The 144,179-nt window shown below is 33.6% G+C and overlaps 1 long non-coding RNA gene and 1 other non-coding gene across 4 annotated transcripts; one reads left to right on the top strand and one right to left on the bottom strand.

Annotated features, from left to right (window-relative positions):
* The first annotated feature begins 62,145 nt into the window (after window positions 1–62,145).
* LOC112656011 (uncharacterized) lies at window positions 62,146–110,756 on the top strand. Of its 3 annotated transcripts, none has more exons than XR_003134036.3 (4): window positions 62,146–62,300; window positions 104,297–104,490; window positions 108,566–108,756; window positions 110,585–110,756. It is a non-coding gene; the product is annotated as an uncharacterized LOC112656011 (long non-coding RNA). The 3 variants fall into 3 exon arrangements; XR_003134037.3 differs by lacking the exon at window positions 62,146–62,300 and adding an exon at window positions 66,603–66,706; XR_007404930.1 differs by lacking the exon at window positions 62,146–62,300 and adding an exon at window positions 86,639–86,752.
* Window positions 110,757–115,643: 4,887 nt separating this feature from the next.
* Window positions 115,644–115,802, bottom strand: LOC112656182 (U1 spliceosomal RNA). Its single transcript, XR_003134173.1, has one exon. It is a non-coding gene; the product is annotated as a U1 spliceosomal RNA (small nuclear RNA).
* Window positions 115,803–144,179: the final 28,377 nt, after the last annotated feature.

Here is a 144,179-nt window from a genome sequence, read left to right as displayed (position 1 = left end):
TTGAATATAATTAAATATATTTACGAGTATCTTTCTAACATCAAAAATTATACACACACACATGCACAGATATATTATAAATATAATTTCTCAAAATAAGTTAACTTAAATCAATGATTAATTCTAGGAATATTATAAATCTCAGGTTAGATAGAGTTTTTTCAAAGACTCCACAATTTCTAAAATTACTGGTCTCTCCCCAGCTGCTGCTTTTCAAATGTATCAGGGTTCAAGTACAAAGAGAAAAAAAATGAAAAGAAAATAGGATATTAACATTTCTTAATTTTTATAGCACAAATATCCCAAATCACTTTAAAAATAGATCACATGTAGATATATATCTGAATCCAAATTATTGAATATATAAGTAACTAATCATGAGAGAATTTGTTGAATTTTCATCAAATTGTTCAAGTCAGTAGGGTGCATACATTTTGCATTCCAAAAGTATCCAATAATAGTGTTCAATAATGGATAACATACTGCATTGATAATTTAATCATATATAAACATGTAGACTATATTAAGCTCTAAGCATTGCACCCAGCTCAACAAACACATACACATACACACAGACACACACACACACTCTTAATATTTCCTATTACCTTTGTTCACTGGTTAGAGGGTTTCATTCACGTTCTTAGAATTATTCATCATAAAGTTTATTTTCCTTATTGTTATTTTATATCTATAATTAATTTCCAGAGATCAAGTCTAAAAGAAATATTAAATAGTCGCCTATCTACATGCAATGGATTGAGGACTGTTTGAGAATTTGTTTCCAGTTGATCTCTGGAGTTGACTCGATCTGAATAATTAGGTGAATTTTCCATTTTCCCTACGGGCTTATATCAAACATGCTCACAGGCCCATTCATAATATAATTTGAGGATCTTCTAAATATCTCCAAAGAATGTCTTATATTCTGACTTTAGATAATACATTTTTCAACTCCAATCTAAGGTGAAATAGATTAAGAACTTTCCTCTAACAAAACTAGTTTGCTGGAAGCAAGTGCATTTCAAAAAGCAGACTAGAGAGATTAGTCTATGATACCGAATAGTGCCTTAGGAGGACATGTCAGAAATTACCATAAAATAGGGAGCTGTAAGTAGTGAGAGAATAACTGGTAAGGAAACTAGAAGGAAAGAAAAGTAGAACACGATAAGATAAAAAGAAAATTTGGCATTTTTCTCCGAGTACTCACACTAACCTTAGGCTTTATCTTTTAGAATCATATCCCAATTTTTTGTTTGTTTGTTTCAAGTACAGAAATTTAATAAAATCAAATTTTTGCTTAAGATCTATGAATTTTTACATATAAATCTGTCACCCAAGGTGTTAAATAAGACTTACTGCTATAGAAAACAAACTGATGGTTACCAGAGGGGAGGTGGGTGAGGTGATGGGAGACATAGGGGGTGTATATTAAGGGGAGCACTTGTCCTGATGAGCACCAGGTGTTGTACAGAAAGGCTGAATCATTATATTGTATACCTGAAACTAGTATAACATTGTATGTTAGCTACCTGGAATTAAAATAAAAACTTAAAAGACTTAATGAAGTGTTATAATTAATATTCTTCTAGACTAATGTATATAATCTTGTATTAGTTACTTATATTCCATTCCATAATATTCTATTTTAACTATAGAATTATTTTAGCAGTGTGTTTCAATAATTATTGCTCCTCTCACCATCAGTTATAAATTATACCTTTTCTGGTTCTTTGTATAGCAGACACAAAATATTTTTTTCAAAGTGATTATGCTTTTATTATTACTCATTAAGTATTTATTGAATGTTCAGTCTGTGCTATGCACTGGATGTACAAAACTAGGTATAATCACTGACCTCTAATGTCTCCAATGAATTACATTCCATTTAGAAGGAAACATTCTAAATAATTTACTTTCGACAATGTGGTTTCCTAATAAAGAATCTCAGTGTTCATAGAGCAATGGAATCAATTTTCACATTTTCTGTTTTAAATTGCCTAACCAATTGCCACCCAGCCAGTAGGACTTCATGGCTCATACTGAACTTATCTTTATTTATATTCATTGGAATGTTTTCTGATGCACATAATATACCTGTCTCAATTGAATTTTAAAAGTAAGGAAAGTATTTTCTCTAACAGAGCAAAAAGTTCCAAATAAGTGTTCCGAGAGTTCTTATCTATTCAATGATAGCACTAAAGTCTCCATTTCTTTCCATTTACTCTGTCAGAAGCTTTGCTGCTTTCTGTCACATTCTAAAGATGGTTACTATGGTTTCAGGGGAATAAGAGGTGGAGGTTGAGGGGAAGAGAACACTCTTCCAAAGTGTTTTTGTCCTCTGAGTTAGAAAAAGCTTTTAGAATTTTGCCAGATATGTTTTTCCTATATTACAGTTAAGAATTATATCATAGTCCCACTCTGAAACCAATCCATGATGATAGTAATTGGACCATCACACATAGCTTAGACCAAAAAGATTTTATTTTGTGTACTAAATTCTATTCCCCTGGAGGATTGTGGCAACGTAAAGTAGGGTAAATCCTTGAGAAACAAACAAACAAACAAACAAATAAACAATTATGGCTTTACTGAAGAGGAAGAGAAGAAAGATAAATCTGGTGGTGAAGGCAGGCAACCAGGGCCTTCTACCCTGTGATCTATAACATCTTCTCAATCTGGCAGGACATACTAAACCATCTGCTTTATAGTTTCAAAGTGCTGAGAGGGTCTATTTATCTTGCCTAAAATTACAGACAAAAAAGAGCTACTCATTCTGTCACCAATAAGACTATTTTCCTAGACACCAGTATTCTCAATCATTGAAGTCTTTTTTTTTTTAAATAATATTTAGCTTCAAAATATCTCCCCAAACCTCTCACAGCTGTAGAGCAAAGAAAAACATAGCCTTACTAAATACGCAGAGATTTTTACACAAATTACTGCTATTTCTTAATTCACTTTAATTTTATAAATTTAAAATTCTTATTCCTGCTTCATTGGTAAAGAAGATGGGATTCAGGGAGTATAATAATTTGCCTAACAGCTTCATTCCTCTATCAAAATATTTCCCTTTTTTGGTGTTTGCAAGGCAGGGGAATATTTACAGGGAAAATATTCTTGCTAAATACATGAAAGCTGCAGTTTGTGTGACACAGCAGTGAAAATCAGATCTGAAACTGGAACCCAAGTTTTCTCATCAACTTCTATGTTCCACTACAACAATATTATATACAGGAATCATAACTATAGGCTGATTATTTTCACCAAAATTACCTTGACTTAATTAGGAAATTTCTAAAGTTAAGGTACAAAAACAATAGGCTATGTACAATCACAAGAGGCTATTACTCCCATCCTAACTACCACCCCCCCCCCCAACAAAAACCTCATCTTTCATAAGCTACAGAAAACATTGTTTTCTTCCTCAGAGAGCTGACAATAGAAAAAAGGAGCTTAAGAGAACTAAATGCTAGAAGTGAGAAGTATCATATGAGAGGACAGATTAATGACTTATCTTGAGACTGGAAAAACAAGGAGAGAATCCACCAATATGGTGTGGTGAGAAACCAGAGAACACATGGTTGAACTCTTAATGTAGGTACAACAGAATCCCAAGGTTCTCTAGCCAAAGAGTACGTTGTAATGCCGGCGATATTTTCCTAGGATCTTAACCAAGTGATTTGGGACACTAGGCCGAAAGATCAGGCTCTGGGCAGAAGATGTGAGAGAAATCTTCTCTGAGGCAGTTGGAGCTTCCAAGTGTACATGAGGTCAGGAGAGTCAGGAGAAAAAACTTGAGAAAAATCACTAAAGACCTGTACCTAAGGGAGCAATGATCATTATCCATTCGTGTATATATCAATTTATGTATTTATTCTTCTCCTGCTTTAATATTAATAATCAATTATCAGTTAGATACTATATGCCAGGCACTGTGCTTCATGTATGTAAAGCCTTGTATTATAAAATTAGTATAATGACTCCAAGAACTCAAAGTAGAAACTAAGACTTATTGAATTTAAGTAATTTTCCCAGAACCATGAACTAGTAGGTAATGGAATCATAATTTGAGTCTATGACAGACCATAATATCTGTGTTCTGCCTGAATTATTCAGAGATAATGTATCCTCCACAATATTTGAGGTTCTTATTAATAAGAGCAAATTAATAACAGAAGGCTATGTATTTATATAGCTGATGCAGGGATCCCTGGGTGGCGCAGCGGTTTAGCGCCTGCCTTTGGCCCAGGGCGCGATCCTGGAGACCCCGGATCGAGTCCCACGTCGGGCTCCCGGTGCATGGAGCCTGCTTCTCCCTCTGCCTGTGTCTCTGCCTCTCTCTCTCTTTCTCTCTCTCTCTCTCTCTCTGTGTGACTATCATAAATAAATTAAAAAAAAAAAACTTTATATAGCTGATGCAGATTGATGTGCTAAAATATAAAAATAGGTTCATGTTTTAAAATCTTCTAAAATCACTTGTGTACCTTAATCAAATTTATATTACAAAATTGTGATAAATATTCACAGAGGTTTACTTTTTTGAACATGTGATTGGTGCCTTAATATAAATTATGAAATTATACATCTTTAAATAAAATGAGATGCATCTTTATACCCTTAGAGATAGTATTTCCATTTCAATTTATTTTTATAATAAAAGTGATTAAAATATTTGAACATATGTTGGAAATATAAAGGTGCTACCATAACATTTATTTGATTCAGAAAATCTGCCCCAAGGGTATTTTTATTTTATTTTGTTTTGTTTTTCTTCCAATAGTAACAGATTGCCAATGCCATCGGTATTGAATGATTTTAGAAACTGCTGATAGTCTAATAAATTTGACTACTTAGGAATGAGAAATAGAATTAAGCAGGTAGAACTAAAAATAAAGTTGATCTAGTAAGGCCTGAAGGATACAACTATAATCTGCTTTCACCCCCACCCCCATAAGTTATCATTCCTTTCTTTTGTCTGTGCAGTGTGTTAAACACAACCTCCTAAATTAATCACCTTACAATGTAAACTGCAAGTAATATTCATGTTTGTCAAGGTTAATCTTGGCTCATTAGAGAACTGAATTTAAAATGCCTTAAGCCAAAATAATGGAATAAAAGAACAAAAGGGAAAGAAATTTATGAAAAGCATGCAAGTAAGGATGTGCTGTATTTTATGGGACACAAGGGCAGGCAGTACATTCAGACCTCCTGAGGGCTGAGAATCGAGATGTGGAAATCTATCAAGGATCAAAGCTTCCACATCATCAGCCTTTCCCCCTCTCCTCCCCTGGAGCCACATGACCTCTCATCTCTGCCCCACTTTGTTATGTCTGCTGCATTCTTTTCTTCATAGACTAGCTTTCTCTACTCCTTAGCAGATGAACATAGCTTTGCAATTCACATTATTTTGATTATAGACACAAATGGAGTTTTACAAAATCACTGAATTCCAAGTTTAAGTTCCCAATACTATAATATAGTGGGGTTAATAAAGTTGCAACACTCTACCATGCTAGATATAGAGGATTTTAAACTTCATAACCAATTGTTGGAAAACACTCTAATCATTAGATTATTAAAATAGACCCCAATACATCTAAACATTTTAGACATATATGGCTTGAGACACTGTTGTCAGAGCCTTAGGCACTGCTAAAAAGCATTAGAAATTATCAGTCCTTAACTTAATGTGTAGAGTTATTCTTTTATACTGAAAAATTTGAAAAAATAAACACATCACCATAAAGAGTTTTGAGTCTGAAAAGGCAAAGATCTGAAACGTATAAAGTAAATGCCTGATACAATGAAGGTAGGATATTTCTCAAATTGCATTCTTCACTTCAGAGGAAATAGAAATTCTCTTATAGGTGAGAATAGCAGAAGGAGGTAGTAGAAGCAAAATAGAAAGATAAATGAATATCCATGAAAAAATACGTTGTTGCTATCCTTCTTTCATCCCCAAGACTGAGCATCATGGGGAGTTAGACTGGGTATGTGAGAAAAATGCCAAATCAAGCTCTGGAATCTGATGTCTCTGTTTATGGAGGAAAAAGGATTCAGCAAGCCTCCCCACAATCTTCTTTATTAACAGAATGACAGAAAAGGACGCTGAGCCAAGATGTTCAAAACACTAAAAAACAAAATGGAAATCTAGTAAGTTTGCAAAGAATAAGAATGGCCATCTTCAAATGAAAGAGAATAGTAGTCACCAGAATTTACACTGCAAAATATGTGCAACACAATAAAGTGGCATAAAATACAGTTCTACACCAAGTTTAACTCTATTTTAAGTATGAGGCCTATGAACAAGTACTAAAAATAAACAAACAAAAACCAACAACATAAAAACCTATATATAATATGTTCAGACTACATAGAATATCTTAAGAAATTCCAAATAAGATCAATTAGGTCATATACAATAACCTCAATGTATTAAAGCAATATAAATAGAAAGCAGTAAAAGTGAACAACTCAAATATACCTGTGAACAACTCAAAAAGTTTTATAAGAGTATTTGATTTGTAAATGACAGTAGAAATGGAAATAGAAAAAGTAGAAATAAAAATAGGTAAAATAGACTTACATATAAAAAATAGAATACATAAAGTAGCTTGGAGTGAAACTTCTCTTCATAGTTTAGGACATCTATCTCATAAGTAGATTAAATAAAAAAGTATATATATATATGATAAAAATTTATATATATATATATATACATATATATATATATGACAAATACAAAATGTACCTAGCAAGTAGTTCACAAATGAAATATTATATCTTTAAGATGTCTTAGGGAAAAAATAACAAAACTTTAATATCAGGAATCTATGAAAAGACCAACAAAATAAAACAGACTTAAATTTCAAAATAATAAATTTGCAAGTATATGATGAAAAATTAAGAGATCTAATACCAACCATAATTGTAGAGTCATTAATTAAAATCTAAGTTGGCTTTTTGAAAAGATAAAAATACATAACTTTAGCAAGTATGAGAAAAATACATTACATAGCATAAATACATATGTTATATCTATTAATATAATACATAATTACATATATTAATTTATAAGGTATATATTTTATTCTATTTTTTCTTTTTTTTCTTTTTAGGACTAGTTTCAATAAGTAGTTTTATTACTGGTTAGATTTTATAAATTCTGATATTTAGCTATATATTTTAAATTTAAGATAAAGCATACACTTGTACCCCAATATGTTTCTGATTACATGGATTATTTTGCACTGAATTATAATTTACAATAGTGATGTCAAACAAAATAGAGAGAAAAGAGGAAATAAACCTAAAAGAAAATGATAAGACAGTACGAGTTCAGTTCCTAAAGTCTCAGGGTCTGCATGACTTTTTTTTTTTTTTTTTTTAAGATTTTATTTATTTATTCATGAGAGACACAGAGAGAGAAGGGCAGAGACACAGGCAGAGAGAGAAGCAGGCTCCATGCAGGAAGCCCGACGTGGGATTGAATCCCGGGTCTCCAGGATCAGGACCTGGACTGAAAGCGGCTAAACCGCAGAGCCACCTGGGCTGCCCTAGGGTCTACATGACTTATTTAACTCATTCATTCATTTTGTAAAGTTAGGTTAATATGGCTTAGAAATTAAACAAGAATCACACATTATAAACACCAAAAATGTCACTTAATAAAGAATCAGAAAATTTGAAAAATACTACATCTTGCATATCTAAGAATAATTTCAAAGTTTCGTGGGTACCTTATGAAATATTAATTCTAGTTTAAAAACTACAGGTTGTAAATATGCTGGAACTTATAGTTAAAAAATAGGTTATAGAAAGAAAAAAAGATATGCTACAAATATAAAAGTTCATAGATAGCTTCAAAGTAAATAAATTAAGGGACTTCTCTGTGTTCAGGAAATTATTAAATATATCTGAGGAGGAAAACCAAGAAAAAGACTTACCCATAAGGCTGATTCTTCCCAAAGGAGGCTGGAGTGCCAGCAGCTGTGTTCTCAGCCTGGTCAGGGCTCACATTGGAAGATATAAATCCAGGTCCATCTGACTCTACCATAAATAAATTACATGAAAAATCCAAATTTTTAAAATTAGAAATTGAGTTCATAAAATCTTTTAGAACACAGTATAAAAATTTAAGAATTTAAAAGACAAATTGAAATTCAGAAGACTAGCAGTTACATCCAGGGTTCCAACAATTAGTAACAGGGGTTTCAAAAACAAAGAAAGAGGAGGTATTTGAAATATTGATGGTCATATCAAAACTAAAAAGTGCAAATGTCCTCCCTTTGAAAAGAAGTTTTAAAATCCTTATGATTAGTGCTCTAATGGGGATTTTTAAATAATTAGAACAAATAGATTATTTTTTTTTATTTCTGAAATAAGTACACAAGATTATCTAAAAGCGTTTGTCAAATAATAAGGTTTTTATCTTACCTAGTAAAAACAAACAAGATATAAAGATATAAACACTTATAAAATGTACTATTATCACAATGATGTATAAATATACCCAAGGCATAGCAGAATTTAGTAACAGTCTTATGATTATATGTTAAAAGTAAATTTAGAGAAGCAAATGTATTTTCAAAAATTAAAAATAGAGCAATAGCTATTTGTGAAAATGTAACCTACAAAAAAAATTGGTTACAAAACTGACAGCTAGTTTAAAATGGCTACAAAAAAATATAGAACTATTAAAAATATAGAAAAAATTATAAATTTAGAATAGGAATTGTATTAATTTCCTTTTTTTTTTGTATTAGTTTCCTATTGCTGCTGCAATAAATTATCAAAAATTTGGTGACTGAAAACAATACTAAGGTTTATTTTCTTTCTGTACTTAAAGTCAAGTCCAAATGGATTTTATTGTTCTGAAATCAAGGTGCCGGCAGGGCTGCCCTCCCTCAAGAGGAGACTCAAGAAGAATTCCTTTCTTTGTCTTTTTCACCTTCTAGAAGGTGACCTTATCTGCTGACCCCCCTCCTCCATCTTTAAAGCCAGATGTAATAGAACCTTCAAATCTCTCCCTGCTATGTTTCACAGTGAAGTCTCTCTTCTAAAGATCCGGTGATTACATTGAACCCATCCAGATAATCCAGGATTTTCTTCATATCTCAAGATCCTTAACTTAATCACATTTGCAAAGTCCATTTTGACATTTAAGATAATATATTCATAGATTTCAGAGATTAGTATGTGAAGGTGTTTTGGGCATCATCACTCAGCCTACCACAGACATTTTTGCTTTCTCAAGAGAGCACGCAAAATCCATAAAGATACGTACTGCTAAATTTGATGACAATATTTAAACTCAAATAAAGCAAAAGCACTGCAAAGTTACATATCGGGGAAACAGACTAGAAGAAAAAAATTGGTATACTTATAACAAGTATTATTATCAAGCATATTAAAAAATTACCAGTAAACTAATAATTTTAAATTACCTGATAGCATTATAGTTGAATAAAGTTTAAATGAGTAATAAAATCTGAAAAGTCAACATCATGGATAGGAAGAATGCATATTATTATTAAATTATTGTTTTTTATCATCAAAGTCCAAATTGAAAATAGATTGAATTTGTAATTGCTAATATGTTGTAAGGGAAGAAAATATTTTCTTTACTTTCACAGGTTCTTTTTTCTGACCTATTAGTTAAACTAACATAAAACAGATTAACAGGAGAACACCAGATTTAATTTTGTATGTATAGGAGGCCAACAAATGTATGAGCAGCTCAAAGACAGCCAAGCAATTAAGGTTTCCAAGCCATCCTAAACTAAGGAGATGGGGCAGGGGGCTCTATCTAAATTTTCAGAAGCAGTTAATGGGGAGGTAAAAAGTTATTCCTAAATAAATGTGTGAAAATGGCATATTTTGGGAAGACTTATACTGAACACATTCACTACATTGATTAAACATTCTGAAGGGGAAGTCAGTATTTATCCCAGTGAAATAGGTCTGAATTTTATGTTTTTGGATATTTTTTTTATTGGAGTTCAATTTGCCAACATAGAGCATAACACCCAGTGCTCATCCCTCCAAGTGCCCCCTCAGTGCCCATCACCAAGTCACCCCAACCCCCGCTCACGTCCCTTTCCACCACCCCTTGTTCATTTCCCAGAGTTAGGAGTCTCTCATGTTCTGTCACCCTCTCTGATATTTCCCACTCATTTTCTCTCCTTTCCCCTTTATTCTCCATCACTATTTTTTTATCTTTGCCAAATGAATAAGACCATATAATGTTTGTCCTTCTCTGATTGACTTACTCCACTCAGCATAATACCCTCCAGTTCCATCCACGTTAAAGCAAATGGTGGGTATTCGTTGTTTCTAAAGGCTGAGTAATATTCTATTGTATACATAGACCACAGCTTCTGTATCCATTCATCTTTCGATGGACACCGAGGATCCTTCCTCAGTGTGGCTATTGTGGACATTGCTGCTATAAACATTGGGGTGCAGGTGTCCTGCCGTTTCACTGCATCTGTATCTCTGGGGTAAATCCCCAATAGTGCAATTGCTGGGTCGTAGGGCAGATCCTACCAGACAGTTTTCCAGAGTGGCTGCACCAGTTCACATTCCCACCAACAGTGTAAGAGGGTTCCCCTTTCTCCACATCTTCTCCAACATTTGTTGTTTCCTGTCTTGTTAATTTTCCCCATTCTCACTGGTGTGAGGTGGTATCTCATTGTGGTTTTGATTTGTATTTCCCTGATGGCTAGTGATGCAGAGCATTTTCTCATGTGCATGTTGGCCATGTCTATGTCTTCCTCTGTGAGATTTCTCTTCATGTCTTTTGCCCATTTCATGATTGGATTGTTTGTTTATTTGCTGTTGAGTTTCCTAAGTTTTTTATAGATCTTGGATCTGATGGGTCATTTGCAAATATCTTCTCCCATTCTGTAGGTTGTCTTTTAGTTGTTGACTGTTTCTTTTGCTGTGCAGAAGCTTTTTATCTTGATGAAGTCCCAATAATTCATTTTTGCTTTTGTTTCCCTTGCCTTCATGGATGTATCTTGCAAGAAGTTTCTGTGGCCATGTTCAAGCAGGGTGTTGCCTATGTTTTCCTATAGGATTTTTGATGGATTCTTGTCTCACATTTAGATCTTTTATCCACTTTGAGTTTATCTCTGTGTATGGTGTAAGAGAATGGTCTAATTTCATTCTTCTGCATGTGGCTGTCCAATCTTCCCAGTACCATTTATTGAAGAGACTGTCCGTTTCCCAGTGGATAGTCATTCCTGCTTTGTCGAATATTAGTTGACCATAGAGTTGAGGGCCCATTTCTGGATTCTCTATTCTGTTCCATTGATCTATGTGTCTGTGTGCCAGTACCACACTGTCTTGATGACCACAGCTTTGTAGTACAACCTGAAATCTTGCATTGTGATGCCCCCAGCTATGGTTTTCTTTTTTAAAATTCCCCTGATTATTCAGGGTCTTTTCTGATTCCACACAAATCTTAAGATGATTTGTTCCAACTCTCTGAAGAGAGTCCATGGTATTTTGATAGGGATTGCATTAAATGTGTAAATTAACTTGGATAGCATTGACATTTTCACAATATTAATTCTCCCAATCCACGAGCATGGAATATTTTTCCATCACTTCTTCAATTTCTTTCAGAAGTGTTCTGTAGTTTTTAGAGTATAGATCCTTTACCTCTTTGTTTAGGTTTATTCCTAGGTATCTTATGCTCTTGGGTGCAATTGTAAATGGGATTGACTCCTTAATTTCTTATTTTCTCTTTCTTCAGTCTCATTGTTAGTGTATAGAAATGCCACTGATTTCTGGGCATTGATTTTGTATCCTGCCACACTGATTTCTGGGCATTGATTTTGTATCCTGCCAAATTGCTGTATGGGTTCTAGCAATCTTGGGGTGGAGTCTTTTGGGTTTTCTATGTACAGTATCATGTCATCTGCAGAGAGACACTTTGACTTCTTCTTTGCCAATTTGAATGCCTTTTATTTCTTTTTGTTGTCTGATTGCTGAGGCTAGGACTTCTAGTACTACGTTGAATAGCAGTGGTGGGAGTGGACATCCCTGTCTTGTTCCTGATCTTAGGGGAAAGGCTCCCAGTATTTCCCCATTGAGAATGATGTTTGCTGTGGGCTTTTCCTAGATGGCTTTTAAGATGCTGAGGAACGTTCCCTCTATCTTACACTCTGAAGAGTTTTGATCAGAAGTGGATGCTGTATTTTGTCAAATGCTTTCTCTGCATCTAATCAGAGGATCATATGGTTCTTGTTTTTTCTCTTGTTGATATGATCTATCACATTGATTACTTTATGAGTGTTGAACCAGCCTTGCATGCTGGGGATAAATCCCACTTGGTCATGGTGAATAATCTTCTTAATGTAAAGTTGGATCCTATTGTCTAGTATCTTGTTGAGAATTTTTGCATCCATGTTCGTCAGGCTTGTTGGTCTATAATTCCCCTTTTTGGTGGGGTCTTTGTCTGGTTTTGGAATTAAGGTGATGCTGGCCTCATAGAACTAGGTTGGAAGTATTCCATCTCTTCCTATCTTTCCGAACAGCTTTAGTAGAATAGGTATTGTTTATTCTTTAAAAGTTTGATAGAATTCCCCTGGGAAGCCATCTGGCCCTGGACTTTTGTGTCTTGGGGGGTTTTTGATGACTGCTTCAATTTCCTCCCTGGTTATCATCCTGTTCAAGTTTTCTGTTTCTTCCAGTTCCAGTTTTGGTAGTTTGTGGTTTTCCAGAAATGTGTCCATTTCTTCTAGATTGCCTAATTTATTGGCTTATAGCTGCTTATAATATATTTTTAAAATCATTTGTATTGCCTTGGTATTGGTTGTGATTTCTCCTTTCTCATTCATGATTTTATTAGAGTCTTTTCTCTTTTGTTTTTAATAAGGCTGGCTAATGTTTTATCTATCTTATTAATTATTTCAAAGAACCAACTCCTGGTTTTGTTGATCTGTTCCACAGTTCTTCTGGTCTGTATTTCATTGAGTTCTGCTTGAATCTTTATTAACTCTCTTCTTCTGCTGGGTGTAGGTTTTATTTGCTGTTCTTTCTCCAGTTCCTTTAGGTGCAAGGTTAGCTTTTGTATTTGAGTTTTTTCCAATTTTTTGAGGGATGCTTATATTGTGATGTATTTCCCTCTCAGGACTGCTTTTGCTGTATCCCAAAGATTTTTAACTGTTATATCTTCATTCTCATTAGTTTCCAGGAAGCTTTTTAATTCTTCTCTATAATCCTGGTTGACCCTTTCATCTTTTAGCAAGGTGGTCTTTAAACTCCACGTGTTTGAATTTCTTCCAAATTTCTTCTTGTGATTGAGTTCAAGTTTCAAAGCATTATGGTCTGAAAACATGCAGGGGACAATCTCATTTTTTTGGTATCAGTTAAGACCTGATTTGTGACCCAATATGTGGTCTATTCTGGAGAAAGTTCCATGTGCACTTTAGAAGAATATGTATTCAGTTGCATTTGGATGGGAAGTTCTGTGAATATCTGTGAAATCCATCTGGTACAGTGTATTATTTAAAGCTCTTGTTTCTTTAGAGATGTTGTGCTTAAGATCTGTCAATTACAGAAAGCGCTGTGTTCAAGTCCAAGTATAAGTGTATTATTATCTAAGTATGTCTTAACTTTGGTTATTAATTGATTGATATACTTGGAAGCTCCTGCATTAGGGGCGTAAATATTCATGATTGTAGGTCCTCTTGTTGGATAGATCCTTTAAGTATGATATAGTTTCCCTCTTCATCTCTTACTACAGTCTTCAGGATAAACTTTAATTTATCTGATATAAGGATGGCTACCCCTGCTTTCTTTTGAAGACCATTTGAATCGTAAATGGTTCTCCAACCTTTCATTTTCAAGCTGGAGGTGTCCTTACTTCTAAAATGAGTATCTTGTAGACAACAAATAGTTGGGTCTTGCTTTTTTCAATCCAGTCTAAAACCCTGCATCTTTTGATGGGATCATTACACCCATTCACATTCAGAGTTACTATTGAAATATATGAATTTAGTGTCATCATAATACTTATTCAGTCCCTGTTTTTGTGGATTATTTCTTTGGGCTTCCTCTTTCTTTTACAGAGTCCCCCTAAATATTTCTTGCAGAGCTCGTGGTCACATATTCTTTCAGTTTCTGCCTATCTTGGAAGCTCTTTATCTCTCCTATTCTGAAGGAGAGCCTTGCTGACATTGAATTGTAATCTAAATTCTGTAACTCTGTGGCAGAAAGTACTGTTTCTGATTCTTTCTTTTGTGGTGAGTTCTTCTTTCCAGTCATTTTGCTCAGTGCAGAGTGGCTAAAAACAAGTTGTACTTGTTAGAAGCACAGACTCTTTGTAGCATTCCAGCTGTTCTCTCTTTAAACCTCAGGTTGAGGGCAGCCCAGGTGTCTTAGCGGTTTAGTGTCTCCTTCAGCCCAGGGTGTGATCCTGGAGATCTGGGATCAAGTCTCACATCAAGCTCCCTGTATAGAGCCTGTTTCTCCCTCTGCCTGTGTCTCTGCCTCTCTCTCTCTGTCTCTGTCTCTCTCTCTCTCTGTCTCTCATGAATAAATAAATAAAATCTTAAAAAAATAAATCTCAGGTCAAATTCATAGGTTTTCAGGATGATTTGAAAGCTATCTAGGTAAATTTGTGGGGACAGGTGACTTGGGGACCCTACTCCTCCATCATCTTGCCCAGCAAGCTCTAGGTCTGAATTTTAACTCTAATCTTCCCTTCTAATACTTTGGAGAGATATTTATCATATACCCAAAGGAACATGAGTAAATATACATTTTTAGGTTTTTCTTACTGTGTTATAGTACAATATCTACAAAACCTAAATGGCTTTTACTGGATAAATCTTTAAATAATGATAGTATGTAAATGATATAGCATGCTATTCAATAGTGAATGATTTCAATAGATATGAAAATATCTCCATATCATTAATTTGATAGACAGGGATGCTATATTGATTTATGAAAAAAATACACACATTTATTAATTCTTTCAACAGAAATTAGACTTTCAATATTTGACAAATAAAATTACAAAATATCTAGTTAAATTTAAACTTTAGATAAATAACAAATAGAGGATACTATATTTCTGGTTGCTATTTGCTTCGATTACACTATTATAAGTTTGAAATGAAAGGCTAAGAACATTTTGAAGTTTTATTTTTTTTAAAGATTTTACATATTTATTCATGAGAGACACAGAAAGAGAGGCAGAGACACAGGCAGAGGGAGAAGTACTCTTCCTGTGGGGAGCCTCATGTGGGGCTTGATTCCAGGACCCTGGGATCATGACCTGAGCCAAAGGCAGACACTCAACCACTGAACCACCCAGGCATCCCTGAAGTTTTATTTTTGAAAGAATGAACATGGGCAGCCCGGTTGGCTCAGCAGTTTAGTGCTGCCTTCAGCTCAGGGTGTGATCCTGGAGACCCTGGTTTGCTGAAAAAAACCTTAAAGTAAAGCTTAGATCATATTCTAATTAATGTTTATATGGAAATATTTTCATTATGAAGTCTTGAAACACGTCTATACTGAGGTTTTTTTTTCTTTGAGTTCAAAAACAGCAATTTCATTAAAACACATTTTTGTGGATTAGATAATGTGGTAATCAAATTATTTAATCTTCTTGCTAGTGAGATACTTACTCTTTCATGGATATTGACTAATCTCCAACTCCAGCCCAATAATTACAGAGAATTAAAAGATGAGTGCTTGGGTACTTATTCGGTGGAACATTGACTCTTAATCTCAGTGTCATGAGTACAAACACCAACATGGGTTTGTTGTTGCTGTTCTTGATATAAACATGGTTTATTTTGTAGAAGTTTGATGTCTCACTTTGACAGCAATCCTAATCCAGGTAAAGTTGGATAGCTTTTATACAGACGCTATTTGTATGGCAAATTCATAAATATCTATTTTTTTTAAAGATTTTATTTATTCATGAGCGACACAGAGAGAGAGGCAGACATAGGAGGAGAAGCAGGCTCCTCATAGGGAGCTCAACGTCAGACTCAATCCCCGGACCTGGGATCACAACTTGAGCCAAAGGCAGATGCTCAACTGCTCAGCCACCCAGGCATCCCACATATCTAATTTAAAAAAAAAAAAAATTTCTTGGGTGGCTCAGTGGTTGAGCGTCTGCCTTTGGTTCAGGGCCTGATCCCAGGGTCCTGGGATCAAGTCCTGCATCGGGGGATCTTCACAGGGAGCCTGCTTCTCCCTCTGCCTATGTCTCTGCCCCAATCTTTGTGTCTCTCATTAATAATAAACTCTTTAAAAAAAAGAAATTTTGTTAAATTCATCTACTAATAGTTCATGGTCTATTCATAGGAAATAGTACAAATAAGAAAAACATAATTGTTAGCAGCAGATGGTAAGGAAATATAGCCATTAAAAGTATTACCCTGCCCTCTGACTTCCCTCTCATCATAATTCTCCTTGTGTCTGGTGAGATAGAAAATTGAAGAGTTTGGGGGGATCTGACTGAAAAACAGTTGAGTTGGAGCTGTGCAATTTTTTTAGTGAGTTGGAAAAATGTCTTTGTGTGTCACTAAAACAAGTGAGGAACATTTAAAATACACAAACTTGGAAGTCCAGTACCTTATTTTATTAATTTTAAATTTATGTATTCAAGAAAATATGAGAAATTTAAGATAAATTCAATAAGAAAACAAAGTCTGATATATACGTGATAGAACAAATTTTTCTGATATTGAAAAGCACATTCTAACAAAATTTTTATTGAAGTATGATTAACATACTATGTTTGTTTTAACATACTATGTATATTAGTTTCAATTAAACATTTTTCAGATTTCAATAAAAGTCACAACTTATTTAAAAATATGTAATTGGGGGGGGGCACCTGGGTGGCTTAGTCAGTTAAGCATTTCCCTTTGGTTCAGGTCATAATCTCAGGGTCCTGGGATTAAACTTGGCAGCAGGCTCTCTGCTCAGAGAAGAGTCTACTTCTCCCTTTCCCCCTCTCCTCCCGAATTTGTGCCTGCACACATGTTTTCTCTCTCTCTCTCTGTCTCTCTCTCGTTCATACTCTCTCTCCAAAGTAAATTTTAAAAAATCTTTAAAAAAATCTTTTAAAAAATTATGTGACTTTTGAACTGAAATAATGACTAATAACTTTGATTATTAAATAATTCATCAAAACTAGTGATTCATGAAGTAGATTAAAATTGAAAAATTCATGCTGTTTTGGCAAAAAGTATTGACATTGGAAAAGACACTAAAATTGAAATATACCCATAAAGGATATCAAAAAACAAAATGATTAGTGGTAAATGCAGTCAACTCAAATGTGTTTTTGATTTGTTACTACTGCTCAAGAATACAAGAAATTACCAAAAATATATAACTCATTTATGAATAAATTATGTCTTCTAAAATTCATCAATTATCTTATGCATTTGCAATATGTCACTAATACAATATGTAAAACTAAAATATATTTATATAAACCATCAATAGTAAAAAAAATAAATTTTGACACCATGCTAGAAGAAATCTCTCTTTCATTTAAGGTTATATCATATACCCCGTGTTTCAAAATACTGTGCTGTACAGAATAATCATTTAAGTAAATTAATAAGAATAATTGTGATTAGAAGAGGTTATTTAGAAAGTTTGTTTCTTCTAAGTTTTAGACAAGATTTTAAAATCTGTGGACTTTAAGGAAAACAGTAGCTTAAAGTGCACATGATTCTTTGAATAAAAAACCTATTTGTAAGTTCTTTTTATAATAATTTCATTTCAAATTTCACTTACTATGCAACTCCTATGTTCCAGAGGCTGTGTTACACAACATATTGAGATTTCATAGATTTACTGGACATAGCTTGGCAAATTTTAATGCCAATACAATATGTATAGAAATAATTATAGTAAATTATGATGTTTTGATATATGCATCAGTGTGGTTCTACTTTAAAACAAGAAAATATTAATACAGAGTTTCTAGAGAAATTGTAAAAGATTTAAATCTTAGTGAATAAATAGCAAATCACTATATGGGTGATTTTAGGAAAGAAGTTTTCCCAGAACACACAGATTGGCACAGTAACACAGGGAAGATCACAGCAGGGTCAAGGGAAGTTTGAGAAATTCAGTATCAAGGGTTTTCATTCATTTTTGTTCTCATTTCACCCAAACGAATTTTGTGAAACTAAATATCCCCTTGATCATCTAGTTGACATGTAGAACTTTCATCATATATTTTAAATATAAGCATTTTAAAATTGTTATGTTATTCATTTAAATATACCCAATCAATTCTGAATATCTTGAAAGTTTGCCATCACTATCTTCCACATAAGGAAATCTATAAGTCAATTCTTGTTGCACATTTAGGTATTATTATTACATCATCCTTTTCACTTCTGATGAAACCAGTCCATCCTACTTCTTCCACAGGCTGGTATCTTCAAGTAATACACATTTATGCCATAAAGTCCTTTATCAGTGACCAGATTCAAGTGATATTCAATAAAATTTATATGTAAAGTAAATTTTAATTCCATTTTCTGTGATCATAAGAGTCTAAGTTTCAAAAAGTTCCTTGGAATTGGATTATCATTATAATTATTGGTAGTACAAGATGAAATAAAACACTAAAATTATGTTACAAGTTTTCTTAAACATTTACTATAATAATCTAAATTTTTCTTAAAATAAATCCCTGAGTGAGACTAATAGGACTTTTTTTGGGTAAGTAAATACTACTTAATACTAGAATAATACAGTACCCAGCACAATTTTATTTCTATATTTCTTTCCTTTTCTTAGGTAGATGTTGAGAAAGTATGTTTACATAAATAGATGGTCAGGGAAACAATTTCATTTTGCTGAGGATTATTTTTCAGTTCTTTGAATGCAATAGGTACATGCCAAAAATTATGTAGCTACCTATTTCTCAACTTATTTTTAATAATCTATCACCTGAGAACTCCATTAGGTTTTCCTTCCAGTGTGTTGAAAGTAAATAACAGGAAGCCTGAACAAGGGGTTTATTACTTACTCATTAGTGTCACTCACTTTTGCAATACCAACCTTAATGCTTCTAATTACATCTGAGGGTGCTTCAGTTATTCGTCCTCTGGGGCAATGCACCATAGTAAAGGTGACTATATTGTTTATTATCCAAACTAAGAATAAAAGTGGGCAATATTAGTGAGCAAGCAAGAAAATAGGCATGGTCCAGACTAACATTGACAAACCAGCACATAACTGTCACCTTACTGATAAAAAAAAAAAAAATACTGAAAACAGAAGAGAGACATGGTTTTCTCTAAAAAGTTAGGGAAGGGAATTTGTAGGGAGATAGATGAAAAACTGCAGACTTGTTTTATTGGGCACATACATTTTTGAATAGATACATTTTACGCTTAGACAATTGCATGTGTGAAGGGTCCTAAAATGCCCAGTCATATATGCCACACTTTGAGGACAACCTATAGAGGATAATCTCTAGTGATTAAAGAACATGAGGAGTAGAACATGTGTGTCCATGATGCTAATGCATTTGGAACTTTTTCTTTCAGTAACATGAAATTATGTTCTCAGGCAATTGAGATTGATCACTATGTCTAGTTCTATGTATCTCATGTGATGGTACCACGTATGGCTCAAGTGTCTGCGAGGATGTGCCAGTCAAAGGACACATCCCTAATTAATGAAGTAAGTTACTACCCCAGTTCACCTTTAACTTACAGAAGAAAGGAAGGAAGGGAGGAAGAGTAAAGAAAGTAAGAAAGAAAAATTTACAACAGGGAGCTTTCCTCTCCTGATAGGCTCATTTCTCTGCAGCTCCCCCTACCCCAGCCCGATTCTGCAAACTTTGCCCTATGAATATGAATGGTATTAGTTTGTGGTGGAAGTGCATAAACTGGGAGGATCTATCACTGAAATTTAGAGCCATATAAGCCCTTTATGCAAATTTTTTTCTGTGAGTTAAAGGTGGACTGGGTTTACTTCACTATTTCAGTCTATATGTGACTTTCTTACCAGTGTCACCAGTAAACTTTATATCCCCACACTAGCAGAGTCATTCAATTCGGTTTTCTGGGAAGCAAAAAAAATTAAGAAAAGCCAGATTCCTGAACATTTAAACCACACCAGCTTAGAATGCCAGTCTTGTTCTGCCCTTCCTTTCTTTTCCTCTTTTCAAGAACTTTATTCCAACTCTCCAGTGGATCACAATTTTTTTCTCTTTCCTGAAATAGTCTAGTATCTCCCCTGTGGAAGAAGACATAAATTCTCCTTGATTCAGGTTCCTGACCTCGAGAGAGCCACAGGTAGAATTCTTCCATTTCCATTTCAACAGTCTCTCCATTTCCAGACTGCACATTACTTCCCCATCTGCTCCTTTAGGGAAGACAGCCCTGATGGACAAATTCATGCTTACTTGACCTCGGCATGTTCACACATATTTTGGCCACACTACTTGCAAAAATTTCATTGTGTGCTGGTATGTTTTCCTATTTATCTGACGTTCACTTGATTGATGGGTAATATATTTGCTTTTTGATTATTTTCTGTTTTATTTGGTTTGTTTTTGTTTGTCTGTTTAGTCATAATAATAGGAGTTTCCTGAAGTCAGAATTCTCTTTTTAATCACTGGTGCAGAGTGAAAGGTATTTTTTGTAAAATTATTTTATTGAATGTATAGAACCCAGAGATCAATAGTTGATGCGACACCACAAACTCAATCAGTAATTAGAAATAAGTTTATTTGAGTAATTGTTGAAAGGAAGTAAATTTAGGCTATCTTCATTTTCTCAATTTAAGTACCTTACCTATTTCATTGATCCTAGATCTTTACTTATTATTTCTTTTTTAAAATTTCTTTTTCTAGTTTTCTTCTATTTTCAAATATATGCATTGAAGTCTGTAGATTTTTTCTCAATGCCCTATTATAACTACAATCAACACCTCTATTATGTCATATTTTTATTATTTGGTTCAAAATATTTCCTACTTCCTAATGATGTTTCTGTATAAATGGAAGTTATTTAGAAATACATGGGTAATGTCCAAACACATGAAATTTTATAGTTGTTTTTAAACAATTGATTTGTAATTGAATTTATCCTTTGTCAAAGAACACACTAAGAGGCTGATATCCATAATCTAATTTGAAAAAGTGCTTCATTGGTACATTTGGTACCACCTTTGTATAACCTCAAGTCAGCAGCTATAACTTATTTTTTTTTTTTTTGCTATGCTTGCCTCTAGCATCACCCCCTCACTGCCTCCAAATTGCTGCTTTTAATTTTCTTTGTGCTAGGAAATCAAATAAGCAAGCACTTTTTTTTTTTTTTAATGGTGTCTAAAATAAGAGTGTGTAAGACCTGAGGGACTTTTCTATGAAGAAAGTGCTTGGCTTTTAGTTCGCAATTTATGTCACATTTATGTCTTTTGAGGCCACTAAGAGACATATGCTTGTTGATTTTCAGGTTCATGACTCTGTGATCTGATTAGTTGAGTTTATCAAATTTACAATGAGTGCCCACTAAATGGCAGGTACTGGACCTAAGCTGAATTTACAAATGTGAATAAGACAGTATTCACCATTTAAGCTCTTGAGTTCAGTAGGGTAAAAAGTCAGACACATATACAGAAAATGTCAACATCCTACAACAAATGCTGTGAAAAAGGCTCATTTTGGAACTAGGCATCTAATCCATCGTGAAATATGTGCGTTGGAGAAGAGGAGATAAGAAAAGGAACTGTGTTGGAGATGACACATAAAAGGCATTCTAAACAGAAGAGAAACATCATTAAAAGTATAGATGAAAGCAAACAAACAGCCCAGTGCAGGTGGGGAACTATAGGCCTGCACTATTGGAATGTAAAGTGCATATCTGGAAAATAACAAAGGAAGTGATTACTGCTTTGCTTGATCTCTATATGAAATGTTTTATACCTACAGAAAAGGGATAAGAAAGCTACCAGTAGATATTACTATGTGATTTAAATCATTTTGTAAAGAAAACACACAGATTCACGAAGTTGGTGGAACTCTCCAATTATCCTTATCACAATTTTCATCTTCACAGTCCTTAAGTTTAGAAAATCTTATGAAATTTGGAGCCTATAGTCTTTTGGTTAAAAGTTTGAATTGCGCATTTTGTGGTGGAGTAAACTCACACGTGCATTTTTCTCTGTAGGCAACCCACCTAAAATAACCCATTTTTCCTAGGCTGGAACTTTGTATCTCTAAGTAACCACTGTATTTTATACTGACATTTTGTTGGTAATCCAAGTACCATCACACCTATCTCTGAGTAATGGGTGATCTTCACACCAGGGCTTCTCAAACTTTAATGTGCATAGTAAATAATTACTTTGTTAAAATATAGAAACCTGGACTCCATTTCCAGGGATTCTGTCCCATAGGCCTGGAAAGAAGTCAGGTAATCTATATGCTTAAAAATTTCCCAATTTGTTGATGTGTTGGTCAATGGTCCACTTTACATAATACTGCTTCATGCCATAATTTCAATAAGAAAGCTAACATGTCTTATACAATCGTATTAGTAGAAAGTGTTTCATATGTCCATTTTAAGTCTCAAATAGCCTGTACCAGTGATTTTTGTAATTACTACCAAATTTCTTCCTGGCTCAATGTGATAAGTTTAGTACCTAGAAATGATATAGTAAATGTGGGGTCCTAAACCAAAGAAAACAATCCAGGGACTGCCCATTCAAAATGTTATCTTGTTCTTGACTTTTCCTCTCTTGACTTTCCTCTCTTGGTTCCTTTCCTCTTTTGACTTTTCCCTCCACCAAATCATTTTAATTGAAAGAAATACAATTCCAAAAAAAAAAAAAAAAGAAAGAAAGAAAGAAAGAAAGAAAGAAAAGAAAAGAAGAAAAGAAAAGAAAAGAAAAGAAAGAAAAGCAAAGAAAAGAAAAAGAAAGACAATTCCAAAACCAAAAGTAATGAAATCAATTTAAATCTTTACTGAAGCCTTTCCCCAAAAGCCAAGGTGAAAGCTTATATATAGCGCAGAGAATAAAGTCTTGAAATCTGCTTTTGTCATCTTTCTTTCAATTAATATAGATGAAAACCTGCATCACCAACCAACATTTTTCCCTTTGCTGTAATATATCCAAGTTCCTCATTAAATCTGCACTCAAGGGCTCTTGACTTTTGTAACTGTGCCTTTCTTCTTGACCTTAATTTATTATGTTTCTTTCTTTCTCCCTTTGTTCTCCTTTCCTACTATGTTTTTATGAGTCACATTCTCTGGAGCTAGACTGACTGGGTTTGAAGCCTGGCACAGTTACCTAGCATACTATGAATGTGCACAAGTTTCTCAAACTCCCTGTGCTTCAGTTTCCTCATCTGTAAAATGTGCTTCTAATAATATCTTCTCACGGGGTCAGTGTAGAATTAAATCAATTTTCCTTGTAGAATACTTAGAAAAGAATCTTGTACTCAAGAAGTGTTTTGTAAGTATCTTCTATTATTATAAGGTCTATCTATCATAGTTTCTGTGTTATTCATATTTATGATTTTCAAAGAGTTAAAGACAAAAATATGTACTGGAAATAAGGTGGCTTCAGAGATGACTTTTAAAAATTACCAAGTTTTCTAAATACAGTGAGAATGAATAATTAAGATAAATTATTATAAAACCACATTACTTTTTTTCTCAATTATTTCCCAAGATAGTGCCCAAGGACCTGAACAATTACCCTCATCAGTTATGTCATAATGAGTGAAGAATGTCTGGTGACTCATGTATGCTTTCTTCACTCAGAATCTCTCCTTCCATGAACAAAAGCCAATACAAAGACTCAACTCAGATATCCTACCATAAGTACCTCCAGTCCCACCTGTACAGTTAAGTCCTTGTGCCCACTTTTCCACAGAATTGTATGGCATCCTCCCTAACTGCAGAGAGGCAGAACAAACAAACAAACAAACAAACAACAACAAAAAAAAACACCTCATTTTTCTTTTTTCGTAAACAGAATTTATTTTCTTTGGAAGGGTGCTTTCTACACTGGCCACGATTAACCAATAATAGCCTATATTTCTAAAATTAAATCTATACTTTTTGTATGGGGGAAATTTCCAAAGTTTCTTGAAGACATTTATAAATGGAGTTTAAAGAAAAGATAAGGTTGCAGATGAGGTGTTGCTGGCATGGATGAAATGTGATCAAGAAAATCTTATTTAGGGGCACTTGGGTGGCTCAGTGGTTGCATGTCTGCCTTCGGCTCAGATCATGATCCCAGGGTCCTGGATGGAGTCCCACATTGGGTTCCTGCAGGGAACCTGCTTTTCCCTCTGCCTATGTCTTTGTCTCTCTCTCTCTCTGTGTCACTCATGAATAAATAAATAAATATTTTTAAAAATCTTATTTACGATTGGCCCCCAACAATGAGGAGAGATAGGCAGTGTACTTTAACACCAAGCAAATGCAGTATTTTCAACAATACACATAGATTTGTAGGTCCTTTCTAAAATATACACTGAAACAGAAACTTTAAAAAGTCCTGAGTACTTTTGAAGAGTGAGGTTCTGTAACCCAAGCTTCTAATCAATGATTTTAGATAGGAAGGAATAAAAAATTCTCTCTATGGCTGTAATATGTGGTGCCAAGTTTACTCCAGAGAAAATTTTTACCCCACACATATAAAAACTTTGAAAGTAAAAGCATATATTAGAAGTGTTTGTAAACACCCGGCTGTTTTATTTATAAAGAATTTTGTGCTGACTCAACTAAAATCAGTAAATTGGTTCCTTGAAACTTCATTATTATAAGGTATTTTGTTTTGTTTTGTTTCATGTGGGAAAGTACTGAAGGGAATATATTTTACTATTGTGGTGAAGAGAAGAAAAATACTGAATGACTTGAATTTAACTTTCTTTTCAGATTGGCCTTAAATCACTATTTTTTAAATTAAAATGACAAACACACATCAAACAAAAGTTCTTTAAAAATCATATTGTGGCATTCACACTGATTTAATGAACTCTTTTGAGGAATACATATCTAATATGCCATGAGAAATTGGTGAGTGAACTGTTTGTTCCTATTAGTTGCCATTGTTTTTTTCCAAAATAAACTTTATCTAAACAATAAAAAAAATATTTAAAAAAATATTTTAAAAATATTTAAAAACTATTTAAAAATTTTAGTTTTATTTTAGAGAATTCACCATTAATTAGAAATTTCTTTCAATGATGTCCAAAAATTCAGCTTGGTTTCTCTATCTGAATTTCATATATTAAAGGATACCTCTGTAATCGTCAAGATTGCATTTATCACAACAAAGTAGATTTCATGGGATTTACCTTTCATTTTAACACTTGCTGCTTAATTAGAGTTGGTTTTCTTTTTTTGTAATAGTAAAGAGATCTTATGATTACTGGTTTTATGTAAATAGCCTCTACTTACAAAAAAAACAAACTTTTTGGGCTCTGAAAAATTATGCATCCATGTTACAGATGAAGAGTAAAAAAATAGTGAAGTTCTGAAAGCTACATTGTATTCTGTAGGCTACAAAGTGCTATGCAATTTCCAGTAGCTGATGTCACAAAATATTTGTTAGGGCTGATTATGTAAACTGATAGAAAAAAAAGGATAAATATGTGAAAACTAGTATGCAATCATTTCACACATATTACCAATGGCTGAGGAAAAAATTTAAATTATATTTGAATAATTATGTTCATCTACGTGGCAAGACTTTAAAAAAATCCTACACAATAACTTTATTTATAAAAATAAATTAAAGGTATCATTTTAATTAAAAATGTGGATATTAATTTATGCAAGGAAGTTAACCACTATATAATAACAATATTTTAATACTAAAAGGATAATACTAAAAAATAAAGCCTAGAAAGTGCTAGTACTGCATTTATTCTTTTAATATTTTACATGTATTATAGTAGTATTTTTCAAATATTCAATGGCATGGAAAAAAATTTTAGTGCATAAGGCCATGAGGAACACAAATATAAGACAAAACTAGCACTAAATATATTACAATTTGTGTGTGAGCAAGGTTAGAACAGACATTTTAAACAAATTCTGAAAAGCAACACACATTGTATTTAACTTTTGGTAATGTATTTGGAGTGATTTGTTTTCTTTTTCTATGTAATTTCCCTATGAGTCAGTCATTTCTGTTTGACATAAGCCATTTGTCTATTCAGTTAAAAATAGTGTGTGCTTTAGAATAAAGGAGTATTTTTATTTAAAAAATGATTTTTATAGAATATTACCTACTAATACTTTTATTTATGTGTTCATTTCCTATTGATAAACTAGAGATCTGGAACTAGCTAAAAGGAAAACAAAGTAAAGTGGAACTGAGGAAAATAAATAGTATTTAAAATAAAAACTGGCTGTATCTACATCTTCTGAAAATCTTATAAAATTCAAATTATTCTTACACCTGTGTGAGAAGCTTGTGAGAAAAAGAAATGATAAAATCCAGTCACTGATTCTGTGCTGTTAAAAGATGAGCCAGAGAAAATGTTCTTTTTCTAGCAGATCTCATTAAAATTCAAATGTTGGGAAAATTAAGAATTAAAGGGCTCTGAAGGTCAGGTTGAAAGGAAAAAATAATTGAGGAAAAAACAAGGAAAAAGATGGTGCTATTTGTACTGAATGAAGAAATATGTAGACTTAACACACACTTTGTTGTCATCCTATAACCACAAGAGGGACCAACCATAAAATAAAACTTAAACTGTGACTAGCATATCAGAGTATGGAAAGATTCTGGTTTCTCTATAGCTAAGCTGCTGGAAGACTCTGTCTCTAGATGCCTTTTTATGAAAGATTACACATTTCCTGTTTGTTTAAGCAGGGCTGATACTGTACCTTGTGGTCAAAGGCATTATGACTGATACATTATTTTCAGGTAACCTCAGAAGACAGCTGGATTTTACAAAGATATAGAGGTATCAGGACATGCAGTTGCACCTCCTAGGAGACTAGAACCAGAAACAAAATCCATTAAAAAAGAATTGCATTACAATGTGTCTCCTCTCTCTCACCTTATCTTTCACCCTTCCCAGGTTTTTCTTTCTCCTTCTCCAGATATTTGCCACATTATGTTACCTTTGATTTGAACACATAAAAAAAGCCTGATAAAGGCCTGGTTTTAAATTTCAAATTCCCAATAAATTACTGACATTTTCTGAATTATGTTTGCCTTGTGCAAAGGGAAGTTTTTCTTAAGATTTTCTGTGAAGGAAAGAAAATGACTACTGACAATGTTGAAGTCAGTTTCTCTCCTATACATATCCAACTGATAAATTCTCTTAAACTTTTTTTTAAGACATTTATTAGTTTTAAAGAGAAAGAGAGAGTAAGGGGGGAGGGCGAAAGGCTGAGTGAGAAGGAAAGAGAATCCTATGAGAAGTGTAGAGCCCCACAGGCTTGATCATAACCCTGATATCATGACCTGAACCAAACTAAGAGCCAGTCACTTAACAGACTGCACCACCCAGACACCTCAAATTCTTTTCAATTTTTGAGAGAGGCAAATTATGCATTTACCAAAAACTTCCATGTTTATTTGGTGCTTCTTTTTGAAATTCAATTGGCATTACTTTTAAGTGAAAGTAACATTCTAATGATCTTCTCTTGAATAAAGATGAGCTGGAGATTATGAAAATATTGTTCACCAAATTTAGAAAACGTAATTTATGACCTGAAGACTTAATTGGTACAAATAAGGACAGAAGTAGGTGGTATTACTGAAGTTGCATAAGAATCTACCCAAAGTTTTAAGCATAAAACAGTCATTTCACTGGGCTTGGGGATCTGAGGCTTAGAAATTCAAGAACAGAGCAAGGTCACTCACTCACTGATATATTTGGGCCTCCTGGAAAAAACAGTAAGTCTGACTGAACTTAACAGATAAGGGCTGGAATCATCTGAAAACATCTTAATTCATACATCTGGCAATCGATTGCAGGCAGAATTTTGACTGGACTGTCATCTTAGATGAGTCATCTCCATGTGATTTCTTCATGTATGCTCATTTGGGCTTCCTTACAAGATGGCCACAACTGAGTTCCAAAAGCAAGACACTTGCTTTCTTGAATTTCTAAGCTTCTGTGAGATGGGCACTGAGGGGGGCACTTGACAGGATGAGCACTGGGTGTTATACCATATGTTGGCAAATGAAACTCCAATAAAAAAAATACAAAAAAAATTTTTTTAAATTAAATTAAAAAGAACAAAAGCAAATGTCTCAAAAGATCAAGGAAATATATGCTACTTTGATGATCTAGCGTCAGAAATTACTTCAGATATATTCTTTCACTGAGGACAGTTGTGATACTACATGTAGTCCAAGGAAGGAGACACTTGGCAGGACTGTCAATGTTACATTGTTAGAAGAGCATGTAGGATAGGAGATATTATTGTGGTCATCTGTGAAAAAGGCAATATGCCATAGGGCTTATATTTAATAATCTTTACTGATACAGAGTAGAGTATTCTAAAAAATCAAAGGGTTCTATTTATATTTGCAAGATGGGCACAGCACCCTGCCCACCTGAAGTATCTACAACCTACAATTAGATTTCATAGATGTGCAACTGAGTCAACACAAGGTGGTCTGCTGAGTATCAGCATGGTCCGAAAAATAGTCAATATGTTTCCAGCAACAACTACATAATTTTAAAAGGTTTGTATATACTATATTTTAGTTTCAATTAGGAGGATATTTCATAAAACCATATATCACAAATATGCACCTAACAGGGCAATAACGTTTTTGAAATTGTACTGGTCTTAAGCTACCCTGTTTTTCTACCCTTTCTTCAATAGTCCCTCAAAAGCAGCTAAGCATGAACTCTGATAATGATCCATTTACATAAAAGCTTTATATAATTGCCATGAAATTTGCCATTTGTTCTACTACTTCGGGGGGAAAAACTTTTCTTAATATTTGCACTATCTTCTATTTAATTTTATTTTAAACTTTTTCCTTGGAACCAGATGAAAAGTTTCTATTGTTTTGCACCTTGTGTCTCTATGGAGATACACTATGGACTTATAGGAAACTTACAGGTTTTTAACAGTTGGAAGGCCAACACTCAATATTTATCCTGAAGTTGCCATGGCTACTAATGCAGATAAAATTTGCTGAACAAGTTCAAGTTAGAGATAGCCTGAAAAGCACAAGAGGTCTCATTAAAGGTTTCAACGATTAACCACAGTGAAAATTAGTGAGTGAATGTGCTGTCTTGATTTCCTATTCTGTTGATCTTGCTCATGATAAAGTGAGACTATTTAGGAAGAAAATGTACATTAATATAGTTTGATAAGTGTCATTCTTTTTGTTGATGAGATGACAAAGAGAAAATTACTCTAATCTTACTCCATTATCACCTAAAATCATCAGTGTAAAACAGCATCTGCTAATGTTCTTTACCTAAAGTCAGAGGCTCATAAGCTTCTGTTATTTGTTAAATATTTATGTTATACTTTTAACTACATTAAAATATAGTAGAAACACATGCATAAAAGAGAGTATATATATGTGTGTGTGTATGGAATATTAATTTATTCAGGATTAAAGGAGATTTCTCTTCTCAGGATTGACCTATTTTGACTTTGTTTTTGTCATTAAATATATACTTGTTTATATTTTAAATGCTAAATTATGAGTGAGTCCGAGCTCTTTTTAAGTCGATCTTTGCAAATATAGTCATATAAGTAAACTCACTTCCAATTTTATTCAAAGGTTTTTGTTACAGAAGTCAATAATAACTTTAATGTAGAATTATTTTATTCAGTTAGGATGTACTCAGCTGTTAGAACAATAGGTAGAGTCCTGGAGTTTGAGTAGTTTTATGTTAGTAAGAAAAAAAAAAAAAGCTATTAATATAGTATAGGTAGAAGCCTCTACATAGAATTCCAGGTTTGAAAGTGTAAGTAAGCCACCCAACTGTCCTAAATGGCTCAGGATTTAAGGTTGCAAGGTTTTTAATAAGCCTTAGAATTGAAAATGGGTAGTTTGGTAGAAATGGGTAGGATGGGTAGAAATGGGTAGGATGTGTGATTTTTACGGCTATATCTGGAGAGTCACAGTCAACTTGAGACAACTGCTCATACAAAAATTGAGTTATAGATTTAGGGGAAATAAAAAGTGTATCATAGTATGGTAGGGCAGCCTCTAACTCTGACCCCCAATTATTCCCATCTCCTGTTATTCAACCTTATGTAATTATGACTCTTGAGTGTGGGTTGGACCTAGTAATTTGTCACTAACAAATAGAAGATAGTAAAGCTATGAAATGTTACTTCTGAGATTAGGTTACAATAATATCTGGTTTCTTTCTTACTTGCCTTCTTTTTCTTTCACTCTGAGGGAAGCCAGCCACTGTACTGTAAGCTGCTTTACTGAGTGACCAACAAAGCAAGGGTGTAACTGAGGTCAGTCTCCAACCAAGAGCCCGCAAAGAATTGAAGACTTTGAACAACCTCAAAAGTTTGGAGTGGCTCCTTCCTCAGTTCATGCTTCAGTTGAGACCTTATCCTTGGACAATACCTTGATTGCAAACTTGTTAGAAAAGCTGAGCTACAGCTACTGAGGTAAGCCATATCTAGATTTCTGATTCATAGAAAATGTGAGATAATAAATATTATTTTTTAAGTTTCTAATTGTTGAGATTATTTGTTATATAATAATAAAACCAATACATATACTATAGTTGAAGAGGAGTGGAATCAGTTGGAAAATGGGCATAAGATTTGTGTGATGAAAACGCAGTTTTAGGTAAGATTTTAAAATGACTTAATATCCATATCTGTATCTCTACCTTCCATTCAGTGATGATGTCCAGAGTTAGTATTCTCATCTTTTCTCCTGATTTCTTGCTTCTAGTTTTCCTACACTATGCAATAAATTCCATAAAAATAAAAATTTTATTTCTAAAATATAAAATACATGTTATGTGACTCTCCTATTCATGATTCTAAGATAAATCGCATTATTGTTCCTCTTATGTTACCCTGCTTCTTATCGTTGGAAGAATGTCAAAAGTTATAAAGATAAATCCACCTGTATACTTTCTTTTAAACTGCTTATCTCTACATGATTATTTATATTTGATTTCACAATGCATGTGGCTAATAGCCATTTACTGTCATGGAGTAGGCATTTAATAAAGTTCTGTTAAAATGACTGAGTTAATACCTCCATATTCATTCCTAGTGATTAATCCTGAGCTTCTCTAGAAAAGCTAAGTAAAAGAGTTCATGCATTATCAGGATACTCCATGAATTCTCCCATTCTCTAGAAGAGAATTAAATTATAAAATATATAGAAGGTAGAAAGTACTGATGATAAAAATGAAAATAAATTTAAAAGATAGAATATATTCTCCGAGCTTCTCCTCCATTGTGGAGAATATTTTGTCATAATCACAGTACAATTGTCATATAAGAAAAGAAGAAAACATATTAATCTGTATTTTTTTCCTTAATTAAGATTTAACTATGGTAGACTAAAATGTATTAACATATCTGAGGTACTGGGATATTTATATTATACCTGTATAAAGAAGTTCTAGCTTGGGGCATCACAGGTGGCTCAGTGGTTTAGTGCCACCTTCAGCCTGGGGCATGATCCTAGAGACCTGGTATCCTGTATGGAGCCTGCTTCTCCTTCTGCCTGTGTCTCCACCTCTCTCTCTCTCTCACTGTGTCTCTCATGAATAAATAAATAAAATCTTAAAAAAAAAGTATTATTTCTTTTTCCTGATTACATTTCTATTCTCTACTTAGCTTACTTTAAGTCAATACCATTTAAAATATTTCCCAATGCTATACTATTCTAAATTAAAAGCATTAAATCAGGTTCGCAAAATTGATCCTCAGTAACTACCCATTTTCAATTCTAAGGCTTATTAAAAACCTTGCAACTGTGGATATTTCAACAGGTAATCTAAAACATTCCAGATGATTCTATTTGTCCCTCTTCTTCTTTCATAAACATTCTAGGTAAATTCTTTCATATTCACATTAATTTTATTGATATTTACTGCGTAAGAATAGAGTCAGGATCATTGATAAATTTTGTGTTGTCCTTTGGATCACTTATCTTTAAGGTAGAAAAATATAAACACACAGATGTCAAAGCATAGTCTCTTATACTATGGAAAGTTTCTTTTTTTTTTTCCTCAAAAACATACATCTATAATGAATTTCAGCAAAAAATTTACTTTTGAATTGAAAATTCCACCATTAAATACGTTGTATCTTTATAGGTATAAAAGCCTAAAGCAAAGATAAGAGAGGGCCCCCCCAGTTACCTCTTTGTCTTCTACGTTGTCTCCTTTTCTATTTCTCCTTCCTTGTGAACCCTGACTAATCAATGCAGGTCTCTCAGAAACAGGAAATACCGTTTTGATGGTTATTGAGATCACAACCACCCTGAAAGTGAGAGGAACAACACAGGCTGAACCTTCAGTCCCAAGTTTCAGTCAGAGACAAAACTGCTGCCTGAAAGCTACAAGGGCATTTACCCAACATTCTTCTATCCCATTAAAGCCCTCAAGTCAGTATTAATCAGTGAGTCATCCAATCTTTGGTGTGCCCTGACAGACATCAGCTGAAGAAAGCTTCTAATTGCAATCAAGTCTTTTAATTAAGTTTTAAAGTTTTAAATAACAACCTACCAATAATTTTATTTATTGGGTAATCTTTTTCAAGTCCAGACAACTCTAAAAGCCAATCTTGTAGTTCTGATGTAGCTCCTTTCCTTGGAGTCTGTGGACATCCACAAATAGTCTTAGACTGTAGTTGTATAGTTGGCAAGAGAATACAGGACTCTTTGAAACCATAAATGTATTCTCTGCTTGAATGTTGTACATGGATAGGACTCAAAACTTGCATAAGTGCATAGGCACTTCTTGGTTCTGAGGGTACTTGAGTTTTACTTGGTGTCAAAAATGGGGTAAGGCATTGAATTTCCCAATGAGGGGGTCCATTTAGTATCTCTTTATTATGTTATTAGAATAAATTATATTTCATCTCAATTTTAAGGTATACAATATAAAAATTATTTTTGGTACTGTTGAATGTTCAGTAAATTATTGCTAAATTTCCCAGCCTGATGTGAATGCTTCCTGGGGCAGGGATGAGGATTGATTTAAATAAGTTTGTCAACTTTGGATGAAACAAAACAAGAGCAAGAGTAGTAGATTTCAATAGCAGAAAATATGATTTGTAGAACAATAGTTTCATTGAATTGATCAATTGGCAGATAAAAAAATACAGCCACCAGCATTAGAAAATATATAAGCATTTTCTGGAAATTAAAAAAAAAAAAAAAACATTGTCATAAAAAAAAAATGGACAAGGAAGGTATCCCACATAAATGAGGGACCTAAACCACAAACTAAAGTGATTTGGGCATTAGATATAACCAAACAACCTCTTAATATATTGGTTATTCAAATTATGCCACTTAAGAAAAAAAATTACTGAGATACCTGGTTGGCTCAGTTGGAAGAACATGGGACTCCTGATCTCCAGGTCCTGAGTTCAAACACCATGTTGGGTGTAGAGATTACTTAAATAAATAAAAATTAACAACAGCGACAAAAAGATTACTTTGGCTTATTACCATCTACATGTTAATGTCCTACTTGTTTCTAGTAAAAGCAAATATTTGACTTAAAGATATTGTATTATTTACATTATTTCTATGGATTATAATGAATTTATAAGTAAATATCTTCTAGAAAGGAAAAAAAAGAAATCACAAGAAAATATTTCTTTTATGAAAACATGGGCTTAAAATAGTTATAGAGGGGGATCCCTGGGTGGCGCAGCAGTTTGGCGCCTGCCTTTGGCCCAGGGCGCAATCCTGGAGACCCGGGATCAAATACCACGTCAGGCTGCCGGTGCATGGAGCCTGCTTCTCCCTCTGCCTATGTCTCTGCCTCTCTCTCTCTCTCTATGTGACTATTATAAATTAAAAAAAAAATAGTTATAGAGACACCAAATTTCTTCATAGCAAATCTTTTGAAAAATATATCACACATGCAAATAATATATAAAGTATGAAAGACAAATGACCAGCAATGTGCTAAAAAACCAAATTCTTCTAATAAATTTGATGTTTTTTTCTGCCTTTCCCTCAATAGGTCTTTCCAGCTGTAGATAAAACCATGGTAATTCTGTCAGCTAGTTGTGCCCATGAAACTAAATTCTGCCTAATGAGTTGTAAAAGGAAATGTAGACTGGGGTATTTGATATAGTCGCCGAAGGGAAGAGGTAGGCCCTTCTTTGTCATATCTTCTTTCCTGCTACTTAAATGTTGGCAGGGTGGCTGGACTATGAGACACATGTGAGTACGGAAGTCAGAGCAACAAGGAATGTAGAAGGAGTTCGGTCCCAAATAGAGGTATGATCAGCCAAGCCAGTCCTGGACTGATTACTTTTGGACTTAATGTATGTGAAGGAGAAATAAACTCCTATCTCGTTAACACATCTATTAATTTTATATTCTGTCACTCTTAGTCTTACTTAGTATATACAAATAAAAACATCTTCTCCTAGAGTATTGCATGTCTTTTAGCTTAATTAATTGTATTTTGTCTTACAATGCAATGCTATGAACATTGTGATAAAGTTAACATTCAACTGTAAGTCGTTTTCTTTAGATAGACATTCCTAAGCCATAATATTTTAATACTGTATAGTGTTTTCTTATATTGCTGGTTTTTTTTTTTTAAATTTTATTTATTCATGAGAACATACAGAGAGAGAGAGGCAGAGACACAGGCAGGGGGAGAAGCAAGCTCCATGCAGGGAGCCCGATGTGGGACTCCATCCCGGGACTCCAGGATCACGCCCTGGGCCGAAGGCAGGATGGCTAAGCCACCAAGGGATCCCCTTATATTGCTGTTTTTATGAGACTTTGTTGGCATAGTGGTTGGATTATGAGACACATGTAAAGTATATGTATATATAACTATATATTAAAGAATAACCATATATAGTATATATTATATGTAGTTGTAACTATAACAATAGTTATATATAGCCATAATTATATAATTATATATATAGCTATAATTACAAACTAAGAATATGATAAAATATTTACTGAATAAAATGGAATATTATTGAAAGGCTTAAATACTATTTGGAAGTTTTATCAATTACTTATTGAATTATTAAAGATAAAGTTTTATAGCAAATTGTAAGATATATGTGTAATTTAAAGTGACAGGAATGCCATCCATCAGTTCCATATTTTGAGAAGTATGTGAGAAGATAGTTAAACACTTATGAAAAAAATGCTTAGTGTACCCATACTTGGAAGGGCATAAAACTTTGGTAGATATATAAATGATTCAGCCATTTAGAAATATCACAAACCTTGTGACTCTGATTAATATATTATTTTTTTTTATGTCTTTAGACTTATTCATCATTCTGAATGGAATGAGATGAGACTTTATTAGTATACTCAGTGTTTCTGTAGGCAAATGGAAACCTTCTCAATTAAGCTAGTAGTGATATGAAATCATTTTTGGAAGTTATTCAAAATATGCAGAGATAATTTATGTTATGTCCTAAGTCAGTCTTCCAAAACATTCATTTTTAAATTCATTGTATTGGCTATATTTTCTGTTTAAACTCAATAGGTCAAAAATATTTAATTGTTCAGGATACTTGAACATGACTTATAATATTCAAGATATTAAACTAATAAATGTCAAGGTAGATATGTCTTTTGGCATCTGAGTTGCACTTTAAGAACTGACCATAACTGTGAACAGTAATCAATGATTATTAACTAATAATAAAGAGAATGTAAATTTGACAGATTTTAAGCAACATAATCTCATCACTAATCAGTTACGATACTGGGATGCCATTAATTTTTAGTAATTGTTCCACATTTTCATTTTGTGGAATTTATATGAAAAAAAAATGAGTACTTGAACAACTAATTCCTAAGTAAATATGTGAGTATAATCAAAATCCCCATCCACCTACATCTTCATAAAAATGACAAAGATATGATAAGAAAAACATCCTATATAATTGTCACTAATACGTTTTTGAAGGCTTTATGTGAATCCATTGTTTTATTAATCTAAAACCAAGTAGAGATATAATAAATATGCTCAAAATGGAATGTATATTTAGAAGACATTTAACAATAAAGAATTCAGAGGTATTCTGTGATTCAGATAACAAAAAGGGTAAAATGAGAATATGTTTAATGCCAAAAATGGGACATTATTTATGTTTTGCTTCTGTAATTTCATACATTCAGTAGTTGTATTTTAATGCATTTCAGTTTATACAACAAAATAGATATAGTTAACAATACCTGGGCCTATGTATTGAGTTAAATTGATCACTTTATGAAATTATTATTATGTATAAAAATATACAAAAATAAATCATCTTATCAAGGGTTTAGATTTCTTTGATTACTCTTTTTTTTTTAATTTATTTTTTATTGGTGTTCAATTTACTAACATACAGAATAACACCCAGTGTCCGTCACCCATTCACTCCCACCCCCCGCCCTCCTCCCCTTCTACCACCCCTAGTTCGTTTCCCAGAGTTAGCAGTCTTTACGTTCTGTCTCCCTTTCTGATATTTCCCACACATTTCTTCTCCCTTCCCTTATATTCCCTTTCACTATTATTTATATTCCCCAAATGAATGAGAACATATGTTTGTCCTTCTCCGACTGACTTACTTCACTCAGCTCTTTGATTACTCTTGTTTTAAATTTTGATTATGCTCCAAATAAAAATCACAGTAAATGTTTTTTGGGGAGATCATAGTTTTGTATGAAGATCATTTATCCAGACTGAAAAAGATATCTTGATACTAATAAAGAAGATTAAGTAGAGCTTTGATTTTTCCCACTTTAATAACAAATATTACAAGAAGGGAAAGTGGATACTTCGGTGGGAAAGTGAAAGAAATAATTGAATGTACAGTAGAGTGCAATTTACCCGTAGGTGTTAGAGAAATGAAGCAAAAATGTGAGATTATAACAAAAGTTTTCATTTCCCAGTTTGAAAATTCAACAATTAGAAAATTAAACTATGCCTCCAATAAACAGTTTTGGCAAAAATAGTTTTTAATCTGTACTGAATGATTGAAATAGTCACAATCTATGTTTGTGAATCTATCAATTAAATTAAAAAATATTTTCCTCTCAATATTTGTCTATTTTTGTCTGTTTTGAAAACCATCATTTTAATAACAATTTTATTGCCCACTCAAAATGTGAAAATAAATTTGTTTTTTAATTTTTTTTTTACTTGAATAACAATGTAAATTCATGATTTCCTTTTAGTTGATAGTTACCCTAATTGCTAGCACTATCTTATCACAGTATGAAAATGTGACCAGGGGCACCTGAGTGGCTCAGTTGGTTAAGCATCTGACTTTTGCTTTTGGGTCAGGTCATGGTCTTAGGGTTGTGGCATCAATACTTGCTACAGGGTCTGCACTCAGCAGGAAGTCAGCTTGTTCCTCTCCCTCTGTTCCTCCCCTGCCTCTCTCAAACAAATAAATAAATGAAATCTTAACAACAAAAACAAAAATGTGACCAGAACAACCTTTACAAATTAACAAAATCTAAAGAAATAATAAACTTAGTAAGTTAGGTATTTTTTAATCATAACCATATTTTTCATTTATATTATACAGATTATACTAAGATGTAACAGGTCACCATTGCTTATGAGAGCAGTTGGGATTATGATAGATATTAATATGTCTTGGTTCTTTTAATTGAGAAATACTGTCTCAGCATTGTAGAAATGTACCACTGAATTATTCAGGTAGTTTATATCTCAAAAATATGTAGTTTAATGAAGATTCAGTGAATTTCATTTTTTAACTAATCTTGGATGCCCTCATTTTAGAAAGTCTAGATGGTTAAAAAAGCTAGACTGTTTTTCTGGCTTTGGAACATGTATTCTTAACAGTATACTTAAAACAACAACAAAAATAACAATGATAAAAATAATAGAAAAAATAACTGAGATGACTGAATTAATGAGAATAATACGGATAATGAAGAGTGAAAAACATTCAGAACTTATATTTAATAAATTAAAGAGCATTGTAAAGGGCACATTGGGAGACCAAAAAGATCTTTCTTTTATATTTCTCTTTATTGATTTTCTTAGTATACAAGAATATATAATATAGAAAATACATTAAATAAAATGCAAAAATTAGAAAATATATATTTGCCAAAGAGTAAAAATGTTGAATAATATAATTACCTGATTTGCTAATACATATTTTTATATAATTCAGATCACAGAGTACAGATATCTTGGTATATGTATTTTCACCAACATTTTCTATGTAGTTAATTTTAATGTAATCATAATTCTTAGTGGCTTCATTGCTAAGCAGATATATGATGATATACATAACCTCTTTACAAGAGTGGATATTTAAGAGATTTTTACCCACATTCTTTAGAACTATAAATATTAATACAAAGGGAAATTACATATTGTTTACATGTGTATTATTTAACATATAAAGAATTCTTGCAATTTCTGAAATCTAGTATTTCTATTTTTCCTTTTAAGTTTTGGATGTTTTCCATAATACATTACTTATAATATTTTATATTAATACATTAGCTTCCACTTCATCTGTATTTTTATTATTATTATTATAGGCTATGTGATGAAATTCTAAATCATCATCTAAGGTACTATTGACCTTAATTAGAATAATGACCTTTTTATTATCTAACAATACTGTTAATACACCTTTGGCTTATTTTTCTATTTTTTTCCCTAGAAAACAATCGTATATATGATATATCACATAGCCCAAATCTTCTGTAATTGGGATTAAATCCTATTTAAATATATAATAACATTTAACAAATTTTACATCTTTTCAATATTTATTTATTTTTGCTTTTCAATATTTAATATTTAATCAAAGGACATTAATAAAAGATAATATACAGAACAATAAAAAATGCACAAATCACAATTATAATTAAGATCACAATTTCTGGGCCACTTAATTCAAGTTAATAAAGAAATAAGGTCCTACTGAAGAAATCCTACACAAAAATTAAAAACTCTTTAAAAATTATAAGGAAACTTTTTCATAACTTTCTAGTCTTACTGGCTCCTATTTGTTACTAATACATACTCTTAGGACCAAGTAGAAATCTGGACAACTTTCCTTCTCTAAACAGGCTGCCTAAAGCTCTCACTAATGTTATTGCAAAGATCACTCATATCAAAATTACGTTTAATAAATCATGGCACTTCTGGTCAGCATTATGAAGAGGAGAATAATGAAGAGATAAGAAGATAAGAATTAGATAAAATAAATAAAGGTGTTGTTAATTAGGGACTATATAATCTATATACAAAATCTCAATATAATCAAAATACAAACTATTAGAGTAAGAGACTTTCACATATTTGCCAAATTCAAAATCAGACCCAAAATATAATATTATTTTTCAACATCAACAATAAATAACTACAAAACTTATCAAACACAAAATACCATTCACAAGATTCTATGTTATAAAGTATCACAGAATTAGTTGAACTAAAAACTTACGATATCTCCAAGGACAAAACTTTAAAACTCTAAAAATTATGCTATGTGTTCTAAACTTTCCCATTTTATAACATCCTCAAATCTGGAATGTCTTATCATCAATGAGGTATGAAAACATTATGTCATAATTTAATTAACAGTGTTTTTTTTTTCTTAATTGCCAATAAGAGCATATCTTCCAACCAATAGAAACTTAGATTCAATGATTCATGGTAAAGGATACAGATGATGGTCTGAATTACTTGATACATATTAAATTCTTTTGGATGAGATGACTTAATATCATAAAGATGTTTGTTTTACCTAAATTAAGCTACAGAGTTAATGCAATCCTAATTTGAATCCCGTGGGGTTTTTCAAAAAGTTGAAAACTCTAATTAAAATTCAAATGGAAAAATAAAAGATCACAAAAACTAGTTACTCTTATTTTAGAAAGTGAGGAACTTGTCCTACCAAATATTAGAATATTCAGGTAGCCCTCATTTTTCACAGTGCTGCAGGACCATACACACACATGCACACACACACACACATATACATTAGCAACAGGCCATAATCATGAAAACAGTCTAAACAATCAATAGGAAGAATTACTATTTTTCTAAGACTTTTCTTTTTCTTAAAATATTAAATTCAAGTGTTGGTTAAAATATATACAGGAATAAAAATGATGAAATTAATATTCACTGCACTGTAACATAAAGCATTAGATATATTGAGTTAAAGTGTTTTGCATAGGTGTAAAAAAATATCAAGAATAGTTTGAATATTGTTTGACTTCCTCTTCTGTCATATAACTCATGGTATGGAGTGAACATCTTTTCTATGCTTTGAAGATTGTTATACTTCTTTTTAAGTTTGGATCAGCTTCCTATATTTTATCCTTTTCACTTCCAAGGCCTTGAAATACTCTGTGAGTTTCTTTCATATGAACATTCTGGCTGGTGACACCTCCTCTGGAATATCTTCATCCTATTCATCAAATGACTTTTCTCACTGATGCTAATAATTTCACATTCACTAAGTTCCTCTGGTTGTATATCTACAGTGTCTCCAACAGCAACAGTGTCCATATTCTTATGGGCAGTTATTTCTTCTATAACTCCATCTACATTTGGTTCATTTCCAGCATTATCTATTTTCATTTCTTTACTGCACTTTCATTTTTTTTGCACTTTCATTTTTATTAAACAACTGCTTCTTTAAACATTTTTTATGAAATGTCATATATCAATGAGACAGTGAGAAGCACAATTAATAAACATGCTTTGCTGTGTGTAACCTGAAAAACAGATTTACTGTGACTGATCACCAACAGACTTTGAAGAAGTGAGATGATTGGTCTCTGATCATGATGTGCACCTTTAATGTGCTTAGTGGTAAGTGAAGTGAAAAGCTAGCAGTGAAGTCTGTACTTATGCAATTATTCACAATTAATTTACCCAACCCAGGTAACTAAATTTTGAATGGTGTGGTTGGAGAACTGGTGTTATTTAATTTACAGTTCACTGAAATTCATGCAGATCAGAACCATGCAAATCAGAACCAAAGGATTGCCTGTACTTCAAAGGCAAAGTAATAAAATGGCATATTATTGTCACAACAACAGACCAATAGAGCAATGTAGAAAGAACAGAGTGCTCAAAATCAGCCGTAGGCAAATCAATTGGGCAAGAAGCATTTCTTTCATAGATGAAGTTAGGCAACTAACTAGCTCTCTTCATGGGAAAACATGCAATTGTATACCTCCTGATACAAAATGATGAAATAGGCTGAATTTTTAGTATTTGAAACAAAACTATAAACTTAATATAGAAAAGTATAAAAAAAAAGTATAAAAATATTTCTGTGAATGTGAAGTGAAATAATTATTTTTTAAATCTATTTTTTTTTGTTTTCCCTCTTCCCTTTCATTTACTGTTTGACCATGTGAAATGTTAACACAATTCTAAAATCACATCTATTCAAGAAATATCCTCAGAGAATGTTTCTCTGTGCAGCTCTTCCACTCCATTCCCATCTCTCCTATCCTGCTCACTTTTTTGTTCTGCATGGACATTAAAGGAAGTTAAAGCATATGGTAAACTGAGAAAGAACATCAAGAATGTATGTGATAGGAATTCTAAAGTATTTTTAGAGAGAAAGAAGAAAAGAGTCAGTAAGCTAATAAAAATTTGGTATTTATCTGAAGAAAAAATGTGAATACAATAACAATATAAAAAGGGGTTCATAATTCCCATGATGTTTAGATAAATCACATGTCCTATCCATCATCTTTATAGATTGTTAAACATTTTAAGCAAAATATTGATTTTTGGTGAGTATTCACTATAATGAATGAAAACACACACATACTGCTTTGCTGTTGTATAAATTTATACAATCACCCTCCCTATCATCTACTACAGTTGAAAATGTGCACTACTCATTAAACATAAAATTCATTTTTGTTAAAAATAGTAAGCACAAAATCCAGAATAATGGTTATTTCTGAAGCTGGAGAAAAGGAACATGGTAAATGACACTTTGAAGTTAAGAGAAATGATCTGTTTCATAAACTGATTCATAGACACCCTGGTGTTCAACCGATCACTAACTGCAGAAGGCGGAATGCTTTGCCAAAGATACCCACCCTCTAATCCCTGGAAACTGTTCACACTTTATGTTACATGATAAAACGGGGTTTGCAGATATAACTGAAGTTAAGGGCTTCAAAAAAGGGAGTTTATCCTGGATTACATCAATGGGCCAGGGAAGGAAGATATTCAAAGTGTGAGGGGGATCCCTCCTGCTGCTGCCTAAGGGGACCCAGGGAAGCAGGAGAAGGGATGCAAGCAGCTTCTAGGGGCCTAAATCTAAATTTAAATGTAGTCCGCCAACTCAGTGACATTGGTGGCAGATTCTTCCCCAGAGTCTCCAGAAAGGAACACAGTTCTGTCAATACCATGATTCTGACCTTGTGAGAGTTCAAGCAGAGGACGTATTTGAGCTATGCTGTAATTATACTTCTGACCTACAGAAGCATGAGATAGTATTAGGAGTGCTTATTTAAGCTACAATATGCACAGTAATTTATTAAGGCAGCAAAAAAAAAAAAAAAAAAAAAAAACAGATACACTACTATTCTTATGCTACAGATACATTTAAACAATTATTGTATGAAGACAATGTTTTTTGTTTTGTTTTGTTTTTGTTTCTGTTTTTGTTTTTAAGAGAGGGAGTAGTGGAGGGGTAGAGGGAGAGGGAGAGAGAATCTTAGGCAGACTCCACGCCCAGGTCAGAGCCCAACATGAGGGCTCCATCTCACAACCCTGAGATCATGATCTGAGCCAAAATCTAGTCAGATGTCTTAACCAACTGAGCCACCCAGGCACCCTGTCACTGTTTTATATCACAAAAAAGTTTACCAAAAGTGAAACTTCTAAAACCTTAATTTTTCTTCTTTTTTTTTAAGATTTTGTTTATTTATTCATGAAAGACACAGAGACAGAGAGGCAGAGACATAGGCAAAGGGAGAGGCAGACTCCCTATGGGGAGCTCAATGAAGGAAGGACCCTGGGATCACATCCTGAGCCAAAGGCAGAGCCACCCAGGCACCCAAACCTTAATTTTTCTTATGTACTTTATGTCAGCTCAAAAATTAGAATTTTAATTTTATATTTTTTTAGAAATTTAAAAATAAGAATGATAAATATTATTAGGCATAAGTGAAAAGTGTACTCAAAAGAAATTTAAAAACTTATGGCTTCTAGAATTAAAGATGTTTTGCTATATAGTAAATAGAAGGTTTCAAATTCACAAAGCTGATAAAACAATTTCAGGTTCTTGTACCCTTCATACTATTTTTGTGCTATTTATCTTTTTCTATTAAGAACAAAATGAGCGTAAGTATAGAGTTTATCAATCCAACTCAAATGTACTTTGACTCAAGCAAATGATAGTTATCCTTACAACTAAATTTATTAGCAATATTTTGTTTCTGTTATGTATGTTTTTGCTGCATATACAATGAAGTAATTTAAGGAAGGGCTTGGCAGTCTATGGCCTACAAGCCAAATCTGGCCTGCCATCTCTTTATGTAAATCAAATTTTACTGAAACACAAAATCCATTTATTTATTGTCTACAGCTGCTTTAATGCACAAAGAGAGAGTTAAGTAGTTGTAACAGAAAATATATGGTCCACAAATCCTAGATTATTTATTATCTTGCTTTTTATGCAAAAGTTTACCAAATCCTGATTTAGCTCTCATTTACTAAAAAGTAAATGACTTTTAATGGTAACTTCATGGGGGAGAAATCCATCAAAAACAAGTGAATGATGACCAAATTTTTTTTAAAAATTTAAAACCTACTATCTTTCAAAATTTGAAAAATATGTAATTATAAAATATGTTCAGATATTTTTTTAAAAGCTCTTTTAATCCAAGAGAAAGCTTCTAAAGATAGCATGGGGAATAAAACTATGTGGAAATTTGTATGGAAACATATCCAAGAACCTAAATAGTATTCCATGAAGGTCAATATGCTCTTGATTTTCCTATCTCTTCATATTTTTAGTCCTGTAATACCCTCTCCCTTTCCTTTTTTTTTTTTTTTTTAATTAATGGTCCTTTATTTCATTAGTGGGTCTTTAAATTACATATAAGACTGGCTAGATTTGCTCTATAAATGCAAAAGGTAAAGTGATTAAATGGAACAAATACATACCTTTATTTTTTAAAGTATGAAAGGAGAAATAATCTTGTAGCTTATCTTTATTCATAGAATTGCTAGAAGAAATCATGAATTGATTTCTCTAGAGTAGAAAAAAAAAGTGAAAGTTGAAATTGAACCATATTCTAAGAGAAGTATAATTAGATAAAGTTAATGTTCCAAACAGGATCTATATGTTCTATTTCTAATTTCTAATCTTCACAGAGATTCTAAATCTTTTCCGACTCCTGGCATAGATTTAATCATCACTCTCCTTGAGTGTGATTTGAAATGAATTATATAACAGTTGAACAAGGAAAGTCTCCAAAACTAAGCAAAGCCTAAAACAAATAGATCATAGTACATAAATAAACAGCAGCCACAATACATATGTATAACTAGTTTTACATGTACATTTTTTTCATGAGTCATCAGGATGTGGCAAAATGCATTTAAATTAAAATAATTAGGTATCTTAATGCCCTTTTGAGTTTTTAAATCTTTTCTCTGCCAAAAATGGATAAATACACAGAATTATTGATTTTTCTCAACTAAAAAGAAATACTAGATTGTTATGTGGTCTTCTAAACTTTCACCCCTGACATGGTTCCTAAACTTATCACTATATAGTCAGATAAGGAGAGCATGAGCATATGTAAGCATGGAGCTTTCTGTTGGTGTGATCAAAATAGTGATTTGAAAAGTTTGTGATGGAGGCAGAAGTGGTTTGTTGAGAGAAGAGAAAGATCAGAACATTTTACTCTGGAAAGCTTGAAAGTTAAGTTTATTTTTTTCCCTTGTCCTTAAAGTTGTGACTTAGTGTTCTCTACTTGCATGGAGTTAAGACAAGAACACTTCCATGTTTAGAAAAAAAGTGTCCTTGCAAAGAATTATTTCAAAGGGAGTAAGCGTAAGAATGAAAGGCCCAATAAGCATTCCATTATTAATTCAATATACAGTAAACACTAAGAAGCAGGGTACTGTCATTTCTTAAGATGGGTGATCTGGAACAATCTCTAGCAGACCATTTGCAACCTATGATTTGAGTCTCCTGAAGCAGTGGGTTCTCAAAGACAGTTTAGCAATTCTCGACCACAGGAAATTAGTATTGTCCCAAATAGAAAATCTGGAATCAGTCATTGTTGAGCATGTGTATTCGTTGCTGAAAAAGTACTATTATAACTCCCTGGAAAAATATATTGGATTGGCAATTTTGCGTGTATTCCTAGGATAACTGAATCAGATAAAACAATGAAATCTCTCTGTATCTAAATGTAAAAGGGGGGAACTTTTTTTTTAAATTTCAAGTGGGGTATTATGAGGATTAAATGATAATGTTTGAGTCTCCAGCTTCTTATATGCTCCCATGCCCTTTAAGACTTTCCTAACCAGTCCTTTTCTTTAAGTTTATATATTGCTCACCTTCCTTAGTGTTACTAGAACAATCTATAAAAAATGTAAATGTGATTAGCCACAATCCATCTTAACATCTCAAGAATGGCATACAAAAAAAAAAAAAGCCTAAAATGGCCCTTGCCCACTTCCTAAAATTATGTTTTGGTTATAAGATATCAAATTGTCTGTCTTTCTAAGTAGACACTTATTTTGCATCTGTGTCTTTCCACTTACAACAGCATCTTTGTGTTCCTCACTCTCTGGTATATGTGCATGTGAATGAGAGGTGTTTCTATCCCTAGTTATCAGTGATCCACTTATCCCAATCCTTTAAGAGACCATGGCTTTCATGCCTTTAGTAAACAACCCCTGATAAAACAACCTAACACCAATCACTCTCCACCCAAAACATGAATAGTTGGATTATGTGTTATTCTTCTGAAGTCCTAATCCAAGCCTCATGTATGATATTTTAATATGTCTGGCTCTTCATGGTTTTTGTAAATCTTTGAGGCCAGGAAGGACAATTTATTCATATTTATAAACCTAAGTAAGTGACTAGCCTAATAAATTTGTGCTAAACTAAATAGAAAACAGTGTTTTGAGCAAGACAAGGGTAGTATTCAATACACATGAGTTAAATATAAGCATTTTAAAGAAAAGAGAAAAGCAGTACAAAATAAAATGAATTTTAAACTACTATATATTCAAATTTATGTTATTCTTTAGAAAACTAATGAAAATACAGGAGGAGAGACTTAAATAACATTTCTGTGTAGAAGTTTATCATTATTATTATTCTATGTCTAATATCTTGTGGGTCTTCACAGCCCTCATCTTTTTTTTTATTCCTATAGTGTGTCTCTGCTCACTGACAATTTAGAAAAAAAAAATATAAAATTTGCATTTAAGTGCCCTCGATCTATGACAAAAGATTTAAGAGGATGTTAGAGATATATTTACTGATTTAAGTCTCTGAATACTTTTGTAAATGTTGCTTCTTATATAAATAGATCTTGGTCTTTGAAAAATGTGTTCTCAACAGAAGTGTCTTTAAAAGTGGGGAAAATTTATTATTCACATTGGGGAAAATTTATTATTCACATTAATGCTTGATGAGGTTTTTTTTAAGGCAAATGCATCTTATTATTTTTACTGTATGCATGCACCTAATATTTTTAAGTAATTTAGTTATAACTCTAAGGTTAATTATTTATTATTTATTTAATTTATTCTTTAATTTTAGTAACACCTGATGAATGAAATAGGGTAATAGATTCAGCAATTATTTTTATTTTTATTTTTTTTTAAATTGTGCGACAGCAAAATAATTTGGGACTTCATATTACTACAAAAAAGGTCTGTTATTCCTTCTGTGGGAACAATTAAATGGCACTCTGGCCTCGTTTAATCCTAAACTCATTCATATCCCCGTTCTCTTTAAATAAATTGTATAACATAAAAGGATGAAAAAATCCAATGGTTTTTATAAAAACAATAGTTGGATAAATTTAAAATGATATCACAGTACAATTTTAGAATACAGGATTTTCAGTTCTATACTCTTTAGCAACATATCTTAGATAATAAGATCCAAGTGCAGAAATTAAATTTAGAATTTAAAGTGCAATCTGTCTCAGAATAACATCCTACCTGAAAATAAATTATGCATGTCATGGCTATTTAGCTAGTGAATCATTTACTTATTCATTTGATAAATATTCACTGGGAAGCATTCTGTGTGAGGCACTCTTCTAAACAATGGGAACATAGTATGCACAAAGTGAACATGAAATGGTCCCTGCATTTGAGGGGCTGATTTCCAAAGTTGAAAGATATCTGACAATATTAAATGGACAAGGTGGTTTCAGAGAGAGACAAACACCATAACAAAAAGAGAATAAGGTGAAATGACTCTGAGGAGAAAATACTTTTGATACAATGATCAGGAAATGCCTTCATGGGAAAAAAAAATGTTATACTTGCTAAATCCTGAAGATAAAAAAGCAGTGAGGCTCATATAGTATCCATATAAACCTGAAAAAAGGTAGAGCAAGTTAATGAGGGAACGCACATGCTATGTTTATAGGAAAGTCAGACAGTCAGTGGAGTTTGAAAGGACTGACCAAGGTAAAGATGGAAAGAAATGATCTCAAAGTGAGAGGCAGGAGTTCTGCAGGACCTTTCTCTAGTTAAGAGAAAGGGATATGGCTCTTATTACAAGATGGAGTAGATATGGAACAGCATCCAATGCAAAGATTAAGTGGTGACATTATATGGCTTACATATATAATAAATGCAGCATGGAAAATGAATAGTCTGTGGAAAAAGTAGATACAAGGGAGCAGTAGGTTCAGTTATAAAGCTACTGCAGTATTCTGGCTCACTGTTTTTAATGCTGCGAGAAAATCTACACACCTACATGTGTATTCTTTCATTAATTAATTACGCAAATATTTGTTAATATACTTGATCAAAGAATGTGCTAGAATTGAAATTATAAAAATGAACTGGACACAAGCTTTGCAGGTGATGAAGGGCATCTAACATCACAAGATAAGTCCAATATATATAAGTATGTATCCAGGTCTAAAGTACAAAAGAAAGAAAGGAGAACTGAGCTGGCTGCGACTGGGTGAATTCATGAAGAATTTTCACTAGGGTAAACACAGTGCTCAGTCTATTAGACTCGTGTTACTAATTCTGAAAGCCATCAGTCATTGCCTACACATGAGGGTAGTAGTATCTACTAAAAGTGAATAAAGAAGGTCAGGATTTCCCAAATATTATTACTTGTTTAGCTACATAAAAAATATTTTTGGCATTGTACTTGAGAAGAACAACATTTTTTAAATAAGAACATACATTCGGAGGTGAATCTACCACGAAGTAAATGAAGTTAAAGTTTCACAGGTCCTCATTGAATAGATCCCTCAAAGGGCTTCAGCCATAGGGTTACTTTGCTTTTTATAATGTTTTTGTAGAATTTTAGAATTAAGATGGTATTTCTTCTTCCTCTGCCTCTCCAACCCCATCAGACTTAGTCTGTGATCCATTAGCATAAGTGTGGATGCAGGTATTGTAAGAATAATAATATGGTCAAGAGGAGAGGAGGTTCTTGTGACTTCATTTTCATGAGATATGTTTAAACAGTTACAGTCCTGTCTACTTACAGTTAATTTATTGCTAGAACTCACCGTTTAGAAATTGCTTCCAGGAATGAGAATGGAATAGTTCCAGATATATTTATTCATGAACTTTTTAATTTATTCAACTATCATTTATTGAGTACCTTTTATGGGTCGAGAACTGTGCTACAAACCAGGAATATAATGATAAACATAAGAGACATAACCCCACACTGATGTTTCCGACTTAATTTTTTTCTTACAATATCTTTTGTTCACTATGTTCTACATCTATGAACCTTCCTTTCTGTTCTTATTCTAGGGGCACTGTGACAACTTTCCTGGCATTCTAAGTCTAAGCACAGATACTGTGCTCACTTTCTGAGTGTTGTTTAAAGTAGGTAGTGATAGAAGTTTGTAGTAAAGGAGAAAAGATCTTTCAAAAGACTGAATTTTCTTTATGTTATCTCTATAGAAAATATTTCAAGTTATTTTCATAGGAAGAGGTGATCAAGAAGTATTCACCCAAATAATGCATAGGGAATAATATTATAGAGGTGTCAGGTAGTAAATTATAGAACATAACGGTACTTTTTTTTAGATTTTGTGATATTTGTGGAAAATTCCAATATATTTGCTTTAAAATTTACTGTGATTTCTCCTCATCCTAAGCAAATATTAATGTGTATGTCCAATATTATTTATAATGTGTATTCTTATTTCATATTATATAAGATTCAAGGCCCACAGAAAAGTCTACCCATAGATGAGAGAACTATTTATATAGCATCTTTCAAACAGTTTCTCAACTAGTGCTCTTTCAAATGTGGATTTTGCATACACATTTTGCATCTGAGTAAGAAATCAAGGTTCAGATATTTAAAGACATTTATCCTCTAGGATCATTGAAGTGAATTGAGGCTCTTCCTATTCCAAGTCCTGTACTCTCCCACATATAAAATGTTTCCCTATTTATACTATGAAAACAGACAGATGAATTTGCTGAGTTTTGCAGACCTGGGTTATTTATTTTTTCAAACATATTCTTACATAATGATAAAAATATTTTTATACATTATTGTCTTGATTTTCCAACATATTTCTGACAGCGCCTAACAGATACTCTTATTATAGCATGTTTGTTAATTTATCTAAGGTCACAGATAGGCTTAATTTCAACTAGAATCTTGGTGTATTTATAAAAAATCTCATACAGATTTCTTCCACAAGATAATCATATGCACCTTGAGAAACAAAAGAACAATATACACCCAAAGAATTTCAAGTGTTTGCCAGTATGCAATTAGAATTTACCTACAATGCAGTGAATCATTTTACTAATAATTTATGACACTGTATCTTTGTATTACTAAAGTAAGATTTTGATGTTTTTAACCACAGGGAGGGAGTAAGGATTAAGCCAGTGAACTGGAAAATCAGAAAGCTCATTGTATATCCAACAGTATTTCCTAGAAAAGATTTTTATGAGCAACTTGTTCTAGTAAAATTCAAAGTAAAATGACAGCATATCTGTGGAAAATATTAAACAATATTGCAATAATTCAGTAATTCAATACGGTTTGAAGATAGTGGTAGTTTTTAGAATAGTACATGATAATATGAGATATATTTAAAATTATATATATTAAGTATAGGGACTATTTATTTAAAATATGAAAATTATAGCATAAAGTGCCTTGTTCATTATAAAAACACCAAAAAATGCTATTTGATGTAAAGTGCAAATGCTAGAAGAAAATATATTACAAGTGAATAATCTATTAATTGTAAAACAAAGTAAATTAGCTCAAAGCATATTTTAATATAAGAACTTACTGATCATTTTTTTAAATTTTTTTTTACTGATCATTTTTAACATATGTTGAAGTTCATTCTTCTAAATACACTATGCTAAAACTACACAGCAATTATAATCTATGCCTTCTGGTGTTACATGTAATTTCTATAGAACATTAGCAAAAATGAATATAACTCAAAATTCCAATTAAATTAGTTTTCCAGATTTTTCAGAATAGTCCATTATAGATGAAACAATTGTAGTGCATGCTTACTTTCCATCGTATCATGTAAGCAGGGAAAATGAAATGGATTATTAACCTACGGAAAATGTAAGATATTATTTGTGGTGTTCAGGTATTTCTTTGACAGGAAAAAATAAAGGTTGTCATAATGAATATTTATCAGCTCCCTTTTACATCTCTAATTTTAGATTTCCTGACTCCCAGCCTATCCTTACAGTGGAGTGAGATTCTTGCATGCTGTAATGCAGAAGATTTTCCTTCCCTAGAAAGTCTGAGCCCTTCATGGCCATGCCTTTGCTGGGCTAACATTACTGCATGCTCTATTCACAGTTACCACCAGGCACAGAACATTAAGAGACACTCTGGAGAATCTCTTGAGTTCATGACATATTTCTAGCTTTCCAAGGATACTAGAATCAGTAACTCCAGCCAGTATGATAAATTTTCTATTTACCTTTAATCTATTGGCAGAAAAAGCCCACATGAGCCAGTTGGTGTTCCTCTAAAGGGAGCCAGGGACTCAGACTTGGCAGAGCCTATATTACTAGTGACAAGGAACACATACTTCACAAGTGGGTGGCTTGTGAAAAGGACACAAGAGGAGCCAATACTACCTTCACTCCATAGTCTAGAGGACTAATTCTAAGTCCTCTAGATTTGGGGGAAAGAAGAGCATAGGATCTCATATTGGCTATTGTTATAGGACATATATTTAAACCCAAATAAAAGCTCCCTAACTTTGCAGGGTGTTTCCCAAAGCTGGAGATTTAATTTAATCTTTAACAGACTACATCACCATCCCATATTTAAATTGCTTTAAATGTGGCTTCTGAATGTGATGTGATATGTAACAGGGTCTCTTGCTGATGAATCAGGCATGTTGTAAATACTCACATTGTAGTGTTGGTGGAGGCAATGGTAGCAGGGAAAACTCATTTTGGTCTGGAGTATATGTAAATTCCTATAAAGGCAAATTGTTGGATCTCTAAATAAAAGACATCTGCATCTTGAACTTGGCACCAAGGTCCTAGCAGGTGAGAAATAAGCAAGTTCTTATTCCCCATGTATATCCTCTCTTTTTGCTACTACTTCCATTCCATCTTGCAATCTTTTGTTAAACACTGAGCTCTTAGGAGAGAAGTCAGCTGAAAATGACCCTTTCTGTCCACTCTTTATTAAATGTCTTCTTTGCAATTTATTGATGCTCTTTTGTGGGCAATAATATGACAAACCAAAATTCATATGCTTCGTGCTCACTCCTGTAAGCAAATTCACTTGCTCCTTTTCCAGATTGATTTGTTTTCAATATTTAATTCTCAATTATGTCTAGCCCCTGTCCAATCAGTTAAATCTTTAGCTATTGTCTAGAAGTGTGTATGTTCATTTGAAGTCAATTGCCCTTGTGTGAAGTTAATAACTAGGTTAACTCCTCTCACATTTCCCAGAAAAGGATTATTCTTTTATCATCATTTCCCAAGGCACCTGTGACCAGGTCTGTACAGTATCAATAGTTCATGTAAGCTTCCATAAACATATTATATTTTGCTACATTTATGAACCAAGGAAGATTATCTCTTCCTCTATAAGCAAATCATAAGGAGTATCTACAAGAGAGTAGGTATGTGTTGAAGGAAAGGTGTTATAAGAAACACATGTAACATGAAGTCTAAATACCTGTACTTATAAATTGTGCCTTCTTGGGATCCCTGGGTGGCGCAGCGGTTTGGCGCCTGCCTTTGGCCCAGGGCGCGATCCTGGAGACCCGGGATCGAATCCCACATCGGGCTCTCGGTGCATGGAGCCTGCTTCTCCCTCTGCCTGTGTCTCTGCCTCTCTCTCTCTCTCTCTGTGTGACTATCATAAATAAATAAAAGTTAAAAAAATAAAAATAAAAAAAAATAAATTGTGCCTTCTGGACATTGTTCGGCCTTACCCTGAATGTTCCATTTCTATCATATGATGTTTGCTGAATTGATATTAAATGTATCATTTAAACTTTGTGTCCTTTCAACATTTATTATTTAGTAGATCTGAAACACTCAATTCATAATGAGCAGATGCCACTGCGTAATCATTTGATGTTTCATGGTCAGATGCTCATTGTCTATTAGCTTCCAATAGCATTCTAGAAGCTGCTTTTCAGACAATGAGTAGTTCCCTGCCATAGAATGCACAGTTGCTTGAGAATCCTAAAAGTCTAATCTTAAAATCACCTCTTGAATCTTCCCAGAGACTTCACACAGCATCCATTCTCACCATGGATGTTTCCACCACCAGCAGATATGCTGGACCATGTATTTTCAGAGGCAGAAAAGGTTCACTGAAGCTTGGGACCACTACAGAGTCCTCTATAGCTCTGTAAACTAACAAACTACTGCATAATCTAATAAATAAAACTGGTTCTTCAGGTCCTATACTCAGTAGCATACACAAGGTTTTAGAATTTTTCTTTCTTTAATGCATAGTTCATTGGTAAATGCTTACATGCAATTTAAGAAAATATTGAATAAAAAAAGAAAATATTGGAGATATACTTATTTCATATAATTGAGGTGATACTGTAGAGAGATTCCTTAAAAGATAAAATTTCCTCTTTAGTCTGTGAACTGTCTTAGACCTAGAAATTAAGCAAAGGACCAGAATTTTCCATTGCAGCATCTGACATCTTTTGCTTCTTCTTCTTACTTGTTAGTATTTTCAGGAAAATAAATATAATTATGGTAAAACACAACCATAAAGTTCCATTAAATTAAACTAGACTTGTTCACTCATATGTTCTAATTCTCTATTTCTGTTTAACAAATAAGTCCAAAACATATTGGCTTAAAACAAATGTTTTACGTTTGCTCACAATATTGTGGATCGGAAAGTCCGAAAGTCTCAGCGTGTTGATCTGTCTCTGATTCACGTATCACCTCAGCCTAATAAATTTATAGCCATGATGTTTTTTAACTCACATTTCTAGTAATTATGGATCACTGGCTTCTCTATCTGTCTTTGTGTCTGTCTCTCTCCACGTAGCCATCTCATTCTTAACCTCCTACGTGATTTGAACTTCTCATATCAGAGTTTTCTCCAAACCCACATTTCTACAGTAATCTTTCAAGAGATAGGAGAATATAGAAGTTCTTAGTCTCTTAATGCCTGGACCTGGAAACTGTCACAGGGAGACATCTACCATATTCTATTGGTCAAAGAAGTCACAAAGGCCCCTCAGATAGAAGGGAAGAAGGTTTGGATTCTACCTCTCTGTGGGAGGGGTGTCAAAGAATCTGGATCTATTTTTAATCTACCATACTATTTTGCCCATGGAAATTCTAAGGATTAAGGTACTCTGTTTGCCACTCCAGATCTGTTATCCGATATTATAAGTATAATCCTGAAGTGCCATAATATGGCCTCTGCCAACTTAAAAAAATATATCATGTCCATTAATACCAAGGAATCTAGATCCATGGTGGCATTTTTTAAAGTCAATTCCACCCTACATATTATATCAAACATTGACATGATCTAAAATCAAGGCACTCTCACCAGTGCATCTCTTATTGCCTTAGTGGAGGTAGGATGCATTCTTCACTTTAATATAACAGATATTCAAACATCCCCATAATTTATTTAGCCTTCTGAATCTTTCTTCAATGTTTACTGTGTCAATTTTAGCATATCATCTCATTTACAGCAGGCCATGATTACGTACACAATTGAGGAACCATCCCAACAAAGTCGTATCACTAGTTCCAATTGCTCTGAGTAAGCAGTTAAACACAAGACATGAATATGTGCTCTCATGTCAGTAAGTTCCTCCTTGCCAGTTTTAAATTCTACCCACCCTTCCAATTTCAACAAGATCCATTCCTTCACATTCCTTTGTTTTCCTTCTGGTTTGTCTTAACTTCAGACCTCCAATCCTTCCCCATGTAAGACCCTTCCTTAGAGCAAAAGTTCTATTGCCCTGTTGGTGTGTGCTGAGACCTAACTAACTATTGGTCTGGGAGGAAATAAACAGAAGCAGACATGGACCTCAACAAAGACAAGTATCATCTTGTACTTCTCCAACAAAAATAAGAGAAGTCCTCTACTCTCTCTAGGGGATTAATGAGATCTGGAGGTTCAAAATTCTCACAATCATCTCCTGAAATATGCCAATCACATACTTACTTTTTTTTCAGAGTCTGAGTAGCTGGCATAAGATGTCCGCAAAAATTATGCATTCAATATTTTTTGCCTCTCAATCACTCTTAAAATTAAAATCAGGGCCTGTTTTTATCCATGAAATCCTTGTAGTTGCAAGAATTATGGGTCTCTTTATCTCAGCCATGGAAGCTTCTTACTTGCCCAACATGCCTCAAGTTTTTAGTCTTAATGGAATTAATTCCTGGGTGACCCACCACTTCAACTTCCACATATACTTTATCAGAATCCTCCACTCATGATATTCTAGAAAAGTGTGATCACTTTGTATGCCTGGTCTAATCACCACCTCACTTACCCCCACAATGTGGTCCTTTCTGTATAAAGTAGGTATATGGCCCATTTACAGAATGGAATGTAAGGCACAGTGCATCTGCTCTTTGTACCAACAGTCAGACTGGGTTCCCTTCCTAAAGCTCAGTTAGGGTTAATGTCTAGATTACAGGCTATTTGTTTAGAATGTGATTTCATAGAGGAGTGAGAATAAAATGAGAGAAGGTAGGAAGAAGGGTCCATACAAGGATGCATTTTTGAGTTAAGAATCCCTGTTGGGGATAGGTGTTCTTATCCTCTATAAACCTCTGAGGAATCCTATTAATGTGTCTCAACAGACTACTGAGGGAAGGCATGGAGAAGTCATAATCATTCTGTTTCTACTCTGATAGGCTGAAGGTTTCACCTAGGCCACTGGCTCTGCTGCACTTGGGGATGCACATGTATAAGTGTCAAGAGGGCTCCTGAAGACACCCCAAGTCACATCATCAGATATGTTCCTGATAAGCCAGAGAAATGTGTCAGCTGCTAAAGTGAGACCCTTTCAGTATGAAGTATGTCAAAGCTGGTGCAGAACTGTTTTCTCTAACTGTGACTTGAATCAGAAGTGAAGCCAATAGATATTGGCTTAAGAGCCTATCTGATAGAAGGTCTAAGGAAGAAATAGAAAAGAAAATTTGACAAATTTTAAACATGAAGTAATAACAACAAAATTTGCCAATGGAGTTAGATAAAAGAGTATTCAAAATTTTGGCTTTTGGAACTATGTGTATGAGAAAAGCTGAACAAAAATAGGCTTTGGATTAAAAACAATTACAATTAGGTTTGACAAAAAATACATGCCCCAAATGTTAAATTTCATGAGAATTCCTACTTAATGAATCACAGGAAGGTAAAATAGAGGCCTAATTTTCAACCTTTTTGAAAATGGGGAGAGAGAGAGGCAGGTAAATGTCAGAGATTTTAAGGAATTTTGCCAGAAAAAAATAATGCTGGAACAAATTTGAAAAACACAAAAAATTCCAGGCACATCATCAGAGAATCATTTACCAGATTAAGAAGCACTGATTTAGCTAATCCATAATGAGAACAAAGAGCAGAGCCATGCAAAGTTCTCTCTTCTATGCCAGAGCAAACTGGGAAGAAGCTCTAATAATCAAAAAGTTAAAACTTCATGCCAAAAAAATCTTTCAGATCTGGCTTTCTCCCATTTCTCCATAGGAGATTTTTTGAAATGGTGAATTTAAGCCTGTGTCAGTTCTTAAAACATTTACATAGAGAAGCCTACATGGTTTTCTAAATCAAAGTTCCACTTTCAATTGTAGATTAAAAAAATATGTATCCCCATAAAGATAAACAAAGGTAAAAGTAACAAGCACTGAGCATAAAATGTAATAGTACAAAACAGTTTAACAACTTCAGAGTCTTATAAATCTCTTTTTAAAGTAGAATCACTATAAGAAAACTCATGATAATTTTTAAAGGAAGGAAACCAAATTTAAAAAAATAAAAAAAATAAAAAAAATAAATTTAAAGGAAGGTATGTATTTTTGTGTGTGAAAAACTCCAAAGATTATATAACTATGAAGCTAGTTGACAAATAAGAGGAAATTTGAGAATTAGGATAAATAACTTGAAGTTAAAAACTATGTTTAATCAAGTATTATGGTTAATACAGAACAGACTGGATTCAGAAGCCAATTCAAAAATCAAAGCAGAGGCTCCTGAAGTTGTATAAAACATATAAGAAAGGGATGGAGAAGAAACAAGAGTATAGAAGAGAAGCAAAAGTTCATATAAATAAGAATGAAAGATATAAAATAATTGGAATGGGGAATTTTTTTAAAACTATGAAAAGAAACTTTAATGAATTAGAGAAATGAGTCTGCAAATTAATGAAGAGATCAATCTATCTCAGAGAATGTTTAAAATTATAAAATAAGCAAGAGAAAGCATAAATAATTTCTGTAAGTATCATTACAATGGAAACAAGTTAGCTGCAAATACAAAATTAGTTTATGCTCATTTAAATTTCAACTATAAAACTGATCAAACAAAAACTTAAGCATTGAGTTCCAGAAAACTCAGTGAAATCCAAAGGATTTTAATTGATTTAAAAATTTAATTTATCTAGGAAAGTAGCAGAAATACATTTTCATATGAGTAGAAACACAGGAAATAAACTGCTTATGGTTTTTCACACACATACACACACACGCCCTAAACATCACATCCACTAGTCAGAGGGCAATCTAAAGACAGATTGAAAATCTTTTGACAACACCTCTGTTTATATGGTAATTATATAAATGAATGCATGGAAGTGCGCCAAATCAGAGATTTGAAATCATTGCTTGTCTATTCTTACAGTAAAATAATTATAGCCATTAATAAATGTTATAAAAAGGGGTAATGTAAATGTCAAAAGAAAAATGGATGCTTTTTTTTTTTCTCTCTTCTAAGTGCCTACAAGGCTGAATGAAGTAGAGTCATTGCCTTTTGGTTGTGCAGGGAAAAGTTTATAGATATCTTTAAGAAAACAGGGACGCCAGTGTAATTATTATCAGTCTTGCAAATTATAACCAAGCAAATCAATGTAAATTCTCTAACAGTATATAATAATTTTACTTTTCCAGAAAGAGCCTTGTTAGAAATAAATTTTACTACATCATTTTTTTATTTTTATTTTTATTTTATTTTATTTTATTTTATTTAAGATTTTATTTATTCATTCATGAGAGACACACACAGAGAGAGAGAGAGAGAGAGAGAGAGGCAGAGACACAGGCAGAGGGAGAAGCAGGCTCCATGCACCGGGAGCCCGACGTGGGATTCGATCCCGGGTCTCCAGGATCGCACCCTGGGCCAAAGGCAGGCACCAAACCGCTGCGCCACCCAGGGATCCCCATCATTTTTTTTTTTTTAATTCAGAATAATACTTGCTTTTTTTGGTGCTATGAGGAAAAAGCATTTTCCTCCTAATCTTGTCTTAATCTTGCTGAAATATCTTTACTAGTGATTAGAATAGAATTTCAAGGTTGGAAATTCCTTCAATAATGGTATTCCTTCACTTAGGTCCCAAAGTACAAATAAAAAGTCTAAGGTCTTCTAAACTCAAAATGGAGGAGAAAATGAGGGAAAAATTTTAACAAATGGATTATGAGACCTGTAACATTTGTCTCTACTTTTGTTCTCTCTTGTTTATTAAGGAATATTTTCCTTAAATGTCTATCTTTTAAAGACCCTTCATCTCTTGCTTTTCTGATAACTTAAAGTATATTTTTAGTGTACCTTATTAGTTTAATATTCAGATGAGTTATATCGTGAGGTATTTTTAAGGCTTCAATTTATAGCACATTTCAGAAGAATTACTGCTTTATATGGATCATTTCTTCTAGCACACCCTTGTACATTATATAATTTTATCCCTAAGTTCCTATGAAGGTGACATGTTAATGTGAACATATCCTGGATATTCATCTTATAAAATGTGGAATCTTCTTTTTTGGATGTGGTTTGAAAATTCATGAACATATTTGTAGTCATTTGAAAATAGAGGCAACAGGAGTGCAAACTGGTACAGCCACTCTAGAAAAGAGTATATAGGCTCCTCAAAAAATTAAAAATAGAACCACCATACAACCCCGCAATTGCACTACCAGGATACAAACACAGTGATTTAAAGGGCACATGCAACCCAATGTTTATAGCAGCAATGTCCCCAATAGCCAAATTTGGAAAGAGCCCAAATCCCAGATGTCCATCAACATATGAATGGATAAAGATGTGGAGATATGTGTGTGTGTGTGTGTGTGTGTGAATTTAAATTTTAAAAAAAGGAACTTAAAAAAAGAAGGAAAGTAGAAGCAGTATTCCTGGTTAATAAGAGAACTAACCCTTTCCCTTGCTCTGAAAAGTGAACAAACAAAGATATGTAATTCTGTAAGTCCATAGTTCTAATGGAAATCATCACAACTGTAGGTAGTTTTAAACCATGTAGAACAGGGATCCTGTATCATTGTTCTAAAATATTTGCTAAGTATTTGATCTCTCAAATAGACTCTGAAATGCCATAAAAGGAGAGTTTTTCTTTCCCAAATTTGATGTTTTATGGAAGTCATAGGTGTTGTTAGACTTTTCCTTAGAGAAAGTTGGAGGTTGACACAAGATAGGAACAAAATAGCATACATATCAAAAGTCAATTCAAACATAGATAAGTCCACAAATGACATATGTGCCATTGTAAATCACCGTACATTCTTTCTTCAATCAGTAAGTCACGTGCAGGAACAAAGTGGCATGGTCCTTTGTAAAGACTGGATTTTCAGTACAGGCAATAAGATAACTAGATACACTGAATCCTTTCAAAAGGATACTATCTTTCACAGAGTACAATAATACAGGTACGCCATTAAATGCTAAATAAAGGCAGGTTTACAATTTGCATTTGGCAGAGATCCAAAGAAAGATAGAGGAGTGGTAAAACTGTACAGTGAAAATGGGAAAGATTCAGATATGCCTCATTTAAAGGCTGTTAGAATGGAAAGCTATAAGTGAGTTGACTCAGTTATAGGAAAGCAGGGCACCTCATGTGATTGGTTAGGGGTGAATATTTGGCTTTCTTTATTTGGCCCTAAATTGGAAGAGGGGGGGAAGCTATTGGTTATTAACAAGTCCTGGTCATTTGGGAACAATTGCTACAGGGGTTATTGCCTGGCTTCTTGAAATAATAGGAAGCAATAATAATAGGTTGGCTTTTTGAACTGGCTACTTCAGATAGTAAATCGGCTTCCTGGATTGGTTGCTATAGATTGTGGGTCAGAGTTTCATCTTTATATATTTTATGCCTATAATCCATTTCTATATTCAGTTTTATATGTTCAGTTTATCATGGTGAAATCCTACAATACAGCTGCCACTAATGTCCTTATTATAAATATGAGGAAATTAAAACCTACATGAATTAAGAAATGGTTTAAGATCACTCAGCTAAGAAATGGTGATGATGTGCTTTGAGTGCTCTAATATCATTCCTAATTTGTAGAGTGATGCTAACTGTAGAACTTTCTGTGATGAACAAATATTAATAAACTATGCTGTACAATAACATAACGCATGACCACATGTGGCTATTGAGCACTTGAAATGTGGCTACTGTGACTGAAGAACTGAATTTTTAAGTTTAATTAGTTTAAGTATGTATTCAAATAGCTAAATGTGGTTCATGGCTTCTGTATGAAAGAATACAGCTCTAATACAGGGTCTCTGAAAACAGGAGTTTTGAGGGAAATGTCTTAGTTCAGGCTGCATTAACTAAAAATCATAACTATGTGGCATAAAAAAAGAAAAAAAATATTCTTCATTGTTCTGGAGTCTGAGAAGTCCAAGATCAAGTTGCCAGCATAGTCAGGTTCTGGTAAGAGCCCTCTTACTGGTCTCAGCGGTTTTCTTTCTATGTTTTTACATGGAAGAGAAAAATCATTTCTCTCATGTCTCTTCCTGTAAGGGCACTAATCCCATTTGTGAGGGATCCACCCTCATGACCTAATTATTTCCCAAAGGCCCCACAGTCAAATACCATCACTGGAAATCAGGCCTCAATATATCAATTTTGGAAACATAAATATTCTTTCCAGGAAATAAAACATCGTTTGTAAACCTAAGTCATTTAGAAAGGGGAAAAAAAACAAACAAACAAAACACTTAGAAAACAAATAGAAGAGAGTAGAAGAGACTAGAATGAAGCATACTTGTGTTACATCATATATATATATGTGTATATATATATGCGATATATATATGCGTTTATATTATATATTCTCTCTATATGTGCATGTTCTATATTTCATATACATGTTAGTGTTTTGCATATAAAATAGATTTACAATAGTTATAAGTAGAATAGAATAGAATTGAATGGAATAGAAGAATAGAATAGAATAGAATAGAATAGAATAGAATAGAATAGAATAGGAGAATACTAGAAGTGTTAGTAACAACGGTAAGAGAGAAGAAAGCTGATTCACTATAATACTGAAAATTTAAGAATTCCAGTTGTTGAGAAGGATCAACAACGTGAGTTGCTGAAGATCTTTCTACATCCCAACTGTGCAGCAGTCTCCATAGGAAGAGTTGTCATTGGGTTTATATGACAATTCTGATAATCTTATTTCTATACCCCATTAGTTGATATTACTTGGTGCTATCAGTTCTTGAAAATCAAATGAGCCAAAGACATTACACTTAATGTGTGTAATTTTTCATTGAAATCAAACACTAATTTCCTCTTTAATCCCATATGCATTTTATGATACACCATATTTTAGGTGGTGAGATTTAGATTGTCTTTCTTCCTATATAGCATTCAGCATACAAAAAATGGTAATCAGATACATAAAATGAAAATGTAAATGCATCATTTCTGAAATAAGGATCTTAAAGTTGTTATATCTCAATACACATTCTATGAAGCTAATATTTTATACTTCTGTTCAACCCTAACAAATTCTTAATGGAATATATATTCTCCTATTATTGACAAATGCTAAGCATCAACTTCTCTACCCTTATATTTTGCATAATGATAGATATTTCCAGTTAAAATCAAGTCAAAGCTATATTGTAATAGTAAATTTTACTTTTGAATCCACTGTTAAAGGAAGAATCAACTTTGTTTATCTACATGCTGCTGCTTCTGACCTTATCTTATTTTTTAAACAAGGAATATTTTAAATTCTTCCATCTATATTAACCAGTTGTGAGTTTTACTTCTCAGAATTTCTATCAATCTTGCATATGTTAGAGACAGAAAATCTTAATGCTTTTTATTCTCTTCCATACTTCAATTTGACCACCATTGCTGAGTGACTACTGTTCTCACAGATTGAAGATAATCACAGATAACTACAGTCTTAGTCTTCACATTGGATTTTGGACAAATAGTAAACTTTTGAAAAGGTGAACATTTGTAATATAATAGGATTATTATACTGAAGGCCAATGGTAGCTTTACATAGAAAATGCTACGGAAACACAGACATGGAAAATTCTAGCACACTTTGAAGTTCAAGGGAAGCTTCCTGAGAGAAGCACTATCATATAATAAAGCTAATAATAAGTCAACTATAATATTAATGCCAAGTGAAATAAAACATCTCACTCTTTTCAGTTCATTTTCAGTTGTTTTGGATGCAGAAATTGTAAGAAAATTATTCAAAGAATATTGTTTCATAGTTTTGCACCATCAGTGAGAGTTTGAAGCATTGACATGCATTTGTTACCTTAATATGGTTTTGATAATGGGTAATCAATCCAGATTTACATTTTTGACAGTTTAGAAACATAGTGAAACAAAGTAAATCAAATACAAATCAAGACATAATAAATTACTCATGAAAAATCCCATTTCAGCATTTCCAAATGTTTCTTTCTTAATTCATAAATAATAATAAAGTGAATGCTTATTAAATATTTTCCTGTATAGAAGACTCTGGATCCTCAAATTAAGTTAGAATTACACTTTAAAAATATTAATTAACCTAATGATATAAGAATGTGTTAAGTAGGAAATAGGTTAACAAGTTTATGACTCACTCACTCATTAAAGAATTCCTTTTTTTTTTTTTTTAGATTTTATTTGTTTATACATGAAAGACACAGAGAGAGAGAGGCAGAGACACAGGCAAAGGGAGAAGCAGGCCCCATGCAAAAAGTCTGGATCATGCCCTGGGCCAAAGGCAGGCACTCAACGGCTGAGCCACCCAGGCATCCCTCATTAAATCATCCGTACAACAAATATTTTCTGAACACTTTCCACATATGTAACACTGTCCTAGGTGCTAAGTATCTGGCAATGGAAAACAAAACAAATTAAAATAGGAAAAATATCTGCCTTCCTCCAGTCTACTTTCTGGATGGGGGAGAAATAAGTAAAGAGATGCATAAATATACTCTATAGTAGTTTGTATGTGAGTACATAAACATGAATAAATTTTAGTAAGTGGTCATATGCATCAAACATCCTTTGATTTGGAAAACCTGCATTTTCTTTTAAAAATTTCAGTGTTTATGGAGACAGTCCTTTGTTTAAAACTTCTTTGGAAAAAATTCCATTTTAATGTTTTTTGACTTTAGGTGAGACTTTGCAGGCCATTTTAACTTTAATGAAGGCCAAGCTGATATTCACATTTAGAGGTCTAGAAATTGCAATTTATTCATTAATACTGAGGATGATAACCTGACTGTTCAATTTGTAAAATGTGTCTGAAGAAGAAGAACAACCTGCAGATTGGTTGTTTGATAAATTTAAAATAGGATCCTGCCTATTCTTTGGAGCTATTTTCATAGCAGGTTTATAAGTAGTTCTATATCATTGTGCAAACATTTCTTTAAGGGTCAAAAATTTAAGCACACTTAACAGTGATAAAGAGATACAGAAAACTTCTTAATCTTTTATTTTTCCTTATTCGGATATCACACAGACTTTGGTATAATAATCCTGCTATGTTAAAGCATGCAAATGTGAGTCTTTTTTGAGATCTGAACTTTGAAGATCCTCTTTTAGTCTTTGACAGAAACATTTAGACTTTTGTAAATGTAGGAAACACCCATACTCTTCACTCAGACATCTGCAAATTATCTTTTGACTTCATTCAAACTCCTTATGCATTTAATTTTAATACCACTTTATTGTTTTCAGCTTTAAAGAGCACATTTTCTCATTTAGTCCTTCAATTTTCTCATAGAGAAAAGAACCTTGACCAGCAGTTTTAGATTCTTATAGACAGGGATGGTTAGGAGCTCTGACTCTGAGACAACTTTAACTTGTGTCTCGCTAAAACCTGGAATAAGGAATTCACTGATCAGTCTTGCTGCCAGTATCCTGGGTATCACACCTCAATGACAGCATAAAGCTCTTCCACTGCCCAAATCAGGAAATTCCAAGAAGAATGATGGGTGTGTTTCCTATAACTGATGGGACAAAATTAATTCTGCTCAATTTCCTCCTTAGAATGGGGACTAATGGTGAATCAGTCGATTTCTCTCTGACTCAGTTATTCTGCAATTCAAGATCTAGGGAAATCAAGCAACCCAATTTCTCTGTAGGAACTAATTTCATTTTCCTACCTAGACTACCAGAAATTCTTTACAGGCTTTAATTACTTTTTCATTCATTCATTTCTTTATTTCAGTATGGATCCAGAAATATTCATTTCTTACTTTTGGCTATAAATCCATTCTGATTTCATTTCACTTTATTTTATTTTATTCACACTCCAGTTTTGGTTATTTGAGAGCTTCACAATTGGTTCCTGTATCCTTCTGATATGCCCTCATCATTATATTGTTTTTCCTGGTTTTTTGAACACTTTCTTATTTTCTGGCACTGCAAGATGCTTTAGATGCTTCTTGTATATCTCCTGCCCAGTCCTAAAATTAGTCATTTCTCAATGGAGTCCTGTCAAACACATAGCAACTATCTCTGATCTGTTTAACATCTTTGTAATTCTGCTTTTTCTATAATGTCATATAAATGGAATCATACTCTGAGTAGCTTTTTCACACTGGTTCTTTCACTTAGAAATACACTTTTAAGATTCATCTATATCTTTCCAAGTCTTGATTGCTCATTTTTTTATGATTCAATAAAATTCCATTAAGGAATATATGAGTTCATCTGTCCATTCACCTATTAAAGTGTATCAATTGTTTCCAAGTTTGAAAGAATCTGAGTAAAGCTGTTATTAACATACACACGCCGGTTTTGAACACAATTTTCAAATTATTTGGGTAAGTACTTAGGAATGCAAATGCCAGCCTTTTGCCTTACAAAAAACTGCTAAGCTTTCTTCCATACTGGGTCTACCATTTTCACTATCACTAGCAATAAATGAGAGTGTCTAGTATTCCAAAATCTTTCTAACAATTTGTAGTATCTATTTTCTGGGTTTTACAGATTCTGTTAAGTATTAGCATTGTTGTTTTAATTCAAAATTCCCAGATGACAGGGTTTGAGCATATTTTCACAACTTATTTGCCTTCTGTATATCTTCTTTTGCAAGATGTCTGTTTAGATCTTTGGCTCATTTGTTAACTTGGTTGTTAATTTTCTTACTGAATTTTTTTGTGAATTTTAAATACAAGTGCTTTTACAGATATGTGCTTTGCAAATAATTTCTCTTCATTTGTGGTATTTTCTTTTGATTCTCTCAACAATGTCTATCACAGAGTTAAAAGTTTTTAATGTTAATAAGATTAAACTTATTATGTATTGCTTACATTGATCATAGTTTATAGTTGTACTTAAAAACTCATCATAAAATACATGTTCATCTAGATTTTTCTCCTATAGTTTAATAAATTTAAGAGTTTACATTTTATATTTATATAAATAAATTTTGCATTAATTTTTGTAATAGGTGTAATTTTTAAAAAAAATATTGTATTTATTTATTCATGAGAGACACACAGAGAGAGGCAGAGACACAGGCAGAGGGAGAAGCAGGCTCCAATGAAGGAAGCCTGATGTGGGACTTGATTCTGGGTCTCCAGGATCATGCCCCGGGCTGAAGGCAGTGCTAAACCACTGGGCCACCGGGGCTGCCCTAGGTGTAATTTTGTAATCGGTAGAAGATCTGTGCTCAAGTTAAAGTTGTCTCAGAGTCAGAGCTCCTAACCAGCACTGTCTATACACATTATTTTACATATAATGTATATAATTGTTTCAACACCATTTGTTTAAAAAGACCTTCGCCATAATATTATCTTTTTTTGTTCTTTTGTCAAAGATCAGTTAAGTACACTTTTGGTATCTATTCCCAGGCTACTTATGCTATCCCATGTATCTACCTGTCTGTTTCCTTGCCATATTACTCTGTTTTGAACACTGTGACTTTACAGCAAGACTTGATATCAGGTAGTATAAGCCCAACTTTGTTCTTCATCATTGTTGTCTTACATGTACTAGTTGTATCACCTTTCCAGTTAATCATCTGAAACTGTTGATATCTATAAAACAGATATAGATAGATAAATAAAGATAGATAGATCTATAGATAGATAGATAAAATAGATACATCTATAAAATAGCTTGCTGTGGTTTTCATTGGGATTATGTTGAATCTATATATCAAGTTGGAAATAACTGACATCTTAACAACAATGTATCGTCTGATCCATTAACATGGAAATAGATCTGCAATGTAAGGATTTATGTTAATCTAGCAAGTAATTGGACTTTATTTCATATTTGCTGTTGTTATAGACATCAGAACCTTCAAAATTCTAGTATTTGTTCCTTCTCTCCTCTTGACTTTGGTGCATCCTAAATGATGAGAGAGCAAAAGGCCAACTGAGTGCAAAAGGTGAGCTGACTGCCCGCCAGCCCTTTCAAGGTGGATACATTTGACATTCCTCAGATACTTGAGACTGTCTGAGAACAAACACAAGGGAGAAACAAATGGTGAACTGATAAAGATCACAGTCATGCAGGACATGAAACTACATCATAGTTTGTAATTGTTTTAGCAATTTACTACAAAAACACAATCTTAACAATAGCGCAATCTCCAGGAACCTATAGACTCAATTTCCTGGAACCCTAATGTCACCTTCACCCCTATAGGATAGAAAACCCTATATAATCAGTCACTCTTCACAAACACAAGTGCAGCTCTTTCTGCCCATGGTCCCTGTCCCTGTGCAATAATAAAAGTACCTTTCTTTGTGAGGTAAAATGTCTCAGAATTCTTTCTTGACCCTGACACTCAACGACCCCACATCATATCTGAATAAACAACTTAGATTCTTTATACTAAAACTCTTCCAAAAAAAAAATAAATAAATAAAACTCTTCCAGCTTCAATCCACTATTATTCTGGAGTTTTCTGGATATGGTGGTAGAGTGTCAAGGTGGGGATCCATTCTATATTCTTCCAATTAATCATCAGCCTGTTAGTGGTCCTGTAATTCTGGACAGTGACTTTCAGGGATGTTTCTTCTTCTACAGCACCCCCACCATTAGTTGAGAAAGGAAGTCTAAATGGGACTGGAGTTAAAAAAAAAATCCCTTTCACTGTGTTTGGCACAAGATTCAGGTAATGACTTTTACTCTGAAGATTATAACTTTATTACAGAAAAGGCTTTTGTTATATTTCACCAGGATTATACTACCTTTCCCACAGTCAGAGCCAGAAAGGGATCTTTTTAGGATCTTCATTGTAAGAAACTGGTGGGATCCTGGAAGGTAAGCAGCCAAATGTATGAGGCTCCTTTGGGAGATTCTCACTATTACTGTAGTTAGTTAGCTTCCAGTAATTTGTCAGATGTACAATGTAAGTGTCCCTGCCCCTTCCCTTACACATTGGAGTTTAGGTCTCTAATGACTTGTGTACCAGTTGAGCAGAATTCCAACTGTGACTTTCTAAATTCATATGTCTCTTCAGATTTGTGGGGGTGACTGTTTTCAAATATTTTCTCTGAAGAGTCCAAGAAAAGCTATGGACTTTCACTGTATCCAGCTTTATCTAACTAGTTGGTCTTGATAATAATTTTATTGACAGGCTTGAAAATCTTAGCCACAATTTTTAAAGTCCATATAATATTCTATAGTCTGATGTACAAATGTAAACAACTTTAAATGGTTTAGCAACTTCAAACCATTTAAATTAATTTAATAGGCAAACACTATTTTTTGAAAACAGTTCCATTACTTGATTTTTATAGGCAAAATAATTTTAAGGATCACATAATTATTTTAATTTCAAGAGATTAAAATGATGACTCTGAGGAATCTGTTTGAATCTAAAAAATTTGCAAGTCTTAATAAATTATTCAATATATTTTACCCTGGAATTGTAAGACTGTTATTCTAATAGATAAATTTTTCATATATGTTTTAATATATAAAAACCTAACATCCAGATATTCTTTACTATTAGGAAAGTTTAGTACCATGCTTTCTATTTTCTTAAGCTTTTTGTACTTAATGTAAAATCTACCTGGTGATAAAAGATGCACTGCTGCTAAAGAAGAGAAAATTACTTCCTTGATTAATTGATTTACTGGGAGATTTTATTTGATTGTTAGTAATGAAGCTACAAAAATTCAAAGATGCTTCTCATTTCCATGACCATTGTGAGCCTGTATACAATATTCACTATGTCATGGCCTTTTGAACTTAAAAAATGTGTTTGGACTCAGTTTATGTAGCCTATGGTCTTTGACTCATGTCATTAATTAATTATCCCTTCTATATATTTTAAGCCTCACACTGACACCAACTGAAATAATAGAAAAAGCAATGTCCGTTTTTTCAAATAGAATCTTACTCTATGAAGTTCACTCTTCTTTGCATTAATAATGGCTATTTCCTCACTATTTTCATGACAATTGTAATAGATTCACTAGATAAAATTTGAAGAAAAACAACATAAGATCTGGAAAATAACTGAAATCTGAGATGTTCAGTTTTCTAATAAATAGTGAATAGGGCCAAATAGAAAACTGAGTGACTGACATGCCTGATCTCATGAACAAAATATAACAGAGAACTAATTAAGAACACTTAGAGAGTAAGTGATGATTCCCCAGTCATCTTCAAGATCTAACCAAAAATATATTAAATCCTAACTTTAGCAAACTCTGTCTCCTGTCATAAGATAAAACATTTGATCTACTGTAAAACAGACCACAACACTCTAACAGGATCTTAGAGGGAATAAAATGATTCAAGGAATGAGTAGGCTCCCTTCTCTTATGTAAAACTGTGGGGAGGAGGATAATTAGGAATAGCCGTGCTAATCTGAAAAAGAACATGTTAGCAGATGGGAGAGGGAGGTAATGACACACTCAAATGCCTGACTCTGGTTTAAAATGAAATGTGGTGCTGGACAACATGTTTGCTGACATTAGAATTTGCAAACAACTCAGCAGAAAGGAAAAAAAAAAAAAAAGAAAGAAATAATAAACAGCAGAAAACACAATGGCCCAGCTCCAAATTGTACTCAAATTATAGGAATAGGATGAGCATTTACTTTATTTACCATCCTTAATCTGAAGAAGAGTTTCTGGACTACAAAAGCATCCTGAGTAGAATCAACAGTATAAAAAAGGCTATGTAACTTGAGTATTTTGTTGGTTGCAGCAAATAAATACTGCCTTTTCCTTTTGCACTCAAATAAATATTTCACCTTCCTGTCTTCCTCTCTTCTTCTCCTCCCCCTTTGTCCTTTCCTCTCTTTTCTGTTCCTTATTTCATTTCCTTTGCTTTTCTTTCCTTTAAATCAAACAAAAGGAGTGTTTAATTTGCTGAAAAATGTGTTGTGCCATCAATGATTTATACAAACCATTCCATAATCCATTTTGCAACAAAATCCATGCAAATTAATTGTTTTCACCCACTGCTGACAAGTTAAAGCTTTACACAGTCATTTCACATAGATTGTATAAAATTTGAATTTAACTGGAAAATAGATGAACATTCTCTCCTGTAATCTCAATAGACTATTTTGCCAGTGGAACAGGAGAACTCAGATTCCCACAAAGGGAATACAGATATGCTGAGCTCAGTTTAAAACAAAACAAAACAACAAAAACAAAAAACCAAAAATGAAATTCAAAGATTGTTCCAACATATCAGTGTTTGCATAAACCATTGCTTTACAAGCATTGAAATAAAACAAAGATAAAGAATTAGTTTGTAGGTTAAGGCTAAACTAGAACATACAAAAGAAAGAAAAAAGAACAGAGATTCAGAAAAACACAGTAACAACACCAGTTATTCTTTCTAATCAGTGGATGGAAATACAATAACTTCTCTAGAGATATAAAACTATATACTGGTTTAATGACGCACTGCATATTCAATATAATGTCTTTAGAAAAACAGTTAATATATACTTGGAATTATTATTATTATTATTATTATTATTATTATTATTTTAAGAGGGACATAATTTCTGGTAATAAACTCAACTTGTATTGGTAAATATATTAAGAATATTGATATATTAGCTCTTTGAACCAAATTTTCATCCCAAAGTAGGTAAAACCAAGTAAGCAGAGAAATTATTTTTTTCTTTTTTTTTAAAGATCTTATTTATTTATTCATGAGAGACAGAGAGAGAGAGAGAGAGAGAGAGAGAAGCAGAGACACAGGAAGAGGGAGAAGCAGGCCCCATGCAGGAAGCCTTGACGTGGGACTTAATCCTGGGTCTCTAGGATCATGCCCTGGGCTGAAGGCAGCACTAAACCGCTGAGCCACCCACCTGCCCAAAACCAAGTAAGCAAATTCCTTTTAGATATGATCTGTATGTGGGATTCCTGGGTGGCTCTGTGATTGAGTGTCTGCCTCTGGCTCAGGGCGTTATCCCATGGTTCCGGGATCGAGTAACACATCAGGCTCCCTGCATGGTGCCTGCTTCTCCCTCTGACTATGTCTCTCCCCCTCTCTCTCTCTGTCTCTCATGAATAAATAAATAAAATCTTAAAAAAAAAAATTTGATCTGTATGAATATTCTCTCAATCTTTGTCTGTAATAGATTTTTTTTCAAATTCTCTAAATACAATTATTTTTCTTTGGTCTGGCAATATTTTCAATTCTTTTGTTTCATGAAATCTACTTACTTCAAGATAGACTAGGCTTGTGGATACTGAGCAGGTGCCAGTATGCTTTTTTGTTTTTTTAACTTCAGTGTGAATTTTGCTAAAGAAACAAGATTCCTTCCAGTCAGGCATGAACTGCTTACTACTCAACAAAATGTTTTTTTAGTGATAAAAATTCCAGAAGAATCGGAGGGGCTTATTTCTACTTTTGTTTTGGCTCTCGACACACAGATTTATATTAGACCCGTTAACATTCTCATTAATGCATTTACTAGATATTGTTTGCCTTTTATTTCCACTGGCTGTGGAAGACTATGAGGCATCCAATTACCTCAGACTCACCCACAGTCTCATCTACACCCAGTGTAGACTGTAAATGGAAAACCAAAACTGGAAATGACTAGTGAGTAAGAAGCCCTATCCCCAATCTGCCATTTTACATGCCTGCTAACCAACTCTTCCGTAATTCACAATTATCTGTAATTTGATTCCCCAATTCTACAAATACCCCATTATAGATGTGAGAGTCCTAATATTTGGCAGTAAGAACATTGGCTTATTTGTAAAACCGTAGGCACTGCTAAAAATAAGTGGCTGATTTTGGCAACATGGATGTTTTAATCCCAACCTGGATTTTGCAAATCTTAAAAAAATTAAGTAACAAAATTCAGGGCATTCACATCTGAGGAATGTAGTCACTATGCTTGCTTTGTCTCTTTTCAGGGAGGATAGTTAGAAATGACATCTGTACATTTGTTCAGCTTTCTTGAAATCTAATGACCATTCTCTCATGTATGCACATTTGGTTAGAAATCATCCAAAGCCATGCCTTAGTGAGCCTGTGGACTAATTATGAAAGTATTACAAGCAGTAGTCACATCAGTTGTGATAATTTGTAATGTTATGGTACGCTGTCTTAGGCCACAGTGCAAGAATCCTAATTAGTAGCCACCATGCCAAGACTCCGCAGTCAGTAACAGGCTGTTGCTAGTAAATACGTTCAAGAGCATTAATATATATCCTAGGAGGACTGCTTTTAAAAGAGAAATTCATTCCAAATCAGATCAAAAGGTGATTGTTTTTATAAATGTCTGTAGGTATGTATGTAAATATATACAATGTATGTATGTAAACATAATAAAATATCAATACAGTGAAAATGTATTATTTTTAGCATTAACCAAGGACTAGCTGCTGAGCTGATAATGTAACAAGGATTATCTCTCTCAGTTCTCACAAAAAACATATTTCTGTGCTCATTGTACAGTTGTGATAACTGAGACGCAGTCATTTTAGCCATTTGTTTATGTTATAACAGCCAAAAATGAGTTGGCAGAGGTTTCTATGTGCTTATGATCACCATGGAAAAGAAGCATGCCATAGAATCTGATTTACTGTAAATATACCTTATCTCCATTGGAAGGAATAAGTTATCAGGCAGCTCATTTTTCATAGTATCTCATGTTCACATTTGTTGTCCAGCTGTTGCTCCCTTACTCCCCCATTTTTTCTCCCTCTTCTCCTCCAATCTCTCATCTGTGCTTCTCTTGGCATTTTTCCCCTAACTTCTTGTCTGCAGAAAAGCTTCCTCTGGTAAAAATTCCATAATCTGACTGGTTTCTAACTTAACTGGAGTATATATCTCATTTAAAAATTATCAAAAGACAACCAATTGTCTGAATTAGGTTCAGAGTACAGATACTTACTCATATAGATTTTAATCATTAGACACTGGTGAAGTGGTCAATTAAAAATTTGATTATTCAGCTCTGAGGGTTGATATGTTTTTTCATAGGATATGTTTGACCTGGGATCCCTGGGTGGCGCAGCGGTTTGGCGCCTGCCTTTGGCCCAGGGCGCGATCCTGGAGACCCGGGATCGAATCCCACGTCGGGCTCCCGGTGCACGGAGCCCGCTTCTCCCTCTGCCTGTGTCTCTGAGCCTCTCTCTCTCTCTCTCTGTGACTATCATGAATAAATAAATAAAATCTTTAAAAAAAAAAAAAAAAAAAGGATATGTTTGACCTATGATTTAATGGAAAGCCTGAAATAGCTAAGTCAAATACTTATTTAGAACACTTATTTCAAGAATTCTAAAATTTTAGAAATCTCACATAAACTTTTCAATCCCTTACTCATACCTAAACATCTATGGGTATAAAATAGTAAATTGTATATCTATTTTGAATCCCACTTCAATAGCCACCTCATGCTCATATTTTTTTTTCACCTACCCTAGAAACACTATTCTGTTCCTTCAAAGTACATCAGTGCCTATACTTTTTTCACCTGCCTCATTCAGCATTTAGAACGTAATAGAGATAAGGTTGACACCCTTGTCTGTTCCGCTATATTCAATTTCGCAGTAGTTACCAATTCCATAAAAGAGCCTGTCATTACTCTGAATCTATTTCGTGTAAAAACTCAGGAAATTTATCTCAGGCTGTTTATTTCAAAGACAGACACCTTGAATTGGGACTCAGATATACATGTTCACTTTTATTCAATATTCCTCTGGCATATGCTATGACAACTAAATTTCCATTTGGAAGTTGATGTTAAGCAGCCTCTAAGCAAGTAGCAGTAGTATTAGCAGCATAAGGCAAATGCAATAATCCCGTTATCAATCCCTTTGCTTCTAGTTTATTCCCTACCAAAATCAATCATTTTAACTGCTGCTATATAATCTTCCAAAATATCACTTTCATCATGTCATAATATTGGCCAAAATGCTATAGTTGTCAAAATCCATTGTCTCAAAGAATAGGAATAATTTCCTTTCTACATTTTTTCAGTTTCCAAACTGCCTTTCTAACATTATATATTAATATTATAATATCAATGTTTTCCATGCTAATTGAAGTGTTTGACTAAAAGCTTTCATACTGTATCTTCCTGATTTTCTAACACTTCCTGAAATAACATTGAAGACGTACTTCTTCATAAGTCACAATCTTCTCTATATTTGCATGGGAATTTCAGAATAGATATTTACCTTTTTCTGATTCCACCTACCCACAAAAGTCTGAGGTTGTTCTGGTCATAAATATTCTAACATCTATTAACTTACTAATTAAAGGATGTATACAATTGCGTACTGTGTCTTAAACTGTTGCAGTTTTGTTGTTTTTTTTTTAATTTACCATGTAGGACTGAAAATAATGCATTGTCCTCAGCCAGGTTGCTTTTATCTCTATTCTGAATATGATGGAACATCAATGAAGCATGATTTTTCAAACAGTGTGCTGGAAGTTCTATCAATATCATATTAGGTCACATCTATAAGCTTACTTCATTCATTAAAATTACTTTGACTTCCCAATACAATGTCATAATATTTTGATTTTAAAACTTTATGTTCTCAATCTATTACTTTCTTCAGCATAATGTAATATATGTATTATGTGTTCATGTCTTATTTCAACAAAACAGATTATGTTTTGAAGGCTGGCATCCTGTCTTGAGTTAGTATACCACTAGAAGAGTTCCAAATCTCTTTTACTGGCTGTAGCATTTTAAGAGATAGCCTACATCTTTATACTTTTATCCTATATACAAAAAGTGATTTAACAATTGTTCAATTATTCACTTGTTAATTTAATAAATATTTACTAGATGCACTAATATATCAAGCACAGTGAATAAAAGAATGGGTAAGGTAGAGTTCTCACCTTCAAGGTCTTTAAGTGCTAATTAAAGCCAATGGCTAAACAATAAAAATCTCAATTTCTGATGTTTATTTATAGGCAACAAGAAAAGGATATATGAAAATGTGGACTTTGGCAACTATTCAGTCTTATCACATGGGGGAGGGTGTAAATATAATGAAGCTAGTAATAATGGAAATTATCATTTGTTGTTTATTATATAAAACACAGAGTATAGGGATGCCTGGGTGGCTCAGCGGTTGAGAGTCTGCCTTCAGCTCAGGGCATGATCCTGGAGTCCCGGGATCAAGTCCCACATCGGACTAACTGTATGGAGCCTGCTTCTCCCTCTGCCTATGTCTCTGCCTCTCTCTCTCTCTCTCTCTCTCTCTGTTTCTCATGAATAAATCAATAAAATCTTAAAAAACACAGCGCATAACATTCAGTTTAATGACACAACAAAATTTCGGGTACATTGACATTCTAAAAGGATCATGAAGGAAAATTTCAGAAAATTGCACTGGTGCCAAGTATACTTAACTAATAGTTAGACTGCATCCTGTCAGAGTAAGAGTATCTTTAAACTGAGGTCTGAACGAAAAGTCTAAGAGAGAAAGAAAAAATATAGAGAGAGGAGGATAGATTTCATACAGAAATATGTTCAAAAGCCAGAGGCAAGGAAAGCAAAATGAATTTTTGGAATAAAAATTTTTCAGGATCAACTGAATAAAGAGTAGAGTGAGATATAACTCTGGTCTAGGTCTCAAGTGTCATAGCACTACATTTTAAATTTAGAGAAAATTTTAAGAAAGGAATGAGGGTGGTAAGAAGGTAGTAAAAATTTTAAGACAAAAATATGATAAGGTTTGTAGGAAGGTATGCAGAAAGATCATTCTACCTTCAATGCAAAAAACAAATTGCAGAAAGTCCAGTTCTGATAAGGATAGGCCAAATTATTTAAAGGAAATCTAAAGCGAGGAAAACTCTACCTAAATTTTAAAATACATGCCCTAAAACTTAGAATAAATAAAAAAAAAAAAGACAACAGTTTGAAATGTCCATGCAAATTATGGAGAAAAGCCTGAAATTATAATGGCAAAAAGAGTATTGAAGAAAAAAAAAAAGTTTTCTTATTCGAATGGCATTTGTGAATACCACAAACTTAGACTTAGTTTGAAAATCTTCCAGTGTTAAGGAGGGAAAAGTCAAAGCCAAAAAATTACCTCCAGGTAGGAAGTTTCTAAAAGTCTCTGCTCTGCATTATGGTGATAGCACAAATCTCTATGTACCTTCAGGATAGTAGCAAAGAAGAAATTCAACCATCCTGCCCTACACACGATAAAACTGAGTTGGTGCTAAGCAGGAAAGAACAACTACAGTAACAACAACAATAAAGTTGAGAAATGGAGAAATCCCTAAAAAGCCGTGGCAGCAGATGAACAATATAAAAATTCCTAGCCTAGATACACATACACAGTCTGTGCTGATCAAAGAACCTGAAGCAAGGAATCTGTATTTTACTAGTTTAGATCTGGTTATGCCCCCAGAAAGCAAACACAAAGCATTTCCAAAACGCTTCTTTCTTAGACAATGAACAGCACACAAGAAGTCAGGTGCACAAGAGGCCAAGCAAACTGTCAAGCATACATGACAACAGATCCACACACATTTTGCATATATATACATTATCAAATTATATGGTAGCCTAAAAAGATCAATATAAGACAAAGTTTGGGCAAGTTTACTATAAGAAACATTATGAGGCTTTATTTAAAGAAGATTTAGGGATGCCTCGGTAGTTCAGCAATTGAATGTCTCTTTGGCTCAGAGCATAATCCCGGGTCTGAAGATCGAGTCCCACGCATCAGGCTCGTTGTGAGGAGCCTGCTTCTCCCTCTATGTCTCTGCCTATCTCTGTGGGTCTCTCATGAATGAGTGAATAAATAAATAAATAATAAATAAATAAATAAATAAATATCTTAAAAAAAGATTTAAGTAAATTATATATACCATGCTCATCAATTGGAAGACTCAGTTACATAAAGCTATAGTTTTGCACAAAAGTCTTAATAGATTCAATGCAATATTAAGTAAAAAAACTGCAACATTAAAAAAATTCAATATTTTTTTAAAATGGAAATGGATAAGCTAAGATTCATAAGAAAACCCAGGGAAGAGCCAAGACACCCTTGAAAGCTGAAGAACAATTATGAAAGGAGAAGTTACTCTACCAAATACAGAGATTTACTACAAAAAAATGAGTAATACTCTCTCATTTAGTCTCAGGCATAGATAAATAAATGCCTAAAAGAGAAAAGAGAGCCTCTAAATAATATGCCTGTGGACATATGATAATTTGATGCATAACAGATGTTCCACTACAAATCAAAGGGAAAAACACAGGCCTTTTTTTTTTTTTTTTTTTTTTTAATAAATGGAGTTTGGCAACACTATGTGACTATAAAGATTTTATAAGAGAGGATATTTTAGGTAACATATCAATAAATTCAACACTTGGTAGGAAGAGAAGTATACAAAGAAAATCCCAAAGCAAGTCTAAGGGATTAAAAACAAACAAAAAAGAATGCCATTTTTGGAGCCAAAGTCGGGGGGAGGGAAGCAATTATTCAGTCAAAAACCTTGACTGTCAAGGTTTTTGAAAATATCCTTTGGAAATCACATCAACATGATACTGATATTGTTGGTGCAATTTTTACAGATTTGAAGAACTAACATGTTGGGGAGCATTTCTGGTGTAATGAAGTCAACTGTAACTTAGTGTAATGGTCTTGGTGATGTGTATGTGAGGTCCACACAGGAAGACAGCTGTGATCGGCCTTTCTGTTCTCTGTTACATGCCTCTAAGGTAATTATTACATCACCATGAGCCAGATATATAACAGGGTTGTCACATCTAGGGTGGGGGTAAAGAACAGGGATTGACAGCTTCCTCCCTGTTACACTATAAACAAACAGGGAGAAAAGCTAATGAAACAGGTGAAGACAATTTCTCTGACATTCAGAATTTTCTGAAGAGAAAATTCTTGATCTGAATGGCCAAGCTCAACCATAATACTATAGTCTCTGCCATGGAGAATGCCTCCCCTTCTTCACACTTTAAAACTATCAGAAGGAGTAAGGCCTTGGCCTTGCTCCTTCTACCTTATACACACTACAAGCCAAGTATGTGGTACCTCCAAGGATAAACAAGTTCAAAATCCAAAATCATAGGTACTTAAGAATCAAACTATAATAAGAAAAAGACATCAGAATTAAAAACACACACACACACTAAATAAACTAGATTTGATGAAACACAAGAAAATATTACATTAAGAATGATACCTCAAAGAGATGATATTCGAAATAACATAATGAGAAAGTAAGAACTGGTTATAAAGAAGATTGAGCATAAATATTAGATAAAAATAATGAGTTGAAATAATTCACTAGAAGGAGAAATAACAGAACTAAAAATATAAAAATATTTAAAATTTTTATTTATATTTAAATAAATTTAAATTTAAATATATAAGCTAAACTGGAAATTCAATAAAGGAACTCATAAAATTCACATGAAAAATAAAGGAACAGGTGACATATAACAAAAAATATTAGATGTGTAGGATTACTATTGAGGTAGTCCAGATGTATGAGAAAGAAAAAAAGAAAAAAATTATTATACAGACTTTTAAAGAATTATAAGAACATAGAACACCTCTGATTGAAAGGAATATGACAATTTCAAATAGAATATTTAAAAATCCGCACATAGAATGATAAGAAGGTCATCAAAGAAAGAGTTATTTTCAAAAGTTGTTAAAGCTAATAGAATCTCAAAGGAAAAAAGAAAATCAGATTTTGACCAGTGTCATAGTAGTGACAAGGGGATAAGAAAACAGTGATCTTTTCTAAATTTTCATAGAAAAAAATTTGAACTACTGATTTTCTATCTAATTAATATATTAATAAAACATGAGCATATTATATGAATATTCTTTCAATAAATGTAAAGTTTTAAAAGTTTACTGATACTTACCAATACTGAAAACCCTTAGTAGAAATAATTTTAAAAAACAAGAGACAGAGAGAGGTATAGACATAAAAAGATTTTTTGAAGAAAGAATTAAAAATTTAAATAGGAAACAAAGACAAGTAAATATTTAATAAAGAGAAGAAATAGATGTTAGCTAAACCTTGTTCGATACCAGTCAAGTAATAATGGAACAAGAATCAAATAAACAAAACAGAATAGAAAAAAAATTAATTTAGGAAAAGGACAGGAATTCATCCAAAGCAGTGACACAGGCATGGAAGTGTGCAAGCAGCCCTGACAGCTGAGCATACCCCAAAGGGGCTCCTGCCCCAGGGAGAGGGAAAGAAAACCCCACCTACCAGTTCACTGCAGTCCCAGCAGTGGGCAGGGAGCCTAGATCCAGTCTGACTGCAGGACTGACCACCAATGAAAGCTTCTCAGGAGACAACAAAGGGAGAACACCATGCAATTCAGTGCTACTAGAGTTCTGGTAAATGCCTGGCCCAACCCCACTCAAGCAGAAGTAGCCCCAGACTAGCCCACTAACAACACAGGAACCAAAGAAAAAAAATGCCCCCAATAGGCAAAGAGAGCCATTACAGATGACTGAACTAAAGGCAAACATGGGTTAGCTACAATAAGGGGGTTCACGTATCACAGGAGACACCCCTGAAGCTCCAGGTTCTGGTTAATAGAGGACACTGCATTGCAGAGCATTATAGGGTCACTTCTCAATAAGGTTGCTATTTTTAAAAGCAGAGACATAACTGACTTTCCGAACACATAGAAACAGATTCAGTGGGTTAAAAATAGCACTACCATAAGACTCTATAACACCACTACTGGATATTTACCCAAAGAATACAAAAACACCAATTTAAAAGAATATATATATATATATGTTTACTGCAACATTATTTACAATAGCTAAAATATGTAAGCCACCCAATTATATGTATATATATATATATATACATACATAAACCTATACATATATATTTTTATATACACACAGAATACATATGCATACACACACACACACACATACTGGAATATTGCTCACCCATAAAAAGAAATGAGAACTTGCCATTTGAAAAAACTTGGATGGATCTAGAGGATATAATGCTAAATGAAATAAGTCAGTCAGAGAAAGACAAATATCACATGATTTCACTCATATGTGGAATTTAAGAAACAGCAAACACAGAAAAAAAGAAAACAGAAAAAAAACAACACACTCAAGTACAGAGAACAAATTGGTGGTTATAACAAGGAAATTAGTTGGGGAGATGGGTGAAATAGGTGAAGGGAATTAAGAGTACACATTGTGATGAGCACTGAGTAATGTACAGAATTGTTGAATCACTGTAATGTACACCTGAAACTAAAAAAAAAAAAACATTAAATAAAAATAAGCCCTACAGGTACAAAAAATATTAAATGACTGAAAAAGAATATTAGAAGGAATGTATACCAAACTTGGATCTTGGGACACCTTGGTGGCTCAGCAGTTGAGCATCTGCCTTTGGCTCAAGGAGTGATTCTGGAGTCCAGGGTTTGAGTCCCACATTGGGTTCCCTTCTCTTTCTCTCTCCCTTCTGTGTGTGTGTGTGTGTGTGTGTGTGTGTGTCTCAAAAATAAACAAATAGAATCTTTAAAAAAATGCTTAACATCATTAGTCATTAGGAAAATACAAATCAAAAGGACAAGAATATTTCATTCACATCCAGTAGTATGGCAACAGTTGGAATGGAAAACAGTAAACATTGGTGAAAACATGAAATTAGAAACCTTTTATATTGCTGATGGAAATGTAAAATGGTTCAATGGTTATAGAAAATTATTTGGCAGTACCTGAAATAGTTAAACATAGAATTATCAAATGATCCAGCCATTTCACTCCTAGGTGTACATACAAATACAAAAAGAAAGGGAATAGGCAAACCAGCTTATGTACATGCATGATCAGAGCATCATTGCTCACTGTAATAAAAAGATGGAATCAACCAAAATGTTTATCAACAGATGAATGAATAATAAACTATGGAATATACATACATTGGAATATTATTCAGCCATAAAATGAAATTAAATACTAAGACAAGGGGATCCCTGGGTGGCGCAGCGGTTTGGCGCCTGCCTTTGGCCCAGGGCGCGATCCTGGAATCCCACATCGGGGTCCCGGTGCATGGAGCCTGCTTCTCCCTCTGCCTGTGTCTCTGTCTCTCTGTCTCTGTCTCTCTCTCTCTCTCTGTGACTATCATAAATAAAAAAAAATTTAAAAAAAAATACTAAGACATGATATACCACATGCACGAACCTTGAAACATTGTGTTTGGTGAAAGGAGTCAGAAACAATGAACTACAGGGTGCCTGAGTAGCTCAGTTGGTTAAGTATCTGCCTTCTCTTCAGCTGGTGATCCCAGGGTCCTGGTATGAGCTCCGTGTCAGAGTCCTTGCCCTGCAGGGAGCCTGCTTCTCCCTCACCCTCTGCCACTTCCCAGTGCTCTCTCTCTCTCTCTTTCAAATAAATAAACAAAATATTAAAAAAGTAAAAGAAACAATGAGCTACATATTATATCATCCACTTACATGAAGTATCTACAATAGGTAAATCCATAGAGGCAGAAAGCAAATTGGTGGTTGCCAGGCGCTTAGAAAGAGATAATGGAGAGTAATTGCTTTAAATGAATATGGGATTTCCTTTGTGTTGACGAAATTTTTTTTCGAAGTAGAAAGCTTTAGTTGCTGTTCAACTTTGTGAATATACTGAATATAACTGAATTGGTCACTTTAAAACTTAATTTTAGTTATGGGAATTTCACCTCAAAAAAGAAATCATAAAAAATACAGGAATGGAAATTTCACAGTAGAAAAATATAAACAAAGAAAAAATGCCATGAAAACAAGTTTTTAAATACACACACACACACACACACCTACACACACACTGAAAAATCATACTTTGATAAAGAGAAATGCTATAAATTCAAGTATAAAAACACTGGTAGGGATTCCTGGGTGGCGCAGTGGTTTGGCGCCTGCCTTTGGCCCAGGGCGCGATCCTGGAGACCCGGGATCGAATCCCACGTCAGGCTCCCAGTGCATGGAGCCTGCTTCTCCCTCTGCCTATGTCTCTGCCTCTCTCTCTCTCTCTCTCTCTCTCTCTCTGACTATCATAAATAAATAAAAATAAAAATAAATAAATAAAAATAAAAACACTGGTAAATTTTTTTAAAAATACAGACATATGTATCTAACAACTTGATTTCAAAGTACATAAAGCAACAGCAAGAAGAACAAGGGGTAGAGGTACATAAATCAAATTTGTAGTAAGATATTTTAACATACATGTCCAAGGGAGACAAAAAAATATCTGGACATAAGTGAGAGAGACACAGACACAGAGAATTTGAAGAACAAAGTAATGAAATGGAATTTATACACAAACATATTAATCTCAATTTTTATATTAATTTTAAATGTGTGTCTATGTGTTTTGCCTTTACATGCTACAAATAATGTAAATTTATTTAGCCTCACATCAAAAATGTATAAAGTTAACTACTTACAAGTTTATAATGATATTCTAAATACATTTCAGGAATCAACATTATATAGATTGTGTTCTTTTGACCACAAATGAATTTATAAATCATAATTGGAAGCATAGCTAATAACAATCCTTATACTTGAGACCTAAATTATATACTCTATAAAAATCTCAGGCAAAAAAGCTAATACTTAAAATGAAGCCATAATAAATCTATTTTAACAATTTATAATAATAAAATAATGTCAGTAATAAAAATAGCAATAATAAAATGTCTGGTGATACATCGTTTAGGAAATACTCAAAATATAGTGTGTTTGTTATTACCTTTATCCAAAGAGGACAATAACTGACTAAAAAAAATGTACATTTAATTTAAGAAGTTAGAAGAGGGAAATTGAACAAATTAAGTGAAAACAGAATGAGGAAATAATAATCCTAAGCACATTAAAATAACTGTCTCAAGGTGGCAGAGACATTAGATTGTAAATAAAGACAGCGAGATAAAAATAAAATACACAAGAGAATATGGACATGCCATGGGCATGGACAGATACAATGACTTCTGAAACAAGGAATGAAACTGGGTATTGAGTTAGAGCCAAAGCTCATTGTAAGTTATTAAGCTATTTTCTTTATTAGTTAAACTAGCTGTTAGAAACACAGAGCATATATAGGTCTTTTAAATGTAGGAAGTACATAGTATTCAGAATTACAAATTGAAAAACTGTAAGACATAATTTGGTAAAGAAATTTTTGAAGATGAATTGAAACATAGAATTCAAATAAAATTAAAGACCAGTTTAAAAAAAAAAAAAAAAAGACCAGTTTTTTACGACATTTTTGGTGTCAAAATCAATAAAAACAGAGCATTTTAGATTTTAGAATACCAATGATTGTGGCTCTATCTATATAATTAATATAAAGACATATTTTGCATATATACATATATTTTATATAAAAGTTTTGATATGTAGTATTTTTGTTGTATTTATTTCAATGCTATAAAACCAGTTTCTAGTTTCCCTTTTGATTTCTTTATTCATCTATGGGTTAATTAACATTTTATTAATTTATAATAGTCTCTTATCTCTTGATATGTTTAGTATCATTGTTTCATGGCCAAAATATGTGTTTCATATGATCCAACTCATCAAAAATTTGTCAAACATTGATTTATAGTATAAAGATTTGTTAGTGGATAGAACTGTTTCAGATGTATTTGAGAAAATATATATTGTCATTAACTGTTAGGAGCTCAGTCCATTAAATTTTGTTAATTGTGAGATTAAATTTTTCTATAGTCTTACTGATATTTTGTCTGCTTGATTAATGAATGATTGGAAGGGGTATTTTAAAAACTCAGGGTATTATGGTAAATTTACTGATTTCTTTTTGTGTTCTCGTAATTTGAAAGAATTTTAGTAGGTGCATACAATTGAAACATTATTATATCTTATTCTGAAGTGAGTCTTAAATCATAATATAGTTAACCCCTTTATCATTTGAAATATAGTTTGTCTAAAGTGTTATCTTCTTTTCCTACAATGTAACTATAGAACTCATTTTTATTAGTATTTCTGCAGTATATCAATGTATATAGTCTATAATATGTTATTGGCTAACTCATGTCCCTTAAATTTAATGTTAAAGTTTTAACCCTAAGTACCTCAGAATGTGACTGTGTTGTTTTTTTAATTACTTAAAGAAGTAATTAAATTAATTTAATTTAAATAAAATGAGGTCATTAGAGTGGGCCTTAACCCAATGAGACTAGTGTCTTTATTACAGAGATATGTACAGAGAAAAGCTGATATGAAGACACAGGAAGATGATGGCCATCTATTAATGTAAGGAGAGAGGCCTGGAACACATCCTTCCCTGTGGTCCTCAGAAAACAAAACAAAACAAAACAAAACAAAAAAACAACAACAACAACAAAAAAAAACGACCATTCCAACACCTTAATTTTGAACTTCTAGCCTCTATAAATGTGAGAATATAAAGTTTTGTTGTTTAAGACAGCTAGTCTTTGGGACTTTATTATGGAAGTCCCAGCAAGCTCATATGCTATTCCTTTTCTTTCTACCTATTCATTGGTGTTCCTCTTTTACACTGTATTTAGTTTCTTTTTTTTTTTTTAAGATTTTATTTATTTACTCATGAGAGACAGAGAGAGAGAGAGAGATAGAGGCAGAGACACAGGCAAAGGGAGAAGCAGGCTCTATGCATGGAGCCTGATGTGGGACTTGATCCTGGTCTCCAGGATCACACCCTGGGCTGAAGGCAGCACTAAACCGCTGAGCCACCCAGGCTGCCCTGTATCTCGTATTTTTAATCCAACCTAAATCTCATTGAATTCATTTAATCATCTTGTGAATATGACATATTTGAATATTTTCCTATCACCTGGTTCTCTGCTTTCTATTTATCTCCTCTTTTATTTCTTCCAACACAAGTTTCTTCCTCCTTTTAATTATTTTATAATTTTCTTCATTTCCTTTTTCTACAGCCATTAACTTATGTTTAAAGATTTATTTATTTATTTGAGAGAGAGAAAGAGAGGGAGAGAGAGAAGGAGGAGAGGCAGAGAGAGAGGGAGAGAGAGAATCTCAAGCAGACTCGCACTGACTGGGAAACCTGACATGGAGCTCAATCCCATGGCCCTGAGATAATGAACTAAGCCAAATTCAAGAGTCAGACACTTAACTTACTGAACCACCCAGGTGCCCCTACAGCCTCTAATTTAAAAGATATACAAGTTTCTGTTATTTTAGTGTTTACCCTCCACACCTTAATAAGTGTAGTTCATTTAGCATATTCTAAAACAAATCAGTGGTTGACTCTTCTAAACCAATAAATAAATAAATAAATAAATAAATAAATAAATAAATAAATAAATGGAATCTAGCATACAAGCAGACCTATCCTAGTTCTAGTTCATACAAAATGTTTTACGTATATTCCTTACTTTACTCTTGCTTTTCTAAACTCTGTCTAAACAAGGATTTGTTACTCTTGCCAAAGGCAGATACTCTACCACTGAAGCACTGAACCAAAGGCAGATACTCTACCACTGAACCACCCAGAATATGCCCCCTCTCTAACCTTTTTAATCTCAAAATCTTGCACCTTTCTTCAGTCTTTCACTGCCTCTTTAATTTCTATATCCATGATAAACTTCCTTAATTGTTCTGTATTTGGTAATTTCATTAGATGATATGTTCATTTATCTGCTTCTGGTTTTCCTTAAATTCTCCTACATTTGTTTACTTACTTCTGCATTTTGTGTAGATTTTTTTTAAATTAATTATTACTACAAATTCACATTTCCTGGAATTCTCATGGAAATGTTTGAGAGCCATGTTGAGGGAGCATTTATTTTAGAGGGATTTATGTTTGCTTATATCAATTACCTAAGAATATTATAGTCTCATTTTTATTTTAAGTTTCAAAAAGCATGTAGTTTTTGAGATTCCTTGAGAATCAACAACCAAATTATTTGAAAACTAGCTACTATTAACCAATTTTCAAGGGAGTCTTTTGTTTGTTTAAATCTACACTCAGAGCCAGGAATGAAACAGAAAATTTCTCTTGCTCTTCTGCCTCTGTGGTAGGATTTTTTTTTTTTTAATTCACTTGTTTTTTGAGAGATAAGCTTTCATTGGAACTTGACATATATGAGGTGGTCCTGGATCCAAATTCCCACTCTACTCAGGACAAAACACTAAATTTCTAGGCAATTACCATTGGTTTATAAGCCCCTTGGTAGCTGGCAGCCTCAGCATTTGTGTCACTGCCTGGACCTGTGAACTTTGTTCCCATCCACAATGGGATAATTGTCTTTCTGGGTTTCTAATAATATAAACAAGCATGAGTATTATTACATTTAGCATTCTTGTATGCAAAATAGCAGAAGATTGCCAAGATGTCTCTTGTATTACTATAGGCAAAGGTCAATGCAATTCAATAAACATTTATTAAAATATATTATGTATTATATGTTATCATGACTATCACTAATTCAATAATTTGTAAAAGGCTCAATTCTATATTTTGAAATGTTATTCATACAGCAAAGTATTTTATATATTGTAGATGAATTATGGTGGCTAGTGAATCAAATTTAGAAAATAATATAGCTCTATGGCACATCATTAGAAATATGTTTTGATCTGGCCAGTTGATCAACAATAGTTCTTATAAGATATGTTTGTGCATGAGTCTCATATTCACTGTGTGATGATTATTTCTGTAAATAGTTACTTGATGTATGGCTAATATAAATCTCTTTGAAACCCACATTTATTGCTAGTATAATTACCTTAGGATTTGCATCATATTCTAAAATAGGTCAATTGTAGGTATAGAAATATGCAATACAACTCTGTGATTCCACATGTCTTTAAAGCACATGTAATTCTTAAAATTTATTATTCTGCATTTCTTTACCAAAGGTATCATCTTTTTCTTTCTTAATAGAACTTCAGTAAGCAACTGTCTCAAAGTGTGAACAATGTTATGACATTGTCTATTGTCCTCCTATTATTTCTGAAGAAATTAAATTACCAGTAAGTTTATATTAATATTTATTTATTTTTAAAGATTTTATTTATTTATTTGAGAGAGAGAGAGCAGAGGGAGAAGCAGACTCCTAGCTGATCAGGGAGCTTGACTCAGCACTTGATCTTAGAACTCTGAGATCATGACCTGAGCTGAAGGCAGAGGCTTAACCACTGAGCCACCCAGGCACCCCTGAAATAATCAACTTAAACTGAGAATAGGTAAGACACCATTTAGAAACTAAGAAAAAGTTGTTGGTATATCAAAAGATGCATAGGATTGAATGATTTTTGAAAAGCCAAAATAGTTCTTTTCTTCTCAAAATAATCTCATAATGATTTCAGTTAAATTTTTTATTTTTTTAAGTTTTTTAAAATTTTTAAAGATTTTATTTATTTATGCATGAGAGACAGACAGAGAGAGAGAGAGAGAGAGGCAGAGGGAGAAGCAGGCTCCATGACAGGAGCCCGACTTGGGACTCGATCCCGGGACTCCAAGATCACGCCCTGGGCTGAAGGCAGGCGCTAAACCTCTGAGCCACCCAGGGATCCCCTCAGTTAAATTTTTAAATGTATTTTGCATTTGTTTTCTTAAATAATTATTTTATACTTGGAAATTATCTGTAGTATCTAACAATTGGATAATAATGAATATTTTCATCTTGAGATTAATTTTGAGAAGCATTTTCTATTTTCAAACAGACAAATATATTCTATTCATTTCTCTATCACTTTTCCTCTGAATCGCAACTTTATTTTGTACGTTTTCTCCATTATTTCACGTAATGCCTGATGATATTATCTCCTCAAAATGTTATTGTCAATTTTTTTGCCTCCCTTTAATATTACTTAATAAGGAGATTTTGACTTTAGATTTAACAAAATATGGATAGCTTTTTTTTTTATTAAGGATTTTATTTATTTATTCATGAAAGACACAAAGAGAGAGACAGAGGCACAGGCAGAGGGAGAAGCAGGCTCCATGCAGGGAGCCCGATGTGGGACTCTATCCTGGGACTCCAGGATCACACCCTGGGCCAGGTGTTAAACCGCTGAGCCACCCAAGGATCCCACAACTTTTTTTTTTTTTAATGATTAGTGAAGCTTACAAAAATCGTTTAATATACTCTTGGGTATGTTCTCACTTCATGTTTGTTGCAAAAGGTATAGCAATAGTTATTACTCCAAGCTTTTCTTGGCATATTATACATATAAGGCATTATAAAATCATCACAACTCTAAGCCTGAGTCTATCCACTCAGCATACTTTTACTGACTGACCATGTACCAGGCCCTGTTAAAAGCCCTGAGATTATGATGAAGAATAATGCAGACGTGGGCTTGAGCATCATGGGGATACAGTTGCAGGGATATCAAAAATAAAAATCAAATGGTTTAGAAGTATAGATACAAACTTAAGAAACTTTATTAATTAATAAGCATATTTTCCTTTGGTTATGGTTCCTAGTTATTTCACTCTAGCAGCCAATTTTTCTCCAACGAAAATGACATGAATTAAATAAACTGATGTAGAAACAGTTTTATTAATTTGATTAGGTTGATTGAAGTGCCAAAAACATTGTTCCTTAGTTTTGATAATTTATAAAAGCCATTTGCAATGTTTCTTACATCATTCCATAAAATAGTCCTTAACATTTTAGAGTTAATTATCAATAACTCCAGTCCTCCTTCATGGTTTCTAAAAGATGAGATAGTCATTGTGGTTCTATATGGTTGAAGAGTGAAAATGTAGGCATTATTTCCTGCCAAGCATACCAGAGGTATCAAACTCATGAAAGTTTTCCAATTTGATACCCATGGAAAAACTAGCACTAGAATGTAGAAAGGGAAGAAATTTCACTTTTAAATTATCAAGAAACTTCCTATATACAAACCAATAGGCAATATTTACAAAGATGTATAAAATATTTTGTTTTAAGGGTGCCTGGGTGGCTTAGTCCATTAAGCATCTGCCCTCAGCTCAGGTCATGATTTCAGGGTCCCAGGATTGGACCCCACATTGGGCTCCATGCTCAGTGGGGAGTCTGCTTCTTCCTCTTCCTCTGCTCCTGCTTGTGCTCTCTCTCACTCTCTCAATTTATTAATATTGATTTACTTTAATTAGGAGTCCTCTGCAGATCAGTAATAGTATTTTAAATGCCTAAATATGAATGTTCTATTATGGTTTTATTCAGACTAGAATTAAGTAATGTTCCATAGAGTAATGTATTTATAAACTGAAGAGTTTTTATTAAATACTTAGGATTAAAATAGAATAATAAAAAAGCAAAAAAAGCAATTAATAAACCAATATATTTATGCCTACATCTCTTTATCTAGATGAATAATCATTATAGATTTTCACTGCAGTATAGTTTTGATATAAGATTATCTAAATGATCAATATTAACAATAACATACAGTCACTTTAGTGATATTTAAATATCCAATCAATAACCACTAGAATATTCTGAAATTTCAAATCCTATCTACAACCCCGTATAGTATAAGTAACATCCAATTTGTGTAATACAAATGAAATAACCATTTTGGGGACTCTAAAATTTCATGACTCGAAAAACTGTTTCAATAAATAATTCATTTGTCAATGCATTTCTTTGATATCATGTAGGTATAGACTAAAGATGTTCTTAGTCTTGTTTCTATTTAATAGTACTTTAAATTTATTTATATTGGATTATCAGTGATTATCAAACTGTATAAAACCAATTGTATTGCAGTATTTTCCATGCAAATCTTTTGAAGCATAGTAGGTAACTATAATTTACTGGCTTTTTGTCAATTATTATTATTATTTATGATTTATTTATTTCAGAGAGAGAGCACAAGAGGGTGGGGGAGAGGGAGAGAGAATCTCAAGTAGACTCCATGCTGAGCATGAAGCCAGATGTCAGGCTCGATCCCACAACCATGAGATCATGACCTAAGCCGAAACCACGAGTCAGACACTCAACCAACTGTACCATTCAAGTGGCTCTGTTGTACATTTAAATAAAGTTTAGAACTAAAGAAAATATCAGTTCTTCTTTTCACATTAAAAAAATTGACAGGAAAAATTGATCTTTCAAATCATAATTGATGGGATGAGCACTGGGTGTTTTTCTGTAAGTTGACAAATTGAACACCAATAAAAATAAATTTATTAAAAACAAACAAAAACAAAAAAATGCAAAAAAATCATAATTTAAAATAATTTGCATAAAATTATATTAATTTAGACAGAAAGTATACCTTTAAAAAGCAGATAGCATAGATAATCTCTTCTTCTGTTAAAATATCTGTAGAGGGCAGCCCTGGTGGCACAGCGATTTAGCGCCGCCTGCAGCCCAAGGCATGATCCTGGAGACCCGAGATCGAGTCCCACATCGGGCTTCCTGCATGGAGCCTGCTTCTCCCTCTGCCTGTGTCTCTGCCTCTCTCTCTCTCTCTGTGTGTCTCTCATGAATAAATAAATAAAATCGTTAAAAAAAAACATTAAAAAATATCTGTAGAAATCTTACAAAGGTCTAAGCCATTCTACATGTTGATTTCTAAAAGACAATAAATTCTAATTGGTTTCTGTAATAGTCTATTTACTGAGGATACTTTCTTCTTTAAGTATTGCTCTTTCTTAATGCAAAATAGTAATGCGAGCCACATTTTAAGAAGTTTTATAATGATTTATATGTGTTGTGGGTCTAACAAAATACATATTTCAATCGGAATGTTCGGCTACAGTGGTGATGAGAAAGAATCATGGAGCCTTGTTTCCCCTAAACTCAGCATCAAGAAATTCTAACCATGATATATGCAATGCAATTATGTCATATATCATATTATATATCATACCATATATATTAATTTTCCAGAGCTGCCATAAGTGTATCACAAACTGGGTTTCTGTTTAAAAAAATGGGAAGTTACTCTCTCAAAGTTCCGGATGCTAGATTCTGATATCAAGATGGCAGCAGGGTTATCTTTCTTCTGAAGTCTCCAGGGAAGAACTCTTTCTTCTCTCTTCCGAGCCTGTGGTGGTCACCAGTAAATATTGGTGTTCTAGCTTGCATCTGCATCACTCCAATTTCTGCCTGTGTCATCACATGGCTTCTTCCATCTGTGTATGTCTTTCCTCTGTCTCTCTCTAAAATTCTCTCTCTTTAAAAGGATACCAATCATTGACTTTAGGACCCACAGTAATTCAGCATGACCTAATCTTAACTTGATTACATTTGAAAAGACTATTTACAAATAGTTTCCAGTGGATATGGATTTTGGGGGGACATTATTAACCCAGCACATCATATGTATCATATCTCATATTATATCATACAGTATGAAGAGATTTTACCAATTCTGGTTTTATTGAGATAATTGGGTACAGGTTGAACCTAAACTAGGTGTGGGTTTACCTAGAATAGCAGAGTTTCTTAATCTTATTATTGGCATTTTGGATTGGATAGTTTGTGTTTGTAGGGAGCTGTCTTGTGCATTATAGAATGTTTTGAAGCATCCATGGCCTCTACACACCAGATACCCCACCTACACACCAGTACCAGTACTGGTACTACACACCCCACCTCCATCTCTTGAGGGAATATTATAATTATTTTCATAATAAAAATATCCTCAGACATTAAGGGGGAAGGGCAGAGAGAGAAAGTGAATCTCAGGATGATACCCCACTGAGCATGGAGTCGAATGCTGGGCTCCATCTCAGATCCCTGAGATCATGACCCTGAGGTCATGATCTGAGCTGAAATCAACAGTCATATGCTTAACCAGCTGATCCACCCAGGTACCCTTACCTTTACTCTTACTTATTAGACCATTACTCTGCAGGAAGTCTAGTTTTTTATTTCTTCCTGAGTGAGAGAGAGAGAGAGAGATCCTTATGTTATCCTATTTGTTATATATATGAAAGTAAAATAAAAGTGTTTCTTAAGAGAATGATATATGAACCACATGCCCATGTTGTTCTGATAGCAAATTATGTCATTTTAGGGTATCTACATGAGGAGAAAATTATCAAGAATTTGATTGCTATGAATCAGATTAGGAAAATGTACTTCGCCATATGAATTTCTTATCAGATTTACCAATAGTGAAGTACCTGATACAGCCTTGAAAACTCTTCATGGAAAGGCAGAACACCTGTTTTCCTAGATGAGATTTGGTTGGGCATGTCTACGGTTTTCCTTTAATTATTTTTTAAAATTTCTATCATTTTTTCCTAATTTCATTGCTGTCTAGGCCTTATAATTGCCACATCTTTTGTTTAAGCATGCTATTGTTTTAATCTTAGTTGAAAGAATAATGTTTATCTGCAGCCAGAGGACTTGAGGGAAATATTCAACATTTCAAATTGCTTAATAGTCAGTCCTCATCCACTGTCTTGACTGCATTTTTTACACTTTTATAAGACTATCTAAATTGCTACTTACTGAAAACAAGTAACTGACAAACAATCTTGCTCTCTTTCTCTAGCAACCAACAATAACTATGTATTTCCCATAGGAAAGAAATTGTTATCTATAATTCTATATTGTAAAGAAACAATTGAAAAAAAAAATTTCAGTGTTATTAGGTCACAGATTTCCAGAACACATTTTATTCTTATATGCATTTCAGCAGCAGTTTTAACAAAGAAGGCTTTCTAGACATCTGTTCTAACAGTTTTTCACTTACCACTCTACCTAACCTATTCTTATGCTTAAACTATTATTATATTCAACCCAATAAAACATGTCATTCTTTCTCTAAGACACTTATTTTTGTTTTTCCTCTATCCTTTTTTTTTTCAAATTATGCAGAGCATCTCAGTTCCAGTCTCTGGTTCTCTACTTGGTCTAAGCTCACTCCATTAGTGGTCTCTTCTTATATTACAGTTTTACATAAAAGCCAAGAAAAGCCAAATCATATCTTTGGAACAGTTCTTTTCAGAATTCCTGCCTCCTACCTCCAACTGCCTATCTGACATATTTGCTTAGGTATCTACTACACAGCTCAAACTAAACTGAAACAGAGCCCTGTCCTTTCCCTTCAGACCTACACTATCTTCAATCTTCTTCATTCTATTCCTCCCATGGCTCACAATATATTTGAAGGTATCCTTGATTCCTATTTTTTTCTACACTCCACATTCTGCTCATCAGCAAATTCTGCTGGACAGATCTCAAGAACACACACATTCTAATCACTTCTCACCACTTATAATGATAACACCCTGGTCTCAGTTACCATCACCATCTCCTTCATTTGTGAAATGACCTTCTATTTGGTGTTTCAATAATTGTATCTATAATCCACTCTTGAGATTTAATCCAAATGAATTTAGAGTGAATTATAGTTCAGAATGTGTTATTCTGTCCTAAACCCTAAAGTGGCTCCCTATGTGGCCCTATATGGAACTAACTAACACTCTGACTTTTTGAGACCGAGATGTATTTTAAAATTGCCTTTGCTTGGATGGACTGAAGTTGGTATCTTTAAGACATGATTTGAGTTTGTTTCTGTAAAATGTGAAGTAGCATGACCACCATGAGAACACTTAAATTCTCTCTATGAGGTTTTGGGGAGCACCATATTTGTAGCATAAATTTAAACCTTAAATTTGAATAAGTACCCTATAGTTCAATAATTCAATGGAGATTTTTACCCCCTTGTTCCATCTTTTGTCATGATAGAGACAGCTAAATCTCCTTGCTATCATTTTCTATTTTGTCCCCTTTATAGTGTGTGCAATTACACATACCATTAGACTCTTAGTTGACTCTCATTTCTGATATTTTGCTTTTTAATATTAAATGATGGTAAATGCTGGGTTTGGGGAATTTAACAAGAGATACACACACATATTCTAATCTCTGTTCAGAAAACTTTGAAAAACCTTTTGTGCATTCCTATTTGTTTGATCGTCCAGAAGTTAAGGTGCATATAACATTCTGTGTTGGATTAGCATCCTGGTTATAGTGGAGCTTCATTATATAAGAACTGAAGCGGATTTAGTTTTAGGATTATATTTCAGTACAATTCAGGAGGGCTAGGCAATTTTTAGGTTTTATATTTAACCAAAAAAAAAAAAAGGTTCAATCAGATAATTATAAAAGTGAGTTTTATAAAATTAGGACCTGTTGTTTTCAAATAGACTGTTCACAAGATGCAAATCAGCCAGCTAATTATAAACAATATTATTCTATGCTCTTGGGCTGTTGAACATATCTAGGCAGGAAGTTTCCTGAGCAATATTATGAAGAACAACATTCAGTTGTGTCAAAGCACTGGATTTTTGGTGCCAAAGAGAACAATAACCTATGGGGTGACTACATTTACCATTTTTCATTCAGTTAATACTCAAAATAAAAAATAATGTGTTTTGTTATCTATTTATTTAGTTCCTGATTTTGTTTTAATAAGTGTTTCTAAAGATGAATAAGATTTAATGAAGAACAAGTCCTTTGTAAACATTCCATTGAGTACTGAGGAAGAGGCAGCAAGCAAATCACTAACAAGTGCATTTAGGGAACCAGGTCTCAATAAGGTTAACTATGTCAGAGAATTGTCAAGGACTGATAGACCTAGAGGCATAAAATTTAAGTTGTATTGATTCAAAATCTAGTTTGCAGTGGTCGACACCTTCATTAACTCGTTTGGAAGCAAAAAAAGCTTCAATAAGCCAGTTGTATTCCTGTGATTGGAAAGCAAAATCCTTCTGTCTCTATGTGAATTAAAAATAAATCAATGTGTTTCAGGTCAGATTTCCCTTCTAGGAGTATCCTGATTTGACATTTTTTTTTTAAATATAAGTTTGAAGAATTCCTAAGAAAAGCAATGAAAAAGCATCCAATCTTTCATTCTTGCATAAGGTTTTAAAGGATTAAAACACAATCTGAAGTTTTCTTATGGCCTCATATGGATCCAGAGGTCTAGGATAAGAATTTCTGCCCAAAGGACACCATGGTAATGAACACCCTGAAGTGTTGGGCTCTTTTCCAGTGGAAATCCTGCTAGGATATTCCTTATATACATAAAGAACACTAGAATAGAGAGTACAAATAGTATTTTTTTCTTAATTCATTTGTGGATATTAAAATTGAGTTTTAAGACCTAATTCAAATATAAAAGATCAAATTACAAAAGCAAAGTAACATTTTTCAAAGGTAAAAATCTACTTAATATTATATGTTAAGGACAGTGCTGGAACATATGTATACATATACATACACTGTATATAATACATTTTGTTGAGTACATTATCACATACTGCAATGGGATTCTGAACTTCCATCATTTTTATATCTCATCTTTCCTGGATATATCTTTTTTCTTATCATATCACCCTCTACCACCTTATCTATCCCATAAGATTTATTGATTTTTTTCAATAGGTAGTGAATAATCACTTGTAAAAGCAGGCAGGAAGCAGGTAAGACTTTTATTAGGAAGTTTTTGGAGTTAAGAATGATATAGTTTGGGAGAAGATGTCAGTGCTACCAAAAAAATGTTATGGAAAAAAATGAGCCACTGGTAACTAGAAAATCAAGGTTTATAAGGTAAATATAAATCTATGACCTACCATCCAGGATAATAAATTCATATCTGAAGGATTATTACCTACAATTACTCATTACTCTTTTTATTATTTGATTCAAAATATCTTAAATTTTCATTTAAAGTATTTTATGATGTTGTGCCAACCTACCACCCTAGATCCATTGTCCTATGGTTCTTTGTACATTTGGCTTTCTACCATGGCCAGATTAAACTAATACTTCTTACTAGTGAACTGTTGGGAAGTTATTTTAATTCTCTCTACCAATATCCTCAATTTGTTAAAAGATGACCAGATTTCACACAAGTGCACATGTGCGCGCACACACATATACACACAAAAAAATTGTAGGGAAAATTAAATGAGTCAAAACATGTAAAATTGCTTATACTTATTCCTGACAATTCTCTCTTATATTGGAACACTTTTATTTGCTATTTTTGTATTAAATAAATATCTCCTTATGTCATACGTAGGTCTTATTTAATCCACTAGTCCATTCATAATGTAAAGTATCTATGAAACATAATTTAGCACTTTATACATAGTATATGAATAAAGTGACTGATTACTGGATTTAGAAAGCACATGCCTATACTGGTAGTAGGTGTACAGTGTGACTTTGATCTTGTGATATTGATGGTTTTAATGATGATTCCAAAAGCTATGTTAATAAATTTAAATTTATTCTAGAATGCAGTTTTCAAAACTTCTCATGTGGTATATAAAATCTTTATTTACCATGTAGAAACAATGTATATATAGCCAAAGAAAAACTAATTTCTAACTCTAATGAATATAACCCTGCATTGTAGAAAATTCAAAATTTGCTTTCTACAGTCACAATATAAAAAATTACTGGTTAAGTAGAAGAAAATACATTTTTGAGATGAAAAACAAACTATTAAAATATTGAAATATATCCATGATTCTACTTAACAGTGATATAAATCAAATTAAAAACTCGTGCCATGTAAGGCTGGAAACATGACAAACAACAAAATGATACTCATGTGAAAACTGTTTCTGTGACCCTCTGTGTCTCTCTCTTTCTCATTATACACACACAAACATATGTATACATATATAATAAAGAACTGAACCAAAAGAAATGTGAAGATATACTAAGGGAGCAATGACAATATTGCCTATGAATAGAAATAAAATATAACAAAAATTGAATAGAGCAGTGCTATGAAAATAGGATAATACTCTTTTCATTTAATTGATATTTTTAATTGATATTTTTAATTAAATTTTTATTCAAAATATTTTTAATTAGTTAAAATAGAAGAGAAAATAACACTAAACAAAAAAAAAATATTTAAGGTAATAAAATCCCGGTTAATCTTCTAGTTGAGCTAAGGCACTGGATGCCTGGTTAATGTTCCAAATAACTTCTGTATTTTAGTTCTTATAAATCTCATTTCATAAACTCCACTGTATTTTTTTACATTTAAATATGTTTTATTTTTCAATGGGAAATATGACACCTCTTTAACGGGAACATTTTCTAAAACCTGCTAGCGTATCATTTCTAGAAACATCAACCCAAAATTACATGAGCCAGATACATTTTACGAGGGCTACTGAGAAGACCTATGATAGAAATTAAAAGAAACAGGAGTACCTGGGTGGCTCAGTTGTTGAGCATCTGCTTTTGGCTCAGGTCATGATCCCAGGATCTTGGGATTGAGTCCTGCATCAGGCTCCTCATACACGGAGGAACTTCTCCCTCTGTCTATGTCTATGCCTCTCTGTCTCTAATGAATAAAAAAAAATATTTTTTTAAAAAGAAAAAAAAAATTACAATATAACACTTTTCACCTTCTCATTTCCCCCTGTGGTTGTTTATGATTGATCGCTAATCACAATATGTTCATTACATTCTTTTGAACATAAACAAATAATAAGTGGTAATATTATGAATTAATTTGAAACCTAAAATGTTATGCATTAATAGTTTATTTTTTTCAAATTAAAGCAAAAGCAGATATAAATATATAAATGATAAAGAAATATAAAAGGAAATAGATCATTAGCTGTAAGGTTTATTCTAATATCCCGTGTTTTTATTTCCACGTGCAGAAAGCAGTTTTATAGTTAGTTTTTATATTTTAACTAACTTCAATGTTCTCTTTCTTGACCATTTCACAAACTTTCAGGTAGGGAAGAAACAATTATACTTCAATCTAAGATCTAAGTTAATGGCACATCTGGTGGATTATCTTGTACCCTGCACTTCCAAACTGTGGTTATAAAATTGTGAATAGATGGAGTGCCTAGGTGGCTCGTCAGTTAGGCAGCTGCCTTTGGCTCAATCATGATCTTAGGTTCCTGGAATGGATCCCTGCTTTGAGTTCCCTGCTCAGTGGGAAGCCTGCTTCTTCCTCTCCCTCTGCCCCCTGCCCCGCTCGTATGCTCACTCTCTCCCTCTATCTCTCTCTCAAATAAATATATAAAATCTTTAAAAGAATACAAAAAATTGTGAATGGATAGCACATTTCAGCTATAGACTAAAAGAAAGTATAATGTTTACATGAGTAAGTCTATCGGTATTTTTTAGAAGCAAAATATTCCATGCAGGAATTGTTAATCATAAATGAACTGTATCTATAACCCATTACCCTCTCTTCTACCCTTTTAATCAGCCATCATACAAATGGATTATTTTATTAGTTTTGCTTTTTAAGGGGTCTTCCAAAACTACTATTAAATAACATAATGTGGGGCAGCCCCGGTGGCTCAGCGGTTTATCGCAGCCTTCAGCCCAGGGCCTGATCCTGGACACCGGGGATCAAGTCCCGCGTCGGGCTCCCTGCATGGAGCCTGCTTCTCCCTCTGCCTGTCTCTGCCTCTCTCTCTCTCTCTGTGTCTCTCATGAATAAATACATAAAATCTTTAAAAAAGTAAATAAATAACATAATGTTAGTAACTACTGGCCAAGATTTTTCTGGTTTAGTCATAAACAAACATGTAAAACTTATATTGTGCAAAACTTTTCAATCAGTAGATTAAATAAAGCAGATTGCAATGCCTAAAGTGATAGCCCTCATCATATTACCCAAAGGCCTGAACAGGGGTGCAGGGGAAGTTTGGCCCTCCCAATGAGTTCTAGGAATTCCTCCCTTTTGCACACTGGCTTTCACACTTTCATACTTGAACTCAAATAGTTCTACTTGAACTGCAAACATTCTAGCTTTTTAACTTAAACTCCTACACCATTGGCTCTCCTGGGTCTCTGGCTTTCTGACTGTGTATTTTGGGATTTGTCAGCTTCCATAATCACAGCCTAGTTCCCTTATAATGAACTTCTCTCTCTCCATCCCTCCCTTTCTCTTTCCTCTATATATGTATCTAGATAGATGATAGATAAATAGATAGGTGATAGATAGATAATTTTTATCTATATCTATATCTGTATCCAATTGATTTTGTTCCCCTGGAGAACCCTGACTAATACAGATCTCTGACTGCTTGCTTCCATTTGGGTTTGGCCATTGAGAGGCCCTAGAGAAAATGGAAAGGTTTGAGGAATTTTCTCTTTTAGCTCTAGGGGTTGTAAGAAATTCCCTAATAGTCCCATGCCCTATTTTTAATATTATTTTCTAATATTTGTGAGATAGAATGTTATGTTTTTGTTCCACAAAGAAAAATAATAGAATGCTATTCATTTAAAAAACATATGAATCTTTGCTTAAGGAGCTATTTGTTTTTGTCCTAAACATTGAAAATATCTTTTCAAATACAATGAAGAAAACATTTTTGAATTCTAACTCTTCTACTTCATTTCTGTCATGATTTTGTGACTGTGTTGAATCATAGTTTTCCCTTTGTACTATTTCTTCCCCAAAGGTTGGGGAAGTTTCCCCTGTTCCCCAAACAACAGGCTATTGTAATCATTAACTTTATAATAGAAATATCATTTTAAAATATTAACCCATTGCATACTATTTTTCTCTTAAATCAAGCTTTTATGTTTCCTTTCACCAACTAATCTGAGTCATGAGGGTTATCATCACAAGGTAAGTTGTTTGTAGACAGCTGATAAAGGAGGAAAATAGAGATATTTAAATTATCCTGTGCAGGCCTAAAACTAAAGGAAAGATGCATATTAGGTATTTTTTGGAATTGAAGAAAAATAGCATTGGGTCAGCTGTGTTTAGAGGCAAGAAAAAGCTTGAACAAGTATTTCTGAAGTTTCCTTGGTTCCGATATAGCACCCAAAGAACTAGAAGTTCCCAAATACTCTAAAACAAAACAGTGAATATAGGCAGGTACCTAACTCACAGGATTCCATAAGAGGTTTCTCTGGCAGAGGAAAGCAATCAGGTGCTTGAAGGTTGTGTGGCAATCAGCTCTGACAAAGAAATAATTTGTGTCCAAGATTTCAAACCAGACCAACAAGAAACAAAGCGTGACAAATTGTAATAAAGGACCATGATATCACAATCATTTGTGAAAGAGATCACATGTTCCCCTAATTTTAAAATCATTAACAGATGCTAAGAACAAAATATTTAAAAATAAGTGTAACCAAAAAGTACAAAATGTATACTTACTGTAAACTATAAAACCTCACTGAAAGTAATTAAGATCTAAATAAATGAAAGAGGATATCATGTTCATAGATTTACAAACCTGACATTGCAAAGATTTCATATTCCCAAAATTTATCTTCAAACTGAAGATATCCCTATTAGAATTCAACTTTCTTCTTTATAAAATCCATAGTTTGATTCAAAAATTCACATAGAATTACAAGGGACCTCAACTAGCCATACAAATTCAAAAAAAAAAAAATGAACAAAGGTGAAAGACTCACACTTTCTGACTTGAAAACCTACATAAAGCTATTATGGTATTGGCATAAACATAAACTGAAGATCATTGGAATAGAATTGAGAATGCTGAAATAAACATATGTCTATAGGCTACTGACTATGGCAAGAGACAGGATCATTAAAGGAATAAACAGTCTCTTAACAAATAAATTAGGGCATCTGGATAGCCATATGAAGAAGAATGAAGTTGGACCCCCACCTCACAACATATACAAAAATCAACTCAAAGGCCTAAATGTAAGAATAAAACACTTTAACATTCTTAGGAGAAAACATAGAGGTAAGTTTTCATCACTTCGGATTTGACAATGGATCATTATATATATAATACCGAAAGCATAAGCAACAAAAGTAAAAACGGAGTGAACTTCATCAAAATTAAGAACTTTTGTGCTTACAAGTATAGCATCAATAAAATGGAAAGACAGTCCAAACAATGGGAGAAAATATTTGCAGATTACATATTTGAAAAGAGATTTATATCTAGAATATATGTTTACAACTCCATATTAATATATTATATATGCTACAACTCAATAATGAAAAGACAAATGACTCAATTGAAAATGACACAGTATCTGAATAAACATTTCTCTAAACATATATAAGTGGCCAACTAGCACATGAAGAGATGATCAGTATCTCCATTTATTAGGAAAATTTAAATCAAAACCACGAGATAGCATTCACACTAAAATTACTGTAATAAAACCTTAGATAATAACAAATGTTAATGAGGATGTGGAGAAATTAGACCCTTTTATACACTCCTGTTGAAGAAGAAAAATGGTGGAGCCACTTTGGAAAAATAATCTGGAAGTTCCTAAAAATATGGCTAAATATATTAAACATTGAGTTAACACATGATTCAGCAATTACACTCATAGATGTATACACAAAGAAATAAAAATACATACCCTCACAAACATCTGTACGTGAATATGAACAGCAGCATTATTCATAATAGCCAAAGGCTTGAAAACAACTCAAATACCAATCAACTGATGAATAAACCAAATATGTATATGGACACAATGAAATATTATTTGACCACACACAAACATTAAGTAATGATACATACTATAATATAAATGATTGTTGAAAACATTATGCTAAGTGAAGGATACCAGTCACAAAAGACTATGTGTGATATGATTCAATTTATATTAAACGTCCAGAGAAGGCAAATGTATAGAAACAGAAAGTAGATGAGTAGTTACTGAGGGCTGGATAGTTTGGAGAATAGTGGAGTGAGAGCACTCCGTTTCTTCTTGAGGTGGTCAAAATGTTGTGAAATCAGGGGTGGTGATATTGTATATTCCTGTAAATAAGCCAAACCCCATTGAACTGTGTAGTTTAGACACTTGAATTGTGTGGTATTTTAATTATATCTCAGTAAAACTATATCATAAAAACATACTAGCATATGTTTGGTGTAAAAATAAGTTTGTGAAGTTAGTTGCAATGAAATTCAGCACTAAATTTTCAGACTTATACATGTTCATGTACATTTACAGAGATAATGCAAACAGTGCAGAGAACCCAAGGTTAAAATATTATGTCCATTCATACACATACATACATATATATATATATGTGTGTGTGTTTGTACATCAATAGTATATTCAAGAATGGCAATAGAAGCAATTTTCAAGGAATAGTAATAGAATTTTCCCATGCCTAAAGGGAAAAATCAAAAAGCATTACAGGTATATATTGCAAAACAGTACAAGTGAAAATAAAATGTAATATTAAACATTTTATGTTTCCTTTTTACATTTTCTTAATTTTCTTTATACTAGACAGCCCTGATAGGTTTCATCAAAACTTCATCATATTTTCAAAGACATTAAGATTTACAGTTTAACAATTACAAATTAATATTTTCTTTGACAAATGACTGTTGTATTAGAATATTGGGAAATTAACAGTAAGTTTGAATTTATAATATAAAATGCTATTTTAATTTTAATCATAAAAATAGTGATGAAAAAGTAACAATGGACTGAGAATTAAAAAGGTAGTTGCCTGAGACTTGGGGGGCTGTGGCTACCCAGCTCTGTAACTTCTATTTGTGTCAAATGTTCCTCTAATCTAGTACTCTGTTATATTCCACTTTTGAAAAATCTTATTTATATGTTGAATATTGATAAACCACATTGTTATCTATTTCCTTATTAAGAATCAAATTGTTTTTTAAGCAAACAATTTTGCCTGAGTTGCCTCTCTACTATGTAATATACTAATTAATTATATTACAGAGATAATTAAAATAATGCATCTTTAGTTTATACACAATACATTAGGAAAAACAGAAAAGTTTGCTCTTTGGAATGATTTTCAGAAATGAAAATAATTCTGTATTTTCAGAATCTGACAAAATTGTAGAATAATGAGATAATTATACTTAGAATCTAAACTATGTAACATTTTTTCTTATCAATTTCACCTTATGTTATCATTTGCATTAGCACATACTGCATATAGATTTTATGCCTTTTCGGGATCCCTGGGTGGCTCAGGGGTTTAGCGCCTGCAGGCGTGATCCTGGAGTACTGGGGTCGAGTCCTGCATCAGGCTCCCTGCATGGAGCCTGCTTCTCCCTCTCTCTTTGCCTGTGTCTCTGCCCCTCTCTCTCTCTCTGTGTCTCTCATGAATAAATAAATAAAAATAAATAAAAAGATTTTATGCCTTTTCAAAATAAAAAGGAGGAAATATACGGTGAAATTTATTCTGATAAAATCGCAAATCAATTGCTATTGAACAAACTGATAACTCTTTTTTGGGTTTTTAAAATTCCTTTGTAATGACCAGTTCTTCCCCATGTTTCATAGACATCGTTCTCGTTTTATACAGATAAGCAGGAGCCTAGGTAGAGTGCTTGCATAAATGTTACTAAAAATGACAGTGTTTGATGTTTTCTGAGGTAGATCATGGTTGCTTACTTAGGAGAATGAGATTGTGAACTTTCTTCCCTAGGACTACACCTTCAGGAGAAATAGATACACATTGGTGAAGAATATGGAAAAAAAGCTCCCTTCTTTATTTTTTAGAAAACAGGTTTAAAAAAAAAAAAATCTTTTCAGCATGGATCTGATAACAGTCTTAAATTTCATAATTGCAGTTTCACTTACTTAAGTCATTTTTCCTGTCAAAAAATAAATGATTGGTCGGTATACAGCATGTGTGTAATGGGTATTGGCCACTATAACTTATTCTTTAATCTCATCTTTCTACTTACATTAGCTAAAAGCAGTTACGAGCAGATGAGCACAGGGAGGTAAATAGCACTGGCTACTGTTAAACACAGTGAGAGGGCCAAAGGCTCTCAAGAGGAGTAGGGAGGTGAGGCCAAAAGCGAGATCACATCAAAAAACAAACGTTTCTGATCTAATTATGTTACTCTGGGTCAGTCTTCATTAGCCATTACTGGAAAACCATAAAGCCTAAGACATTTATCATTTCCCTATCTTGCCTTCCTTTTGGAACATACTAATTATTTTATTTGGTTTAAAATGCTACAGATATTCTTTGAATCAGTGAGTGCTTACAGCCTAAAATGGAGAAGAGATAAGTTTATCACAAAAGTGTAATTTATCAACAGAGGTTGAGAGAATAAAAGGAGGAATTTAACTCCTATTCATTGGAAAATGACAGATCTTCAACATGGAAAATTTTTTGAGATAAAGCTAGATGAAACATTAAATAGATGTAGTGCAGAATACAGAAAATGTCAAGCACCTTAAACATCACAATCAGGATATATGTAAAAAAAAAAAAAAAAAAAAAAAAAAGAACAGAAAGCCACTACATAATGCTTGGAATGAGAATAGGAATAAGAATTATCTGGTAACCTGAATGTAGTTTCTGGTATTTTTAGCATATAACTAAATAGGAACTGTAGGGAACATAAGTTTCTTCTCAATGACCCACAGTAGAGAGAAGATAATAGAATAAGATTACAGAACTATATATCTTTGAATTGTATTTTAATCCTCTTAGGTGTATGAACAATGAATTCAATAGCAAGCCAATAAAAAGTGTTGGTGAATTTTCATGGACCTGGAAAGGGGAATGAGAGTGTCCTGTTAATATCATTTTCCATCTTGCTGAAGGAGAGCATATCTGCATATCTAATGACCTTATTTGTACATTCCTTAGGTCTACACAGGAGGTGAATTTGCCATATTAAGAGTTGATGCATAAAAAATTATCTTGACAACTGTCAAAGTCAGAAGCTATACAAACAAGGAGTTTTTAGTTAAGGTGTTTCTGTGTTGGATCCCAGAGAATATTATGAAGTATAAAGGCTTCTACTCCAAATATGCAAAAAAGTACTCCCTAAATAGTTGATGGTAAGTTCACTATTACTTCACTCTATTTTTTTTAAAGGTAAAGAAAATAGTATATAATTTATTTGGCTAGCCCTGAAATAATAAACAATAGTTCAATGTTGAAAAAGTAGATTTTTCACAAATCATAAATTCAAATAGTTTGACTTTTATTTCCAGTGTCACCAAAGAGGGAAATCAGAAAATCTATATATGACACACAAATGTGTGTATATATTTAGTGTATAATGATTGTAGTGGAAGACATACACTTATGAAAAAAATTCTCTAAGAAATAAAATTATCACTTTGAACTTAAACATAGAACTGAAGAAAACATCTATATCATACTGTACTATATTCACTTACTGAACCCACAAAATTCCTCTGGTTGTATTCACTCTAAAACATTATGTACTAGCAAGTCTTATGTTTAGATGTGAATTAAAGAATTACTCAGGGGGGCACCTCAGTGGCTCAGTGGTTGAGCGTCTGCCTTTGGCTCAGGTAGTGATCCAGGGTTTTGGGGTCAAATCCCACAACAAGCTCCCTGCAGGGAGCCTGCTTCTCCCTCTGCGTATGTCTCTGCCTCTTTCTCTGTGTCTCTCATGAATAAATATTTAATATTTTTTTAATCTAAAAAAAAAAAAGAAATACTCAGGATAACACTGTTGTAAAGATGATAGAAGAGTATCTATTACTCATGGTTAACAAGTATAGAAGTAGTGAATCCAGGCCTTCAGTCCACTTGATGTTGACATGGATAAATTACTTTCCATCATGATACTCTACCCTCTCTGATTTATGTTCCAAGGTCACCACACAGTACAGGATAATGGCTGAAGATTTATTCATTATGCCTGCATTTCAGGCAGAGGGAGGGAATAAGAGAAAAGAGATATTGGTCCCTTCTCTTCAAGAATATTTATCAGAACTATTTGTGCATGCCACCAGTAAAAATTTAATTGCATGATCAAAATTGTCAATAAGGATCTCTGGGACATACAGCATGATCTTCATGCCTATGCATTCAACTAAGGATCATATTTTCATTATTGAAAAGCAAAGTGCACATATTTTTGAGAGAAGTAATTTTTTTAATCCAAAAATTGTGATAATGGCATCTATCTCGGTATCTAATACTGTAGTTTTCTATGTTACTTATATAAAAGAGATTATATTAGAAATAATACCTTAATATACATATATATATAATATATGTCACTTTATAAAACCTTAATAACACCTTAATATATGTGTGTGTGTGTGTGTGTGTGTGTTGCTTTATAAAACTTCAATGGTACCTGATGGCCTAAAGGTTATCTGAATGCTATCTTTCCAAAAACACCTCCTCTTTTTTCAGAACATTTTTTTTGCTTCATCAGTAATAATTATGTTGATACTAGGGATGATCTCCTGTCTTTGTCCTTAGAAAGTTTACTTAAAGCTAAATGAAATAAATAATTAGAGGTAAAATATACACACACACATACACACACACACATCATAGTTCTGAAGTTCTAAATCAAGGCACATTATTCTAAAAATTTAGAAAACTGGGCATGAAAATATTTTTAAAAATATATATGTATATAAATATATAAAGAGGAATTTTGGTCACTCACAAAAGATTAGGGATCTGAATAGGTCACTTACAAGGTTTAAGAATCTGAATGGAATAAAATTTATCCAGAGTCCAAAAGATAATATGCAAATGTATTCAAATTTCTGAGAAAAATTAAATCAACCTAAAACTCTATATCCAGAAAAACCACAAATCAAATGTGGCAAAATAAAGACGTATTCAGGTGTGCATCATCTAAAAAATTATGCTCAACACATAGAAACATCTCAGAAAGTTATAAAGAGACTCATACTAACAGAGTTAGGTTGCAAATCAGTTTAACTTTGAGTTAACAATAACATATCAATATTGGTTCATTAATTATGACAAATGTACCATACTAATGTAAGATTTTGATAACATAGTGTTTCATATGTATCCAGGCAGAGCAGTGGAGTTGCTGTCTTGCTTCATCTAACTGCCCACAGTAAAATTAAAAAGGAAAGACAGGAGTTTAAAATAAAGAATTTTTCAGTATTCAAACAAAAGTCAAGAAAATAGAAAGGCAGCAGGGATTTCTGGGTTTGAAATTTAAATTATTTCTCATTCCCACCTACTCAAGATTTTCAAATAAAGAAAGAGTTTCACAGCAAAAATGAAACTCAGCATGTAAATATAAGATCATCGGTAAAGACCTGGGAAATATTTAAAGAAATGCCTCAGAAAAGTGTTCAATTAGGTGAAAAGTCTCACGAGTGATCTTGCAGATGTGCTTCATAGTTTTCATTTAACTTTAGAGTTTCTGAAAAATCTTAAGAAAGCATTCTTCAGCAGCCTTGCTGGAAGCCCAAGGCAGAAAAGTTCCTATGTTGGAAGAAAATCTTTAATTTGGCTTTTGTCTAATTGAGCAGATTACCAATTGATTCATAAGAATCCACAAAATTTTTATAAAGAGCTATTTTGACTTGAATTAAAAGGGACAGAGAGAGTGCAAAATGGAAAGGGAACTTTGGATCCTCACATCTCTGAATGACAGCACCAGGCTCCCAACACTTCTTAGCTGGCAACCTCTGCCCAGCTGTGCTTCAGAATCACTAGCAATCTGTGCACCTCTGAGATGCCTCCCATTTTCTCCCTTTCTGAATGGCTATAGTGATTATTTTATTCCTATTTCAGCATTATATTTGATTTATAAATGTCAGAGAACTTGTCTTTTTAGTTTTTGGGTCTCAAGATTGAAAACTAAACTCACCGTTTTATAAAAGAAATCACATACAAAGACCTGAGATCCTAGACCTCAAGCATGAGCATTATGCAGTACATTAGTCAGGAAACTATGGGCAGGAGGGCAATATGATCTACCTGTTTCTATAAATAAAATAGAACACAGCCTTATATGCTTATTTACATATAATCTAAGCATGTTTTCAATCTATAATGGCAGAGCTGGGTAGTCTTGACAGAGACTATATGTCATACAACATTACAGTATTTACTGTTACATAGATGATTCTTGAGAGATGCATCTTAGGAAATGGTAAATGCATTTTTCATATAAAAAAAATGTAAACATTGTGTAACCAGAGGTCGGAGAGTGATGGTTTTAAAACGACACATTTATCAATTCTTCTACAAATTTTGGATATAATTTCTCTCTCCTCAATTATAGAGTCTAGACTTAGTTTCCATTTCTAATGAATAGACTAGAGTAAAGGCAGCAGTATCCAAAGCAAGGTCCTCCAAAATACTACAGCTTTTGCCTGACTTAATCTATCTCAGAATACACACTCTTGGAACCCAACTAATGTACTCTGAGGAAGCCTAGATTAGTTTACAGGGAGAGAAACATGGAGAAGCCCAAGTGGAGAAAAACTACAAGCCTACTTGAAACAAACCAGCAACAACCACCACACACCAGCGGGAAAAAGATGTAGATGATTTCAGCTCCCTGGAAGAGAATGTATGAACGTGGATACTTTATCTTAGGACTTACTGATTTTAATATATATCTTACCATTCAAAACTTGCCAACCTAATAGAATGGTAAAATGTCCTTATAAAGACTGAGTTAATTTGCCAGCTTAGGAAAACAGCCTTTGAGTTGCTCCAGGATGCAATGCATTAGCTTATACACAGTATTGTGCCCCAAATAGCTAAAATATGTGAATCCAGGAAATAAGGAGTGGAAGTGGTATCGGCCCCCTCTCTTAATCACTCCCTGTGATTCCCTATAACTTACAGCTCTGCATGTTTGAAATATTGTTTGTTTGTTTGTTTGAATTAGGGTTGGTGAATTCACACTTTATTAAATAGAATTGTAAGGATTACAATAGACTTAAAGCTATGAATAACACGTGGTCATTTGGGGCCCTCATTAAAGAAGATTAGCGGGGGGAAAATGTTACTTTATTGTAAATTCCATACAGACCCAGATCCTTATAACCACAAAGGGCTAAGGTACTTGTACCTAACTGTAGTAGGAACGGTAGGTGTGGAAGCCAAGAAATTCATTAGGGTGTCCCAATGTTCTTCCAGATGTGTGACAATAGTGAAGGACTGGTATCAGTGATTATGGTGCATCATCAGTAATTGGACACTTTATAGAGAAAGATGCAAGTGACTCCATCAGCCAAGAACCTAGACATGCCAGATTCTTTAAAGAAATCAAAATGTTCACTTAAGGAGGCAGAGGATATATATCAATTACAGCCCTAGAAACAGTTGCAGTAAGTAAGAAGAATTGCTGTATATGCTATTAGACCTTAAAGAAATTGCTATTAAGAACCTTAAAGAAATTGCTATTAAGAATTCACTAGAAAAAAAAAAGAATTCACTAGAAAAGGCTCTATGAAAAATTCAGCTTAATGGTGGGCAAGAGTTGATTTATGTTGTCCAGTGAATGGACTGTACTGATTCTTCTTATGTACAAATTTAGAATTCTCTTGGTTCCTCCCCTTCTTCTAGCTCAGCCATTATATCATGCAGCATTGCGCTGGTTTTATGTGCATGGAAAATGGCCCTGTTTTACTTTATATCATTGCTGTATACCTCATACTTTCTGTTCTGGAGATTTTCTATTATAATATAGGATGCCACCTATGCATGGTCAACTCTAGAATGTACAAGTGTTACCACCCATAGATTTTATGATATGTAAATACTGCTTTCTTAATCTTCTAGGCTAAGAACTCTGACATGAATTTCAAAATGCTATTTACGCTATTCTGGTGGGATCAAGTACCAGTCACCTGAGTGAGCAGTGGCTAAATCTGCAATGCATCCTTCTTTTGGCTTTCCTCCCCCCATGTTCTACTCCCTTGCACTTTATATCCACTTCCTCAGATCACATCCCCATGTAAACTAAATGTACACAAACTTTCGTCTCAGATTCTGCTTTGTGGAAAACCAAGGATAATCTTGATTTTATCATTCTCCAATGTTCTGTTGACAACTCATCTGTGTGATTATCTGCTTATTCTTTTAGTTTTGTAGATTGCAATTTTTAACTGTTACTAATATCCCAATGTCGTGCTAGAAGAAAAAGTGATAGGTAGATACGTAGGTAGGCAGAGATAGACAGGCAGATATAGAAATATGTATATAGAGAAATATTATGTGTGGGAATATGTTCAACTGTCTGTATTTACCCAGATGCCTAAAATTCTGTGTTTATGTCACTCAATTTTAAATACACTGTATATGAACTCCTTGTAAGCAAGGAAAGTTTCTAATTTATCTTTGTATACTTTTTGAATTTACTCTTATTCAAAAGTGATCTCTCTCCTAACCCCATCCCCCCCACACACACAAAAGGAAAATCAAGCAAAAATAAGAATAAAAGCAAATGCACAGTCTGATAATTTGTTCCTAGTTAGTTGATATTTTATTAAGACTACTTATTTCAAAAGAAAGTTATGAAGCATTCCAAAGGTACAGTATTTTTTGTTGTACTTTAGTTTTTTATTCAGATATGTGTCAACAAGAACAAGATATCATCAAAGACTGATATCTTAGATGTTTTATGGGAAAGAAACTTTGGCAGACTTATTCTTTAATTTACAAAATACTGAAATGTGTGTTAAGAGTTATACATGTTATAAATTTATAAGTGTTATAAAGAGAAAGTCCATAGATTGTGAAAAGATAAAGTTAATTGAAGGAACCAATTACACTTTAAGTCCTTCACTTACCTTTGTCATAGAAGTAATAATGTGAGCAGAAAGAAAGGCTCTAAGCCAGATCACACATACAGGAATCATATATGAAAGGGAACTATACATGAAGTTATATTCTTAAGTAGATGATAGTTTACTCAGATTCACTTACTAAGAGATCTTGTAAATTATTTCTAAAATCTGATACATTTTTATAGCAGTATATCACTTAAATATTTGTATTAGGAAACATTTGAGATAGTTAAATATGGAAACAGACAAAACATAAAGAATATTTTCAGTTTTATTTTTTATATTTTTCACTTGTGATATTATACTTTGATATTAACAAACATTTCAGCCTTTTCAATATAAGTAAGTTTTTAAAATGTTTTTTTAGGGATGCCTGGGTGGCTCAGCGGTTAAGCATCTGACTTCAGCTCAGGGCGTGATCTTTGAGACCCGTGATTGCGGCCCGCATCGGGCTCCTTGCATGGAGCCTGCTTCTCCCTCTGCCTGTGTCTCTGCCTCTTTCTCTGTGTTTTCCGTGAACAAATAAAATCCTTTAAAAAAAATGGGAAATTTTAAAAAATGTTTTTTATTCAGGAAAAAAAACTCACAAAACCCTCTATTTTAATGCCTTTAAATTATTAAGTTTAACTCTCAGGTTTAAACTATTCAGTAGACATTGTTATGTTTTTAAAAACTAAAAAGTAAATTGGTGAATAAATAAACAGATATTAGGGTATAAAAATATATATGCACATAGAGCAGAAAGAATCACTATGTGGCAGGTGCATATCCAAACCTTCAGTCAGATTTTTATATTTCTTTTCTACTCCATTGTATGTCACCACCATAGTCACATACTCAAATATAATAGCCCAAAACAAAAAAAAAACATTAAATACAAAAGAGGTCTTCCATCATTTTTAACTACTGAAAGAAAAAAAAAACAATTGAAATCTATAAAATCAGCATTTAACAATATTCTCACAATTGAGGTAAAGCAGAAACATCATTGAAATCACATGGCTATATTCTCCTTTTCCTATGATTTCACACATTCGTACAAACATCAAATCTTTGTCCTATCACACATTTTCTCTTAATTTTAGCTTTGTGCTACACACCTCTATCCTGTCTCCAAGAAGATTCTTTACAATAAACCCGGCACATCTGTCCAGAGCAAGGGTGTAAAAAGGCAGAAAAAAAAATCTCAATCGCACTCTATTTCCAAATTTCAGTCAGCAAATTCAAAGCATAGGCCAACACCTGTATCTGATTAATTGTTTCTGTTGAAGTTACACTTTCTCTCCAGGATGAGTTTGATTCACTTTGGATTTGAAATTAATCCTCTAGACAAGGTTTAAAATAATCATTTAGTTTGGCATCACTCTTTATTTTACTGTCACCACAATTCCACTGCTCAAACTTAATCCCTATCCTCTTCGAATTACCTCATTGGCTGATAATAAAGCGCTGATTTTTCATCAAAATAATATTTGCTATATTAACTGATGATTTTCTTTTGAGTATCCTTTTCATTTCCTCTTCCTTATTCAGTTAGCTGGTTTTTTTTCTCTCTCTCTTTTTTTTTTTCTCTCTTTAGTAGATCACTGAATGGATAGCATGATGATATACAAAAGTGTTTATTCTTGATTTTTCTTTTTTTTATTTTTTTTACTAAGAGAATACTTTGGTAAAAAACAAGTTTCTTTGATATAAAAATCAAAACACTGAACTAAAAGTAAATAATTTTCATCCCATACATCTCAGACTGGAGGAAAATGAAAGAAATGCCTTGGTAGGAAACTAATGTATGTTTCTGATCAAGAGAACAGAAACCTCTCTTCATTCCTCCTCTTCCACTTGCTCCAAAAGTAATGCTTATAGCTTGCAGAGACTTGTTTGGGAAAGTAGGTGTCAGAATCAAACAAGAAATTTGAGGCTAAGGAAGGTATATTTAAATAGAGCAGTGCTGCCCCTCTGGGTTGATTCTGGGGAAGCAGCAGAGCTATGCATTTATAAATTATGACTGGGAATGGAATAGCTTTGAAATGGTAAAGATGTCCTCCTATGAGAGTAGGCATTTCCAGCCTATCTCTCAGAGGGGAGTGAATGCCTTTAGGAGGATATATGGTGAAAAAGATGTACAGTCGTCTGCAAAAGCAATAAAGACTATCTATAGAAAGGATTTGCTACCAGTATTATTAGATGACAAACAAGGACGAAGATCTGCACCTCCCCCACCCCCCCCACACACACACACAAAAAAACGAAAGAAAGAATCAAACAAACAAAACTTACAGCTTGATTCTTCTTAAGGAACCCATAGATTTTTAAACTCTTTTAAGAATGAGATGAAGAAAAAAAAAAAAAAAGAATGAGATGAGGAAGATTTTAAATTCATTGAGATTAATTTTCTAAGATCCAGGAAGAGGAGATTCTAATTAGAATTCAGATTCATTTATAAAACAGGAAATAATATTTCTTCCATATGTATATTTATGATTTTTAGCTGCTGTATGTGTAAATTTAGGTATCTGAACACTAAATACTGTAATGAAAAAACTTAAATGTTAAAAAATATACTTTGATATAATACATTTGATTATTGTATGAGTATGGCATTAGTATGGGGCACAAAGATAAACGTATATAGATGAATTATTTCAAAAAAAATAATAGCAAGTCTTTGTTAGAGATCTCAAAATATTCTCCTATAGGTTATTGATTCTTTAAAATACACAAGTGATATCACAAAATATAAATTAAAATCAGCTCAAACTTACTGAGTTAGTCAGTCTGGGCTGCCATGACAAAATATCATAGACTAGATGTCTTAAACAACAGGAATTTATTTTCTCACAGTTCTGGAGGTAGAATTCCTAGATTAAGGACTGATCTGTCAGGTTTATTTTTGATAAAGGATCTTCCTGGCTTGCAGACATCCCTTTCTTGCTATACTCTCAAGTGAGTTTTCCTAGGTGAATGGACACAGGGTGGGGCTGGACTCTGGGGTTCTCTGGTGTCTCTTCTTCCACAGACACTAACCCTATCAGATCAGGACCCAATCCTTATGAACTCATTTAACCATAGTTATTTCCCTATTTCAAATATAGCCACACTGGAGGTTAGAGCTTCAATATATGAGTTTGGGGGTATCGGGGAGGAAGGAATATAAATATTCAGTCCTTAATACTTACCACCCTAAGATTAAAATAATACATGTATGATTTTGTCATAAATTCCATAGCTTATGTATTACACATGAAGCTTTTTAAATTTACCTTAACACATATATTTACTAAGAGTATATAAGAGCAGTTTTGACATTGAACACTTAATTCCCAGTATTAGTACTGGGAATATATAAGATCATTTTTTATTGCCACCATATTAGGAGGCCCTCTTTGCACTTAATTATCAGAGATGAATGATTTTAAATGTTCTACATAATGCTGGTTAGTCCTATTCAACAAATTTTACCATGGCCAAATAAGTAATGATTCAATTTAGGAACAGCATTTGTCCTTTTTTTTTTTTTTTTTTTTTAATTCACTTATCCTCTAAAATTATACCCAATGGTAGCCATGACCTTTCCCCCAGGTATTCAATAATGGCAACATAGCAACATGATACCTATACTTTCATATTTTTTCCATCACATATGTTCATAACACCCTATATTGCTTATCTGTTGCCACAATGATGCTGTATAACAAAACACACCAAAATTCAATGTAAAAAAATCAAGTAATTATTGAATGCACAAGTCCACAGTTTAAGCAAAGATTTTCTTGTGGGCTTGGTTTGGCTCTCTTATGCATCTGTAGTAATTTCAGGTTGATGAGGCAATGCTGGTGATCTTGGCTGGGTTCTCTGGCATATCTGAGGTTCAGTTGTCAGCTGGTCTATTGTGGCCTGGGAGGAGACACTGGGGTGAGACAACTCTGGTCTGTCTGTGTCTCTTCCTCCAACAGACTTGCTCAGGAATACTTTCAAGGCAAAGAAAGAATAATAGCAAGAAATAGCTGAAATGTACTAGTGTAAGCTCAGTCCTTTGCAATTACTGGCTACAATGAATCATGTGGATGTGCTGAAAAGGGTCATAACCCATCCTCTTGACTGGAGGAGCTGCAAAACTTCATTGCAAAGAAAGTGAACATGGGAAGTAGCAAATAATTTGGGCCATTAAAGCAATATATGAGTTATATATTCATACATGCATACATACTTACCTGTAGGATTGTCACTGTATTTTCTGTATTAATGGGATCCTATTACCCTATATTCTATTATGCATTTCTCACAGTAGACTGGTAGAGATTTTTGCCTGGTACTATTTAAGTTTTTCTTTTAGCTGCCTATGTAATAGTTCCATATACTTACTCTATTCTAGATAAATAACCAAATGTACTATCACTATTTATCAAGTACATCTTTTATTTCTCAAGATGTATATTTAAAGTCCATATATACTTGAATTTAAGTCTATATACACCTGATTGTTTTTCTAGTCTTTTCCATTAATCAGAATATAGTAGTAATGAGTATTCTTATTATTGCATTAAATAGGTAATAATAATAGTGATTGATTCAAAGTGCTGTGATGATAAATGTAAAGTCCTAAAACAATTCTTTGTATAAAACTATTCTATGTTGGCTGTTAATATTATCACAAATATTTATTATTGTAAGCAATACAACTTTGAGAAAGTACTTAAGTGCTATAAGCTTTAGTCACTATTTGAAAGTGACACTAATAATAATTTTGTAAGTTAATTTAAAAAATAAGTGATAAAATGTAAGTGTAGATACTACATATATATTTTTTCTATTGTATTGTTTACTTAACATGCTAACTTTAAAAAATGAACACCAAAATAATTGAAAGCTCATGGAGTTTTTCGTTTGTTTGTTTAACTTTAGAATGAAATATGTTTTTAAAGGTTTTATTTATTTATTCATATATGAGAGAGAGAGAGAGAGAGAGAGAGGAAGGCAGAGACATAGGCAGAGGGAGAAGTCGGTTCCATGCAGGGAGCCTGACGTGGGACTCCATCCCAGGTCTCCAGGATCAGACCCTGGGCTGGAGGCGGCGCTAAACCACTGAGCCACGTGGGCTGCCCCAGAATGAAACATTTTAAATTCACATTTTTATTTATTTGCATTCCTGGTTTTGCTCTTCTCAAGGAAACAGATACAAGTAATTGTGACTATGTATATTATGGAGGGTGTTAAAAATAACTTGTGTCCACTGAATTCACTGAGATTCAAAGGAAAAATAAATTAAATGATGTGTTAATAAACCTAAAAAATAATATATTTGCCTTCAGTAGTTCACTGTCAGTACATGTGTGTTAGTATAATTTTCACATACACATACTTACTTGCCTTATATGTTTCTCAGCTCTAGCCCTGATATAATTTTTTTCCCTGTTTTTATAAAATTGGGGAGACTGCAAACGCAGTCTCACTACCACAAATTATTCAGTCAAGTTTCCCACGTTTAAGGAAATCTCAAGGGTCAGCACAACCAGAGTGCAATGGATGAGCCTTGCCCTAAGAAAACCAACTTCAGGATCATGGTATCTCCCTTGTCAGGTAAGTATTATAATTTATTTTAGTTAGACAAGTCATCTTAGTATATTTTAACCAAAATTATCCTTTGGAGAGTTTTAGTTGTGAACTAATTTCTAGTATGTTATCTGGTTCCAGTACATTATCTGGTACGTTGTCTTGATCTTAGAATTGTGGCAGGAAATAGCAGTGCAGCTGATTTCCCAAAATTATTAGTAAATATGTTGATACTTGTAGTCAACAAACTTCTACCTGTAAGTTATAGGTACTTCAAAAAGATGCAAAATTGGGTGTTATGACTTACGTCTGTATTCTAAGCTTGGGATAAATGCACAAACTAATTTAAATTAAAATTTTTATAGACTTATTTCCTTTATTGAATGAAATATTAACACTGATAGTATGTCAGCCTCTACACCTAAGCTTAAAACTTTGAACTAAAATACATCTTTTATAGACTCATGCATAATTTGCATCCATGGATAATCTTAGACAACATTCTTAAAATACTCATTAAGGTTATTATCTAAGAATTGCTATGTCTCAACATTTCACTTAGTCCTAAAAATAATATTTGCAGTTGTTTTTGTTTGCTTTTAAAATCTTTGTATCATTTTGCCCTGCCTCCAAAATTTTGGTAGCCCTAAGGTTTTAGGAGTAAACAGTATTTCTTTTTGAAAATAGTTAAAATGATTCTGTAGTTTGTGAACGTCAGGTTCACTTTCAACAAAAATGTCCTCATGTTATTTCGGGAAGGGAACCTAGCATAGTATTAATAGTATCATCTATGTATTCAAACTATCCAAGCATGGATCCTCTCTAATCTCCAGAGCTACTGAACATCTGAGTGCTTTAGTTGTTTCTTACCTAAGCTGGAAACACTAATATACCTAATCCATGACACTATTCACTATTACAAGGACTGAATCAGTGCTGTTGTTTATGTTATGTTAGAATACTGCCTGGCAGATAATAAGAAATAAAAATATAATCAGCTGCTTTTGATTTTGTTGTGTTTGTGTTATTAAATGAAAGCACTGTCAAATGTAGCAAATATGGGCTCTTCTATACATTTCTCTTTGCTTTGAAATATATCTGAAAGTCATCCACAGAGTATAAATGACCTTTTATAGCAATGTGTGTATGTATATGTGCGTGCATGTGTGTGTATATACACCTCAAATACATATATTTGAGAAAGAAAATAAAATATATCATCCAAGTACTCCAGTGTGATGACTATGTATATGATATATCTGAATATCAAAAATGTAAGTAGTTCTCACAGGGTATGAATCAATTATGTTTGGAAGGTGATTTAACACCCTGTTACTTTCAAAATTTACAATTTCAGTAAACTGTGTTCCTTTATGTGTACATGGAAGTTAAATTTACTGTCATAAAGTGTCCTCTTTATTAGTGAACACAATAGATACCTAAAAAAATGTTTTTGCATTTATTCAGGTCAAACTTGTATAATATTTGTAAAATACTAAATTAGCTAATGATTGATTTGTATCATACTCTTTATTTCTCTAATGAAAGAACAGTTTTTGAGCCATTTTTTCATGTATGACATTGTTTTGAATGATAATCATTCATCATTTTAAATACATTTTCATATTTTCTCAAAATCCATCCAAAGGTTATCTTTTTAGTAGAGTTACCAGCACCTTCATTTTCTCACCTTTGTATATAGATTAATGGCACATCTTCATCATGCAGTCTGCACAACACAGAATCTTTAATTAATACAAAAATCTGTCAGTAATATTGTGCAGATTCTATCTACAATACGATGAGTAATACAATGTTTTTGGCTGCCAACAATTTAAAAGGAAAAAACTAAGGCTCATTGGTTTAAGTACATGATCTGTCAAAAATGAATCATAGGCAATTAAATTTGACACTTACAGAAATGTTTTTCCGAAGTTTCTCAAAAAGCAGAATGATTCCAAGTTGTTGTTTTTTTTTTTTCTTTAAAGACAGCAATTCAGATTCTAAGTACTTAACACAGGTTATAAATATGTGTGGTATAAACATGTATTTCTCTGTGGTGTATCTAAGAATGTACATATCACAACACTCAAATATAAAATCCATTTGTCATGAGTTACCAAAGAGCATACTCATATTTACTCTAAGACTGATAAAATCCTGATGCGTAAGGAAACTTTCTGTATTGTATATGTGTATATGTAAATATTTTTTCTTTTAAGAGGATGATAAAAAATATTTGTTAAATAAAATGGATTTTATTTCTCAGTAATAAAAAAAAAATACTAACGGGAGATACAAAGAAAAAAAATGTCTCTGGAATCCCAACCATTTTCAAAAGGGTATATGAGTCTGCAACCCAATTATCTCTGATAAGAGTTAATTTTAATGTGCTTATTAGTACTATATTTAAATACATACATACATGTATGAATATATACCTAATTCCACATCTACTCAGAGATGGAAGAAAATTCATTTTTTAATTAATTAATTAATTAATTAATTTCAGAGAGAGAGCAGGGGGAGGAGCAGAGGGAAAAGAAGGGGAAAAGAACGTCAAGGAGACTTGCTGAGCATGGAGCCCACTGTGAGGCTCATGGCTGCTGGATCCCACGACACTGAGATTATGACCTGAGCCAAAAACAAAGTCAGACTGAGCCATCCAGGTGCCTCAAAAGATCAAAGACACTTTGAAAAGTACATCTTTTCCTTCATTTTTTTTTTAAGGTTTTATTTATTTATTCATGAGAGACACAGAGAGAGTGAGAGGCAGAGACATAGGCAGAGGGAGAAGCAGGCTTCAGGCAGGGAGCCCTATGCAGCACTGGATCCAGGCATTCTGGAATCACTCCCTGAGCTAAAGGCAGATGCCCCACTGCTGAGCCAACCAGGCATCCCAAAAGTACATCTTTTCCAATCCAGGTTTCACCTCGGGCAATATGTAAGATTTTTTATTACTCATTGAGGCAACTTCTAATTGTACTTAGTCACTGCTTTTGAAAGATGACAGTGATGAGAAGACATCATTTTGTTTTTTTTTCAGAGTACTTCATACCTATGTAATTTTAATTATTTAGTTATTTATTTCATCTCTAAGATATCTCTTTTCCATTATTTCAACTGCAGTTTATTGATAACAAATCCATTGTTCATCATGCATGTGCCTGTAACTACAGATAACATTTATTTTCATAGGCAGAATTATTATGTGATTTTCTAAAGATGAAAATATTGTAAATAAATTATATCTCCATGTGGAATTTCTACTCAGTGATTCCAAAGTTCAAGAACAACAGTTGGGGAAATTATACCTTTCAGTTATTTTTAAATTGTTAACATTATTCCTTAATAATAATTTACTTTGCTCTGTCAACATTTAAGTTTTTATATATTGAAGTTGTGAATAATTTCTAAGATCCCTTTCAAAAATAGTGAATACTAAGAGATGAAATGGTATCTTGTCACTTTTAATACAGATCTATGTATTTATTAAGCACCATATAGAGTTAATTCTCATCCTCAGCTATAGAAGAAAAAATGCATTAAACAACAACAATAGAAGAAACTCAGCAAAAGAAGGCATGTGTTGGGAGGTGCAACAGAGAAAGAGACTGAGAGAGACTGATTTTCTTAAATTCCATTTCTGAATGATATAATCATGTCCTCTTCAAGAATGAAATGTATGGTTGATATCTTAGTGGCTAAAAAAGGGGTATAGTTGAAATAAGATTAGCTATTAGCTGATAGTTTTTTGAAGGAAGGGAATTCAAATATGAGGTTTTATTAAATCCTTCTACTGTTGTGCCCAAGATCGCGAATCCGAGAAACCGCCAAGGAGCCCCGATGCAAACACACAAGGGTTTATTAGCAAGCTCGAGCTTGGGTCCAAGTGTACCCGACACAGCAGAGCAGGGACTTGGACCCCGAGGTGGGTTTCAGCTTAGTTTTAAGGACTGGTCTAGGGGACCTCCAGAAGGGGTGGAGCAATTCCTCAAGTTCTGTTTACATTTTGATATGGGGCCTTCAAGGGCATTGAACTCTGGTCTTATTCTAATAGAGGGCTTCCTGCCCTTGGCTTGGGCTGTTTTTATTCTAATATGGGGCTTTCTAGGACGTTTAGCTGTAAGCTGTTTTCTTCCTGTAACTGAAGTAAGGTAAAGTTCAGCTCTTGTTCACAGGGGCCTGGGATGGCTGTACTTGTGCTAACGCTGAACTTAAAGTGGAATGGCCTTAATTTTCTTGGCCTCCACACCTTCTACATACTGTTAAGTGCATTTGAACTTTTCATAATAAAAAGTAAAAAAATAAAAATAAAAATATTACACTAGAGTACTTTTTTTTTTTTTAACCAAAGCTCTTTTGAAGCATATAAATAGATGGCAATCTAATTCTGACATTTTTTTTATTTTGGGGATTTATGTTACTAATTGCCTGGATTTATACATGCCCAACAGAATTGATCTTCCATTAAGGTTGCCAATCTATTGTGATGTAACTGGGCCACAAGGCTCTTCCAGGAAAAGAGGTAAAAATCGTTTCAAAAACAAGTTTAAGGAACTATAGGAAGCAGAAATATGAATGTATGCCTAAACAGGAATCGAGTATATCTGGGCTTGAATGATGGGAGTGCAGGTTCATCCCATAAGCGATACTTTTTTAAATGTTAATTTAAATGCATTGTATTTGTCAGGTTCGGCTGCCATAATAAAGTACCATATACTGAGTGGCTTAAACAACAGAATTTTATTTCCTCATAGCTCTGGAGACTGGAAATCTGAGACAGAGCTGGGTTCTGGTGAAAGAACTCTCTAGCTCACAGATGAGAGCCTTTTCTCTGTGTCCTTACAAGGCAGAAAGAGTGATCTTTTTCTTCCTTTTCTTACAAAGCTACTAATCCCATCATGAGGGACCACCCTCATGATCTCATCTAACCTTAATTAAATCTGAAAGGCTCCATTTCTAAACATCATGCATTGGGGCTTAGAGCTTCCATATATGGCTTTGGGGGAAAACAGGTTCAGTCCATACAGCTGTTTTTGCTTTTAAAAAGAGGGGGAATTTGAAAATGTCTTCTGAAAGAAGCACAATATGATTCATATGGCAGGAGTGTTTTCAGAATCTGATTTCTTGACTAAAATCAGCGCTAGGCATTTGTTGACCTAAGCTTAAGGACTCCTTCTATAGTGCAATTTCCAAAACAAAGGAAGAATAAAATATCTTAACTAGAAAAGTAAGGACAGGTGGCGAGATATTTTCTCCACTTCTGTTTGAAACTCAGCACAGTGGTTAAAATGAGGGCTCCATCACAATTTGGACTACTAGATATAAGCCACAGTTTGTAACCTTGACAGACACGTATCTTTCCTTAATTTTAGAGGCAGAGTTTGCTTAATGGCTTCAAGGGAACTATAAGTTATGCATTGGACATCTGTACATGAGAGATCCACAGGATAAAGAAAGACTTTTTGTGAGGTCATATTAGATGGATAACCTCCCAACAACTGAATAAGACTTTTGAGCAGGGCTACAACTCCTGAATTACACAGTTGGAAACATGGTCTCAGGGATTTCAGTTACTTCTTTTCAATGTGATCACATTAGTACAATTGTCTAATCAGCTCTGGGAGAATTCTGCATGCAAAAAATAAAGTGCAAAAACATCCCAAGTCTGTTAGGCTAACACAGATTAAACCTACAAAGAATTTTTTTTTTTTTTTTTTTTTTTAAGGAATGATAGTTAAAAAGAAGAAGAAGGAGGAGGAGGAGGAGAATAACAGTTAAGGGGAAAGAAAAAAATGTATTTTAAATGTTGCACATATCATAGGTCTATTCCCACAATCACAGAGCATCTAATAAAAGTATACCTTTTTAAATGAAGCAGTCATAAAATATAACAGATTCAATATCTAGGTGATAATCCTTTTATCTGTTCAAGCCCAGAATTTCCATCTCCCAGTCTCAAAAGGCTGTTTCATCAGTCTCTCCCAGGGACAAGAGCTGAGCTTCATCCAGGTCACCATCGCACCCAGTGAGGCAGCACCTGCAGCAGTTCTAGAACCTAGGTCTAACTCAGTTAGAACCATGAAGGCTTTGGCTTCCCCAGTGGCTGCCAGGGACAGCCAAAAACACAGTACAGAAATGTGGGAATATAAACCTTATGGGGCAAACTCTGAACAATGCAAGAAAGCTAACATGAAGTAGTGGCCATACAAAGAGCTTGATCCTCCTCTCCCATTCTAAAGAACAGTTCCAGATAAAGTAATTCCATGCATCCTCTCTAGAGATGTTCTGTGTGCCTGTGCCAGTTACCATCTTGTAAATATGTGGCCAGTATAATTATTTACAAACTTAATATTTCTTTCTCTCCTTCCTTAGAGTATCCCTCATACTTGTTCTCTCAGTCTTGTTGTTCTGGTAATGCAGTGATCATTCCACCAAGTAACTACACTCCCCCCAAAAAACAACAACAACACATAAGCTATACACTTGTGGTTGGGCTAAAACAAGAGGTTGCAACAGTGATCCTATAAATAAACCCTCATAATGAGATGTCAGGCTTTCATTCTCATGGATATGAAGTTAACAGAAATACTTTTGTGTGTGCATGTGGATAATTAGGTTGAGTAATAATCCCTGGCATTCTCTGGAATCATATTTACTCAGGCTTTTAGCAGTGCTTAATTCAGATGAAGCTCCAATGCAAGATAAGGAGTTAGAAAGAGACTAAATTTGATTAGTGTAGAGGCAATGATAATTATAAGAAATGTTATGTGAGGTGTCTACTTTTGCCAGGTTTGGAGACCTTGCAAGTGTATGCATAAAAATGGAAGCACAAACACATGCATGCACACATATACAGGCCCAGGAAGATTGTTCCTAAGCTCAAGAATTCTTTGGCAATATTAGAAGAAATTCTTATTTTAGCTACAAGGAAGATTGAGCCTACAATCAGGCCAATGAATGGTTATAAGGTTGTGAATGCAATAGAGACTAAATAAGCAGACTTAATATATCTTGACTACCAAAAGAAAGAATAGGACCTTGAGACTGATCAGGATATTTGTGTGAATGGGATTAAAAGTAGTGGGCAAACCTATTTTCTTGAATCCTGCTGCACGAGAGAAGCAGTGCTCTCTTTTTAAGCTAAGGATGGCTTCATTCAATGACCTGGTCTATAACAAGTTCCTTATAGGCATTTGATTCTGTGCAATATTTACCACCACTGTAGGCTTAAAAGGGTCAGTCTCAGCACAGATTGAGGGATGAAATGCAAGCTCTGATTAAAAATAAAACAAAACAAAAGGAAGAGGAGAGGAAAAAGCATACAAACCAAGAAGTTTCAGAAACTAGTTAATAAATAATGGCAGGCAAAAAAGGGACCTGAGAGTGCAGCATGGGGAATGGGATGGGAAGTAAGAGGGCTAAGGTTCCAGCTGCCATATGGCTCTGGTCATAGGGCAGTAATGATGGTAGTCTAAGAATCTGTGCAAGATCTCCATGTGGCATGTCTTAAGGTTCTGAAACAAAGCCAAGAAGTACATGTTTGTTCTCTAGGGAATAGAACCTAAAACATAGTTCACAAATTTGATTTTTGGTTTCTTGTGGAGTACATTAACAATTCCTGGATTGTCCTTCACCAACCACTCAGCTTATTCAGACTTTTGCAGTCAATCCTTTTCTGCAGTAAAATTTTTGGAAGCTTTTTAACTATGGTCACAATTATTTTTATAGTAGAGGTATTACTGATAACAGGGAAGCCTAAGGCAAATAAATCACTTAAGTCTACAGGTGAATGTGATAAGTCAATGAACACGTAGTTTACATCAGAATATTACTTTATGACTTTCAACCTAGAGCAAGTAAGTCTATCCTAATTGTCACACTGTATCTAAGCAAAAAGAGCAATGTCTCTTTAGAAATTCTCCTTTTATTCATTCACATTAGTGAACATCTGACCTACCATGTACCAGCACTGTCCAAGGCCTTGGTATTACAGTGGAGTATAAGAGAAACATTATTATTTCCATTTTGGAAGTCACAAGCATTGTGTGTGCCAAGACACATAATTCACATATAAATAACATGGAAATATCTTATGCAGAGATATGCAACAACTACTACATCTTGGATATTAAATCTTGTAGTGTTTCAAACAGACAATGAATAAATGACTTTAGAGGATGAAACATAATATGAAAAAGGAAATGGACTGACTAGTGAGTATATGGAAAGAGGTGTGTTTTACCTAGAGAGATCAGCAGAGAGCCAGCTCAGCTCATTTGAGAAAACCTAGCAATAGGGAGATTTAGGGAAGGACATTCTGAGCATAATTAATTGCCAGTGCAAAGGTCAGGATAAGTTTGGAGTGTTTGAGGATCAAACAAAAAAAGTAATGCTGTTGCAGATTGGGAACCAGTTGACACCACTGCTATATGAAGGCAGAGGAGGCGATAAGACCTCATATGTCACAGAAAGACATTGGCACTTTATTCTAATTGCAGTGGAAATCCACTGGTGTATTTTAAGCATGTAAGTGATATGATCTGATTGGTATATAAAATTGTTCTGAGGAGAAGAAGCTGTAGGGAGTATAAGCAGAGGAAGACTGTTCATGAAGGCTGACTCAGAGTTTTCAGTCCTCAGCAACTAACTGGTGAAACCATTAATTGAGATGGAAAAGGCAAAAGGAAGATGGAATGGGCAAGGAAATGGATTTTGTCTTAGAACACTCACCAAGTAATGCAGCCCTATTAACGCTGATTTTATCCCAATGAGACATCAGAATTCTGATGTGAAGAACTGTAAGATAATAAATTTGTTTTTTAAGTCACTAATTTGTTTAAAGATATAATTGATTTACATTAGTTTCACGTATACAACATGATTCAATTTTAAGTCACTAAGTTTTGGTAGTTTGTTAGGGTAACAATAGAAAACTGTTACAGTCATGCTATCTAAAATTACAGCCCTTAAAACCTTGTATGTTTTTTCTGCTTTATTGTTTTTCATATCCCTTATGCTTATCTGGCACTATTTTTACTTACTCATTTATTAGCTTTACTGCTAGATTATATGTTAAATAAGGCAGGAATTCCTGTGTTGGTTTTTTGTTTGCTTAATTTTTAGCTCTATCCTAATAATCTTGAAGAGTGGTTAGTGCACAGGAGTTCCTGGACTAATATTGCTTGAAATACCTAACAAATCAGTAAATCCAATCAGGTTTTCATTGTCTAAAGTAAAACTACTCTAGCTCTGGTATCCCCATGGTGGAAATTCAATGGGTATTTTTATATCTTTATCTTTCTTGACTACCTAGAAGTAAAATTTCACACTAGGGAACCATGTTTAAGTTATCAAAACATTTTTTCATCATCTTCAATGACACCACATTTTCCTGGAGTTCTTTGCTTTCTTTACTAAAAATCTTCAAGGAAAATGTCCTTAAGGCCCCAACCTAGGCCCCCATCTCTTTGTATACATTCTAATCTTGGCTAATCTCATTGATTCACATTTTAATAATAACTTCTATATGCTAACCACCAAAAGTATATCTGCAGGACAGACCTGCTTTCTGGGCCCCAGACATCTATGTCCATATGTTTACTAAAGAGTCACTTGGTCCCACAAAGACATGTCAAAGGATCTTATCAAATCTGAAATCTGGTATCTTCCTGATTGGATGAAGTGAGTAATTTTACATATTTAGTCCAAAGTTTATAAACCACTAATGTCCTGGAATCACAGTGGGCATTTTATACCAGAGTAACATAATTTTCAACGGAAAATCAAAAGCATGTTCAGTGCTAGAGCTAAGTGGGTTTAACATCATTCTGATAAGGGGATAAAAAAGCACCCCTTCCTTCAAACACACAGTTCTCTATTGTGCAGAATAAAGGACATTTCACCACTTGACTTTTGGAATTACTCACTGTTAGTAGACATTGAGAGAGAGGAAAGGAGGTTAGGTTCAATTAATCTATTCACTAGGAGGCATATACTTTTATTAAAACTGCCAGTTAAGGCAATTTTCCCTTTTGGCTTCCAGGTCTCCTATCTTGGCTTACCTTCCTGGGTTAAATGATTATCAGTTCTTTGGAAACAACCTGTCACTGCTGTCAGGTTATGCAATGAACTAACTGAGATAGCTTGCTGGTCAAATCTCACTATTACTAGACTCATTTGGAGGGAAAATTGTATTCTTTAATGTGAAGAATTAATAAAGTGAAAAAATACTGATATACAATTAAATATTATATAAATCATTAAATACACTAGATATCACAGCCTATCTCCTACCTATCAGTTTCAAATAAAATAAATGAAACCTAAATTGGTAAATTACTTTCTGCAGGCCACATTGTTAGACAAGTAGAATTTCATCTAAATTTTTCTGACTTTTTATAAAGTGACTTTTCTAGCAAACTGTTATTTTGTTCTTTTGGAGCTCTGGGAAAGAACTCACCTCTATCCTAGTATGGGAAGAATGGAATTATAATAACACTGATCATAGTATTTATCAACCACTATGTGTCAGGCTTTGTCCTCCTAACTCCATGTTTAATATTATTTCTTTAATAAAACGTATTGGGGCACCTGGATGGCTCAGGCAGAGGAATATGTGACTTTTGATCTTGGGGTCATGATTTTGAGCCCCACAATGGATGTAGAGATTAAATAAGTAAAACTTAAAAAAAACCCAAAACATTAAATACTTTAATATTTTTGTTTCAGAGATGAGAAAAAAGGCACTGGGAGATGAAATAACTTTTCAACAATTATTCATTGTAGTAAATAGCTGAGACATACCCTAGCAGTAGGGAAACATTCTCAAAATGGGCATGTCATATGAGTAATGTGATCAGTGCAATTGTCCTGTCAGTCACTAGGATTTCAAGTTGAGATGCAGAGAATTCAAGGTGCCCATCCTATAAAAAGAACCATAAATACTTGAAATGCAGGCATTTAGTCTAGGGATAATTATATGTTTTATCTAGCAATCATATAAGCAATACCTATAGAGGGGAAATGAGGTGTTTAGGATTATGTGTGTATGTGTGTGTGATGGACCTAGTAAGAAGTATCTTAGCTTTTCTCTCCCATCCCTCCCGAGTTTTTTTCTTAAGATACCTATGCTTGGGATCCCTGGGTGGCTCAGTGGTTTAGTGCCGCCTTCAGCCCAGAGCCTGATCCTGAAGACCCGGGATCGAGTCCCACCTTGGGCTCCCTGCATGAAGCCTGCTTCTCCCTCTGCCTGTGTCTCTGCCCCACCCCCCTGTCTCTCATAAATAAATTTTAAAAAGTAAATATCTTAAAAAAATCTGAATATGACTGACATGGTGAACGAGACACTAGATGATACATACTGAAATAAGATAATCAAATATAATCAGAAGCTTGTGAAATCTGCTCAAGATGATAGTGAAACAGTGTTTATCATATTATGATCCACAAAATGTCACTGAGTAGTGAAGAGATAAGGAGTTCATACCAGAATGTAAATAAACATACTAGAATTTTTTGTTTGCTTTAATATATTGGTCAAAGTAGTATATTAAGACAAAAATTAGTATAGCATAGCATGTATTGGTATACTATACATTAGTATAACAGTTATGTCCACACCTTTGCACACATAGAACTCTCTAGGGGCAACTGGGTACATTGGTTTATCTCCTGCAAAGCTGCTAGTTACATTAACATTTTTAAATATATTTATGTATTTGCATGTGTATAGTGCGTGCGTGTGTGTATACACATATATGTGTGTTTGCAGTATGCCAGAACCTCTAATGAAACACAAATACATTTGAATGGTAACTATAGATTAGGAAACAAGTGACTTGAAAATATTAAAATATTATTTACATGTTTTACTTTTATTTCAGTGCTCACTTCAGCAGCACATATACTAAAATTGGAACGATATTTTTATTTCAGATCTCCTGGATTCCCTATATCTCTTACTTTTTATACATATTTTAAGTAATTTTATCATTTCTTAAAGATTATTTATTTGTGAGAGAGAGAGAGAGAGAGAGAGCAAGCCAGTGTGTGCAAGCATGAGTGGGAGGGGCAGAGGGAGAGGGAGAGAGAATCTCAAGCAGACTCCAGGTTGAGCACAGAAGCCCATGTGGGGCTTGATGTCATCACCCTGAGATCAGGATCTGAGCCTAAACTAAGAGTTGGACAGTTTGCCACTCAGGAACCCCATGATTTTAACATTTTTAAATATTTGGCATATTTTAACCAAATCTATTTCCCAAAAAGTCTATTCTTATATTTTATTTTTGGAAATCATGTTTTATAAGAAGACATCTCTTCTTATGTTACTACACTTTCATATAATTCTTTTCACTATGGATTCAAGATCTTTAAATTTTTCTAATATTTGGAGTTCTAAAATTAAAAAAAATGCCTTTTACTCATCACATATCTATTTTTAAGTCAACTTTCCTGCATTTTTAATATTGATATTTCATCTTCAATTTTAAGCCTTCTCAAATACTTCATAAATGTTTTTTGTTTCCATGGCTCTTACCTTAGAGAAGTACTGGCACATGGCAAGTGGTAAACAAGTCCTTTAAAATTATTATTTTCTTTGTAATAATAAGAAAATCCTGGCTACACAGGATTTTCCTTTAGAGTAAGTATAAGAGGAACTGACCCATATATTAAGGGCTATTCAAGTGTCACAATAAGAAAGGCTATTCTTAAATAAGCTACATCTTTACTAACTGTTCACTCTTCTAAGAGATTATATAATACATCAGAAAAGAATCCTACTTTTTTCCTTGTGGTAGGCAAATTCCTGGCTGCCCTGCAATCTCTAAATAAAGGCAGGGGTGGGAAGTGTGAATGCATAATATACTGTTATATAAATGACATTCAAGTCTTCAGTTAGTACTTCTGATTCCTGCCTCCACCTCTCACTCGTTCCCCCAGAAATACCTGCTGTCTCCAAGTCCAGAGTCCCTTTGGTTCCCAAAGCATCTCAGTTTCTTTGTTCTCAGCACTCTCCATATGTATATAAGCTGTGACTTTCTCTACGTTGCTTCATTAATACTTAATCTACTATCCATTTTTCAAATTGCAGAAATTGGTTAAAGGTTTTCATATGTTAAGATACTCCTTTAAATGGTATGATATCACACTAATTGATTTGATAAGATTGGAAATAAGAATATTATGAAAGCATGGGCTTAGACTTTCACTTTATTCTGAAGTCATTCTAAGGATATATATGCCTTCAAATGTCCATCATTCTAGTAGCTTCTAACTCAATTCTAACCCAGATTGTGGAGTCCTGGAAGGAGCACCTCTGCAAATCTTACAGGGGAAATACATAAATAAATAACGTTGGATGAATTAAGTTCAAAATTACAACTGCTTTGAATATATTGAAGGTAAGAAGTCACAGAACAACCAACAAGTCTGAAGTTTTCTAGAGACAATGCCTACAGTGAAGAAATGTAGGGACTCATTCACCTGGGGCACATGCAAAGGTGAGTTTAGTTATAAATACAAATTGACAAAAACTGTGTGCATGCTGGAATGACCTTGTAAAACCGCTGGGAGCCAAAGATATCTGAGTCTATATCCTCTTACATAATTTCACCATGAACCCCACTGGGTGCTCACTGAAAAGAATGGAAAAAACCTAAGTAGCACCCACAAGGTGCAGATCTGGGCTAGGAAAAAGTGGCTGTGTAGGAGAAGTAAGAAACTCCACTCAGACCCTCTTCTCTACCTACCACTGAGCAAAACCCACACTCTTTGGGAATGAATGGCAACTAAAAACTGTACTGGTGAAAATTTATCATATTCAGGGCTAAAAACAAAAGAAAAAAAAGAACAAACAAAAAAAATCAGACTCTTAAAACAAGAGCGCCTGGGTGACACAGTCAAGTACCCACCCAAATCCTGGTTTCAGCTCAGGTCATGATCTCAGGATTGTGAGATTGAACCCCACATAGGTCTCTGTGCTTAGTACAGAGTCTGCTTGAGATTCTCTCTCCCTCTTCCTCTATCTTTCCCATTCATGCTCTGTCTCTCTCCAAAATAAATAAATCTTAAAAACAAAAAACTACCAACAACTGGTGGTTCCCAGAGGTGAGCTGGGCGAAATAAAGGGGACTAAGAGTACACTTATCTCGATGAGCATTTAGAAATGTATAGAATTGTTTAATCATTATATTATACACTTAAAACTAATATAATACTGTTTATTAATTACACTTCAATAAAAGCAAGCAAACACCCTTTTGAAAACAGAAGGATTATGCCATGGCCCTCCAATTATAGTCAGGGAGGGAATAGCAACACCAAAGACACTATAACTTCACACCAAGGGATATTATTCAGGGTTAACAGTGAGGCTTAATTAGAACATTAGAGAATGTACCTCTAAGACCACACCACACTAGTAAGTGAAGAAGCTTCAATTAACAAGTAACTGCAGAATATTGTTTGAAGAGGGGTAAGAGAAGAAAAAGAGCATACAGAGACTCCAAGACATGCCACAAGGGGTAGAACTCTATACTAGACATACTGCTTTAGAAAACCAGCCTCATTCTATATATAAAGCATTTCTATAGGAATTGAAGGTTATAGTACACTGGGGATGACCACAGCAATCATTCTACAAATCCAGCCCATCTCTAAACGATCTATATATGACTCCATTTTTGCATTAAAGGTCTAGTTGAGAGGTGTACCCATTTCCAGGCATTCATATTACTCACCTCAGTTTTTCCTCCCTATACATAATGTCAGCATAGACATGAAATATGATATATATATAAATACAAGAATAAACTAAGAATAGGCAAATCAATAATCTGAACCAGACTTAGACATGACACAGATGTTGGAAATGTCTGACAGGGAATTTTAAATCACTATAATAAATGTTAATTAATATGGCAGGTGGGAGGGGAGAATTGGAGGCAGAAATGTTATAGAAAAACCAGAAATAAGGCATTCTTGACCCCTCCTTGTGGAGGAGTCATTCTGGACTCCTCCTGATGTGTTACAATCCAGGGAACGAAAAGAAATTTCACCCTGGATTAGTTCAAGCCTTAGATTTTCCTTCCTCCAAATTCTTCTTCCAAGGCAGGACCAGTTGCCCCTTCTGAGTTCAGGGTAACCTCTTCAATCATTATCAGCCTCACCTGGCTTGTCAGGAATCCAACCCTGTCCTTTCAGATTGGGCCTGGCTACTCTATTTTACAAGTACTGTAGAATAGTGTCAAGTTCTTAGTAGTCCCTGGTAGCTTCTACTCTAGGTTCCCATCCTCTCCCTGTGAATGTCAAATCAACTCTGCATGGAGTCATACACACATTTACAGTGGCACAGGAGGATGTAATTAAGGGTTTTGAACGTGACTGGCCCAAGAAAGAAGCAGGGATGGATAGAGCTGTCTTTTCTTCTGGGCTGTCTCCATCTAACTACCCTTTCATGCCCTACCCTGCTCCCACCAAAAAGTAAAACAAAACAAAACAGACAAAAAACAACAAACATTGCTTTGTCTTTTAATAAACAATAAAAAAAAGTTTCTAAGTAAAAAGTTGAGCACCCTGTAAGATCAAAAACAGAATTTCAGCAGAGGGATAGAAACTATATGAAAGAATCAAACAGGAATGGTAGAAATAATAAAACAGCAATGGAAATGAAGAATGCCTTTGATAGGCTCGTCGAAAATTTGATGCAGCCAAGGAAAGAATCAGTTAATTTAAAGAAAGGTCAATAAAAATTATATTAGTTGAAATGCAAAGAGAAAAAAAAAACAAAATTCAAGAGCTGTGGAATAACATTAAGTGTTTTAACTTAAGTGTGATTGATATCTCAAAAGGAGAAGAGACTAGAGAAAGAATACTTTTAAAAATAATCACAGAGAACATTCCAGAATTAACAGACAGCATAGCACATATCCAGAGATATGTGCTGGGCAGACAGAGAACATTAAGGCAGGACAAACAAATATCTTAAGCATATTATATTCAAATGGATTTGAATTTCATTTTGCATTTCACTTAGTAGAATGTTCTTAAGGTCCATCCATGTTAATACATATTGCAGAATCTCCTTCATTAAGGCTGAGGAGTATTCGATCGTGTATATAAATTGCACTTTCCTTATCCATTCATAGGTTGGTGAACATTTACGTTATTTGCACTTCTTGGTATTGTGAATAATGCTGAAATGAATATGCATGTGCAGTATCTCTTTGAGATCCTCATTTAGATCCTAATGGTAAATATCTAAAAAATAGTCAAATCCATAGAATCAAATAGTGAGATGGTGGTTTGCCATGCTCTGGAGGGAGGAAGAAATAATGAGTAGCTAATCATCAGGCAGAAAGTTTCAGTTAAACAAGATGAATGAGCTCTGGAGATTTACAACACTGCATTTACAGTCAATAGTAATGCATCCTTAACATTTTATTAAGGAGTAGATCTCATGTTAAGTAGTCTTATCACAAAATTAAATGCAAAACAAAAGAGTCTAATATTTCATGTAAAAGATTTTCAGATTTTATTAACAAAACAGAGTCGACTAAAAGAAACTCACTTTAAATGTAATATTTAAAAGATGGGGAAAGATATACCATGCAAAGACACACATATAAAAAACTGTAATAGCAATATTAATATACAGAGAATTAGAATTTATTTTTTTTTTTTTTTTTTTTTTAATTTTTTTTTTTTTAAGATTTTATTTATTTATTTATTCATGAAAGACTGAGAGACAGAGAGAGAGAGAGCGCCAGAGACAAAGGCAGAGGGAGAAGCAGGCTCCATGCACCGGGAGCCCGATGTGGGATTCGATCCCGGGTCTCCAGGATCGCGCCCTGGGCCAAAGGCAGGCGCTAAACCGCTGCGCCACCCAGGGATCCCGAGAATTAGAATTTATAACAAGAAATACTGTCAGGGTTAAAGAGAGATATTAAATAATGATAAAGGGCACTACATTTCTAAGAAGACATGTAAATCCTAAATGTGTATGCATCTGAAAATAGAGTATCACAATTTGTGAAGCAAAAGCTGTTAAAAACTAAAGGAGAAATAGATAAATCCACAATTATACTTGGAGACTTCAGCATTATCCTTTTAAGTAATCAACAGAATAGGCAAAAAATCAGAAATGATAAATAAACAAAAACATCTGAACAAGACCATCAAGTGGGCTCCCTGTGAGGAGCCTGCTTCTCCCTTTACCTATGTCTCTGCCTCTCTCTGTGTCTCTCATGAATAAATAAATAAAATCTTAAAAAAAAAAAAAGACCATCAAGTAACAAGTACTAATTGGCTGTTACAAAATACTCCTTTTTCTAACAGCATAATACACTTTCTTTTAAAGTGAACATAAAACAATATTCATTAGAGAAAGTTCATATTCTAGGACACCAAAACAAAAACAAACAAACAAAAAGAAAACACTCAACGAATTTAAAATAAAACAAATCAAGCCAAGTATGTTTGACACATAACAGAATTCAAGCTAGAAATAAATAGCAAACACATATCTGGAAATTTATCTAAATATCTAAAGTTATCAACCTACACCTAAACAACCATTAGATCAAAGACGGATTCTCAAGTGACATTTAAAAAAATATTTAAGCTGAAGGAAAATCAAAATGCAACATATAAAAATTTGTGAAATGCAGCTAAATCTTTGTTGGGTGTATATAAAAGTGCATATTTGTAGGGTTTAATAATAAAATATAACAAAAATTTAAAAAATGAAAACATTTGTTTTACTGTTCATTACTTTAGGAATTATTTGATCTTTTAATTTCATAATGTTAATGAATGGTTGATACTCAAAATAAAATGTGTGTATGTGCTGTGCACTGGTTAGACTAAATCATAATAAAGGACTTAAAAATTTTAAATGTCGCTCTTTAGGTCTATTAAAAAAAATAATACCTTTTTAAATTTGGTTAAATTAAACTCAAAGATTCTAAGATTTCATAATTAATTTTATTTAAAAATATATTTTCATGCTTTGAAATTCTTCTAATGAAATAATAGTGAATAGGATATCTTTTCTCCAGTATGGAATAAACTCTGATCACATTTTATCAGGCAAAGACTTTGATATGAAAACTCCAGAACAAGTATCAACTAGGAATTAATGAGGTTAGAAAAAAAAATAGTTGGACAGCCCGGGTGGCTCAGTGGTTTAGCACCGCCTTCAGCCCAGGGCCTGATCCTGGGGTCCCACGTCAGGCTCCTTGCATAGAGCCTGGTTCTCCCTCTGCCTGTGTCTCTGCCTCTCCCTTTCTCTCTCTCTCTCTCTCTCTCTCTCTGTCTCTCATGAATAAATAAGATCTTTAAAAAAAAAGAAAAAAGTTTAATATCCCAAAAATATTATGCTAAGATATTTAATTTTTATGGTTGAATTGCAATATATATTATAAAATAAATAGCAGGTGGAAAGATTACTAGTCCAATAAAAGCTCTGGGAGAAAAAGCAGCATTTAGAAATGAGAGGTGTGAGGATTTTCCCTCTGGCTTGAAACCAGAGTACTTCTAAAATGCAAATCAACCATGTCTTTTCCTTGCTTTAAACATTTTCAAAACTTCCCATTGCCCTTAAAATAAAATTACTTTATATGGTCACATAGAAGTCTAGTTTGTTTATCTTTCCTGTCTTATTTTTCTCCATCTTTAACCTTTACCTCCTCTCTTATTCTAAGATGTAGTTTTATTGAGAATCTCTCAGTTACATAGCATAAAATGTCTTCTCTAGCTCGTGAATTCAAAAAAAAATTTTTTTTACTCTGTCTCAAACAATTCTGGCCATTCTACTTTAGTTATCAGATTAAATATAATCTTTCCTGACCATAACTTGACTGGTATGGCTAGGTAATATTTCTAGATATAATTTGGGAAGCTTTTTTCTTTCTGCCTAACCACATTTTCGTCTTTGTCTTTCTTCAAAATTCTTGGAATAGCAGTTCTCATGCCTTTCTGCCTCAGGGGAGTTGTCTGCCAGGGGAAAATATAAGTAGAACAATTTGGCAGAACTTCTGGGCTTTTGTCTTCAAAATCTTAAAATCACTGAGGATGGATGAGATTTTAACAACAAGGGGTATATTAGAAAGAGGAAAAAGGAAGGGAGTGGGCCCTGCCAATAATTATGTGAAAAGATGACACCAGGAAGGGATAAGCACTGGAGGATCTGTGCTGGATCGCTAGTTCTCAGCACCTGGACTTTGTTCTCGGACATTGCCAAGAAGACCAATCCTTGAGACAGTTTATGCCTTGCATGTCTCTGGGCTATAGAAGCTGCAAGAACCATAATGGTGCTCATTATAGATACTTAAGTCATATTCTTTGACTAAATGACTGTACCAGAGTATAAACCCGGAGCATAATACCTCTAGAATTAATGAAACAGCATTTACTAAGAGCCTGGAGGCACTGAAGGAAACTCAATGAGAAACTTGCAGGAAAACTTATATTAATTATAGAAAATAAAGTGACATTTCTTATACATGTGCATTTGGAGATACAGCAGTATGGCTGTAGTAGCATACTGTCCCATAGCGATCTATCACTACTGTAATAGAATGTGCTGCACTTTATGTCTATTGCTTAATCTTGTGTTTGCCCCTTGAAAAGAGACTGTTCTCAAGGTTATGTTGCTTTGCCTTTCACTCTAAAATGTCTAACATTAAAAGGCAATTCAAGATCTTATGTTTAAAGAATTGGATGAGAGACTACAAATTAAAAGGTTGACCACCTGAAAAGATTTCTATTCAAATTATATTGTTACCAGAAATTTCAAAAACCATCTAACTCAGAGTTTTATGTGAGCCATCACACATAATCTCTCCATTCTCGATAGCTGATCCCACTTGCTAAAACTACAGCCACACACCCTCATGGCAATAGCCTTGTAAAACAGTGTGATGAATGCCTTGGTGGCTTAGCGGTTGAACATCTGCCTTTGGCTCAGGGCATGACCCTGGGGTCTGGGATGGAGTCTCGCATAGGGCTCCTTGGAGGAGCCTGCTTCTGCCTTGTGTCTCTGTCTCCCTCTGTGTTTCTCATGAATAAATGAATAAAATCTTAAAAAAATAAAACAGTGTGTACATTATCATTTATTCTCATCCATATTAAAGGATAATATTCTCTCTGAACAGATTTTAAACTTACTTAGAAAATAAACATGCATATAAAGATCTATTAAAGAAGATGGCATTATCTGTCCGCAAGTGGGCTTCATAAAATGTTAATTCCACTGTAGGAGTCCTTCTTTGGGGTTCCTTACCCTATAAAAGTTTCAAAGGTGGAATGAAGATGTATCTATGTTATCTGCAAGACGATAGCTGAAAAAAAGAGAAAGTAATTGAGCCAAGAATTTCTAATTCATACTTCCTCCAATTTCTCAGCCAAATATGTGAAAAACCAAGCTTATCGTAGAGTTACTGAAGGCCAGGCAGCAGGTGAAATTGTCATCATTGTGAATGCATAAGAAACTTTTAAGATAGATGTTGGCAGCTGGGAAGAAAATTACTGAAACAATAGTAAAGTGCTATCTTAAGAAACGTGTTGAAAATTTTTAAAAAGGAAATGTGTCATATCAACTCTCTTGATGTCCCAGAAGATCATATTTTATGAGAAATATGAACACTGATAACTCTGAGTAAAAATAAATTTTGGATATACCTTCATTCATTTATTTAATTTATATTTTATTATCCTATGTATACATATGAATGATACATAATAAATATCTAGATCTAAATAAACTTTTTAAAAAAAGATTTATTTAGTTATTTATGAGAGAGAGAGAGGCAGAGACATAGGCAGAGGGAGAAGCAGGCTCTTCGCAGGAGCTGGACGTGGGACTCGATCCCGAATCCTGGGATCACAACCTGAGCCAAAGGCAGCTGCCCAACCACTGAGCCACCCAGGCATCCCATAGATGTTAATAAACTTGAATGGGTTATTTCTGTAAGTACAAAACAAAATGCAAAGTGGTCAGAAATTTCTTCTATAATTATATCTGTAGTGCTTTTTTCCCCCTTTTTTATTAATTAGTGTCACATAAAATAATGCCATCTTGTATCACAGGTAATAAGAGAGATCATTAAAATATACTTGTAATTAACCAGTCAATATCAAGTGGAATTAAGTAAAAATAGTAATTGTTTGGTATTTCAGAAGTAACCAAACACTAGGCTCTTTTAAACTATGATTGACTATGGATATTAATTTAATTTAGATCATCTAATACGGTAATACAGAAAATTCTATTTGAACCAAAATTCATAGGAAACTTGCTGGATATGTAAGTATTAATAATGTAATAGTTAATAATCCCTTTGTAAATAAGTTCTGACTTCCAAAACTTAGTTCTCTCTTCAAGAAAAAGTAAGTGTCAGGATCCGTTTAATTTTCGTTCCCTTCTGGTATGCGAAATAAGATTTTATTAGACTGAGCAGGCTAATTTTGGCTACTGAATCCATATTCTCTTTATAGATTTCTTTCTTACCATATAATATTTACATGTTATTTTCTGATTAATCTGATTTCAGAGCCTGGCTTCATTTTCCTTAATTCTTGTTCAATGTGCACATTTTGACCTTAGGCTGCCCTCCCTAACTCCCAGCTCTCTCACATTTCAATTTTACTTATTAGGTGCATGTAATGGATTCTGCATTCTCTACCACAGATCCTCTTTTTTATTACAACTCATTCCTAACCTTGGGTAAAAAATCTTTACTGAGGTCCCAGAGCCCACAGTTCCCTAAGAGTTCTCTGTTGTTCTGGCAGAAAGCACATTTCACTGTGAAGACCCACCAGTGCTTCTGCTTTAACAAATCTCCAATCTCCTAGTAATCTGGACAAACAAATCTCAACACATTTTTCTAGTTGTCTAGCCATCTTACTTTTTCTAGGTAGAATCTGCTTAGGAGTCTTTCTAGTTGTGCTCACAAATAGCTGTGTCTTTTATTCTTTTAGTGTTCCAGATAGTACAGTATCAATTCCTGCTGGTTCTTCAGTATATAGCTTAATATAGAGATGTGTGTGTATATATATGTATATATACATGTATATATATCCATATATATACATATACATACATACACAAACACACACACATATCTCCTGAAGGTGCTTTTATATAAGTGCTTGGCTTACTGGAGTAGAAATCATTACTTTACTTTATGGATATAAGCTCTCAGCTCCAGCTACTATTCCTGTGTAACTTGTAAACACTTCTTGACCTCAATGGTTTCATAGGAATAACAGAAAGAGAAAACTATTCAAAGAGGTCATGTATATAAATACACACACACACACACACACACACACACACACACACGTCCCACCTTAGGACCCTTGGCTTCTTAGTGCATTTCCCCTGCTGAAAGAAGCATACCCTGGTCCTCAGGGTGATATCCTCACCTTTCTTTCTCATTTCCACTGTGGACCTCATGCCCTCTGTTCCCCACCTGCCAGGCATTTCTCTTGCTCTAGTGAAATGAACTATAGTTACATATTTCTTCTAAAGCTGGACTTTTAAAATTGTACTATTTTTATTTTTAGTAAAAATATATTACAAAATGAACCTTCTGAACCATTTTTAAGTGTAAGATTCAATATTTTTTCATTTTCATTGTGAAACAGATCCCAGAACTTTTTCATCTTGCAGAAATGAATCTCCAAACCAATTAAGCAACAACTCTTATCTTCCCCCTTCTACCAGCCTCTTGTAACCACCATTTTCCTTTCCACATCTATGTTTTGATTTCTTTAGATGCCTCATTTAAGAAAAATCATACAGTCTTTGTCTTTTTGTGACTAGTTTATTTTACCCACCATAAAGTCCTCAAGTTTCACCTATGTTGTAGCAGGTAACAATTTCTTTTTTTTTTAAAGGCTGAATAGTATTTCATTGTGTGATATGTGTACACACACATACCACATCACGTCATATATATATATATCATATTTTGTTTCTCCATTTATCTGTTGATGGAACATTAGCCACAGCCCATGAACAGGTAGGTATATAATCATGCTTCTGGCCACTTCTCCTTATATGTAAAGTAACCGACCAACTGCACTACTCAATGTTCTGCCCACTGGGAAGATATCTCTTCACCATTGTCTTCAGGGATCTTCCAGAAAGGGGCTATAGCAATAAGCACTATAGTTTTGGATGTCTGCACGTTATGCAGAACCATCTATGAACCAGGCCTGAGTCTTCTCTTTCTTAGTCAACTGATCATAGAAAATTCTCCATGAGGTCCAAGGTGCAGTCTGGGGGAGAGAAGGAAGTGTATGTAATAGAAATGTTGACTATGAACATTTGGCTTTATTCCTCATGTAACTTAAAACTTCAGGGTCTGCTCAGGACATATCACTCCCATTTGATGAGGGAGTGCTTCTGTACATAACCAAGTTTATGTCGTAATGGGTTAGATAACACCCAGAACAAGATAGGAAGCTCAGGTAACATGACAACTTTGTGGCTCATGGTTAAGCATTCAGTCTCTCCTTAGGCCCAGTGGCAGGCTTTCATATTCATAGGAATATGAAAAGAAATCACAAACAAAAGTGTGATTTTATTGCAGTTTAAAACATTTTTAATTCCAATGTAGTTACTATACAGTGTTATATTAGTTTCAGGTATAAAATATACTGAGTAGTTCAACAACTGTATACATCACTCAATGCTTATCAAGATAAGAGTACTCTTAAGCCCCTTTACCTATTTCACCCATCCCCTCACCTATGTCTCCTCTAGTAACCACAGGTTTCTTCTTTATAGTTAAGAGTACATTTTTTGGTCTCTTTTTCTTTGTTCATTTATTCTTAAATTCCATATATGAATGAAAATCATATGGTATTTCTCTTTCTCTGATTGACATTTCACTTAACATCATTGCACTCTCTAGATCCATGGCCCAATTTCATTATTTTTATGTCTGAGTAATTACTTCCATTACACACACACACACACACACACACACAGACACACGATAATCTTTAATCACTTATCTATTGATGGCCACCTGGAATTCTCCCATAATTTGGCTATTGTAAATATGCTACAATGACATGGGGGTGCATACATCTTTTTGAATTATATTTTCATATTCTCTGGGTAAATACCCAGTAGTTCAATTACAGCATCATATTTTAATTCTATTTTTAATTTTTTAGGAACCTCCCATACTGTCTTCCACAGTGGCTGCATTAGTTTACATCCTTACCAACAGTGCATGAGGGTTTCTTTTTCTCCACATCTTTGCTAACACTTATTGTTTCTTATGTTTTTGAATTTAGCCATTATGACAGGTATGGGTGATATCTCACTGTTTTTTTTTTTTTAAGATTTTATTTATTTATTCATGAGAGAGAGAGAGGCAGAGACATAGGCAGAGGGAGAAGCAGGCTTCATGCAGTGAGCCTGAGGTGAGACTTCATCCCAGGACTCCAGGAAGGCTCTTAACCACTAAGCAACCCAGGCTTTGATCTCATTGTAGTTTGATTTGCATTTTTAGTTTGATTTGCATTTTCTGATGATGAGTGATGGCAAGCATCTTTTCATGTATTTGTTGGCCATCTGTATGTCTTCTTTGGAGAAATGTCTATTCATGTTTTCTTCTCATTTTTATTGGATTATTTGTGGGTTTTTGGTGTTGAGTTGTGTAAGTTCTTTATATACCTTGAACACTAATCACATATATCATTTACAGATATTTTCTCCCATTCAGTATATAGTCTTTTAGTTTTGTTTATTGCTCCTTTGCTGTGCTCCTTCTCATTTCCTTTTGTGTATGTTATATAAATATTTTCTTTGTGATTACCATTGCAGTTGCATAAAAATAAAATTTTCTAAATTATTTAAATTCTATTTTAAACTGATAACAAATTTCAATTGCAATAAGAACTGTACTATTGTATAACTGCTCCCCCTACTTTGTTACTGCTGTCACAGATTATATCTTTGTATATTGTATACTAATTAAATAGGTTATTTTTATGATTCAGTCATTAAGTGACTAACTACAAGAATCAAAAGTGACTTTATGCACCAAATTTGCCTTAATACAGGTAATTATATTTGTCTATGAATTTACTTTTACCAGAGAACTTCGTATTCTCATTGACTTCATATCACTGTTATCCTTTGTTATTACCTTGAAGGATTGCCTTTTACATTTCTTTCAGAGCAGGTCTAGTGGTAATGAATATCTTGGAAACTTTTCATTTGTCCATTTTGGAAGGACATTTCTCTGGATAGAATATTCTTGATTGATTTTTTTTTTCCTCTTTCAGCACTTTGAATACACCTTCCCATTCCTTTCTGCTCTAACAAATTTTTGCTGAGAAACCTGATAATCATATGGAAGCTCTCTTCTATCTGAAGCTACCTTTCTGTTGCTGCTTCCAAGGTCTTTGCCTTTGGATAATTTGATTATAACATGTCTGAACATGAGTCTTTCATTTATCTGGTTGGAATTCTTTCAGCTTCTTGAATTTATATGCCCATTCCTTCCTCATTTGGGGGAGGTTTTCAACCACTATTTCTTCAAATAAACTCCCAGTCCCCCTTTCTCTCTCTTTTCCTTCTGCAATTCCTATTAAGCATATATTGATTTAGTTGATAACATCCCATAACTCCCTTAGGCTTTTTTTACTTTTTTTTTTCTTTCTCCATTTTAATTTTGTGACTTGATGAATTCAAAAGAACTGTTTTCAAATTAACTGATTCTTTTGACTATTCAAGACTGCTATTCAACCCATCTAGTGAATTTATCCACTTATTGTATTTTTCAGCTTCAAAATTACTGTTTGTTTCCTTCTTAACATCTTCTATTTTTTGATATTACCATTTTGTCCATGAATCATTTTTTTTCTAATTTTGTTTGGCTGCTATCTCTTTTAGCTCAATAAGCATGCTTAAGATATTTTAAATCATTTTTTAAATAATAAATTTATTTTTTATTGGTGTTCAATTTGCCAACATACAAAATAACACCCAGTGCTCATTCCATCAAGTGCCCCCTCAGTGCCCGTCACCCATTTACCCCCACCCCCTGCGCCCCTCCCCTTCCACCACCCCTAGTTCATTTCCCATAGTTAGTAGTCTTTATGTTCTGTCTCCCTTTCTGATATTTCCTACCCATTTCTTCTCCCTTCCCTTCTATTCCCTCTCACTATTATTTATATTCCCCAAATGAATGAGAACATATAATGTTTGTCCTTCTCCTATTGACACATTTCACTCAGCATAATACCTTCCAGTTCTATCCACGTTGAAGCAAATGGTGGGTATTTGTCATTTCTAATGGCTGAGTAATATTCCATCGTATACATCGTATACATAAACGACATCTTTTTATCCATTCATCTTTCGATGGACACCGAGGCTCCTTCCACAGTTTGGCTATTGTGGACATTGCTACTATAAATCCTTTTTAAGGCAGCTCATAAATTTGCACTTCTTTTTTTTTTTTTTAAGATTCTATTCATTAATTTGAGAAAGAGAGAGAGTGAGCATGAGCAAGGGGAGAGACAGAGGCAGAAGCAGATTCCCCACTGAGCAGGGAGCCAGATGTGTGGATCAATCTCAGGACCCTGGGATCATGACCTGAGCCTAAAGCAGACCTTTAACTGACTGAGCCACCTAGGTGCCCCAGTTTGCATTTCTTTTTTTCTTAGATTTTATTTATTTATTCATGAGAGACATAGAGAGAGAGGCAGAGACATAGGCAGAGGGAGAAGTAGGCTCCCTACAGGGAGCCCAGTGCAAGACTGGATCTGAGGACCCCAGGATCATGACCTTAGCCAAAGGCAGATGTTCAACTACTGAGCCTCTCAGGTGTCCCCCAATTTGTATTTCTTTAGGATTGATTTCTGGAGTTTAATTTTGTTTCATTGGGTCAAGTTTCCCTGTTTATTAGGATGGGATAAAATATTTGCAAATTCAGATGTATGTTAAGGAATCATATCTAGAATACATCAAGAACTCTTAAAACACTGTAATAAACAACCCAATTAAAATGTGGGCCAAGTGGGACGCTTGAGTGGCTCAGTGACTGAGCATCTGCCTTTGGTTCAGGGGGGTGATCCTCGAGTCTCGGGATTGAGTCCCACATTGGGCTCCCTGCATGGAGCCTGCTTCTTCTTCCTCTGGCTATGTCTCTGCTGCTCTCTGTCTCTCTTGAATAAATAAATAATTTAAAAAAATTAAAAACAATAAAATAAAATGTGGGCCAAGGAACTGAGTAGACATTTCTCTTGGTAAGATCATACAAATGCCCAAAAAGCAAATGAAAAGATGTTCAACATTCTTAGTCACCTAAGAAATGCAAAACAAAACCACAATGAGATACTACTTCACACCACTAGCATAGCAAAATAAAAAAGCCAGATAACAAGTATTGCTGACATGTGGATAAATTGGAACTCTCATACACTGCTGATGGATCTGTAAAATGGTACATATATATTCTCACAATCCCTAAAATGATTAAACACAGAGTAACCATGTATCGGGCAATTGCTACTCCTAGGTATATATCCAAGAGTGGGAAACATGTTCACATGCAAACACACATGAATATTTACAGCAGTATTACTCATGATAGCCAAAAGATTAAAACAACTAAAAAATTTATCAATAGACAAACGTCATACAAAATATGACATATCTATATATAGAATATTATTCAGCCATAAAAGAAAAGGTAGTGTTAAAGCATAGGACAGGGATCCCTGGGTGGCGCAGCGGTTTGGCGCCTGCCTTTGGCCCAGGGCGTGATCCTGGAGACCCAGGATCGAATCCCACATCAGGCTCCCGGTGCATGGAGCCTGCTTCTCCCTCTGCCTGTGTCTCTGCCTCTCTCTCTCTCTCTCTGTGACTATCATAAATAAATAAAAATTAAAAAAAAAAAAAAAAAAAGCATAGGACAATATCAATGAGCTTTGAAAACATCATGCTAAGTGAAAGAAGCCAGTCATTAAAGAACATATATTACAAAATTTCATTGAAAGTAGAGTAGTGGCTGCCCAGGGCTGTGGGGTGGTGGGGCTATGAGAACGGAGAGAAAAGAGTTAAAAGGCACCATAGTCTAAGGCTGCCTGGGTGGCTTAGTCAGTTAAGTGTTTATCTTAGGCTCACTCAGGTCATGATCTCAGGGTCCTGGGACCGAGCCCCATGTCAGGCTCCCTGTTCACCCTCTCCTCTGTTCATGCACACTCTTTCAAATAAATAAAATATTAAAAAATAAGGTACAGTAGTTTAGATATGAAGTAATAAAAACGTTTTAAAATTGTGGTGGTTGTTATAAATCTATAAATATACTATAAGACATTGAACTATATACCTTAAATAGGTGAGTCAGATAATATGTTAATTATATATCAATAAA

Source organism: Canis lupus, chromosome 22, assembly GCF_003254725.2.
Source record: "Canis lupus dingo isolate Sandy chromosome 22, ASM325472v2, whole genome shotgun sequence".
In the NCBI taxonomy this organism is placed as follows: Eukaryota; Metazoa; Chordata; class Mammalia; order Carnivora; family Canidae; genus Canis; species Canis lupus.
Note: the sequence above shows the minus strand (reverse complement) of the source record. Positions and strands in the feature narration are given on the sequence as shown.